Source organism: Neopsephotus bourkii, unplaced genomic scaffold (genome assembly GCF_033783945.1).
Source record: "Neopsephotus bourkii isolate Nb327-2 ecotype Australia unplaced genomic scaffold, CSIRO-AGI_Nbou_v1 NB_894, whole genome shotgun sequence".
NCBI classification, from domain to species: Eukaryota; Metazoa; Chordata; class Aves; order Psittaciformes; family Psittacidae; genus Neopsephotus; species Neopsephotus bourkii.
Genome location: NW_026901388.1, coordinates 1373826 through 1518004, shown reverse-complemented (window position 1 = coordinate 1518004; position 144179 = coordinate 1373826). Strand labels below are relative to the sequence as shown.

Here is a 144179-nt window from a genome sequence, read left to right as displayed (position 1 = left end):
CAACCTGTTCCAGTGTCTCACCACCCTCACAGTAAAGCATTTCTTCCCAGTAACTCATCTAAATTTATGCTTTTTCAGTTTAAAGCCATTCCCCCTATCCATGTCCCTGCTCTTAGTGAAATGGTTCAGTGGTGGGCTTGGCAGTCCTAGATTAAAGGCTGGTATTGGATGAGCTTAAAGGTCTTTTCCATCCTAGTTGATTCTATGATTCTATTATTCTACATGCCCTTGTAAATAGCCCCTCTCCGGTATTCTTGTCAGCCCCCTCTGGATACTGGAAGGCTGCTCTAAGGTCTCCCTTGAACCTTCTCCAGTCTGAACAACGTCAACTCTCTCATCCTGTCTTCGCAAGAGAGGTGATCCAGTCCACTGATCATCTTTGTGGTCCTCCTCTAGACTCTCTCAAGTAGGTTCATGTGCTTCTTATGTTGGTGGCTCCGGAGGTGAACAGAATACTCCAGGTGGGGTCTCACAAGAAGGTAAAGGGGCAAAATAACATCCCTCGACCTGCTGGTGATGCTTGTTTTGATACAGTTGGTTGTCTGGGCTGCAAGCTCACACTGCTGGGTCATGTTGAGCTTCTCATTGACCAGAACCCAAGCCCTTCTCCTTAGGGCTGCTCCCAATCCATTCTCCATCAAGCCTGTAGTTGGGCTTGGGATTGCCGCAACACAGGTGCAGGACCTTGCACTTGTGTCCTTGTTGAACTTCATAAGGTTTGTGTTGGCCCACCACTCAAGTGTGTCAGGGTCCCTCTGGATGGCATCCTTTGCTTCCTGTGTGTTGGCTGCACCACACAGGTTAGTGTCATCAGCAAATTTGCTGAAGATACACTTAATACCTCTATCCATATCACCAATAAAGATGTTAAACAGTGGCTGTCCCAATATCAATGAACGATTGCTTGAATTGTCTTTTTCTCTTTTGGTGATCAGTTTTTTATTTAATATACTTTGTATAGTTTTAGCAGAAAATTAAGTCTTCTGAGGTTTACTGATATGCTATACCCTGAATTATCTGCCAAAGACGCAACAATTTTTCTCTTCTGCTTAATTGTATTGTGGAAACAATCAGTCATGCAGCAAAAGCAATTACATTTTTGTTTTTATTCTATTTTCTTACTATTTTTGTTAATATCAAAGTGCATAGTGTTTGAAAAGACACTCTCTCAAGCACACTTTGTCTTTGTGAGAGTGAGGAAGCAAAACAAATCCAATGGTAATTATATGAGTTTTGAGGTACACTGTAGAAGAAAAAAATGCTTATTCACAAATACCTCATCAAAAATATTTTATCGAAACATATTTGAAAGAGTTTTACAAAAATAACACAAACTTAGAGAGATGTGTCTGCCCTCTACAGAAGATTAACTATTCAACAAAAACACCTGAATGTCAAAAATTCTTAACTGAAATGTTTTTATTTCTATCTGCTGATAATAATGCCCCATGGGCATTCAAAAGTCCCATGCCACTACTCTCAGTAGGTTTGGTTCATTAGCAAAGATGTTTTGCCTTGATGTGCTTTTGGCCAACACGTACACGAGTCTTTTTTAAATGTTCTGAGTTTTCAGCTCCTAGGGGAAAAATATATCTATTTGCTAAAAGTTGAAACTGTTATTGAAAAAATTCAGGGATTTTACAATTGAAATATTTTACATAGAAAGCTGCCTGCTTCTCAAGCAGTTTTATTTGTAAACTTGGCATTACAAAGATCTAGTGCTACAGAGTATGATACCAAAATACAGGCTGGATTCCAACCTCAGCTACTCCATAATATAGGTAGAAAACCCATAGAATTTTTGAACAAATTTTACTTTGCTTTTCAACAAAACTCACAAGAAGGCTGTCCATTCATTTGTAACACACTAAAAGGCCTTAGTCCATTGAATGCTGCATCCAAATATAATGAAATAAATTTGTCTTCACCACTTTATACTGTCTTATTATACACCATTCATTTTCATCACCCAAAGAGTCAGATTTATTCCCAAGTTACAAGTGATGCTCTGAAACCTCTAAGGATCCAAACCTCGAAGGGTCTGATGAGAAGAAACACCACAGATTTCTTTGGCTCACTTTTTTTAAGCACGTCAGAATTCATCCAGTTCAAAGAAAACTAGTCTCCTTAAATATCTTGAACAACAAAGAGTTACTAAAGCTGGCTTAGTAGTATCTAATACCTAAAAAGATAAATTCTACATTAACCATGGAAATCTCATCAGTAACAACCAATTCATGCCCTATAACACTTATTGTTCATGCAAAACAATAGTTTTTATTGGTGTCTCATTATGCTGTACATCAAATTATACATGTAATATATTTTCTCACATTTTGTATATAATATTTAAAAATACCTTGTATACATTATTTTTTGTACGATGGCCTCATTCTATGAATATATTTACCAAACAATTTGTTTAATAGATTTTACGATTTTTCAGAATAAGATCTTGAACATGTTTTTCATTATTCCTCCAGCTCTTATTATGTAAAATATTGTGCATCTTAACATTATCGATTTTTTTTCCCTTAATGGAATACTTTGGCTTTCAAATTATTAATATTAAGTAACTTTGTTTAAAGCTCTTTTGCTCTAGTCTTGAGCTTAATAGGCTGAAATTGAGTTTAGTGGAGCAGAGAGGAGGGTGACTGGACAGGGAGAGCATGTAGTTTTGGAGTGTACAGTGCAGCTATGTGTGGTGGGACTCAATATCTAGTTCCTGAGTTTCCTGCATCATGCTCAGAGTAGACTATTGTAATACACTTCATATTCAGGGTGCAATTCCAGTTGCATCCGGAAATTGCATCTGGAATATGACATGTATCTAAATCGGCGCACTGCAAGACCTGCTGTTTTTTGTACAGTATGATTCACCAGCTGGATGCCAGGTGTCTGCCAAAGCTGCTCTATCACTTCCCTCCTCAGCTGAACAGGGAAGAGAAAATATAACAAAAGGCTCATGGATCAAGATAAGGACAGGGAGAGATCACCCACCCTTGGCTATTATGGTACTGATACCTATACTGTCACAGGCAAAACAGGCTTGACTTGAGAAAATTAGATTTATTACAATGAAATCAGAGTGAGATAATGGGAAGACAAGCAAATCTTAAAACACTTCCCCTCTTCTTCCAGGCTTAACTTTGTTCCTGAATTCTCTACCTCTTTCCCCCCAGGGGCACAGAGGTATGGGGAATGGGGGATTGTGGTCAGTTCATCACATCTCTGCCACTCCTTCCTCCTCAGGGGAGGGAAGACTCCTCACACTCTCTCCCTGCTCCAGCGTGGGTCCTTTCCATGGGGTGCAGCCCTTCAGGAACAGACTGTTGCAGTGTGGTCCCTTCCATGGGTGCAGCCTTTTAGGAACAGACTGTTCCATTGTGGGTTCCCTGCAGTCTCACAAGTCCTGCTAGCAAACCAGCTCCATCCTGGGTTTTCTAGGAGTCACAGCTTTCTTTCAGCATCCCCCTGCTTGGTGTGGGGTCCTCCAAGGGCTGCAGGTGGAGATCTGCTCCACCATGGACCTCCACTGGCTGCAGGGGCACAGCCTGATCTCACATGGTCTGCACCACAGGCTGCAGGGGAATCTCTGCTACAGTACCTGGAGCACCTCCTCCCTTCCTTCTGCCCTTGGTGCCTGCAGGGCTGTTCCTCTTGCATATTCTCACTTCTCTCTCCAACTGAAGTTGCTGTTGTGCAGGGTATATCCTCCCTCCCCTCCCCTTTCTTAACTGTTATCCCAGAGGCACTGGGATAACCTTTGGCCTTGGCCAGTGGCAGGTCCCTCTTGGAGCCATCTGGCATTGGCTTTGTCAGACACAGGGAAGCTTCTGGCAGTGTTTCACAGAAGCCACCCTTGTGGGCCCCCTGCACCAAAACCTTGCCATACAAGCCCAATACATACAGTTTTAACAAAAATTGCTTTAACTTCCTGTTTCCTTAAGAAGCCTGGAAAATGACACGCTTGAAAGGCTACCCTCTCTGCTTCCCATGCTGCTGTGCTGCATGTGTAATCAGCAGCCAGAGCACGCCTGTAGCCTCACTGTAGCGAAGAACTTGTGCTGCTGCAGAGTCCACAGGTCCAGAATATTCCAGGGGCCTCTCATTCCAGGGGTCTGGCCTAGGCTGGAGTCAGGTCATCACCAGGAACTGGCAGACCTCAGAAACCCTAGCAGGATACTCAGGAAGACACATTTCCCAAGCAGCAAATGGAGCCTGAAACAGGCTACACCCAGGATATTAGGGAAGATATTTAGTTTTGGTATTAACCATTTTGTAGGAATACTCTACTGTATGCAAAAAATGAGGAAATGAGAGTTATCATAGCACTTAAATCTACTGTAATGGCAGGAGCAGACCTGAACTCTTGTCTGAATCTAGAAACAAAGACCTTCTGTTTCTATCCAAAGATTACAGAAATCATCTGGAAATCTCTGGTACTTCAGACAGTGCTAAGGAATGATCACTGGCTTCTTCATTGAAATGGTTTTCATTTAGCCCCATCATTTGGTGATGATGAAAAAGGGGAAATTAAAGGTAAAAGATGAATATACCTACACTGAATGGTGCATGTATGCATGAAAGATGATCCTATGCAGCAGACCAAATATAGCTCTAAAGCAAAGATCCATGAGTTAATGAGAATGTCAGTAGTGGTTAATGCATTGCTGTGCATGAGATATGAATCAGGCCATACTTTCCTATGGTACGTGTAATTTCAGATTGTCTCTGATATCAACATGCAATGACTGTGAACAAATATTGAACTCATAATGACAATCACTGCATTTTAATTACTAAATAAATTATGTTGCATATTGTAGACAGTAAACTTACAAATATTTGCAAATTTGCAAATACTAAAACTAAAAATCAACAGGGAAAAAAGAATCTTGTTCTCTCAAAAGCATGGGGAATTCAAAGGAAAACAATATTTTCCTGAAGTTGATAACAATTTTATTTAAAACAAACACGATAATTGGAAAAATTATATCATAATAGAAAGGTTTTCCTTCTACTTACCTTCTACCTTCTCCTCAGCTCCTGGCTTAGATATTAGCAACAGCATCATCTGACCTGTGTAGAGCACTCGAAGTATGAATGGCATTGCTGAGTAATCAGAATTTTTCCCCTAGAATGCCCATTCTATAGTCTGAGCTAATACACTATTCTGAAAATTGAATATCTTTGCAATCATTTTAATATAGAACAGTACAAAACTATGCTGAAAGATGGTTACATTTAAATAAATTAGAGCAAACTAGCAAATTTCAGAGGCTGGCATACAGGGTGAATTGCAGGCACAAGGCAACTTTATCTAAAAAAGGTTCAAAACATGTTTTATCTCTGAATTCTTGAGAGGTGAAAATAAAAAATAAAGAAAGCAATAGAAGAAGCTAGCATTTTTACACAGTAACCAAACCTTTGTAAGGGCAGATCCACTGCATAATCCCTATTTACTGGAGTCTAAGCTCTTGTAGGCAGATGTAAATATTCAGCATAAGAATGTGTGCACAATGCAGACATTCTTTATTCCTCCAAAGCAAGGCCTCTTCAGTATAGCTCATTGTCAATACAGGATAGCTGTCTATGTACAGAAAAGAAAAAAACACATTGTCCACTGTAAGATCAAGCCCTTGCTCCAAAAGGAAGGTTACTCTAATTTGAAACAAGGCATTCTTGAGTCTTGGAATCAAGATATTTTCAGGCAATAAATTTGTATAAAGCTTCTTATTAGAGATTCCACAAAGGGCTTTATTCAGGTCTCTAACTGAAGGTTTTAAGAAAAGCCTTTGTTTTTGTGGGTGTTGGTAGTTTCCACATTTGTTACATTTGATTAATTTTTTAAACAAACCAGTCAGGATTTCATTAAATTACTGTGGCATTCAGAGACACTGTAAATGATCATTGAGCATACTCATTTCTGGAATACATAATGTCTGACGATTTTTTAAGATTAAGGATTCTGTAGTTCACTGTCTTTGTTTTGCATGTTGCCAATGTGTTCTAGTGATAGTGTTTTTGGTATTGTGAAGTTCTAGTTTAGTTAATGGTCATTTTGCACCATGCAGTGTAAACAGCTTGAATGTACCAAAAAGAAAGGGGGGGAGTTTGTGAGGTGTGCAGGGTGTGTGTGTGAGTATTGTTGCTCAATCATTTAAAATGGTCAGTATGTCATATTTTTTTAATTTTATAATTATTTTGCAATTTTGCTTCCCTAGGTAGAGATTGTCCAAAGAATTCATTACAAACAGAAACCTTCAGGGAAGAATGTTGCCTGATGAAATTAATCATTATACAGGTCTACTCTTTAATAAAGTACTTTATAAGATTATTTCTGGATGTAATATATTAGTGCAGATTTGCTGTTTTGACAGTCACTACAGTATATGAAAAAGAGAGAGAGAAGAAAAGAAGGAGGAGGAAGGGAGGGGGAATAACTTTCCAGTGACCATCAGCAGTGTTAGTAGATGTCTGGCACTTCATGAATTATCATCTGAGATTTATACAATTGGAAAATTTTGTTCTCATCTTTCACCAAAAAAAATGTGTTGCCTGCAGAGTTAACTCTACAGGCAAAAAAAAATCAACATATTACGTTGGGCACAAAGTCAGAGTTGTCCCACAAGTCAAAATCAGACAACATGGCAAGTCATCCAAGGATGATGGAGGATGATGGAGGATACCCTGCTTCAGCTTCATGTGTGCCTGGTTAGTTTTCTGCAGGCTGTGTTTGTACAGGGAGACATGGCTTCTGTCTCACTGCTGGAGCAGGAGGAGCTGTTTACAATGTCACACGTACCTAACGAACAAGGTATATGGTGGACTATTTCTCCCTCTTTTGATCCATGTGTATTACCTCTTACAGATATCTATTTGTTCTCAGAATTCACAATAAAAGACCTTCTGAAGCAAAAACTTACTATCCTCCAGCAAAGGGTATACTATGAATTTAACATAAGAAATGTTAAAAATGGATAAATCTTATGAAATAGCATGGCATTTTACTTGGTTTTATTGTTGTGAACCCAGGCTTAATTTGCAGATATTAGCTACAGATCTACAGGTTTAGTGTTTTTCTCAGGTAAAAGGTACAATCTGCAGAAGAGGAAAAAACTATTATTTTTATGAGCATAAATGATAAACTATCAAATTTGCTAATTTGGACACTATCTTCAATGATAAACTATCAAATTTGCTAATTTGGACGCTAGCTTCACTCTGAAATTTAGCCAGCCTTTAATAATTTAACAAGTAGCCCTCATAATCTGCTACATTGTGCACAATTCTATAATCATTGTGCCATTTCTAATTAAAATTGATGAACCCTCTGAAACTTTTCTTAGACAAATGTGGCAAGTTCAGAACAGCTTGAACTGCCTTCACTCTTTGGGACTGTATTTTTAAGTAGGCACTTTTTAGAAGAAAAGCAACAATATGATAAAATATTATAGAAGAAGATGACCATTTCTTTTTTGGGTAAGAAATGACACCAAATGAAGATGTGCAGCTACTCATGTTAGAGACTTCTGGCAGTGATGTTAACAACTTTGAAGGCAGAGTACTGAAGTAGCTTTTGTAGATGCATTTCATTCTGGAAGGAAAGTACATTTTTATTGATAGTGGCTTCTTTTGTCTTATGAATACAGGACACTGAAGTCCCAGTCGTGACTAAGACATCTAGGTAGTGTTCAAACAGGCATAATATAAAGCACATATTAAAACAGCATCTGGTTTATAAGAACAGAACTGTGTCCTTTGTGTGCATGTTTTGCAGGTGGTGAAATCAGGAGGTTTGTTGAAATATGTGATTTTGCATTCCTACCTCTAAAGTTAATGTAAAAAAACCACAACCAAACAAACAAAAAGTATTGGCCAGAATGCTTGTGGTTTCTGAGAATATATATTTTTCTCCATCTTGCAGTTGTGCCTTCACATGTGACAATAAGGTGCAGGAAGAGAGTTTTGTTTCTTTGAGAACTTAATGACAGAGAAATTTGTTCAGGGAAAGGAGTTCTACATAAAAGTTCTGTGATTTAGAGAGAAGAAAATTATTACAAGAGAGGAAAAACAAAAGCACTATCTCTGTCTTTATTTCTCATCTTTGTGCGTGTGCGTTTTGTTTTCTGATACAGATTAGTGAAAGCAAGAATTTTGAGAAAACAACTTCCATTTGTGGCTTTAATTTGAAACAATTTTTGTAAGTTACTTGTGGAAAAGGGGAGATATAAAAGGCCATGAAAAGCTATAGACTCTCAGATTTCCTAGTGCAGTAAAATGAGTCTCTTTTGTACACTTGTTACTCCCGTAGTTTGAGGAATGCACCTGACCTAGCCTATGCTTCCTTGTTGCCATCTTTGTTGGTGAGACACATGAACAGCATTTATTTCCTGGCTGCCCTCTCCTCTCTCTTTTCTCAAGTACTTGGATTTGTGTATCTCATATCTTGGCTTCATGCATCTTCTTGCATGATAAAGCATCTGCCTGTGGTGCCAAAGCTACTGGCAGTGCCTGTGTTTGCCCCAGAGCACATTACAGATGGTAGTGTCATTGCAGATAATGATAGCCTAATATACTTACAGTCACAACGGGGGACAGATGCTGCTTTTGCTCCGTTTTCAGTGGCTGATCCACCCCTACAGAGTGGGCCGGAGAGGTGAAAACACTAAAACGGAAGCAGAGCTGGCAATTTATGTAATGGCCACTGGGTGGGGCAAAAGTGCACATCATTAAAAACCAAATAAACAAACAAGCCTCCCCCAGCCCCCACCAACAAGAACAACAAAAAAAAAAAAAAAAAAAAAAAACCAAAAAGAAAACAAAAGAAAAATCAAAACGTGGATGATTTGTCAGAAACATCAGGAGAATCAAAAGAAACTTTTTAGTCTGGTCAGGAGATTCTCAACTCAAATATGCAAAATAACAATTTCTATATGTGAAACAATAGACATTTTTCATTACTTTTATTACTTCCACAACAATCTACATCAGATTGCACGGGAGACCATTTCAAGGCATTTTATCTCTCAGGATATGAATGTGAGTAAATCATACCCTATAATCTTCCATCATCCCCAGTGCTTTTTCCAGGGGGGATTTATGCTCACACATAAAATAAATACTTAAACCTCCACTGTAGAATGACAGACCTTTCTTTCAGAGACTGCAAGGGTCTAAAGTACATGTTGTTTATCTTTTGCCTTTGTGCAGTATAGTCAGAAGAGGAAAACCTTACCAAATCATTATATTAAGTAAGAATTTATTACTATTTTTTTTGAGTGAAATATTTTAGCAAATTTCCTTTTTCCTATTTCTGAGTTTAACAGCTTGAGACCCTAAAACAAAATTTATATGTTATTGATGATTAACAAGATTTTAGTACAAAACAACATTATTTCCTCTTATAGTTAGCAAGACTAATGAGAGCATGGACCTCAGATTATTCCTCATCCATGTACAGGTAGCGTATCAGAAACACAGGAGAGAAGCTGAGTAAAAAATCCCACCACAATGCATGAACTTAACTTCCTGTATATCCTATTACGCATACTGAGATCTGCAGTCTGTTTTCTGCTCTAATGTGATTGTTCTGCTTGTGGTCATTGAAGAGATTTCTTTCTATAGAACTGCTTTATATTTTGTATTTTTCTGTGGGAGAGAAAACTGTTGGCCTGATTTCAGCAAGTCCTCAAAAAGGAAGACATAAGGAATAAGGGAGGAAATATTACAGATATTTGTAACAATTTTTCCCAGACTTATTCCTGAACAGCAATCAGGAAAAAAAAAGAAAAAAAGAATGTCCTTTTTCTTTATAAGAATAGCCATCTTCTAAATTAGCCAAAGGAAGTGGTCTGCATGTGGTTGTCCAAGCACTAAATACAAGACAGAAAATTGCCCTTTCTCTTTAGAGAGGCCTTAAAAATACACTCTTCCTCTTCACCTTCCTACTTCTTCATGACTGCGTCCATCTATAACTCTAGAAGATCTCTTGCATTTATGAACTCAGTAACTATTATCACTTGTGTCACAGGGTCAGTGGACAGGACAGTTTATAATACAATATAATTTTCTGGAGGGTGAAAAGAACGCCATATCTTATTTTCAGCAAAAAGACTAAAGCAAGGTGATAAAAGCCATTATATTTCCTCAGTCATTTAACTCCACATCTGGCACCATTTTTCACCGACCTCACAACTAGCTCTCTTTCTACAAACATTAGAGATACTTCCTGTGACTATGGCAGACATCTGCCAATGCTGCAAGCGCTTTTATCCCTAGAGAGGATGGTTTCACCTCACTCTTTTTCAGAGGAACTGGACGGCTGGATATATTTCTACTTGCTGTGTCTGGCCTACAAAAGGAACTGCTGATTTCAACCTGTTTCCTGTTCATCAGATATACCGATCAGCAAAAATTATTAGAACAGATGTTACTATCTGTTAGTGGCTTTAAAAGTGAAGACACTGGAGAGCTGAACTACCTTGTAGAAATTTCAGGATGTGGAATGATCTAATGCATGTCACTTTCTTAATGTTCCTAGCCTGTGGGTAAATGAACTTCATTCGCCATTGCTGCCAGTTTTGCATTTTTCAAAATATTAAAAAATAATGTGAAGAAAAGCAAGCACAGTCAAATACAACAGTGCTTGGACTGCATGGAGTGCTTCAGAGGACTTTGTCTTGCACTAAGATAATAATGCTTTTTAATAATGTTATTACTGGTCGTATTTATTACTTAAAAATTACCCAGTGTTGTAGTACAAGTGCCAGTCAAACTGTGTCTATCTGCCTATACCAGAGCTGAATCTTTCATAAGACATTTCATAATAATATTTGAAGCACTTCCAACATGTAAGTAACCATGACTGTATACAAGTGAGGAGATTGGAAAACAAGTTTTGGATTTTCCTCCAGATAATTCTATCTATCCACCACTACAGTAAAAACAGTCTTTCAAATTAATTACATTTTGAAGTCTAGTACTGATTTGAGCATAATCGAGCTAGATCTTCCAAGGTATCTTCTTCCAAGCATTGGAAGTCTGTGACTTGATTTTATTCTAAAAATCAGTCATGACCGTATCTGAAGTAGTCAAAGTTTTCCAACCTGCACAGTGAGTACAGTACAGATTTCCATTTAGATTTATACCTCCTGTCTTACTACACCTGTCTTCAATCACTGAGAAGTTCTGCTCTTTCATAATTGTGTAGGGAATTCAATGTGGCAATACATTAAACGTAGGTTCGATAGTCAATAAACTATTGTCAATAGCAACTTGAAATATTCATTTAGGGCCTAAAGTAAACTTAATAAAAATTGCATAAGAGCTAATTAACATAAAACACCAAATGCAAAATGAATTAAATAAACTAAAATAAAGTTCATGTTTTAATCAGCAAAGCCTTGTTGCTTAACAGCTCCTCCAGGCTTAATGTTCAGCTTAGTTTCTGGATCACACTCTTTCAAATTGCTCCACAGAGACATAAATCTGACTCTAGCTACTATGTACTCTTGTGAGAGTGAGTACATGTGTATATTTCTGAATGGGAATGTAAAATATAATGTGCTGGTGCACTGCATGCAAATTAATCTTTTCTGTATTAGGAAAAATAGATCGTAATATTTTTCACTTACAGAACACTATCAAATATTTTCAACTTTCTTTTGTTCCAGGTGATACCAAGGAAATTCAGGAGTAATATTGGATTCAATTAGACTGTATGAGAGCAGAATAAGATTCGTGAACTCACTGGAATTTTCCTGAATAAATACTATCATATTTGAAATCTGATGCTAACCCAAAGCTCCCTTCTTTGGAGTGTCTTCACTGCAATATTTTTCTTTCTTGATACAAAATAAAAAAACCCAAACATTTCACAATCTGTTAATCCATTGATCTAGGTCATATGTATTTCAAAATAATGTCCAAACTTGCACTTAAAGCCATGCAACTAGGTAAATTATCTGGATTATGCCATATGTGTTGGCTTGCTGTGACTGATACATCATGCAATCATAGAATCTTAGAATCATAGAAATGTAAAATGGTAGAATCATTTGGGTTGGAAGGGTCCTTAAAGATCATCTAGTTCCAACTCCCCTGCCATGGGCAGGGACACCTTCCGCTAGACCAGGATGCTCAAAGCCCCATCCAGCCTGGCCTTCAGCATTTCCATGGATGGAGTATCCAAAGCTTCTCTGGGCAATCTGTTCCAGTGCCTCATCACTCTCAAAAAGAATTTTTTCCTAATGGATAATTAAAATCTCCATCCTGGAAGCTTAAAGCCATTCCACCTTGTTTTGTCTCTACATGCCCTTGTAAAACATACCTCTCCAGCTTTCTTATAGGCCCCCTTTATGTACTAGAAGACTGCTCTAAGGTCTTCCTTGAACTTTCTCTTCTCCAGGATGAACAAGCCCAAATCTCTCAGCATGTCCTCACAGGAGAGTGAAAATGCAGCTTGAGATGTCTTCTCTCTCCAGCTTCTTCCTGAAGTTCAGAAATACTTGACCACAATATGCTGTAAGCAACAAGGTCACTATTGTTTGACACAGTACAGGAACTAAGCAATCAGTACACTAGGTGACCACCAGCTGAATCTAAAGTGAGCAGGCTGAACTCCCACTAGACGTCCACCACCCGTCCTAGATCCTGTTCTTGTTGTTGTGTCTCTGTCTGGGAAGATGGAGAGGCAAATGTTGTGTAACGTTAGCTGCAGCATAAAGTTCAGGGTTTATTAGAGAGGTATTTTTCGTGTGCTCAAATATATGTCTGAATTTTTCCAACAAATGTAAAAAACCCTTCAAGTTGTGTTAATTAACTACATGGAAATCTGTTTTTATGGTCACCTTGACATGTGTATTAATAATCTATTCATCAGTCTACATTTCTGTTAGGGGCTTCCATTATAATTTAAATAATCTGATGTTTTTTTCCTAATTTTTCCTATCTGCATGATTGTAACAGTACTATTCTGTGGCACAAAGATTGTGAAATAAAAGTGCCAGGAAGTTTCTCACAAGTGGAAAGTGTCTTTTTGCTATCTGATGTCTATAAACGAATCCGCAGCTCAGAGCAACCTTGTGAAAAGCAATTCTCTGAGGCAAAATAGTTCACACAGTCCTACTTAAGACAAGCAGGTAATTTTTGTTGTGGAAGTTATGTGCCTCAAGTACAACTAATTGAATTTGAGAAATGTTTATATGGGATTAATTACTGAATGAAATCATGTTAATATTAATTATTTATATTAAGCACAACTTGTTGGGTTTTTTAAAGCAGAAATGATTTCAAGTATCTGATTAAATGACTAGAGATCACTATTAAAGTGTCCCCTCTGACAAGCCTGCACCCATCGGTACTGAAAGGTAAAGCAACACTTGTGACAAAAAGGCCAGTCAGCCTTCTATTTTTGATATGACCTAGGGAGTCACTGCATGAAGTTTTCTGGGGTTAATCACATATTCATTTGAAAAGATTTTTAAGGGAGAAATGTAGCAACGTATTTGACAGCCAGGACAGCCAGGAGAAGACAACCCCTCAGGGTCATGCTTGACTTTAAACAAAGTTGCTAAGATACAAGCTTTTGATGAATGATGTTTATAGTTTGAAATGCTTTCTCTGGGACCAGCAACTCTTCATCAATATCTATCTCACTGCTAGACTCACCTGGTAAAGCTGATTTGATTTTGATGATGTGGAGGAAGGTGCTGAGGCTTCTTTAAATACAATTTCCTACAATTTGTCTTTGGCAAAACATTCCAAAAGAATGAGACCTAGTGGATACCCAAACAGGTTTGAAGGCATCACAAGCCAGAAGAACATCACAAACTGCAGAAGTAACTACTGAAACATGAGTGAGCTTTCCCTGTGTCGTATGCAATGATGTAATGTCTCTTGCTCCCATGAAATCTCTTTAGATGGTGTGGTGAAAAGTGAGGCAAATAACATTCTGCATAAGATAATATTTCTTGGCAAATTTTTTTGTTACCTGAGCATTGATATTGCCCATAAGCAAGAGTGATTCTGTTAAGGCATCCAAGAGCTTGTGACAAGGCCTTTAAATCTAAAACAGAGCAAGGTTAGCAGCTCTGGACCTAACATAATGCAGTATCTCCACTGAGTTCAGATATAGAGCATGCTGCTGCAAAAAAAAATGTTTCACTACAAATTTGTCAGAAGAGTGCCCCCAAATCAACAGAAAAAAAGAGGTTAAAAAAAAAAAAAAAGGAGATGGCAAATCAGTTACTGAGCAGTCTCTAAAGAAAACCAAGGCCAGGTTAAATGCAGCTTATGCAATCCTTTTTAAAGAAGAGATTCAATAAATTTGTGGAGCTGCAATTCTGATTCTCAAGCTCAAGCAAATGAGAGTTAAGTGGAGAATACATTTTCTTCGTATCAATCTTCACTGTTGTGCCACAGATAACTGATCCCATGGATGACTTGAAATACAATTCTATCAATCATTGGATCCTTCAATTGCTGTGCTTCCTTACTTGGGATCTCTGCCCAGCAGAACATTTTATCTTTTGGGAGACTGTTCATCAGTTATAGGGACAAATATTGAGAGAGAAAAAGAGTATCTCTCTAGACAAAAAAGAGAGGCTAATGTACCCAAATATAAAAAAAAAAAAACATTAAAACATTCAGTGACAAAGCTTAGATGATCTGTGATTAAAAATATTATGATTTCAGAGGACTTGAATTATTTACAGTTGTTTCAATATATAAATTGCATACGACTTGCTCATCTCAGTAGTTATATATGCAGACTAGTAAATGCTTTTTTTTTTGCATTTTATGAATTTTAATGTAACTATTTAACACATCTTCATAGGTTTTGTGTTAATTCAGCATCTACAATACTTCTAAATAGTGCAGATTTATTGATTTAACTTGTAATGTCCCAGAATACATTTGATGCATTTTTTTCCTACAAAGTGAATTGACTTGGAAAGTGAATTTATGTTTTGTTTGCTGATCACATCTCAGAGCTACTGGTGAATATTAGATGAACCAAGCAACTAAATTAATTTGTCATATTCTTGCACTCGTAGGTTTCAGTGCATATTTATGTTTTAGGTTTTTATAGCAACATTTGTAATTTACGTCTCAGATGTATGGAATCTCTTTTAAAAACTAGAGGTAGAATGATCAAGGTATTTTATTTAAATAAATGAAGTACCGTCTGCATCTTCACAAACCTGAAAATCTTACAGTTATTTGCATTCTTACTGTCAACAAACTCATCTGTGTATGGTCAGCTTTGCTAGGGGGGCAGTATATGCTCAGGCTTAACAAATCAGCCCAGTTTTCTACATAGTTAAAATTAGTTCTAATAACAATGATCATTGCACACAATTTTAGGTGTCTGCTGTAATGGTTTTTCCAACCTGAGGTGTAGTGTCTTCCCACTGATTATTACTTTAGACCCATGGAATTAAAAATTCATAATAGATATTAAGGGGGTTTATTTCTACATAATAAAGAAGCATTCCCTCAGATTCCTTTTTTTGTTTGTTTGTTTGTTTGCTTGTTGTTTTTTTTTTTAATCAGTGTTTTCTTGCAAACACAGATTTCTTTTGGTTCTTTGTATACTGCATTAAAATATTATTTTATCTTTTAAATATATTTAAAATGCATTACAGCAAAATAGATGCACTGAATTGCTTTTTACAGATTTCAGTGTCTGATAGATGACTAAGAGTTTCAAAAGTATAGGGGCATTTGATATCCAGTTCAATTCCTTCATGTCTCTAGGAAAGTAGGAACCTTATCAGACATAAGTTATGTAGGGTTTTTCTTCTTTTTATTTGAGAAGAAAAGCTCCTTTAAAATGTGTTTCTTTTGAAGGGGCTTGTAGCAAGCAGTTACGGAATGCCCTTCGCCATGATTTTTCTAATTAGAGATCATGCTTGGGACAAAGTGACCCTGTGTGTTCCTATTTCTGAAAAGTAAATTTAGTTTGTGTGCTCTCTGGGACCATTTCTGTTTAAAGACAGCTGTATTTACTAAGCATGAAAAGACTAGAAAAAAATACTGTTTACATTCTTTAAGGATGAATTTTTTTAACAATAGAAAAATATTTTGTCAAACAACTCTAGCAACATTTTACTTCTTCCTCTACTTCATATAAAGAAATTTTCTTAATATCTCTTTAGAAAAGGCTTCAGGATGCCCATAAATGTTTCTTGGGTGACCAAAACCAAATTCTTAATTAGATTTCAAGGAAAATGAACCTGAAACTTATTTTAAATGCATTTGATTTGATATGCAAGTTTTCAGGGCTTGTGTTTTATGTTTCAAGTCTTTAATGTGATTATATTATGCTTAAGCTACTTCTTATTCCTGTTCATTTTTGATAGATGTCTTCTGCTACATTATGGTGTCCTTTCACTTAATTTCTTCCATAGCCTTTTTTTTTTAATTATGAGGACTGCTGTTGGACCATATAATTGGACTGGTAAGGACCAAACGCTTTTGGTTGTGAATCTATTGCAGAGTTCTGCAGTAATTGTGTGAGTGTTGTTACTGTGTCTGAAGATAAGGTGCGGTAATCTGTATATTCCTCAGCTATTCTACAAAGGGAAATACTTTACAAAGTTTATTTTGTGACATCAGAGCACCTGATACATTAATTAACACCATATTTCATATACTTTTTATTGTTGTTTTTTTATGAGACTTGCCTTTGAAAGTGGACTTTACCTATAAATTTTTTAATTAGAACAACGTTAAAATATGTTTGAATGTCCTAAAAGCATAAAATGTGTTGGAGGCTTCTAAGTCAGGGAAGTAGCTGTATCACCTTTGTAACTGTCTCCTAATGGAAAAGCATCACAATTATATTTGAAGTCTAGTCAAACTGAGAACAGTGTTTTACTCTGAACTGAAAATAACAAAAGTAGTCCAAAATTGCTTTTCAAGTATTTTAAGGAGCATGTATTCTCAAGATGTCTTAGTCTCAAGTTTTCCTATAGCTTGGTGGTTTTTCTCCCCCACTTACTTATTTTTAACCTGAAGAACACCAAAAGGAGTACCAGATAGGGTATTTAGGGAAGTCAAAATATACTGAATGTAAATGAATACATTAATGAAAACTTCTCTACTGGCAGGGAACTTGTTCTTGAGTTTTTTGTAATATTCAACCCAGCGGCATATCTTCAAGCTCATGTAGCCTGGAGGATTTGGGGAATATTACTTTATGGAACACTTAATCTTGAAAAGACATCTGTATCCTAAATCTTTGCTTTATGGCTAGTACAATTCTTCTTGCCTTCAGTAAGATTCTTGTCTGAATTAGTAGTAAAGGAACTATTCACATTAAAAAAAAAAAAGGAATATAAGCACACACACAGATATATAAACATAAAAATATGGAATAGGCAAATCTCAAAATATGATAAATTAAAAAGAAATATAAAGAAAATAAAAATAATATGAGTGTCAGATTTTAGAACTGGTGAGAGTACCATTTTGGCTGCCAAGTAAGAACTGCATTTAAATTCAAGAACAGTGAAATCCTTTTATTTCAAGATGTCAGTGATCCTAGTCCATCGAAAAAGGGGTCTGAAGACATTAAATGGTGTTTTGCAAGGAACTTGTAGCATTTAGCATATGTCTCAATGTACAGATAACTACTATTTGATATCTTGTGTGCAAAAAAGCAAAGTTCTACAGGTAGAGGAGGGTGAAGAAAAGTTTTTGGCAATTGTGCACAAAAGGCAATTGAGCAAACTGATGTGGTGCCATACCTCTCATAATGACGTGAGGGCTGGTCAAGGAATAACGGTGTGTGCTAGTAAACTCCATCACTCAGTTACTTTTCATGCCCTAAAATTGTCATCACATCCATTATCCATCATCTCATTTTCAGCCAACTAATTTATATCTATGTTCTGATTTTACTTCCCTGATGTTTTATTGCATTATCTGGGGATTATAGTGCAGTGTAACTTTGTATATATGCTAATCCTCTCACTCATAAATCATTTCTTTATTCTGGGTTTAAAACTAAGCCAAGATCAAAAACGTTCATAATCTTTTGGTCTGTGTTTCATTGGGATAATTTTTTTTTTTATAATTTTTACAGATACTGTCCAAAGACTAAAAAGATACTGCACAAATGGGAATGACTGAAGCCCTTTTTCTGTGAAAATACTATTGAAATTGATACTAAAACGTTGGTTACATTCCTAATTTGCTGGTATTTCAGTTTATATTTACTGTATCTCTTATCAGGTTCTATTCACTTTAAAAAATATGGAGGATAGTAAATTCCTGTTGAATAGAAGGCTTTTTACTTTGTAGAGAAGTTACCTTAGGCTCTTAACTTCATTAGAAGATTAGCTGCTCTTAGTGGCCTCAAGAGCCAAACAGAGCAAGAACTGTGAACTAAACTGAGATAATGAGTTCTCATGGGGGTGTGCTCTGGAGCCAGTGTGGTGTTAGGAGGATCACCCATCCCTTCATCATGGCCATATGCAAATGGGCACCAGAGGTTCTGGTTAACAAATAATCACTACTGAAGGGGCCCCATGAAGGGCTAGAAATGGATGGAATGAGCAGTTTTTCCTGAAGGATTCCAAGGGATCTTTAGTGAGCTAAATCTCTGAGTTGCTTTGAGACAAACACAAAAATGGTCTCTTGACTATCACGCACATAAATACTAAATTAGGCAGGTGATCACCATGCGTGCCAACTATTGCCAATGAAAACTGTGGCCTCTGCAGAGAAAGATGACACTTCAGAGCTGAACACTCCCTTTCAGGTTCAATCAGCTTGCTTCAGGTAGAAAGACTACGGCTAAGTCAAAGTTATCATTTCCTAGTAACTCCTTTCTTCCAGGTAAACAGTCAAGGACAAAACTAACACACTGTATCCTTAAGACCAGAAGAACATCACTGTAAACCCAGTCCCAGTGAGAAAGAAAAGATTTTAAAGTGTTTTGATTTTGTTTTCTTTAATTTGTAAGAATACTGCAGAGCAATAGATGCAGCTTTGTGCAAATGAGGCTTGCTTTGGCATTGCTTTGTAAAGACACTCACTTCTGGGTTGTGAGTCGGAATACATTCCTACTCTGTTTTCTCTCTCCTAATTAGTTTTTAATCCATAACATGACCGTGCATCATCCCCTCTCATTACTTAATGTCCTGAAAAGAGGAATTTTTTCAAAAGACTCCTGAAATTCTATATCAGTTATATTGCTTGCTTCTACTATGTATTTTTCTAACTGTCCCAAGTAGTATTAAACCTTTAATAATATAAAAATTTCTGTAACAATTATGTTGTAATTTTTGTTTCCTTTTCACGGATTCATTAGAGATTCTTATAGACCTCTGGTCAGTGACATCAGTTAGCAGCCATACAGGTACGGAACTTCAGACTTAGCTCTGTATAGTCCTTACCTGCTCTGATCAGTACTCAATATGCCTTCAGTACAATTAATGTGAAATGAATATTCCCTTTATTAAAACATGGCATAGCAATAACATTCTATTAATTCTATCTAACAGTGAGGATCTTACTTGGGTTTTTTTTTTCTTAGTAGCTTATCTGCTTAAATGTTAAGGGCTTGGGTATTTGGGTTTTAGGCTACATTGTGCTGAGGCATATATATATCTGTCCAGCTGGAGACCAGTAACAAGTGGTGTCCCTCAGGGATCGGTGTTGGGACTGGTCTTGTTTAACATCTTCATCGCTTACATGGACAGTGGGATTGAGTGCACCCTCAGCAAATTTGCCGATGACACCAAGCTGTGTGGTTCGGTTGATACGCTGGAGGGAAGGAATGCCATCCAGAGGGACCTTGACACGCTTGTGAGGTGGGCTGATGCCAACCTCATGAAGTTTAACCATGCCAAGTGCAAGGTCCTACACCTGGGTTGGAGCAATCCCAGGCACAGCTACAGGTTGGGCAGAGAAGAGATTCAGAGCAGCCCTGCGGAGAAGGACTTGGGGGTGCTGATCAATGAGAAAATGAACATGAGCCAGCAGTGTGCGCTTGCAGCTCAGAAAGCCAACTGTATCCTGGGCTGCATCAAAAGGAGCGTGACCAGCAGGTCGAAGGAGGTGATCCTGCCCCTTTATTCTGCTCTCATGAGACCTCACTTGGAGTACTGTGTACAGTTCTGGTGTCCTCAACATAAAAAGGACATGGATCTGTTGGAACAAGTCCAGAGGAGGCCCACGAGAATGATCAGGGCACTGGAGCACCTCCCATATAAAGATCGGCTGAGAAAGTTGGGCTGTTCAGCCTGGAGATGAGAAGGCTGTGTGGAGACCTCATAGCAGCCTTCCAGTATCTGAAGGGGGCCTATAGGAATGCTGGGGAGGGACTCTTCATTAGGGACTGTAGTGACAGGACAAGGGGTAATGGGTTAAAACTTAAACAGGGAAAGTTTAGATTAGATATAAGGAGGAAATTCTTTACTGTTAGGGTGGTGAGGCACTGGAATGGGTTGCCCAGGGAGGTTGTGAATGCTCCATCCCTGGTGGTGTTCAAGGCCAGGTTGGACGAGGCCTTGGGTGATATGGTTTAGAGCAAGGTGTCCCTGCCCATGGCATGGGGGTTGGAACTTGATGATCTTAAGGTCCTTTCTAACCCTAACTATTCTATGTTTCTTCGGTTATTATATATAAATATATATATAAAACTTCTTAGATATTGCTAAAAAAAATCTGTACACACCTGAATATTAAGACTTGTACCCCAAAAATGAACGTATGGGAACTGATACTAGTTTTTTTAATAGGATTTGCTATCCAAGAAAGGCAGTCACAAGCTTTTGTACTCTCAAGGTTTTTTGTTTTTTGTTTTTTTTTTGATGCACAAGAAGAAGCAGTGTAGAAGCCCAAATAAGAACTCACTTCCTCCAGTCCATTTCTGTTCCCTGGTGCCTAGCTTATTAAAGTGCATATCAGCTCAGACTGACAACTGGCACATGCCCACACCCTTTCTACTGTTCTCCTCAGCATTGTTTGACACTGTCAGTCATACGTTCCTGCTTACATGCTGTACAAATCTGGCAAGTGCAGGCAGAAGCACACTGAAGTGACTCGGATCTTTCTTGTCAGATTAATCCCAGAAGGCACCTTTTCCATCTCCAGAACTTGCCATTGAAGGACTTAGTAAGGTTAAGGTCCATCCCCTTTCTCATTCAAAATCTATGCTTTAGCAAACTATGACTTGGCAGAGGCTTAGGGAAAGACCATCAAGAACATATTCTCCACTAGCAGAATGAGATAAAAACCAAAGAATATACCATAGCTGATGTGCCCAAGTACCTTTTATATTGAGCTCCTCAAAGTATGTATAAAGTTTCTGAAAGAAACTTCAAGATTGATTTGCTTGCTTCTGCCCTGTTGACCATTCTGCATAGTTACACACAGACTTGTGCTGTAAAGTTGATTAGGGAAGCGACCATTGCTAAATAAAACAAACTGGAAACTTCTTTTTTTTTTTTTTTATTGCTTGATTTATCTTGAATCATTGAACTGATCTATTTCACAACATACCCTTGCATGCATGATGTCACCCCACCGACGGATGGTGAGTGGCAGCTCTGTGGGTAGGAAGGAAGGAGAAGAGGAATGTCTCAGATGGCTTTGTTGCAAGCGACACTGAAAAACACAGTTCCACCCCTTGCCTAGCTGAAAACCACGTGTCTTATAAACAGGAGTGAGTTTTCAGATGCAGCTCCTCAAACTCATATACTTAGTATATCCAGTGCCTTAAAGAAAAGAAAGTTTTAGGAAGCAATATGAAGGGGATTTCATGATGCATATATATTTTATATTCTTTTTAGGAAAAAAAAAAAAGTGAATTTTCTGTTGAAGATACAAACTCATCCTGGTCTTCTGATTTAAAACTTGACATTGAACATACAGCTTTTTTTGTTTGTTTTCCTATTTTGTGTGTGGAAACAGTAGCAAGTAATAGGATGAAATGCTAATAAAGGAAGATTAAGACATACTTCATTTTTGTGTTCATAATTCAAAGAGTTAAAAGATTTTTTTTTTTTCCTTTTTGTGAACTCATGTCATAGACTCTAACATACCATTTGGGCACTTTCTTTTCTACATCTCAGTGTTTCTGAGTCAACGGGCAGACTTTTACTTACCTTTTCCCTTAGCTTCTGTTTCTATACCTGCTGACTGAGTACATAGTAAAATCTTTTTTCTTTCTTCTCCAGCTTACTAAGCTACCTCATGGATAACTGTACTTCAAAGGCCATGTGTTATACCCAGCTATTACATCTAAATGCAGAAGCAGAGTAAATGCTATAATTCCTAATTTCCCTTGATCCTAAACCCACGGCTTTATGAATTAACATAAACATCCATTTTTTGACCAGTCTGGTAAAATTACCTACATATCCGTAGAGATTTTGCTTTCCTTTCAGAGGCATCAAAGAGTGCTTCCTTTTGAAGTGGTAAGTGCTTGGTATTGTGGCTTAATGCAGTACTGTATTGTTTTGTTTAGCCTCAGAGCTGCTGGTCTGATCCTTCCTACAGCAGAAAATACTGTGATCTGATATCTGGGACTGAACCAAGTAATTGCAGGAGCTTGGCTGTGCCAGTGGAAGGGGGAGGGTTATGCCTTCATCTTTCCCTACTAATGCCTGTTATGTGCTCTTATCTCATTTGGTACATTAAAAAGAATTTTAAAGAGGTAAATACCAATTTTTTTTCCTTTAAATTTCCTTTTCCTATTTTTTTTTTTTTTTTGTCTTGGGTAACAGCTATGTAGCAGCTTCTAGTCACAGAACAGGTTGATAATATGGTAGGAAATGGTGATTATTCTTTTATCCCTTTCTGTAAATTGACCTCAGAAATAGCTTACAGAACTTGCAGACAATATTTCAAACTATACTGAGGTGTGGGGAAAGACACAACAGACCTTGAATCATACTTGCATCAAGAATATTCTGCCAGTGGTTAAACAACCTGTACAGTTCCTGAGCCTGAACTGTCAGTGTTACAATTTTAAATGTTCCCCAATTAAATAATTAGGTGTAACTTAATAAATGTTTGAACACCACTTTACCTCTCTCTTCTTTCAGCCCAACTGTCTTGTAGTTTATGTCATTATGGCCCACTTTTCAGCACGAACATGTCTTAGTATTGAGTGTATCAAATCTAATCCTACGGTTTATTGTGGGCAGCCACAGTTGGTCCAGCTCTAAGGCTTTCCCTCCCTTTCTGGTGAAAAGCACTTGTACCGTGGCCCTGCTGGTGGCCTGAATCGCCTCAATTTGTTCTAGCAATCAGAGGCAGCTGCTCTATGTGAAAGGAGTGTGGACCACTGAACAGAGCATTAGGACTGACCTCAGGCTGAATGCAAAAGGCTCAGCCTTTTCTGTGAGGCCAGTCGAGCATGTGCAAACAGATTTGCTGAAGTACAAAATGGTCCAGTGATTTAAAGCAAGTTTTTTTCTCTCTTTTTCTCCTTTTCTCTTTCAGAAATGAAACAGGATAGAGGATAGCCTGGGTACAATCTTAGCAACATCTGTTGCCTTTCACTAGGGTCTTGGCCAAAGCCACTATCTATTCAAAGAGGTACTGACATTTTACTGAAAGAGAAAAAAGCCTTAAATAGAGAAGCATTTGGACATGTTTCCCAACACACACAGTTGGGTCTTTTTATGGGTCAGAATGCTTTTGGAGAAACAGTTTTCCCCCTCTCCTCTTTTCTGCTGAAAGTGTCAGAAAAGAAATCTTCAGCAAATTATAGAGCTCAGTGGGCTTAGAGCATTGAAGAACAGTTAAATTTTCCCTTCTTTGTTTCTATTCTCTGAACCAAAGGGTGTTTGACAATCAAAATCTGAACCACACTTAATAGGAAGTGTGAAGGAATTTATGTTTAATATTGTTTCACATCTGTTACTTTCTAATTTCCACATAACTTTATCTTTTTTAAAAAAATATTTATAGCAGTGGAGCCACTGCAAAATTTTAGAACTATTGTGATGACTGATATTGTAAGAACATGTATTTTGTAAAGTTGTTACGTTTGTTTTCCTGTGTGCTCTCCTGCTGCCATAAACATTAATTTCATCCAGCACTTAGGAAGAAGCAGTTACCTGTTTCACTCTACCTTTTTCTTTCACGTAGCTTTTCACAGGCAATTTTGCTCTGTCCAACCATGACATGCCTTCATAAAAATGACAGATGAAGCAGCTGACTAACTCGTGGGTATATTATCCTCCTGCAGGCATCTGCTGCTCAAAAGGCACCTATTCTTTTGTTGGTCTTGAGGCAGAGGATGTATACTGCATCCCATACCTGAAGCCATTCTTATCCACTATTTTGAAGGTGAATTAATAAAAACTACTCAAAGAAGTCTAGTAGACACTTTCAATTGCATAGATTAGTAATAAAGCAAGATTTATATAAGCACACATTTTTAGATGCAGAAGGTGTGCTAGAATTCTCAAGAAGAAATCTTGCAGTATCTCTAGTTTTCCAGAATTTTGTTTCATCAGGCAATGGTCATTAAGTCCAAAGCAGCATGAATATGCATGGATGAACAAAAGCTCCATGACATGAGGTTACTTAAAATAGTTGGCTTACATGTGCCTTGTGTACATGTTGTGTAGTAAGTTATTATTTATGTCTATCGTGGTCCTTCACACTGACATCAGGGTGCTGGTGCTCTATGTCTGACAGCTGACATAAAAAAGCCTTGTCTTAGAAGGTTCACAACAGAAATACATATAACAAACTTCAGGGGCTCAAAAAGCCCCAAAACAGTACTTCCGTCAAAAAACCAAGGCATGTAGGACTGGTAACACTAAGGTCAATGTTGCTGCATGATTAGACATAGCATCTTAGTGACCAGTGGCTGATGTCTCCAAAGGCCAGAGTGTCAGAGTAAAGGAAATACACTAAAATAGTGAAGGGGATTGAATGGCTCTTACTTCTGGTGCTAGGGCACTAAACCATTAACCTGCTAAGTGTGGGAGGGAGTAGGTTCCAGGGAAGTGCTATTTTCTTTCACCTGACCTCAGCCCTTTGTTTTATTTTTTTTTTTCCTTATACATACAGGCATGGAGAGAAGTAGGAGCAAATGGGAACTGATCAGCCTCTGGTTTTATTCTTGCAGTACAACCATTGGTGAAATGCCTTGGGATCTGAATCTTCATAGATATGGGCAAAGATTTCCACCACCTTCTATAGGAGTGGGACAAAACGTGCTTCAAACTCTGAAGTCTTAGACCTCTCATAAAACTTAGTCTTCTCTCAATGAATCAGAAGATGTTTTCCCACTTATTTTAGTGAATGCAAAATCTACCGCAAGAACAGGTAGAAGCTGGATAGGATTAAGGAATTTATAATGTGTTTAACATTTTAAGTATAAAAGTAATATCTGAGTTGTCATTCCTAAGGGATAAAAAATTTGATGGATACATTCGCTGGGTGAAAAATTGACATACCAAATTATGTCTCCTTTGGCACTCACAGCAAGTAATTGTGAAAGTGGGCAGTTCAAGATGATGAAGACAGTCAGATTTTTCTCTATCTCACTTGGAAGATATTTCTAACTATCTGCTTCCTGTACAACTGCTTGCATGACATTTTAGAATTCTTTTTCCATAAATATTCAGGTATAGAGGTTTAGCATTTAGGTTACCATTCAGACGCGAAAAGTTTGATTGACTGAAGGTGAAAAAAAAAGAAGGGAGAAGGGTCACCAGCACGGTCCTTGCTTGTAGTATTTCTTGTACTTCTAATGCTCAGAATGTATATTTTGTAGATGCTTGGTGTTTTGGGGTTGGTTTGGGGTTTTCTCTTGCTTGTTTTTTCTTTGCAGATTGTTTCAGTTTTTTAGTTCTTGTGTTTTTTTTTTTTTTTTTTTTTTTAAAGAGAGACCGAGCTTGTCCAATTATTTCTGTGGTCAGAGGAAAAACATACAAATAAATAAAATTTTTTTACTTATCTGATGTGTTCACACAAGGAAGGCTATAGGCATCTTGAACACTATCACAATGCAGAGCTATACATGATTTGTGCCATTATTCAGAAAAGTCCTCTAAGATTGTAGCGATAATCTCTGATCTTGTTCATGCCAGTATTGGAGCTTGTGTTGAGAAGCTATATAGGAACACCGAAATCTGATTTGGGCTTAGAGGTCAGTGGAAGAGTTATTCATATTAGTTTTTTTACAGTGGATGCAGAGTATAGACTCTGACCTGAAGTGATACATCCTGCTGTGTATGGGCAGCTACTGGCTTATTTGTGCATACAGTGGCTTTTTTTTCACGAGTAATTTAGTTGCAGATTTTCAGATATCTGCTACACAGTAGCAGTCCCCTGAAGTGTACAAAACTCCCTGAAGTCAATTTGACTTCCTATGTAAAACTTTTCATAGGATCAGACAAATGTTTTCAGTCTAGATTGCAATTCCCCTGAAAAATTGACCTTAGTTGTGCCACAGTATGAATGCCCTGCAGAACTGAGCTTAATATCCAGCAAAAACTTATCTAACCTAATTTTTTTTCTGCATACATCAGAAAAGAGAGGAGTGCTGATTATGTAAAATGGTGATTCTTCTTTTCCACCAGCAGGATCTTGCTGGCATGAAGCATTAATCTGAACCCCAAGTGTTTGTGGATTTATTTATTTACAATTTGAACTGTTGTGTTCATCAAGAGATGCTCATAAGTGTGGCTAGGTGTGATCTGTGGAGGAGCTGCTGTTTAACTTACTGCAGTGTTAGTTCAGGTCTAAGGATACACAAGTAGTTTGCACCTTTCTTTGGCTGCTGCTGGTTTTTTCTTCTTTCTTTTTTTTTTTTTTTTTTCTTCCCCTATTGGTAACCCATACTTCTTGCACAGTGCTCAGTACATGACACTGCCAGCTTTGTCCTGCCATTCTCTATCTCAGTGTTGGCCAGCTTGGTACATCCACTTATAATATGATGAATAACATCTGGAGCCTGGCCACACAGCCTACATTCTGGTCTTAGGGCTTTTTTAAGACATTTATCCTTCCCTGTACAAATAGCCCATTCCTGTGTGGTCATAATGAAAATCTCCATTTCTCTTTTCAGTCTTCTGCCAGCCTACCTGCCATTTGCCACTGTCTTCTTGTGAGGTTTTCAAAATTCTTTCCATGCAGTTCTTTTTCAAATGATTCTCCTTGTTCTGTTCTTACTGCTGTGTGACTAATAAATTACCCCCAGTGGCAGAATCTTTTCCTTTTAATTTTGGATTAAACAAGCCTGTTACTTATCTACAGTGTCTTAAGCTTACAGGTTCCTTTCCTACAACTGTTGCCTTTCTCTGTTCTTCCTGACAACATAAAATCCATTTTTATCTGCATTCACATTTATTACCTTAAGTAACAGCAACTTGTTAGTTTTACAATTGCATTGCCTTAGATTAACTGGATTTACTTCTGAAGAAGAATACTATTATTTCAAACATATCAGTTAGTTACACAGATTTGTCAGTATATGTGGACCAAACAGGCCATCAAAAGATTGTGGAATCTAAAATGAAGGTGGAAAGGAACCAGAAAGGAATAGGTGAAGCCGTGATGTTAATTTTGAATTGATAAGCTAACACTTCCTAAGTGAAATGGGTGGTTGTGGAGACATAAAGAGAAATTCCCCGGTTGAATCACCACTTGTTATTTGCTACAATTTAGTTCATACTATTGTGTCTTTTGGCTGCCCTATCTATTGAGGATATTAAAAAAATTATCTTCTAAAAATTAGGTTGCTGAAATGTTGGGGGTTATTAGCTAGGTCCCCTTAATTACCATGTCTCTACAGGGGGTGGGAAAAAGCTCCTGGAATATAGACAGTGTAATTGCCTCAAAGCTTCAGTTTAAATAGGGAATCAGTTTAAATAGGGAATTAAGCCATAACTGGGAGGACACAGAAAGGCACATTCCTGTGTTAAGTATCTTGATAAAGGCAGTGTCTTCAGTTTCAATAAGGCCTTTTGTTTTTCCTTCTGCCATTTGTAGAAATTAGAATAAAAGAAGACTGAAAGCAGCAATGCTTAGTTCTAGATTTGAATCAGAGCTAGTGTAACCACAGCAATGGACAGTGACTTCCCATGTGATACAGAAGGTGAGAAATTCACATCAGAATTATAGCCACCTGTAAATAATACCTCTGGACAGCGGAATCCTTAACTCACAGTTGTATATAGAGGCATTAGTACTCTATAATTAGTACAGTGAACCATGTACTAATGGTGGTGAGAAGTATTTTAAAAAAGATCTTAAACTGCAAGCTCTCCTACTTGCCTCATGAAAGACTAATATCCATATAAATTTTTAGGAAATGTAAGGAAAAGTTAGCATTTTGCCTCTGAGCATAATATATTCTCGCATTGGAGGAACTCTGCAAGCTGTTGCTGAGTGCATAATGGAAGTTATTTCTGCCCACACAGTTGATAACTTACCAGCATCCAGTAGCAGTTACCAGATACTGCCTTTTTTCAGAATGCATGAGTGTTCAGGTAGCAATGCTAATGTTAAGAGATTTCAGTGGCTCTGAAGACAATTATAAAAAGGTTCTGATTTTTGCCTCAGGTCAAAATCTTCCCTAAGCAGTGGGCACCTAAGATCTCATTGTCTAAGACACATTTCAAAGCATGTTTCAGAGCAGGTTTTGTGGTCCTAAATCTGCTTATGGATCCACTACAGAGAAAAACAACACAGCTCACACTGTGAAGATGCATCCTTGACATTTTCACAAGTCAAAAGATGGGAAAAGTGCCAGTACCAATGCACCCCTTTGTGCCTGAGGTCAGCCTTTATAGGGCCTACCTAAAAGACAGTCTAGCATGGTCCAATGTTTGTTTTTACAAATCGTAGACGTTCTTGTGGAAACGGTATGTCCATACCTCTTGAGATGACTAAATACACTACAAAACATATTATAAAGAAATGCAACAGCACAGTGAGTATGGATTACAGCCAAAATGATTACAGTCAATGCATTGGAATGGACTGACTCTTTGGCAAAACCCCACAATCAAGACAGTCAGGAACAAATTGTATTAAAAAATATACATTTGCTTATGTTACTATAAATGGTAGATTGCCAAAAGTGACTAAGAATAATTGCTTCTTTGTATTTTATTCTGCCTGTGCAATGAAATTAAATTGGTCTGCTTAGTCACACTTTTTGCTTGGAATCACTGGGCTGTTTTGCTCCCATGAAAGTTAAAGAGTTTAATACATTTGATTTTGATATGACAGCATAAGCATTTAGAAAAACAATCGAACAAAAATATCTATCCTATTTTCAACATAGTAAAAATAAGTTCTAATGTTTCCAGAGACATAGAGTTTAATGAAGGGTTTTGCTTGAGAGAATATAGATTTTCTGAAACATAAAGCACAGCCTTGAGAGAAGTCTGTTACATTAGTAAGAACATTATGAAATATTCTGTGGAGGTCTACACATGAAAGCTTTTTAATTGGGTGATAATTGGCTATTCTAATTCTCCATTAGTAATATCTGGATCATAATTAAAAAAAAAATGTAAAAAGTAAGAATCCTTTCTTTATAAAGATTTTAAGTAATTGTAAAACTATTTAGACCCTATTTTTAACCTGAAGAGCAAACAAAAGTTTGTTAGGTAAAGTTTATGAAACTCATGATCCCTTTTAGATTCTTTTTTTTTTTTATATCATCCTACTTCCAAACAATGATATCTCTCTTTTTTCTTTTTTTTTTTTTCTCTCTCTCTCTCTATTTAAACTGTTCTATTTTCACCACTGAAGTCATAGCTACTGAATTAAGTAGAAAAAGATAAGGTTTCCAAGTACTGGTTATATCTCAGACTGAATTTGAAAGAAGATGAAGAAGAGGTGTTTGTGATATTCAGTGATGAAAAAAAGATAATCTGTCCTTGAACCCTGTCCTCTAAGGATCAGTGCAAAGAGTGTTATTTTGATTAACTTGTGAAAGATGAATTAGGGACTGGGGGGAGGTGAACAAAAGGAAGAAGAATCCTTAATTACAATCTTAAGCAACTGTGTGCAATCATGTTTCAGGATTTTCTTGCCTGAATACATCTTATTAAGTTGTAACCATGCACTCAGATGCTCTGTAACTTGAAAGATGAAGATTGCTTCTACTTTCCCTCTTTAAACCACGTCTTCAGTTCACAAATGCCATGATGCTGAATTGCCTTTCCCAATTAGAAGGGTGACATTGGAAATCACATGTCTGAAAAGGAAGCTAGAAGACAAGGAACACATAACAGTTACATATTATATTTATTAAAATACTCATGCCTGTTTGTATCTGTGTATTCAAAGGCTACAAATTCAGAAATTAAAATTATTTTAAAAAATCCTTCATGATTTAAACCAATTATTTTGTTATTTTATCCTCACATTAATTACTGTTGACACCACGCTTTGCAGCATAATGTATAGGAATAAACATTAATTATAAATGCACATTACTAGTTTGTTCATACTATGTTGAGAATGCTTTTCAAAAAGCAGAAGACATTGGTCAAGGTTCATTCCTCACAGTTGCCCTTGGTATGATCCATTGTTCTAAAAACAGTACGTGTTAAAAATATTTTTGTCCATGGAAAATGTCAGTTCAGCAGCTCTGCCAACATTTGGAACCTCTGCCTGCTTTTTCTACTTTTTCATTTATTATTTTTTTTTTTTTTTAGGAGGCGTCCTGACACCTGGGTGATCATGTTCCATTTGTAGATCTGTTTCATTCTTCAGACCCAAAAGGCTTCAGCAGCGCTGAAATGAGGCAGAAAGTTTGTGCTGCAGCTTTCCCAGCCGGACCAAGTCCAAACAAAGCAGGTATTCATTTCCCAAAGCAGCTTCGGGGTTGCGGGGCTGTGCGTGGACGCTGCCAGGCATCAGCCCCAGCGTGACACTGCGCCTTCTCCTCCCACCCGGTCGCTGAGCTTCAGCACGGCCACGGCCGCCTCTGCCCGCGGTTCATTCTGTGAAAACACCTGATTTACTTGTTCCAATGTGGGGTTTATTGTTTATTTTTTTAATTTTATCCTCTTTCCTCACCATTCCGGTTTAAACAGGGGGCGGATAGGAGGTACAGCAGCACTAGAGAGGCAGAAGGCAGCAGGGGTGACGGGTTTTGGGTCCCTTGATCCCCTCGGTGACAAGTCCGAGCCTTGCCCCAGGAGCAAGAGAGGGGACCTCGACCCTTTCCGCTGACCCCGGCCCCCAGCTTCCCCACGCCGGCCAGGCGAATGGGTCGGGGGTGAGGTTTGGATTTTCTAAGTGGAAGCAGGGTAGGCTGGGGAGACTGAAAGGGCAGAACTGTAACCTGAGGACCCCTTAAGTTCAAATTAGTTTTGCGACTTCGTCTTCATGACTCGAGAGCTCAAGGCAGCTTCTAGGACAAGTGTGGAGGGGGGTGGAGGGGGAATAAAAAAATTCTTAAACTCTCTCCTTGAGCTCCGCGTTTCAAACGCAAATCGAGAGATACATTGGCTCCCGCCCCACCCCCTAGCCCCGATCCTGATTTTTATCCAAAGGACTCCATCTGTATATCCTGTCAAGGAGGAGGAGGAGGAGCGGCGTGGGGAGTGGGGTCGGGCAAGCTGCTTGTTTCCTGGATCCCTCCTCAATAGACACTGTTGGGTTTTCGGGAGGTACAAAGAGTCCCGGTACCTCCTTCTCGCGCCCTCGGACGGAGCTGGCAGCCGGATCTGGCCGCCGAGCCGTGATATCCCCTGCCCAGAGCAGCATCCCCACCTCCTCTGCCTCCTTCCCTCCCTCCCTTCTCTTTCCCTCCCTCTTCTTCCTCCTCCTCCCTCAGCCACGATCCGCACCCAGTCGGAACTGGGCTTGGCACCGGCACTCACTTCTCCCACCGTGTGCCCAGCTGCTCGCCGTGCCGTGCCGCTCTGTGCTGCGAAGGAGCGGAGCGGCGGCTGTCCTGCCTCTGCGGGTGTGAGCGAGTGCGCGGGCGGGAGCGCAGCCCCCATGCCAGGCGGGCGCCCGGCCGCCCGCAGCCCGGCTTCCGCTTGGGAGCATCCCGCCATCGTTTCGCTGCGGACGCACCGTGAGTCCTTGGGATTAAAATACTCACTGCGCCGGGCAGGCGAGGGAGAGGGGTAGCAGGTAAGTGCCAGCTGCACCTGTGCCTTTCCGTGCCTTCCTCACCCCTTTTCCCTCTCACGTAGCCAGAGGGAGACCGGGAGCAGGAGAGGGCTTTGCGCGGCTTAGTTCCGCCGCCTTGCCCCGGCGCTGCACCCCCTCCGCAAAGGGGCTACGGCTCCGCGTGGCGGCGCGGCCGCAGCCGCAAGTTTCCCCGTGCCCGCGCCCGGGGGCGGCCCGTGCAGCGCGTCTGTGGAGGAGAGAGGGGAGAAGCCGGAGCACCGGCACCAGATGTGGCGGGGGAACCGTGGGAAGTAAGAGCACCAATGCTATAGGCGTCTGTGCACCTTCTGAAAAATAAGAGAACAATAGCATCTCTCCGACTCTTCGGAGAAGTCTCACAGGCACAAGCGGGGAAATGGGTTGGGGGAAGGGAGGACCACAGACTTCTGCAGAATACAGGGAGTGCGAAGTCCCGACTGTCTCAGTCCTTTCTGGGGAGCCAAAGCACCTGTGTTGCTTTGCCTGAGAGTCCGGCACTGACGCTGCAGAGCAAAAGATTACAGAGGACAGGAAATTTCCTGACTTATGTCACAGAGCTTGTCCCTTTTATGTCAAGTGTGTTCTAGAGTTTGCAAATGTTGAAATGATGCGAGCTTTTTTTTTTGATTAGTATTCAGCTGGTAAGGCTAGATCTGCAGTGCTTGGCTGTTTGACACCGACCCTTCCCCCTCCACCCTGTCCCTCCATCTACCCATGTATCCACACAGAGGCATGTTCTGCTTTCCTACAATACGTTGTTTGCACCAGTAGCAAGTGGTTTGTGATCTGGATCCTCAGACTTCTAGATGCTAAATGAAAAAAAAAATTACCCCTTTTGGGGTGAGATTTAACCTTTATACTCGTGATTTCAAAAGGTGAGGTAGTTCAGGTGAGCCAAGATTCTGCAGATGATATCTTCCCTGACAAATCAGTGGATTTAGGGAGGGATGGGAGATGAAAACTAGTGAGGCATTCTGATTCTGGGAACTGAAATGCTGACACTTTAATCTTTTCCCATTGCAAGGATAAAATTTTTCTGTTCTGATAGCTAAGTTCTCAAGTCAAATCAGGGACTTGAAAGGACAGCATGTACTTCATGGTCTCTCTAACAAGACATACTGCCTGACCATTTTTCAGCTAAAACATAGGTGATTGTACAGCTTTGCAGAAAATAAATCACTTTTCCAGAGCAAATAAGTAAACACATAAAGGAGCTGAACTCTGAAGAATGCCAGTTTCTGAAACAGTCTCTTCTTGGCAGTGATATATGACTTTACTTTTGAACTCATATTACATTTACTACTTGTTCCTCTGTCACATTATTTAAAGTTAGCAGGGATTTTTTTTCTGGATATTTACCCTGTTTCTGAGAAAGATTGGTCTACATATTCTCAGGTGAAGGGCTATTCAAGATGAGCAACAGCATGAAGTTGCATAAGTAAATTTAGTTTGCTTAGAGCATCACTACTGAAGATACAACAGGTCAACAGATAAAGAACAGTTGGGAAATGCTGCTCATTTGCTCGTAGTGGTATCGTAACAGTTTTAAAGATGCAAAAGTGAGGTGAGGACGTTTAGAAGTAATATGACTGTGCCTCATTAGAACTAGTTCAGTGTGACTGGTGAGTTATCATTTTTTTTGGGGAAAAAAAAGGAACAAAAACCCCATTAAACAAATCCAAAAGAGCTATATAGGGACCAAATGTAACATCCTGTTTAAAGTCCTTGTACGTGCTTTCCTAGCTCTTCAGCCTGCAACTACCAGGGGATCTAATCTAGTCACACTTCTTTTACAGGGTCATGAAGAGAGGCTAAGTAAGATTTAAAAAACAATTATGATAAAATCCACAGCAAAGTGAGAAGAGCAAAGGAGCTAAAAGCTGGCTCTGACAACTTTTGATATTAAGCATGTGAAGTATCTTGGGTTTGAGCCTTTAATATAGATTAAGGGATATATCAAAGGTAATAATCTGAGCTACTACCGCATGTTAGACTTGTGTGTCACTTAATGTTAATAAAGATACAAGCATAAGTAATGTTGACTATTTTCTTGCAAAAAGCCATTAAAGATTGCTATTTTAATCAGAGTGTATTTTACCCTTGTAATAGGAGATCTTGCTGTAATTAAAGGCTGATTTAGGTCATTGGAATTGTGTTAAGAGTCAGATGACAGCCTTACAACTCTCTTAAATCTACTTTTATTGATTTAATAACAAAGGACTCTTGATTATTTGCTATTGATCTAACAGCAAGACATTACTATCTTTCATATAAAAGGATAATTGTAAAGCATTTGTGTAACTGCAGATTATCCATGAATTATCTGATCAGAAGAATGTGTAACTGTGTGTGTGTGCATGTTGTGTCCATAATTTTCTATGTTTCTTCAACAGTTGGAGACTTGACTGAAGAAAATCATTATTAATGCAAACCCTTAGACTGCTCTACTCTAAAGTCTCTGCTATAAACCTGGCTAAGCTTTTCCTCAAAAGTATTTAACTCACAAATTAACTCCAATGCACAATGAAAACAGAAAATATTTGAAAGTTCAAATGGTTTGCTGTTAAATGTACTGCTTGGGAGTCAGCTTTAGTATCAGCTTGGCTAGTAAGTTTCTGTATATATTTTTGGGTATTGGCTTCAGTATCTGATGTGTTCTGTGATTCTTCAGTGAAGGCCTTTCTTGAGCCATTCAGTCTAGTTTATCATGCACTTTTCTTTTTTTACATGTACGCTTTCATGCTACTGCTGCGTATTGTTTTCTGATGCCAATAAAAGTCAAATTCTAGCTGAGGAAGGGTGCATAAAATAGATCATGGTTATTTCAGTTCTTGTGTCAAACCAGGCTTAACTCTAAGCAGTAATGCAGGAGTGCCTCCTCTGGGAATTCAGTGGTTCTGCAAAAAAGTCATCCCTAGGTATTATGCGAAGTTCCTCAGCTTAAATGAGGCTGCAGAAATTGACCTTGTGGAAATTTAAATATTTGACTTGATTGGTCACAGACATACAAATACTGCTGGCTTTTCTTTTCAATAACTTATCAAATTAGCATATTCCTTTCCAGCAACTTAGGTCTATAAAATGTTCTACAGCAAGGTCAAAAACCAATAAAGCACTTTGTCATGGAAAAACGGTATTAAGAAAAAAAAATATTTTGTTAATTTTTCTTAGGCAAAGAAAGAAAACTACGAAACCCCCAAACAACTTAGCAGTCTAGCAACTTACGATCTTATGATCAGCTGCAGAGCAGTATGAAAGACCAAAAGCTGTTGCCTGGTTTTCTTTACACTTTTTTTTTTTTTTGAAGCCACATCGTGTGTTCAAGTATGCCTAGTGTTTTTCTGTTGTCTCATCAGGTCCTTTCACCTGAATCAGAGGGTATTGGAGCCAGTTTAATGTAACAGTGCCATATGTTTGGAGCAGTGATAGTTTTTTGCTTGATAACCAGATGCAGACTGCAGGATGTGCACTACATTTACAGATCTCCTATGTGCATATTTAGGCCAGTTAGCAGCAGGAGGATATGGTCTGTAGCTGTAATGTCATCTGACACAGGGAGTTAATGGGTTTCATCATACTGTGGAGCTTCATGTCATGGTAGGGTCCCCACCTCACTTACTCTAAAGGGACCCTCCTTCTCTGCCTTTTTTCTTCCTTCCTGTCCAGTATAACCAGACATTGCAGTCGACACCATTATTAGACATGTTATCTTCTCGAAACCCTTTGTTTCAAGCATCACAGAGTTCTTGTGAATGTGAAGGAGTCTCCTATGGTATTTAGGATGTGTGATATAGATGAGGTGCAGGCTTATAACAAAAGGGCATTTTCTCTGCCACAGAGGGTGACACACTTTCCAGTGGGCACTGTAAAATTGAATGTCAAAACGTAAATATTTCAGTGAGGGTAGTTCAGCTCTCAGGAGGCTCACCTACTTATTATACGGTGTTTAAGGGATCATGGTTCAAGATCCAGTGGCAACAGTTACCCTCAGAGTTACCTCAAAATGCAGGGTCTTATTTTATTGAATGACTAAAGCAGGGGAAAATAAAATCCAACAAACACAGTGTCTGTCCACTACTGACCAAGCTAAAACAGGATTTACTAGCGGGTGTTGTCTGGGCTGCACTTTCAGGGTCAGTGAGGTCCAGGTTTTCACAGTAAATTTTTCAATGGTATAAAAAGTTTAAGAAATTTATGAAAGGAAAACAGTGGTGGGGCAGGGGGGAAGAGGCAATAGAAGTGGAAAACTCTTCAGTTGCACCTTCAGTGAATGCCCTGAGCTGACAGCAAGATTTCAAAAGAGACGAATGTAATCCAGACTGGTGGAGTTTACTAATGGAAAAGGGTTTGGATTTCCACTCCTTCCTGAAGAATTTTACACGTTGGAGAGACTTCAGGACAACATACCGTGAAGTACAAGATTTGGCTTGAAGCGGTGGACAGGGAGATGTTTCATAGGTGCAGCTGGCACTATGATACTGGTAGCAATATGTGAGTGGAAGTCTGCAGGAATTTGGCTGCAAAGGTTAGGTGGTATGAACATAAATCTCAAGAATCTTCAGCAAACTGCCATACAAGGCCGGGGAAATCTCAGGCCTGGGGGAAGGGGGCTTCTGTGAGGATATCTGTGACGCTGAAGATGTTTTGTCCATATCTACTCGTGCTTACTGCTATACACAAACAGCAAGGACTAGTCATGATGTGTTGTTTTAGAAATTACGGAGCAAAGCAAAATATTCAGAGAGATTTTCAGTGGGTGTAAATTACCCTTAATTGCTTGCAGTGAGGGGAGCGGTTCCTTAAAGCTTAGGATCTTATTCATGATCTGAATGTTTTTGACAAATCAAGATTGCCCCTCAGAGACAGTACATAATAGTGTCTTTTTGACACTAGCAGATTGTTTTGGCAGAGTAGAGTAGTAACATTTTTCAGATTAGCAGTGTTCACCAGAACACTTCTGCTACTAGACTGTGGCTTAAATATAGTTCAATTTCTATACAGCAGATGGAAGAAAAAGAAGGTTTTATGGTGTATATCGCATAAGGATGTTATTATTTTCCAAATTATATTCTTCAGCCTGATGTTTTATACATCAACCAGCTGTTTAGGAACACAAATATGACAGATGAGATATTTAGTGGATTTTTTTATGTTTTAGTGGTTTGGTTTGTTTGGTTGGTTTGTTAGTTGTTGGGCCTTTTTTTATTATTCTAATAGTTGTTCACATAGACAGTATGTTACTGTTCTGTTAAGACATACTATGCACACAGTCCAGATCACATAACATACTCTTTGAATTACACACCAGCTTTTATACTTTATATTTTTCACATTTTTCTGATTTTCAGGATTATATGTAAAGTAAATAGAGGATAAAATCTTATACATGAAAAGTATTACCTGGTGACTTAAATATACCAGCAGACAAATGAACTTTATTTTTAAAGCCTAAATTATGTAGGCAAAGTGTGAGCAAGGAGACATGATTGTATTTTGGCCCCGTTTGCAGTGAGGAGCAGCATTTTGCAGATCCAGAAATAAGATGTAAAGGTGCACTAATGTCCTGGGGTAATTAATGGCATCAATTAAGCACAAATATTTCTCAGTTCTGTGTACTCTGAGTCCTGTTTATGCAGAAAGTGATAGGTTTTATAAAGCGCCTTTAAACACAAAATACAAAATGGTTGCAGGTTGATTTTGCCTTCAGCTCACACTCAAGCCTGTAAACGCAGATGACGGAGAAGGCACTGAAATCAGAGCACTGCATTACCTCTGTTGCTTTCAGCGTTAGTCATATCCAGCGCTACAAGTGCAACCCTAAACACTGAAGTTATCCCTTGACAAGGAAAAAATTCTAACAGCACCTTTTAGTTTTTAGTTTTCTGAATGCTGTGAAGTTGCTTATGTTGTCTTGTGGACTTCGTGCTCATCGACTTCATAGAACTGGTGATGTTGAAGTGCTACTTATACTTGGACAGATATATGTATGTGCATATATATATGCAAATATATAAATTCACATATATATATTTAGATATATATTTTCTTGAAAAATCCCTATCGAAATGTATATCTATATCAGTAAGAAAGGTAACAAAATGCAATTTAATAAATATTTATTTCAGAAACAGAAAAAAATTTAAATACCAGACACTTTTGCTTTGGAAAGTATCACACTCAAAAGACAGTGTGCTGAAAGACCTATAAATAAAAACTGAAAAAGAAAAGCTCTAGGAGGAGTAGGAACACTTATCCTGAAAAAGGCAAGGAAGAGAGGAAAAAGTGTTCCAGAGCAGGAAGTGTTGCCCCACAGCTGAATAAAACCAATCAGAATTCTGGCGACTGTGTGGTGAAAGTATTCGAGAGTGAGTAAATGACAACATTTTTTTTTTTTTTCCAGGGGGTGTGAGTATTCTGCTTTTCATCAGATTGTGCTGTCTAGCATATGGACTGTTTTTCAGTTGGTATTTTGGGTGCATTTTTCAGTTCTGTGCCGTGGTGTGTGGCTGGGGACCATGGCACTCCATATGGCAGCTTTCATACTTTCCTGCAGGTGTAAAAGAAAGGATACAAGAGAACACTGCTTGAGATAAAGGTTAGAGCAATTCTAGGTTTGAAATATCTGTTCAGAGCAAGATCAAGTCATTTCAAACTGCTCAGTGAAAAGACACTAACATATTGTAAATGTTTTGCTGACATTTCTTAAAAAAATCCATTTCGTATTTTTATCCCTGTTAAATAGCAATCTGCTGCATCTTTGAAACAAACTGACAGTTTATCAATATCAGATGTCCTTAACCCTATGTAACTTAGACACAGAGAAGGAAAGTAAAGGGTGCACAAACAGCCTCTACTACAAACAATGCTTTTCTTATTTGAACTGTGTGGTAGGAAGTGAACATAACACAAAAGAAGCACAGCTACTCCTCTTAACACTAATGGTAACCCTCCCAGTAATTACTATGTCATATGGTCATGATTTACTCAAAGGGCCAGATCAAAACTGGGCTGTGACTAGTTGGGATTAACCATTTCAAACTATGCTCTGCTAGTGATGATGACACCTGCATGTTAGTCCCACTGTGAAAAGATTCTTGGTCCATGTTGGAGAGACATCCTTTATAACCATAGCATCAGGTTTTGGAAATTAGGGTCTTTAGGTAAGACATTGTCTATTTTCTTTGTTTTGCCTGTAGGGAGACACTGGATTTTCACATACAGAAGCTTTCAAATTGCTGCTGCTTAACAAACATGCTCAGTGGGTTTGTGGTTTATCCCACCAGTCTCTAAGTAAAGCCTTTCTGGTGCAGGGCAGTGCCACAGAAGGGATTACTCTAAAAAGGCTTTAAATACAGTCTGTAATCAGAAGAGCTTTTTATTTGTTTCATGTTTCTGCCCTCTAGGTACCTTTGGCAGCACGATGCATAAGTGTTCTCCAGCTAAAAGAGCCTGACATACTGAAAATATGAATCAGAGTTCACATTTCACTCAGTTTTAATAGCAGTGGGTAGGGTTATAATGATGATATACCTAGAGCATTTAACGTGTATGTGATTGAATGTCTGGCCCTTTTAGATTAAGTAAATGTAAAAAGGATGAAATCTTCTTTATTCCGTTGCTTCCATTGTTATCTGTTTTAATTTCATCCTAATTTTCACCTTGTTTTTTTTCACTTAAACACTTCTCAACTGCCTCATTACCCATTCAGGCAAGGAGGATGTTTATTTTAGGGAGAACATTGCTTACCTGGATAATATCCTGAAAGACAGGGCTATGTTTGGTTGTGATTGACAAAACTTGTAGTTTTAGAAACATTATAGTAAGTATACATTTTTATTTGGCCAGGAAAGGCTCACAATTGTAAAGGGCAGAAAAAAAGAAACACTTGATTGAAGTTTTGGGCTTTTTTTTAATAATTTTTTTTTTTTGTGTATGTGATTTCTACCAGTTATTTAATGATCAAGATTTTGAAGTAAAATTGAAAAAGATGCACAAAAAATAAAATTTTTATGTGTTAGTGCTGACAAATCCTTTGTCATTAAATCAAGGTTTCACTGAAAACACAAAATCATATTATCCTCTAATCTTTCTGAGAATATTTGTGTAAAAGTATATAAATTAGTCTTTCGTGCTTCTTACTGTGCCTGATACTTTCTCTAGGAATGTAGTAAAAATGAGTCGGGAGACTCTAAGGCTTTTTCATGGGTCAGATTCAGATCAGGATAAATCATAACATATGGTATACAGTGACTAAGAATCAATCAGATGGTTCCGATTCATCTTATACTCCTTTATTTTACTTTTCACTTATCTGGAAGAGAGTTTAGCTACCATATGTCCTTGCCATTAATATAACTTTATGCCTGTAACTAGTTTGGAATTATATCATGGTAATGGCCAGTAAAAGCAGACTGTAACAGACAGAGAAAAAATCAAAACAAAATAGCTGTAAGTAACTACACTTGATTTGGTTATTTTAAAGTGAAAAAAAATCATCTGTACTGTGGAAACTGGTGTATTAAGAGAACAGTCATGAGAAAACTTCATAGCTACCAATACAGATATATCAGCAGTAGTAATGCTATCCAATGAACATGCTCCAAATGCTCACACTTATTATGTAAACTCAACTGTGTTGATGATAAGAAAATTCATAAATAAACATATTGATGCATTATGTGAAAGCTGCAAATAATTTTAATTTGGAAAAAAAAAAAAAAGGGTAAATAAAAATGTTCTGACAACAGTTCTTGTCTTTTTCCTGGATAGGTACCTACTGCACCATTTCTTTGGTGAAGGCTATTCAGCAGTGGTGACTTCTTCCAATCAACCACTTCACAAACTATTATCTCTGGACTCCCAGCTGACACCCTGCCAGAGGCTAGAACTACTGAGACAACTGGAATTGTGCCCATTCTCATCAAGGTTTTTTCTTTCACAAGGAGAAAAAAAAGATGAAGTTTGGCAAAGTGGAGTTCTGCCATTTTCTGCAGATTCTAGCTCTTTTCCTGTGTCTTTCTGGGATGAATCAAGCAGAGTTCTCAAGGTCCAGGTCAAAGCCCTACTTGCAATCAGGGAGGACAAGAACCAAACGCAGCTGGGTGTGGAATCAATTCTTTGTGCTGGAAGAATACATGGGTACAGACCCACTCTATGTAGGAAAGGTAGGGGATTTAAACAAACTTTGGAGGGTGCAGATGCTTGCTTTTTTGTGTGTTTATAGAATGCAACCTCAAAATTGTGATTCTGTCAGCAAGATTGACTTAAGCCAGGATGGGACAAGGTTTCATAGTTTGAAAAAGAAAGTTCAGCACTTCAAAACATTCCCGATTCCCCTTGCTTTAAGAGCTTTACGTATCACCTATGCTTATTTAAAGGGGTTCAGTAATGAAAGTATTTTGCCACCACTGATACAAGGAAAATATTTTATTATTAATATTATGTATACTTCTTTACATAGGAATAGAGAAACATAATGATGAATATTCTTTCATGAGAGCTAACAGCTAGACCCAGAAAAACAGAAGTTCTGTATTATGCTTGAGAAACCTGCTCTAGAAGGTTTCCCTGCCTGTGCAGGGGGGTTGGAACTAAGTGATCTTTACCGTCCCTTCCAACCCAAACCATTCTATGATTCTGTGATTCTGTGATTCTATGATTCTGTGATTCTATGATTCTGTGATTCTATGATTCTATGATGATTCTATGATTCTATGTCATTTGCTGCTTAATGATCATCACTACTGAAGGCAAGAGAGAAAGAATTGTATGTCTGGGGGTGTAACAAGTAAAAACGAGGGCATGTCCGCATTACAACTTTGCTTTAATGTTGACTGGCTGGCAGATTGGCACCTTGGGGGCCTTGCTGCCCTCCATGCATATAATAGCCTTGTGGCTTTACCTTCTCTCTGATGGGCACCAGGCCAGTACAGAGGAAGCCCTCACATCAGTTGATCCCAAATGGCTCCTTTCGAGTGCCTGTCACTGCACATGGAGCACACTGAGCACAGCTGTGAATCCAGGCCTTAGCTTGTGCTGGTGGATAATATGCTTCCTTCAGCAATTCTGAAGGAAAAAACCAACCAAACAAAAAATCCAAAAAAACCCTCTTGTGTTTCTATGTAGTATTTATGTGTAACCGTCTTCTTGAAAGGAAGTCCCATTTTTCTATGTAATAACAGAATCAGTAAATACAGTTTCTCATTAAAATATTTTGCAAATGCATAGAAAACAAGGGAGTGAGAGCTTTTGGCAAAATGGCATGCTTACAGAAAAGAAAGTGAAATAATCTGAAATCCACAACTTCAAATATATGAGTACAATGAATTTAAGATTACTTAATTTCTCCTACTGAGACAAAAACTTTGATGTCTGTGTTTGCACAGTTAAGCACTTATAATTTAATCATACTAACTGAATAATCATGTTAAATGGAGGATGGCTCTCATGATCACAGCTATGACTGTGTTTAGGTGCTTTTCTGAACTGGGGCTGGTGATTTTCACAGTTGAGCCGTAAGAAAGATATGCTGAAATGAGAAATATTTCTTATTACAGCGGATCTGAAGGTTTTTGTTAAGTTTTAGGTTATTTGACAGTTTCCACTCTGATGCCATGCTTGGCTTTGTGAGTTTTGTCTTTTCGGCGACTTTGGTCTTACCTTGGAGTTTCTCTTTTCTTTGGAAAATAACATGTTGGGCATTGTGGCCACTGATAAAAAAGGAAGCATGGCTTGCAAAGTAGAATTTCTCTCCTGGAAGTGTCTTTAAATACTTGACTAAAGATTGGTTTTGATCCACAGCAATTCCCGTATTAATTCAATTGCTATGTTATGGCCAAAGATGCTGTGGTAGCAATAGACTACATGATATTTGCATGTGTGCAGTTATTTTTAGCTTCTCAGTCTGCACTTTCCTGTCCCTTATAGGTTTCATGGCATTCATAAGCAGATATCTTCTGAAATGCCAGCCTTTTTTTCTGAAACAATCTGTACCCAGGCTCCTTTTGTATCAGCAGTAAGAATTGTTGGCTCAGGAACTCACATTTGTAGCAGCAATTCATTTTGTAAGAAAAGCAGATAAAGATCTGCACCTGCTAAAGGAAGCCCAGCTTCCTGGAAACAGAGCCCTTGCTGAGCATCTTGTAAGATAAGATGTGCCAAGTTCCTAACCTTCTCACTGAAGAGGATTTTTACTGTGCGGTTTCTGAGGTGCAATCATGACCAGAACTGCATTCCCACGCAGGGTAGCAAAAAGGTGAAGAAGTGACTTTTTTTCTGTATGTTAACATACTATGTGTAGAACCACTCTGAACTGAGCAGCAGTTTCCTTCCTCCCCCTCTTCTTCCCTTACAAATATTGCTGTTCTTGTTTCAAATCCTTTGCAGGCAGGAAGGGACTGAGAGGACTGAGATTCTATAGGAAGGTTTTTCTTTTTTTTCACTCTTCCCTTGGTGATGAAGCTATGGCAAGCAAAGAGCAGGCATAACTCACTTCTCTCATCAAGTGAAGTGCAAGCAGCAACCAGACTATCCCTCGTGTTCTGCAGAGCACTCTGCTCCTGGGGAGGTCAGTCCTGCACTACCTTACATTCAAGATGCTTTGCAGGGTGCCAATCTAACTGCTCATCCAGGAAAGAGGAACCTTCTTCAGGTTTTAAGGGCTGTGAGATAAAAACGTTTCAGAAACACTCAGGCAAATGGAGCAGCAGCAAGGAATATTTTCTCCCTGCCACTATTCAATTTTACAAAGCCCCAGGCAATTCTGGTTGGAAGGCAGCATTTGGAGAATGCTAAGGTTACACAGCAAATCCTTCAACATGCCATGAAATGCCAATGTTAATTCCATGTTGAGCATTAACTCCGTCCTTCTGTGTGTGTGTGCATTCTGGCACTTTCATTACACGATCGTGCAAACTAAAATCCTATTCCTTTTAAATAGTCTAACAGGATTTCTATTCACCTCAGTAAGATAAGTCTCTCACTTAAAATAATTTTTCAGTGTTTTCAAGTGTTTAATGAGGATTCAGATCTATACCTGAGGTATGTTACAGCCTTCCTTCTTGTATCCCTAACATCCATTTATTGGCAGGATGTTTTTGGTTTTTGTTTGTTTGCTTGTTTTTTTTTTGTTGTTGTTTTTTTAAGTTTTCTTTTTTCTTTTTTTAACATGGCAGTGTCTTGTTTCTCATGTCACTCTGGAGAAATGTCTGGAGGAGTTCCATTAGTTTTATACTAATAGGAGTCAGAGGTGACTGAAGTTTTCTGCTGCTTTTTTTCCTTTTTTTTTTTTTTTTTAATGTAGGTCTTTCCTCTCCATGGTATGAATTTTAATCATCTTGAATTCAATCCTGAGTAATTCTGAGTGCCTCTTGGGAGGTGCTTAACATGTAATCAGATTGTGGACTGAACCATATACAATTTCTCTCTGTCCCTCACATCACAGCATATGTTATGTTCACTTAAAGGGCTGAAGCATGTAACTATTTAGCCCATTTACCAGTTTGGATAGGCACTGCTGTCTTTCTGACATGCCATGTCGGAGATTAGCTAGTTAATTATAATGCTAATTTAGCTAGAAACATAGGTGGCTTCTGTTTTCTGGAAAATGTTTACTATTGCTTGGTAATACGTTTTGTGAGATGCTTTACCTCATATTTTCCATATAAATGACTTTGGTGGAATTTATTTGGACATTAATAGTACAGAGTAGTTTTAAATTATTTGATACGTAAGCATAAAAAATTGGGAAAAAGTGTATTCTGTTATATTGAATATTTGAAAAGATGTGTACAGTCTAGTAATTAAAGTCAATGGCAAAAAGGGGTGCAGTTTAAACAGAGCTTTTAAATTTTGTTGATTTTTTTATTTTGTTACATAAGTACCAGACATCCAGGGTTTGTTTTTGGTGTTTTTTTTTTTGGTTTTATGTCAGTTTTTGTTTTGTTTTTAGTTTCATTTTATGTGTTCTGCTGTAAGAGTGTCAGTCTCCTCAAAAGCATTACAATGGCAGTCTTAGCCAGCAATTCTTTCATTTTTCTCATTAAAAAAAATTCTAAAGAAACAACAAATAAACCTGAAGAAATGAAACAAGACTGTGAACTTCATGTGAGAGATTGTTTGATGGCTGGCTTCACTGTTTACTTTTGGATCCAAACCAAAGTTCCTTTTCTAATACCTTCAAATGTAGGTATAGTTAAAAACAAGGACAGTTTCAAGCCCTTTGCTGAGTTCAACTCTTTTTTCCCCTGAAGCCCCACTGAGGTATGAAAGATTGAAAGTAAACTAGAAAAAGACATAGGCTCAACTGAATAAAAACCCAAGAAGCTGATATTTAAGTTCGAGAGACTCATTGGTACTTCTCAGAAATAACTCCTGGAGCTTTTAAGGTGCCCTGAATCTAGTTGTTACTTATAATGTATGGGGAAAGAAAGCATAAGTCCCAAGCTGCATTTTCTAGATGGTAAAATCAAGAGAAAAAAGGTGGAATGCGTGGACTGAGAACATGCAGTCTATTAGAGCTCATTGTCATTGCCTTCCTGTTCCATTGTACCTGCCTCTTTTTTTTTCTTCTATTTTAAGATTTAAAAAAAAAACCCTGTTGGATTCCATTTTCAGACAGGGACCAAAGCACATGAAAGACAATATTTGCATTATTATTTTCTGGAGTAGCACAAAATGAATGATGCATAAAAAAGAAATGCAGTGAACTTAAACATTTCCTAGAAATTTAGTGCATTTAGGAAAATTTATAGATTTTGGCCAAGGCAGGATTGGGAAAAGGCTTTTCAAGCAGCAAAATAACAAGAATTGATGTTATGTTGAAATAAAGAGTGTATTGCTGGCATAGAGAGTGGATTGTCCAAACCTCCTCATTTGGGGGTAAGGAGGCTGGATTTGGGAAGGCTAGTAATTTTTTGTCTTTGTTTTTTTTGTTGTTTTTTTTTTTTGCTTTTATTTTTTCAAAGGTGTTGGTTCATGTGTCAATAAGATGATAGAATTATTTGCATATGATATTTATCTGCCATGTGGTGTTATATCAAGCCATACAGATGTAATCAGAAGTAGGGCTTTTTTTCTGGATCACAACCTAACACTTTCAGTTGCAGCTGATGACTTGTTGAGTGACTTGGATACAAGTGCCTTTGCTAAAATACTTTAAGGTGGTGAGTACTGTGGAAGTGCTGGCCACTCGGTCAAACTCAGTGATATTGCAGGAATATCAGCTGCTGAGAAACTGAGGCAACTTCAGCTGTGAGGAAAGAGCTGAGATTCTCAATGGAAAATAGCCCAAATGGCTTTTCATCTTTAGAAACTGCACTACAGATATTTTACTGACACTCTGGGACATGGAAAGGAGATGGGGTAAAATTACAAAGGCTAAATGTAGGTAAAAGAGGTGAGGCTGCCTCCCTTGCAGTTAACAGAGCAGACGGTGGGTTGGGTGTGATTCGTGGAAGGCTCTGTTTCTCCCACTGCCCCTGAAGGCAACCCACAGCAACCTGTGCTCTCTGCCTAGCCTCAACCTGGGGTCTTACCCCTCCAAGCATTCTGTGAAAAATGAATATTTATGTCTGCTCTGCAAATAAGCTCCCAGATGAGAGTAGTTACAGCTCTGCATAGAAATATTTTTATTTCCCAACCCACATGTACTTTGGGGGAATAAAACAACCCACAAACCCGACACAAACCAACTATTCTTCATCTATCTTTGTGGACACTTAAAGAAAAACTCCCCCTTTGTTATGCCTTTTTCTCCTTCTCTATTTATGTTGTCATTACTTTTTAACTTAATCTCTGAAGCGCTGCTGTTTTATATACTCCCAACAGGCCGTTCATAAAATGCCACAATTCTGATATTTATCCATCTCAGGAACTCTTTAGTGATCTGTGATATGAAAATGCATAAACTTTTAAGAAAAAGTGCCATGCCATTCCTGTCAATGTTTTTCTACCACAACTGTTGCAAATGAAACAAATGAACAGACAAAATAGTCAAGTTCTGCTTACCCACTTTATGATTGAACAGGTATTGGTGAAGGAGTACTTCAGCTGTACAGCAGTGGTAGGAATTTATCACCTCAGCTTGTACTGTTCAGTCGCTATCAGCATGCACTTTTCTTAACTGTGTGGTCACTGTGGGCTTTGCATTATTCCACACTTCATTTGGATTACCCCAAATAGCTGAGAGCTGACTGGCAATCTGAATGTTTCCTACTTAAGATGCAAGGCTAAAGTGTCTCTGGAGAGAATGGTGAGATTAAGGCACACAGGAAGAATTATCCAAAGGGATGACTTAAAATCTACTGCTTTTTCCTGGTTGAATTCATTAGCCTGCACAGCTATAGTGTAATTTCCTCTTTCCCTTTTCATAAGAAGTTGTTCTCTCATATAGTTGAATGGATACAGAAATGGGTTTTATGCTGGGGATTTAAAGTGATGACAATTTCACATGCTCAAGCACTAAAAGACAATTTGTATGTAATTTCATTATTAGAGACGATAATAGAGTTGAGAGACTTATGGTTGGATACTGAACCAGAACATGCAGCTTTTTGATCTTTTAGTATAATATAGAACATTGATCCTTAACATGTGCCATTACAGAAGAGGAAGGTTAGTGAAGGTGATGACAACATCCGTAAATTAAGTACCCCTCATCGCAGCTTTTTATTCAATGGCACAGCCATGCTATTTATATAATCCTGTAATACCAGTTCTATGTTTCAGTAGACTAATAGGCTCTACCTGTAGTGCTCTGCTCTGAATTTCTTTTGAGCATTATTTAAAACTATATTTTATGGGTCCCTGACAAAATAGAAAAGCAAGAGTAAAATCTAATTTTTCAACTATATGCAGATGCAAGTCTCCTCTGTGCTTGGCAGGTTATCAGAAAATGCCTGTTTTTTCCATGAGAGCATGAGGTTTACAGTTTTGATGTCAGTCAAGTTCATGCTGCTTCAGCTGACTTATTTTTAGCCATGTTCTAAGGTTCCTTTTCATCTGCTGAGCTTGTTTTTAGTCCTCTAGTTCATGCTACTAGCTGTCACCTAACATCCAGTTTTACCTCTGTCCTCTGTTCTCACAGCTGTATGTTGTTGATGTCGGAAATACAGTGCTATGAGAGTAGGGCTACCAAGAACTGTATTTGAATTATTCCAGGGCTAAGGAAGTCCAGTCATGAACCAAATTCCCCTTGTGCTAGGCAAAGTGCAAGCAAACACAATCCATGCCCTGAAAGAGTGGTTTTGTAAAACAAGAGGCAATAGCAGATTAAGAAGCAACGACAGAATCCAGAGAAATATGGAGATGTTAGTCAACATCCCCAAAATATCTTGAGAACAATAGCTCACTATGGTTCTTTGCCATGAAGATGGAATATTATTTGTTCTGAAAATGACAATCATGCAGCATTTTTAGACATTATGAACAGATAACAGTGAATTCTTTCCTGCTTTTGTTATCCATCCTTTACGAATGACAATGCATTTGAAATTCAAAAGTGTGGTTCTATTTGATAACTATGTAAGTACAAGGCTACTTCTTCTTTCAGACCAGTGAAAATAAAGCATATTTTTCCGTTGCTTTCAAAAGATCAAACTGCACATGCTGAAAAGTTTTACATCTTGTAGCCTGCTATGACACTACCTTTTCCGTGTAGCCTTTTTTCTTATACCTGTACTGCTAGACATAAGTGTCTGTCTACAGACTCATTGGGCATTCATTCCATGTATTTAGTATTTTTCATGTATTACAGTATAAAAGTGCTGCCAGAACTATTGCTGCCTTGGCAAGATTCTTCTGCTGAATTTCTTCCTTGCTTCTTTGCTGCACGTTATTGTGTTTATTTCTTTTCTTTCTTTTCCTTGACATTTTTTTCAATATTATTTTTATTTTTCACTTAATAAAATAGTACCTGTGTGCATATATTCATTTTTTTAGTGCTAACTTTTACAACTTAAGGGGAGTACCAGGGACAACATATTTAGAGACAGTGAAAACATCAGTGAATAGGCAATGTCCAGTAAATTGGGTCTCATATAAATATACTGGTGATAAATCCTGGAAAATATCTGCAGTATAATCTTTTTCTCTCAACATTATGAATTTCCCTGGAAGAGGTGGCTGAGCTGAGTTGCTAATGGTGGAACTGCTGAGAGAAGAAAGAAATTAATACACTAGGTTTCTCAGCTCTCTCAAAATATCTTAGCTACTTTATGCTACCAGGATCTTCTCTCACTCGTGGAAGAGACACTTACTGTCATATGAATTAGAGACAAGGAGCTCTTAAAAAAAACCACTGGATTTTATGCTGTTAGAAAAAAAAAACTTTAATTCTGTCCCAACTGTTCAAATTCTGATTATGATATGAATACCAGCCTACACCATGATCAGAAGTTTGAAGAGGTCATAATGCTTAATCTCTCATAGCTTCAAGCCTGTAAAAGGAGGATTGGCCAGTTAAAAATGGGGTGGAGGAGAGTGGTGTTTAAATTATATTAAAAATATGTTGTTAACACCTAACTATAAATCACTTCACCTCAATCTATAAATGGGAACCACTTTCATCTTCCCAGGCTAAGTGTAAACTTCGCCAATTAAGAAACTCCATTGACAACAGAAGAACCCATCATGAAAACATGCTTATTACCCAAATCAATCAAATTATACAGTACCTTTAGGATTAATTCTTGCACGTTTTAGGCCTAGCTAAAAAATTTGCTAACATTAATAGTTCCTTCCATATTCAAGTTTTGCTGCTGCTACAGTCATGTTCTGTTGCAAAAGTAATGTTGTTATATATGTGGGTGTAAAGAAAGCAGTACAGTTGTAGTACTCTATAAATCATAAGCAATAGAAAGAAGAATACACATTATTTTGTCTTCCAGATAAATAGGAATACCAAGACAAATATAGATCTTTTGCTTATAGTAGTTCATGTGCAATTATTCATGTACCAGAAAACACAAAATACACCTTACTGGCTCTGTCTCAGGCTGCCTTTTTCAGAATGCTCCCCTGGGAGAAAAGGATAGTTCTAAACATTCAAGAAGAAGACAAAAATTATTTAGTATGTGTTGTTTATTAAGTTGTGCTGTTCATAGAGTAACTGAAGATTTAATTCAGAGACCGTTTGAGAATATAAATTTTGGAATACAGCTATTTGGCTGTTTTAAAATTGAATTTTTGCATGTTATTTTATTTGGTAGGTTAGTAAAAGAGGAATACTGAGGACAGATTGACAACAGGTAGCAACATATTCCACATTTTAACAGTGGAAAAAAGTAGTGCTTTTCTTTCTTATAGGCATATAGTATTCTTAGAGCCCTGAAGGTTTACATTCTGGTGTTTCAAATGGTCGAATAGGATAAATGTTGAGAACAGTTAAGGGCAGTTCGACATAATGTTCTATCTACACCACAGAAGAATTTTCTGCCCTCTCCATGTAGAAAAAAAAAGTTAATTTAATGCTATTTTCCCAGGTGATATAAGGAGATTGTGCTGTGTGAATTCTAAAAAATATTACCATAGTCATACTATTACATTTAGATTTCCTGTTTCTATAAATAATGAGAAATTACCTTGAGGACTATAGAGACATGCAATTTTGTTGCTGTGAAAAGAATTGAGCCCACAAAGTTACTATTCATTTGAAATGCTTCCAAAATATGGAAAATCTGGTTCTTGGATACATGTGTAAGGATGATAAGCTGCTTAAACATTTAATCCTGAGGTACCAAATTATAACCTTGCTGAGTAAGCAATCAATAAATTAATTTTCCTTACAAGGTAGGCAGGTGCTGTATTAGACAAAGTTTAGCTTGTTATTCTGTAACAATGAAAAGTTTTCTAACACAGTCGGGAAAAGCGGCTTGTCATTTCTTAAATTTCCATAATCATGGTATAAATGCATTGCCATAAATTAGCAAAATTATTAACTTGTGTTTCTTATTCAATTTATACACATTTATGGGTAGAGTTACATTTAGGAAAGTATTTGGCATATTTTTATGTTTCTTTTTTAACTTGCAGGGCTATAATTCTGCATAATGGTTATATTAAAAACTGTTATATAATTCCTCTTGCTTCTGGATGTTCAACATCTTCATGCATGTGTAAACTGTTGTTTCCCTGCTCTTTTTCTACCCTTTACCACTTACCTGTAAGCACCAAGCTATCTTCACACGAGCCTTCAGGCAACCAGCCTCTAACTTTAAACCCGGGCAGATGGAGCTCGTCTAGCCTCGTAAGGCCTTTCATCTAAGAGAAGGGCACTCTAATCAAACCTACGACCTGAGGACTTTGCTGTCACTATCCTAGCTAGCTAGGCCCTGGCAGATAAACCTCAGTTCCATGTACTCTGTACCTCACCTAAAAAATCCACTGCGCAGGCCAGAAGGGTTTACTCACACTTGCAAAGCCCTGTAGTGACAGGCAAGGGACGAAACAGCAGGTGATAAGATGCACTGGAAGCTGCAGACCCAACCCTATGTGCAGGCAGTTCAGGACATTGATCACTCGAGACTGACCCAGGAGATGACAGTCTTGTTCGGCAACATCCTGAATGACCAAGCAGCCTTTTTTCCAAATGGTTTTGCCTATCCCACATTGCCCTTTTAGTCATCATTGTGCTTGCGGTAAGTGTGGGTAAAGCCCTTCCCAAATCTTCATTCACGAAGCCAAGACATCAGTCAAGTAATATACTTCACACTTTCAAAATTTTTCCTTAGTCAGCATTGCAGTCCTGTGTTCATCCATATTTCTTTCTTATTCATTCCTTCCATTTTTTCAATACCTTCCTGACAATAAAAAGCTGTAAGCAAGAGCACTCTATTATAACTTCAGCTAAAGAGGAGATAAGCCAAGTGAAACTGTTATTTGCCGTCTTATTGTATGATGCAAATTGCACACGTGTTTGTTTCTCTCTTCACAAGCTCATATTGCTACTAGTCTGAGGATCTTAATGCTTTACTGCTTTTCTGTTTTATTCTTTCTGTTGAATCAAGCGTACTCCTGAGTGGGTATCAATCCCTCTTGAAAAATTTGGACAGCAAAAGAAATATTAATTGCTTAAAAAGTTGTTTCAGTTTATCAATTTTTCTGATAAACTGAATGAAACAATGTCAAAGGAAGTTTTATGGAGGAAACCAGTAGTAATTTCAGTGATAGCAGCGATGGAGTATGTACGTCAATGTGTGTGTATGTATGTGTGTATGTATAGGAAACAATAGAAGTACCTTACATTGAAGAATAATTTCAACTTGTACTGACATGTTTATTCAATTCAGATATAGCTTAAGATTGAAAGAAATACTAAAGGTTGTAGTCTTAACAATTTTAGTGCAGGAAAAAGTGATTGAAAAAGTTTAAGAGAAGGAAAAGCATCCCAAAAAGTGTGAGAACGCAAGGACCATGCTTAAGCAATATGCTATGTTTTTCTCACTCCAGATCCTGATATAAAGCTGAAAAGAACATACCAAAGCAATCAATTAAAAGATTGCTTTAGATTAAGGTAAAACAATCATATGTGTATGTCTTGATTCCCTTTGCTCTCATCTAAGGGTGCCCTGTAGGTATATGGGGCATACATTGGTTTAAGACACATCAATCCACCACACAAGGGTTCTAGAAAGAAGGCCTTCTAGGTACCAATTTATATTAACACAGATGGGAAAGGAGGACAGTTAGCCAGAGATCCAGTAACACTCAGGTTTGAGAAATGTGCAGGAGCCGAGGTCTGTTAACTAGCAGATGCAGTTGAAAGGGAAAAATATGTAACTGAAGCTTATTTGTAACCAAAAGAGGAAGATGCCATGTATAACAAGGTAGTCTGTGATGCGAAACAGCAGCAAAAACAAATATGAAGACAAAACATGGTAGAAAAGTGAATTTATGTTTCTTTTCTGGGAAGTGGGAAGCAAAGAATAAAAAAGGAAAGATGTAAATATTTCTTAGAAAACATTACTAGAGAGAGCTAGAGGATTCAGAATTTGACCAAAAAAACCCTAAAACATAAGAAACATGCGCCAAACAACATAGCACAAGAAAGAAACGCTTTCCATCCGTAGAACTTCCAAGAATTTCTGGGTCAAGACAAAGCGTGGATAAGCAAAAAAGGCAACATGCAGATCCGGAGGTGTCCAAGCAAGTCTGAGCTCTCAGCAGATGGATGGAAAGATGCAAATATGTGCAGCTGTCAGGGCAGCAGCTGGGCCATGCCCAAACTGTTTCCAAATTAAGAGCTGAAAATTAAAAGGACTAATGTCTTAGTCTACCACTAAGGAAGTCAGCCTGCACCCCATGAAGTAAATTTGCTTTCAGAGTTAAGGGGGTGAAATAATGACACCTGTGGGATTTTTTCTTTCTTTCTTTTGTTTTTTTTTACTGTCTTTCAGAACCTCAGTAGCCACTTTTCCTTCTATACTGGTATTTCGAAGCTCATCATTTCATGTAACTGCATTTCCTTCAATCTATTTGCAGGGTACATAAGACATTTTTCCTGAAGACTAATATAGATTTTATTCCATACTAGGTGAGCTGCAGTATCACATTCAGCAATTTCTCTTCTTCTATTATTATAGTAAGTAGAGCTGAGTAGGAGATGATAGGCCATTTTGCTAGTCTGGTGGCAAAATCATCTTTCCAAAATGTGCTTTTTTTTTGCCAATTTTATTTCTACTAGCACAAAATGAAACAATGGCTGCTTTTCATGTGGGATGATACAGATCAAAGGCCCAGGTGTTTTGTCTTGCTTCCAAAGTATTCACCAAACAGGCAATGAGACTATGAGGAAGAGGGAAAGATAAAGATGTCCACTTTGATGACAGATCCTTCTGATATATTTAGAAATAGAAGAGTCTGTATCTGCAGTATGTACTAAAAAGTAATCAAGATATTTACCTTTGCTCTGAAATAATGTCACCTTCTGTGTATTAGAGGCAGTGTCCACTTTCCATTTCTGACCATTTCATGTGTGCTTTGTACTATGCTTAAATTGCAAATACCAATTTGGAACAGAATTTTGGACTGTAGCAGGATGAGCTAACAGGTTGTGGATCAGATTCAATTCTCTGTAAAATTACTTTGCAACATAATTAGCAAGATATGGGGGAAAAATGCTGCAGCTTAACCATCAAGGTCAGAAGAGTTAAGTAAGTTCATTATGGTGAAGAAAGTGATCTGTAGTATTGTGAATTTTCCTGGAGTCAAACACTCTTACACCTGTAAATAATCTTTACTGAGAACAGAACTTTGGCAGAACTGATACAAGTGCCATTGTGGAGACTAACAGGGAGAAAACAGCTCTTTTTTTTTTTTTTTCCCCATGATTACTTGGATCTGTTAAAAATATAAGTACAAAAGGTGATGAACATTGCTTTAAATGCTTTCCTAATATATTCTCAAAATCAGAGTACATGTTTGACTTTGTTGGTGGCAACAGCAGTAATGCAATAAATTAACCTTAAGACATTAAGATACTATTCAATAATGTTTGGCTAGAGAATAACATTATGTTATGAGTGATGTTTTGGAAGACAAAGTAAGAACTGTTCTTTCTTTGTGCTGCTAAAGTTGTATGATTCCTCAATCGATGGATCCTTTCTGACGTCTTGCTATAAGGTTGATCTCAAGGAAAACATTCAGTACTGCTATTTTTTTTTTTTTTTACCTCAACTGGAGATTTAAATGCCTTCAGAGTGGAGTGTGGGACTGTCAGATGAAGCAGCAGGTTGACGAATGGAAAAGGCCACTCACGGCCCTCACCTTCGCTTAGAAACCGTGGGTGTCCTAAATAGATACAATGCAAGGGTCTAATAGGTGTCTGACTGTTTACAGTGTAGCAGAAAATTTGCTTTTAAAAGTGACTGTTATAAAATCATACTTTGTTACTCAGCAGATGAATTCTATGTGTGAGTCACACCTGCCAGTTCTGGTGGGTTTTTTTTCCTACTTATTATTGCTATTAATCCTGCAGAGCTAAAACAGCTGAGAGACTGCAAATTGCATTCTATTATTTCTTGAGTGTCATTCACAGACATGCTTGTTATGTTCCATTGACTTACACCTGCAAACCCCAGTTGTAAGCTTTGGAAACCATACATTTTTACAACCAGAAGAGAATCTTAAGATAGCAGGGATTTTACTTACTTATGTAACTGAAGGCATAATTTATCTCCCGAAAGACCTTGTTTTTAAAAGACTCAGCCAAGGTTGCAACATGAACAACTTACATATGGCTAGTCCACTGAATCTATTTGAAATGTAAGTCACAGAAAGCATTGCTCGTGTCATACTACCACTTTTTAGCATGCAGCACAGTAATAGAAAGCCTGTGTACTGTCTTAATGCCTGTTTTATGAACAAATTTGTTTACTTGGTTTATTCAGTTTATTCTTTACCGGTTAACATTGAATTTGCTAGATTTGGTGCTGAGTAACTACTACCCTTCCACTTGTATTGATATTTTTGTGTATATATGGACACAACACCATAGCTCTATTACTTAACTAGTATACTTTCTCTTTGATAAAAACCTGTGGATTTAATAATAGTACATACTGGTTCCTTCGTTCTCTCATATAGCCATTGTTTTTGCCTTCCAGTCTTCCACTTGTTTTAAAAGTAGCTGCAGAGCAGACTGAAGGCTATTCCTTATCTTACACTGTCGTGAGCACTTGGCTGCCAGTGGTTGATCACTTCTGTTAAAAGTGTGCTTTAGTCTCTTTCATATATTCTTCACTAAAAACAAATTAAACAAAACGCTGAACAATATTTTTGCCTTCTGATAATTTTTATTGAGAAAATATAAATAGCGATTAATGGAGAAAACAAGAGAGGAAGAAGCAATAAAAAAGATGTATGTAGGAAAAAAAGCAAGCCAATACTAACCAACCACAAACTCCCAGAAGAGCAGAATATCTGTGGAACCATTAGGAGGACAAAGGGTTCACCAGTTAAGAATGAAAAGAACAGCTTACAGTTGAAGAAACACAATGAAGATTGAAGATGAGTATGAACTAGAGACAGGTGGGGAATATAAATTCTGTCTCTGAACTATAAGTGAGATTATTAAGTGGAATTTTCTGTTCCCTTCAGAAAGTTTGATTTTTACATCCTTGATCTTCATTAGGTTGGCTGGTCTGCTTGTGACTTTTCTTCGCAGAAGATTTTATTTATTTGTCACATTTTCACAAGTTAGATTCCATCTATTCATAAGCAATGCAACTTTTTTCTAAACTTCCATTGTATTTAAGTGACAATTTGCAAATTTTTGGAGGGAAATAGTATAGAAAATAACATAATAAGATATTTCTGGTTTATTTGCAGAAACAGTTACTATTTGGAGAATATTTACTGAATTTAAATTAACATTTTTCTTTTAAAAAATACATTTTTTTGTCAGCATCTGTAAATGTACAAGGTTCAGAAGTGCATGAATGACAATGTAATTGTTTGTTCTCCCTCAAAAATATAAAAGCACATCCTCAATGAATGGAAATTGCTCTCCCCCTCCAGGGCACAGAGCTGTGCTGATTTACACCAAGCCATATAGAGCTTCCCTAAGGGGCAAAATTTAGCACAGTTTGTTAAATTAAGTGGTCATTTTAATGGACCACACAGAAGGTATGAGACAAAAGTGAAAATGCTATGAGTGTAAAGTTCTGAATGTTACAATTGGTGACAGAAGGCCTATCAATGAGACAGTAATCCTATAAAAATACAGAAAGATCAGATTGCTTGTCGAATTAGAATTGCTTTAGTATGGATGCATGCAAGGGGATAGCAAAGGAGCTGGAAACTTTCCATCTGCTTTGTATACAAAGTGATTAGATTGTGATCACTTAGTCCAAGAGGATAGAAATGAGGCACAATTCTGCCAGGATGAGACATGCAAATTGGATCAATTAAGCTTTGAGAGTGCTCAGACAATCTGGTAGAGACGTTTACATGCTGTGTCAAGTGAAACTTAGCAAAGATCAGACTTGAATGCTGGGGGCAAGTATTATAGTGATTTAAACTCTAATCTCCAAGAGTAATTCATTGCTTTCATATTCGGTTATAAAACTGATCAGATACTATAACAAAACTATCAGATACTAAAATAAAAGATCCCCTTAGGAGAATTTTGATGATATAAACAAGAAGCACGACAGACAAATTAGTAACAGTAATCTGAGTTGAAACATTTGAGGTAGACAAGAGTAAATTCAGATGACACTGTCTGCAGTTGGTAGAATACATAATACTAGTAACTCTTCTACCTTTATGTTGACCACAATGCATCAGAAGCAGGGAGTGCTCTCATAAGGAACTCATTCTGTGCTCTATTGTCATTGAACTAGAGCTCACTCAGCAGAACAATGTGAAAATGATCATTAGATAGAGTGCTCTAGCTTCATCAGGGGCCACCTAAGAATTTGAATTATGTACCCTATGCAACATATTTCATAGTGACAAGTGGACGTGTTGTTTCAGATAAACAGGGGGCTTTATGTAAATGTAAAGTTCTTAAATTATTTGAAATCCTGGAACCTTGAGAAATGAGTTTCTGAAGGAAAACTTTGAACAATTTCAGTAGAATCCAGATGGCTTTCAGAATTAGAAACAGGTATGACCAATTTGAATATTAATGTAGATTCAGCAAGTATGCATGATCAGTGTAAAATAACACCCTCCATTTCAGTATTTTCTTATCATGTGTTTATCAATATCATATAAATTTCTTAGATTTCCAGCAATTAATGGCAGTGAGTAAGAAACACAGAAATAATGTGTTCTGGTGAAAACATGAGGAACAAATGAAAAAATTCTGGGTTGGCATCAGCACTGTACATGGCAAAACACCTATCTCTGGATTTGTTCTTTGACAAATGATGAGTGAATTTCAATTTTAATCTATAAATATATTCTCTCATTATTGTAGTAATAGGACAAATAGTAATGGATTCAAACTTCAGCAGGGGAAGCTCAGATTAGATATAAGGAAGAAGTTCTTTACTGTGAGGGTGGTGAGGCACTGGAATGGGTTGCCCAAAGAAGTGTTAAATGTTTCATCTTTGGTGTTGTTTAAAGCCAGGTTGAAGAGAGCTTTAGGAGACATGGTCTAGCGTGAGGCATCCTTGTATCGTGGCAGAGGGGCTGGAACTAGATGGTGTTAAGGTCCTTCCCATCCCTAACTGTTCTATGATTCTATGAATGAATAGGAATTTGATGAGATTATCTTTATACTCTCATCATACTCACCAAAATAGAAAAAGGCACCAGGAGAGCACTGCCCTTTACATACAGCTGTTAAAATCCTTCTAAGGTGGAAGGCTTTACCATTAACCTAATATTGTTCATGTTAAGGTAGTTTGCTATGAGTTCGAAATACCACTGCATTGTCTCCTCCCCCCAGCTGCTTTCTGGAAAACAGGACAAAACATGGGCATTACAAGAATTTATTTCCCAGCCCTTAATACTATGGAGTAAAAGTGCCTATCAAAGTATGAATTACTATCTTGAGATCAGTCTGGTTATAACTGAAAACCCTGGCAGATATGCAAATGTAAATGGTTTAAAAAAAAAAAAAAAAAGAAAGAAAAAATAAATCAGAACTTTTAAAGTAGTTATTTGCAAAGGATCATTTTAAATGATCTGAATGATTTAAGGCAGAATTTCAAATGTTCATACTTAGTGTACATACCCTGCTTCAGCTTGTTCTGAATACTGAACCATTGCAGTGTAAATTTATGTAATGGAATCACTTAAGCTTTCAGTTCTCCTGCTTACAATTAGTCTGTGATGCACATTGCTGTTCATTAAAGTACCCATCCTTTGCACAGGGATTAAGGCTCTATTTCAGAAAGGCGCTTAGGCATATGCTTAGTACCAACTTCTATGAATGTTAAACAAGTCCTGACATGCTGTGCATGGGTAAGGATGATTTCCTTATTAAGAGAATTCTAAAGCAAGATTTTGTTTGATGTAACAAAGGGTTAAATTTTCCTTCTCTCAACTAAATTTTGAGCAATGGGATGTTAATTAACTTGACAGTATATACAGGTAGCTAGATATGTATTTTAGAAACACTTTGAGTTAAAAATCACTGTGATAAACCCTCATCATTGAAATACGTTAAGAGTAGGGGACAGGGAATTCTAGAGCCTACTGAAAAAAGAACACCTTGTTTGTCATTCGGTCCTTTACCTTTACCCAACTGCTTACACTTAATGTTAGTAGAAAACACTACAGAAATGTTTAATCAAGCCAGTCTGAAAAAGATTTAAAATGAAATGTAAACACATACTGACCACAGTATGTGGTGTTGTAACTTGTGTTGTAATAACCAAGGGATTCTTCTGCTTTTCATAAGGGAACTCATTTTAAGCCCTGTAGACACAAGACAGGTGTCTACAGGAAGATATGTAGTACTTCACTTTATTTGGTCTTGCACTGTTTTATCATGTTGTTTTGTCATTCTAGCTATGAAGCTGTAACGCTTTGCTATAGCTTTTCATTGCTGCCCTTTCCATATGAAATAATTTATTCATATTAAAATGTTGCAGTAAAATTTTACATTCAAAATCCTCTGTTCTTTCTCTATTTCCTTGACTCACTGTTAGCTCTGAGCAGTTACGACTCTTCTCCCAACAGGACTTCCCACTTACCAATTGTGTGTGATACAGGCATTGTGTCAAATTCTTAATTTTGCACTTTAAATCTAGGAGTATCTTGATTTTACTGGGAATACTTTTGGGATTAGATTTGTGGAAATGCTTTAGGAAATGTCTGGGTGGTGTGAAATATTTTGCAATATATAACCAATATTACCATATGAAGAACTGTCAATTTGAAGGTGACTATAAATCTGTCAGAAATGGCATTGCATTTATGCAAACATATAAAATTTTATGAAAAAAAAGAAGTAGGAATTTAATTTTTAAGAAGCAAACCACAATAACAAACACTGATGCCCTATCATAGATTTTATCGTTTATGAACATTAAATGTGGAGATGTAACCCAACATGTTAATTCTGCTTTACTTTAGCAGTTTCGTAAATATTATTTAACAAGTCCTTAACTGTTTCAGGGAACTACAGGTTCATTTGGCTGTGGACCCAATTAATTACATTTTTCCTCTATTGTAAAACTTTCATCATTAAAATTATCAGTTCATGCTGTTGTCTGTAGTCCGGTGCAGTATAAGCTTCTACAGGCACAATTACTCACAGTAATTACTTCAACTGCTTTACAGTTGCATATTTTACCACTGTCTTCTAGTCTATCAGGGTTTCAGCACTTCCCACAAACATGCAAGGTAAGATTATAAGTGGATTTTTAGTAGCATTAAACTTTCAAGAGCAAATGAAATCTCAGGAATTGATACAACATAAAACCTAACCCAAACAACAGAAAAAAGCTCTGCACCCTCTGGGCATCTATTCCTTGGTACTAATGATCTTTGGAAGCAGGTTCCTATGAGAAAAATCATTATCAACCAAGCAACGCTGCAAGCTATTTTGGATAGCTGAAGCAGAAACACTATAATCACTCTAAACTATAGATCAGTAGTTTGACAAAAAGGAGACAATATGGGAGGTATAATTTTCACTTTAAAATAAAGACATTCAGCATAAGTACATCTCTTATCTCAGAAAAGACTTTCATATGAAATGAATTTTTGTTTGTAAATTTGATATCATTGATACGGTACTCAAACAAAAAAGTGTATATTATTATTTTTCCTGCTCGGTGCTATTACAGATAATTCGTTCGATTAACAGGGTTAGCTATCAAAAAATAGAATCTCTAATATGTTCTCATTTTCCATCAAATCCTAGGCCTGAATTACCACAGCTAAGTAGAAAAAGTAACATTGGAGAAAAAAACTTTCCAATCAGCGTTCTTTTTTCTTTTTTCTATTTTCAAGAACAGGGAAAAAGTAAAAGCACTAATTTTGCCTTATTGCAGGTATGCAAATTCTGCTATTGCCTTTCTTCTTTCATCTCCCCTCTTTTACTGTGCCATAGGGCAAAGTGCATTCGTGCTTTCTCTAATCATATACATAAATAAATAAGGCCCCCTTTTAAATAATAAATAATTAATAAATGATGCACAGTGGTAAAAGGACAGAAAATATTTCTATCCTTGTAAAAATATATTTTATGCATATATACATGTATGTCATTCAAAAGAATTGTATACTCAAGGAACAGTGCTCTATGTATATTGTATCTATATATTGTGCAAGAAGAGATTATTTCATGTGTTGTGCAGAAGTAATTTGAGAAGAATGAGTGACATTTTTCAAAGACTCTGTTATAGTAAGCTCCTACACATGCATAAATTTTCAAGCCATATACATCTGCCCAGAAATATTTTTCTATGAATTATACTAGGGTCTTAGGTATTTATTTGACATGCTACATTTTTTAAGCACAATCACTTTCATAGAAGCTATATGTGGACAATGCAGGGAGAAAACATCCTCAGTAAATTTTGTTACACTGCTGAAATAGACAGTAGTGACTCTAAGAGAATTTTGTCTTACAGCTTCAGTGATTCTTGGCAAAAAAATAAATCAAATCACTGGACCAAAATAAATCAAACCACTGGACATTGGTTTAGTCTATAACAGTGAGTAGTATGGTGCATTATGAATAAATGTGGATCATATGAAAATACTGTTGGTATGTATGGAAGAGAACTTGGTCCCTTTCCTGAAGAAAAAGAAAATGCAGAGCTGGTAGGAATAACCATTCAAGAATTTGTAACTAGAAATTCACTCTGGTGGTATTTTCACATGCTTTAATTGCTTTAGGCATTTTTATAAATGAGCATTTAGTAATTATGGGGTTTTTAATCAAAAAATAAATCTATTTGGGTAAAAGCAGAAGCAGTTTTTATATGCTAAGTCAGATAGCAAATCCACTTATTTTGTCAGTGATGCAGCTTTGTTACTGAAATAGTCACAATGAGTACTCCAAGGAATAAGTACTGATAGACTGAGAGCAGTTGTGAAAAAAACAAAAAAACCCAAAGCTGAATGTTGAACAGGTCTGTAAGGATTCCAATATGTATATAGTTTACAAACACTGTAGTCTGTTTCTGCATTCTAAATGTAAGCAAGATAATTTCTGAAAAGCTTGAAGTGTGTATGAGGGGAAAGCAGGTATCTTTTTCCCATTCCTACTCTGAACGTGTTATGTTGCCTGCAGGCTCTTGGTGGTGCTACAATACAGTATTGCTACTCCCCCACCCCCAATATTATGCAATTAGCACATGATGATGCACAGCATACAGATGGTTTTTACCTCCCAAAGCTGCCAAACTGTCTTTTTAAGAGTGTGAATGACAAACAGTCATTTTGGAGAGTGACATGTCACTATGATGGCGCTTTAAAACTCCTCAAGAATACTCAGATGGCTACATATGCCCACTCAGCTCCATCTACAGCAGTAGTTTCTTCTGAGTTCTTCCTGTAGCTGCACAAATCTTAATGGGCTGGCTGCACAATTCCTTGTCGCCACAGGGCATTTCATGTGCTTATTATAACTTGGGGGAAGAAAGCACAGATTTGTGAGTACAGCATCTGCAGAGATTGGAAAAGAAGAGAGAAGATAAGGAAAAGTATGTGTGTGTGCATGCATGTGCACATGTGTATAAACATACATACACTTTAACATACACATACATTGTAAACATATATAATCACAATCACTATGCCATTATATAAAGAGCTAAGTATACAGAGAGTGAGAACACTATAGACACAACTGAGTGTTTTAAAGAGAAAAAATGTCCTAAATATGTGACATGGTTTTTCTAATCATATCCAGTTTTTGGTATTTCCTCTTAATTATTCAACTTGCTAGACTTTAGATGACAATATCTCTTATTCCTAGAGGAACCTTTCATCTGAACTTTGTCTTCCACTTGGAAGTCTTGAGGCCTTACTTGGATAATCACTGGAATGTTATGAAGTGTAAATTTTAGAGATTTGGTACATCTATTTTGAATTTTGTTTGAACAATAACTGTCAAGGAACTAAGGAGGTTTCACTGTTCTCTTGACCATTTAACCCCCTTTTTCAACAGGTTAGCAAAATTAAACATTCACTTCACTTTACCTGGCTAAGGTGATAAGGTTATTACCCTCCTGGAGCACTGATCAGTCACTTAGGAGTACAAGATCTATATATTTTTTCACAACATTTCTGAACACTTTATTGGGGAAACAACACAGAGGAAAGAGAGGCTAGTATAGCCAGGTGGTTATTCAAAGTTTGATCATGGAAAATAAGGTATTTGAATAAATTAATAAAAATTCTTACTATTTTAATTTCTTTGGCACTGAAACATACAGCCTGTAACAGAAAAAAAGTAAAGAAACTACTTTAACATGGGAAATGGGGAGTTTTGTTTTAAAATTATACTTCATTCAGAACAAACTGACCCTTGCGCTATTCTCCCTGCCCATTGGTCATAGTTTATATCTGCTCCCCAGTTCCAGCGCTTTAAAATGAACAGTAATTTGATTTGCACCTTCTTTTTTTCTTCTTGGGTTTTGTTTTTGTTTTGGTTTTGGTTTTTTTTAATCTTTTTTTTTTCTTCTCCAGAGTAGGCTGGAATAGTACTAATATACACTGTCAGTAAAATTACAGCTGACCAGATTCAGGTTCTCAGTGTTTTTAATTACCATTACACTAACCAGAGCATGAAAAGAAGATGCTTGTAAAGTTATATAGCTTTACTCCTAAATGCTGTTCTTGTCCAACACCGATTAGTCACTGACGATCAGCTCCACTTACTACTTCAACATTTTCTTTCATTTGTACTTTTCATTTTTCCTTGCTGTTTCCTCCCATTTTAGCTTGTCATTTCTCCTTTGGCCTGTATTAATTGGTTTTCCTTGTGCCCTATCTCCTGTGTTTCCTTCTCTTCCCTCTTTATCCATCTTATTTCTCTCTTATCCTATGCTTCCTTAATCATGCACATGTATAAATAGCTTGATCATAGATGGAGCTTTGTTCTCATTGGCTTTAGATACATGTTAATATGAAGATCATGGAGGTCAAAATACACCAAAGGACATACAATTTATCTTGCAGAAGGGCTATTAAGGACAAGATGTGGGATGACACAGCTGGTACTCCCAAAGGGATGTGGCCTTGTTTCACCTTGAGTGTGAAATGCGCTCATGTGATAGGTAATCTGTCATTACCTCAGTGCCTTTATGATGATCCAGGATAGATATATTGACTTCCAGTCATTTGTAATACTCTAGCATTACCCATAGAAAGACAATAGAGGAGTCAGAGACAGTCTGAGGTCAGGCAGCCTCTAAGGACAGAGCTGGATGTGAAGAGATCTCAGGAATGTCTTGGACCTCAGTTGTCTCAGCAACTCTTAGATCTTTGGTCAGCGCTGAGAACTGTAGACAGAATTTTGTCAGTTTCAGAACAAGACAGTGCAGAAATCTTGTCTAGGCTGACTGGGTTTTGGACAAGCCTGTCACCAGCTGCTCGTGTTAGATAAATATAATATGGTTATAACTGTGGACCTTGTACTCCCACGTGACTGCCTCTGCACTTGCTTGACGAGGAGAAAGTCTGGAGGCAACAAAACAGTGCATGAAATTGCTAGTATGTCAAAGCAGCAAATTGTAAATAGATACAGCAGCAGCAAATAGATACAGCAAAAAGCAGCAAATTGTGCCACTGTAGCATAGTTGTTATCTGTGCTGGTTCCCTACTATACTGACAACATTGCCGAGACAAGGAAACTCTGGCAGCATTACAAGCATATTCCTTCTTTTCAAACTCTAATTGGAAATGTTAGGGGTTTGTTTATAGTCCTTTATATTGACTTGATCTCTTGTTCTCAGTATTATCTGTTATGCTGAGAGAACAGAACAGAGATAAGTAGATTTCTTTCTGAGACCAGGCTTATACTATGGTTTTACATACATTAATAAAACCAAAAGCAAACAAAAGCCCTCCAGGAGCTCCTTTATCACTTTCTTAATGTTTCTTGAAAAAAAAAAAAAAAAAAGAAAAAAAAGACTTTTATAAGAAATTCATTACCTGCTGAATAACACTTTTACTAGAGCCTGGGTGTGAAGTCAATTTTATGAATCATGAGCCTCTGCTGACATCAATAAAATGTTGGGAAATCTTTCCCACATGACTTCTTTAATGATACTGAAAAATAAACTAAAGATGCCTTAAGCTACTGATTTTAAATATGGTTACAGTTTGTAAGAGTGAGAATTTCATAGCTCCCCCTGAAAACAATTGTATTAGTAACTAACTGTTCATGAGGCCCTTAAATAAAACACAGCAAATATGTGGCATGCGTGCCCACTGGATTTTATTTAAATTTTAACTCCACTGTCCATGATGAATTTTAAAAATTAGATATTATTTGATTTAAATTGTTCTAAATCAGCAGCATTGAACACTTAGTTATCCTGATAGTTAACAGATATGATATTATATTTTCAAAAGAAAAAATATAAAAATATCTAGATCTTTATGAGTAATCACAATTCAAAACAACTACTAGCAGTATAATATGATGGGAAAAGGGAATTCAAAACATTCTAGATGCAACCACAGTAAATGCTGAATCCGAAGTTTTAAGAATCTGATTGTTGTGATGAGCAAGCTTTAATAGAAATAGCCAAAGTAAGTCTTTTTTTTTTCAAATCACCTGTTTTCTTTCATCTTCTGTTATTACATATTTAATCTGTATACACCTGACAAATTCCCTTTTTAAGTCTTCCCAGAAAGCAGGGAGGGGAAGGCATGTTGTATATGAAGACAAGAGTGTCTTCCTCCCACAATATTTTCTAAATTGTTTTGTTATAGTAAATTATGGTTATAAATGGACAAGACAATTGCTCTTGGCTTGGTGTTCTTTCCTTCTTTTGTCCTTTCTTGTTTCCTAGTCCTTCCATGCTTTTAGTGAGAAGGAAGAAATAAAGCTACAGTTGCATTAGTTCTGTGTCACCAAGAACTATGGATGCCTGACCAAGCATGAGGAGGAGGCAGTTTTCATTCCTCTCCTCCCTTTCCAGTTATTGGAATAGGTTGACCAGGGAGATTGTGAATGCTTCATCCCTGGTGGTGTTCAAGGCCAGGTTGGACGAGGCCTTGGGTGATATGGTTTAGAGCAAGGTGTCCCTGAACATGGCAGGGGGGTTGGAACTTGATGATCTTAAGGTCCTTTCCAACCCTAACTATTCTGTGATTTTATGATTCTATTTTCACAGCAGGAAAGGAAAGGGTGCAGGCAAGGTAACTCCTTGAGAAAACTTTTCAGGTGTTCTGCATGTAAGTGCACATTTCTTATGGTCTGAGGGAGCTGTGGAGCTAGCTTGTATTGAAGTATCTCATGTTTGCTCTGTCTTTTTGTCAGCATTACCTCTGTGATCCTGCTGGTGCTGAAAACCCAGCAGCTCCTCATGTTCTCCCCATGCTTTTCTTCTTCACCTGGAATCTGTAAACTCTGCAGTGAAACATTAGCCATGCTGCCACAGGTAGGAAAAACTGCAGAGATAGACCTTTGGGGAAGAAAAAAATTGTGAAGAGAAGCATATGAACATTGCACCTGCTTTAAAGGAGCCTGAATTGAAAAACTTTTCATTCAGACCTCAAACGTATTGGTGGTGACCAGATATACTGGATTATCTCTACTTCCTGTTAAAAAACAAATGTCCTTTGCTTATTGAAGATACTGCATTAACATACTTTAATGGCAAGTGATGCAAAATGGCATCATTTTTGGTTGTATAGGTCTGTACCTACAAATAGAGAAAATCCCAAACTACTGATTACCAGGGATCTTGAAAAAATCCACAATAATAATCATCCTGAGGATCCACATAAATGTAAATACATTAGTGACCTTATACTGGGTTATATTGCTGGGGGGCCAAAAAATATAAGTGAGGGAAATATTCACTAAAGGACTTAGTTTAGTAGTGCCTTTGCTACTGAGATACACTGACTGCTTTCTTCTCTCACACTATCTAAGCAAGCATTTTCTAAAACTGAGAGGCATTTGGGACATTTAGAGGGAGGGATTTTATTTATAATGTTTATTGCATACTTATTCTGAAAGAATTTTTTTCTGGGATGTTCTAGAATGGAATCACATGAGATCTGCCCATCGAATCCTTGAATCTTCCATGTCTTTTGAAACAAGGATTTGAAACTGCCTCTGTGTTGATCCCCTTTGCTTTGAAAGTCACAGTTCCTATGTGCAGCTACAGGCTGAGCTGCAGCTCTCTGCCTCCTACTTGAATGTCCCCGTAGAAAGTGGGAGGGGTGATAGACAAGCTAGTAGATGGCACTGCCAAAGATTCATTCTGGAGCCTTCCTGTAAACTCCTGAGGACCAAATATATAATTCTGTATAATTGTTGCAAAATTAATCACACAAACAAATAAAAATTCCAGGTCTCTTTCTTAAATACACTTCTATAAAAAAGAACTACCCTGCTCAAAAAAAACGAACAAACAAAAAACCAACTAAACAAACAACAAACTAACAAACCATCAATAAAAAACAAACAAACATTCAAAGTGTTTTCTATAACCAACGTTATAAGAAATGTATTACTTCTCTCTGCCTGGGATGTTAAACTAAATAGCTAGAAGTACAGGTAGTTTGAAGCCACATTTGGTAGTAGCAGAGGTGTAAACATGATACAGGACCGCTGCATTCAAAAATTTTGTTCTTAGTTGCAAATCACTGATGCTTCTGTATTAATGACTTTGAAGATTGCTGTTTGGAAGGATTATGTTGGGTGGAACCAGGATAAAAGTGATTTGGAAAATGCACCAAACATGCATCTGGATTCTGCCAGCCTAGTATATTTTTGCATTGTTCTCTTGTATTGTACTTTCAAGATAACTCAGATTGACACTAAAATGCACATAAAAATGCTGGAAAAAAATCTTTAGAGTACTTTACACATAATTGATTGTATTGTAGTGACAAAGATGAACTAAATATTGAGCTATATCACCTTCCTTAAGTGGGTAGAGAATTGTGCTTTACTAACTTGATCATGGGCCAGCATTGCTTTTTAAAGGCTTAGTAGTACAAAGTTTTAAGAAAAGAAACAAAGAAGTTTGCTTTTCCAGACCCTCAACCTTGATGTAACAAAGGTCATTGCTAATCACTTTATTAATCCACACAGTAGCATTTTTCTACCAAGGCATGATTCCAAAAAGAGGCTTCTGTTCAGCATTTCACTTCAGGTCACCAGCCACTGTAGTGTAATTCATGAGGAGATTTATGGACCTCAAAGTGGGACTCCTTAAAAAACAATGTGTTAATCAGCAAGCAACTGAGTTAGCTAGTGGGAAATGCTGACGCTACAGAATTTCTTCTTTCTCTTGGACATGAAAGCCTTACTCAGTGCAACTTTGAGGATTTACACTTCTGTCCTCTCCCCTGAAAGTCTTTTTTGCTTCAAGCACTGCTAGAAAGTTATTCAGGATAGGGCTGGATCTACATATAAGGTGAAAGAGAAGCTGTGCAGCCCTGCAGTGCAAGACCCAGGTGTGAGTGCTACATTCTAGTGTGCTGGTGGGCTTGGCTTCACCTCCATGAGTCAGCACTTTGTTCTCATCAAGTTGAGACATGGAATCCCTTCCTTCCTCACCTGAAGAGATCTACTTATAGATCTCTAACCTTCAGAAAACCGCTGTTCCTGTTAAACTGCTGCGTATGCTGGTCTCATCTGCTTTTCTCTCATCCAGCAGATCCTTAACTATGCCGCAAAAAGTGGAATAACTTTTGCAGGGAGAACGGGAGAGTCTTAGCCACCACAGAAAGACCAGTACTCTGATAGAATATGAGATATGGAGAAAACTAAATCACTTCAAGAAGACAAAGGCATTATATCTTTGTATACCATAGCTACAGTTTCTGGGTAATGTGATGCTTAGCATTTCAGTCTAGATTGCAGGATTCTGGCCATGTAGGGTGACCCATACAATGTCTCTGTAGCTCAGAGGGGACTTATGCACCCTGAAATAGGTCTAAGAAAAAGAAAAGAGGAAAAAAAAGTAAACCAAAACCAAACACACCCAGACAGAATCTTAATTGCATAGGCCACTGCTCCTTTGTAGGGAAGGTGAGAACTGCCAGTCAAGTCTGAAAAAGCAGAAAGAGCTCTTACTGTCAGAGTTGTGAGATGAACAGAGGTATGGTTTGTTGAATAAACCTGAGCCAGCAAGGCTGAGGAGTAAGCAATGCTGCTGATCTTGAAAGAGCCTGGATGTGAGATACATTTTGCCTTCATCTGCTCACAGTGTCAGCATTGTCTATTCTCCACTATACTGAGAAGTAGGACTTTAAATGTTTAGGGAGCTCCATCAAAGAAATCTTAGGCTTATTTAGACATCTCAGGAGTTAGGTATCAGCAAAATGAGGATAAGCCATATTTTCAAATCATGTAGTTAACCTGATTTAGACACCCTAGCTGTGTTTTTTGAAACAGTACAAACCTCAGACTCCATTTTTGTCTTAAAAGACGGAGTGTACTGTAATTGAGTAAATATGAGATATCCCAACAGTATAAGGAAATAATGTGAAAAAAATAAGCATCTTTTTATCCAGCTGAAAAATTCAAAACTGATCATGAATACTTCCCTGCTGAAATAAGAAAAGCTTTCACAGCTGTGCTAAGTTATGCCTGAGATAGCAATTTTCTGCATGCATTCTGGAAGCGATTACTATCTCAGTGCTACCCCCAGCTGAGAGAAAAAAAAAAGTTAGTGGAGGAAACAATGATGATGATGACAGTAGTGTTACCTCCAAACTCAACATGATGTTGGCTTAGCATAGGTACAAAATAAGTAAAAGACATAAAAAATCCAAACATCTTTAACATTGCCCTTAGCTATTTACAAGTAGTAATCCACTTTTTAAGTAGTGAGCATGTACTTTGAAATTTACTGATGTTCTTTTCACTTATACCATATTAAGTATTCACATGTGTATTACTTCTACATGTGATATCACATTATGATATCCACATCAATTGCTTTGTTGATAGGAGCTTGAATAGTACATGAGAACTGTTGGAGTCTGTTTTCTTTAACAGGAAGGTGGGACTCAGTAGACATAAAAGAGCTACAAAACCTCTGAAATCTTGCTTTATAACTTTAAATAACTTATGTGATGAGGAAGAAATTTTATTTTTGTAAAGCTGTCTTGCAGTTCCAATGGAAGATACAGTTTAACCTACTGAGCCCCACACTAAACCATGCCACCCAAGGCCTTTTTCAACCTGGACTTGAACACTGCCAGGGATGGAGCACTCACAACCTCCCTGGACAACCTATTCCAGTGCCTCACCACTGTTACAGTAAAGAAGTTCTTCCTTATATCCAATCTAAACTTCCCTTGTTTAAGTTTTAACTCGTTACCCCTTGTCCTATCACTACAGTCCCTAATGAAGAGTCCCTCCCCAGCATCCTTATATGCCCCCTTCAGATACTGAAAGGCTGCTATGAGGTCTCCATGCAGCCTTCGCTTCTTCAGGCTGAACAGCCCCAACTTTCTCAGCCTGTCTTCATATGGGAGGTGCTCCAGTCCCCGATCATTCTCGTGGCCCTCCTCTGTACTTGTTCCAACAGTTCCATGTTCTTTTTATGTTCAGTATGCCATTTCTCATACATACACAGCAGCATACACACACAGCAGCATACACACATTGACATTAAGTTTATAGTGACATTCGTTTAAAGTCTCACCCCTGAGTAGAATAATAACCTAAAACCAGAAATGTAGTTAAATTCAGGTAGGAATGAAATCACAATTATAATTATGTGCATAGATAAGTGTATATGTGTGCGTGTGTCTATGTAAAACTCTGGTATGAGAATACTGTAAGACAATATTAGGTGCATTTGAAAATGAGATTGCAGAAAAGAATGGTATTATCTTACTCAAAAGAGCAAGCTGACAGATTCTAATGGTCCCTTACATGCTGTGCATGATAAACATTGAGCTTATCTTTCCAAGAACAATAAAATTTAATGTATTGCTGCTTGACGTAAGTATTATTTTTACATATCTCCATGCCACTGACTCTCTTGTAAGTTAATCTCACCTCTCATCAATTTTTCACCAGCTTCACTCCGATGTTGATAAAGGAGATGGTTCCATCAAATACATCTTGTCAGGCGAAGGGGCAAGTTCCATTTTCATTATTGATGAGAACACGGGCGATATTCATGCTACAAAGAGGCTGGATCGAGAAGAGCAGGCCTACTATACTCTCCGAGCACAAGCACTAGATAGGCTGACTAATAAACCTGTGGAACCAGAATCTGAGTTCGTCATTAAGATTCAGGACATAAATGACAATGAGCCAAAATTTCTGGATGGCCCTTACACTGCTGGAGTTCCTGAGATGTCTCCTGTGGGTAAGTGCAAAATACACTGTTGGTACTGTGGGAAATGTTCCTATTGCCTTTTTTAAAATTTCATTTTCATTGTATCACACTAACCTAATTAATTATCTATGAGGCACCTGCAACAGTTAGATATTTCAAGGCTTAACTGGAAATAACATGCTAGATTAAGTATTTACCCATTCAAAAATGTTGTAAAACTCAAATAGCTATGTAGGGATTCAGATAAGCATTTTACGATATTTTTCTCATTCCAGTGCCCAGAGGCTTTCTTTTATAATTCTCATTAACAATAATAAGTTTCATACCTATGCTATGGTATTCAGAGGTGATAATATATAATTTTGTTCAGATAAAGTCCATTTTTCACAAACTTTTCAAATTTCTGCTACTGCATAATTTGTTTGGTAAGTGTTGCATATATCAGTAACAGTTTACTGTATATCTTTTCTAAGACTGAAATCCAGCTCTCTGGGAAATACATTCAAGCAGCAAGGACTGGGGTACCGCATGGGATAGTTTCAAATTGCCAGTGACATCGGAGAAGGATGTCTTTCAGACTCCGTCATATAAGAAGAACTGCTAATTTTTCCTGAGTTTGAATTAAGGAAGAGTTTAAGCACCAAATCCACTATCTCTTCATTTAAAAGAGAACAAATGTTTATCTGCTGTCAGGTGCTGATTCGAAGTAGATAGAGTTTGGTCTGGAGAGATTTTGGTAAATTTTACCTTAAATTATAAATGCAAGCATGAAGATTAAAAAAGCACAACTTAATCTACTTCAGTGGAAACTGGTGCATGGGAAGTCTCACGAGAGTCATACAGTTATTGAAAGTGTAATTTTTCTTGAGTAATTTTAAGCCTTATCAAAATACAAACTCTTATATATGAACTCTGTTCATATATAATTTGCTCATTTCTAGATATTACTTCGTGTGGTTTTGGACATTAAACAATGCCTCTAAATTAGATCTAGAGAGACAAAAATAATAGTCCCTGCGTAAGTGCCTTGCAGCAATCATTAGTTGACATTGCTTTTGTATTAGAAACTTAGTTTAGGAGCCAATAGGAGATAAGTAAAACACTGCTAATGAGTTTTCTCTTTATTTCTTTTCCTAAGTAGTGACCATAGACAGTATTTCTCATTTGAAACTTTTTCACTGTTACTCAAACCGTATGTGGATGGCTAAACTGGTAATAATAGTTTTGGAAAGAAAAATGGACACCACAGCTTTTGAAGAGTGACAGGGAGGAGATGAAGTCATGATACATCAATAAGATCTTTTTTACTGCTGCACTTTGGAAAAACAAATATAACCAGATAGTCTAAGACTGCAAAACCTAGATATTCAGCACTTCAAAAATATGTTCTGCACAAAATGCATATATTTTTTTAATCAATGTTTTATTTTTAGAATTAGGTCATTTAAATGAGCTGAAGCATGCAGCAGTGATTAGATTTTTGCTTCCTTGTCTTGTGTCCTGAAAGCAATATCTCTAGATTTCCCTTTTGCATGAGTTACCTCTGCTTTGTCCTGTACTGGCATATTGACATATAGAAACTACTACAGAGATAAGAGGTTTACCTACACACACATGTAGGTGCGTGTACGTAGTACATGCCTCTACCCCTCACCCATGCTCCATTTGTTCCAAAAATATATTGGAAATCAATCTGTGGAGAGTGCACAGTGTACACTGGAGAACATAAGGACTATTTTTCAAAATGAGCTGCTTTTGCATATTTTGTTGGATCTCTACCACATTAATGACTGAAAGAAATTCTCTCCCATATGGACCATACACCACCAAATATATATTCAACATAGTGCAATACTATGCAAAATTATTAACTGAGACTTGTGTACTCTCTTTGTGTCAAGTTAGGGTGGTTTCAGTTTCATGAATTTCCTGAAACTGTACGTTTTAAACATCATCATGGTTAGTATCACACAACTGCCAAATACTGCATTATTACTGTATTAAGGGTTACCATGAAATGCATGTGTGATACTTGTCTAGATACATCTATTCACTGTTCATACATATAACCCATTTTTTAATTTGTCACCCACAGCATTAATGAAATATTAAGGAGAAACCAAATACCTCTCTCCTATTTTGTTTAAAATTATATCCATGACAAGGATTTTTAATTGGGTATTAAACAAAATGAAGAGATCACAGGATTATAAGTCCAAATTAACTATAAAGCTAGGAGAACTATAACCTTTAACCTAAAGGGTAACTATGAGAGTATAATGATTCTGTTTTTTATTTGACAAATATTTTAGGACATTATCTAAGGCTAATTGAAGTCGATCTTTTCTGTTATTTGAAATTACTTTGGGTCAAGTTCAAATTGTATTTGGGTCAGGCCCAATTATATTGATTATCTTGAACAGGGTAAATACCTTGATGGTTTGTAAATTCATTCATAGCAAAAACCTCAAGATATGGCTTATCTGAAAATCATGCGGGTTTTTTGTTGTTTTGTTGTTTTTTCTTAAAGTATGTCTCTTAAAAAATCTAGGCGTGTTATATTTCAAACAAAAAGATTTAGAATTATAGTTTAAAGAGTATTAAGAGTGTTCCTGCAAAGTTGAGCCAAAAATAGCTGATGTGAGATACTGATCTGTTTAGCTTATAGTCAAGGGAACTGGGGACAAAAATTCCAGTACCCAACATAATTTTGGTTTTGTTTAAACTTCTCTACTCTTCAGACATATCAACTGCCTTGCAAAAAAATATCTTTATTGCTACATTTATTATTTCTGATAGAGATGGATAAAAATATTTTATTTTTATACCAAAATGGGGAGGGGGGGGGAGGGGAAATCTTGTTATCATGATTAAATCTTTGGTACAAGTGGGCAGTGGGTTTAGAGACCCTGGATGAAGGGAGAGTGTCTCCAGATACAAGCCTCCTCTTTCACCTCATCTGACCTTGCCACAGTGCTGGAACCAGTCTTGGGCTTTTTTCCCAAGTGAAGGTTACCTAATGAGGCTGTGAGAGGATAGGGAGATAGTGAAAACGATAGGATCTGCCCCCAGATCTGTCTCTTCTTCACACTCCTGGAGGGGAACGGCTGTAGAGTTATTGCTGCATCAGGTCTGGGTGAGGGCCAGTGGCAGAAGAAATACGAGAGCCAGGCTGGGCTGTTGCATGTAAGAATTCAGCAAGTATTATAGATAATTTGATAGTAAAAATGTTTAATATTTATAGTAGCAACTGATGTGATGCAGAAATGTGATGCCATCATGGAATTGTCTTGTGTATTATGCATATTATGAATCATTAATTGATATTAGCCAATGCTTTTAATAACTGACTGCTTTTAAAGGTCTATTTTTCAGTTGTTAATGTGTCTAAAATTGACTTGATAAGGGTTTGTGCAGTTTCAAAATAAGCATTTGTTAAGTTCTTCTAGTTTTAAAAACTAGTTTTGCCTTAAATGATTTAATCAATGTTAAAAACAGAGTCACATAAGCATTCTTCAGGCAAACTAATCTTAAAAGTTTTGCAAAATATCACACAAGGTACTAGCGAGGTTTTTAGAAAAAGCTCTGTGCAGAGGTTTCTAAAAGAATAAACTCGGAGATTTTGAGGACCTTAACCTCAAAATAAACTTTAGCAACCAGTTTATCTTACCCTAACACAAAAAAGGATGGTCTCTGCAACTTGTTGTAAACACTGTTGAATTGACACTTTGGTAAATTGAAGTACAAATACTGTTCTAAATTCACAGTCCTCTCTGCAAAAACTCCTCCCTCTATTTGCCCTCATATCAGAACTTTAAAATGTCAAGTTCTCAGATTGTTGCTATTTTGTGATATCCACTACTATCTAGTAAAGTTTAGATTAAAAATCTAAAAATGATAGCTTAAGTATTCTGGAGGGAAAACAAAAACAAAACAAAAATGAAAGACCAAAGCCCTCCTCCCCAAAACCAGAAATCTGTGCCAGCCATACAAAATTCAGTATGTTATTAGTTAGTATCGGTAAAGAAATATGCTGAACACCCTTTGGAAAAGCAACACTGATTTTCCTCAGCAATTGCTGAAAAAGTTTATGTAGTTGTTACATGTAGAATTCTTTTTAATGAACTGATATTCAAGTTTGTTATAAAGACATAATTGTAGAGAAAAATAATTGTAAAGGAATTATTATCTGAGAGGGAAAGACATTTTTTCAGCAAATAGCCCCTATTTTTTTTTTTTCAATCCATATCAGGTACACAAACTAAGAAATAATTAAAGTCTTAGTTGTGAAGCTACAGGTTATAACAAGTCATTAATGAAAGTCTGGGATAGGGATAGTGTCCTCTTTACACCTGCAGTCTAGGGCTTTGAACAGCATTGCCATAAACAAGATTTACTGGGACACTCATTTGGTTGGATGAAGTGAAAGTGTGGTGATATTTGTTGGCTGTCTCAACAATCCTAAAAAAACACAGCTCTTTTTTGCCCAAAAGCCCTAATCTTGGACATATGTATGTCAGCTGACCACCTGTGTTATGGGGTAGGGCAAAATATTCAGGAATAGAAGGAAGATGTATTTTCAATGCAGGAACACAAACTCTCCCTTTGTAGTTGAAACTACAATGCAATTACCCATTTTTCCTCAATCTATAGATTTCTTGACTATCCAAGAGTATCTATAGAGTGCATGCATTTATGTGTTTGGGTTTTTTTTTTAAGAAAATAAACAGGTGAATTTGACATCAATCCATTGCAAAAAAAAAAAAAAAAAAATTAAATAAATTAGGACATCTCTGAATTCCAATAAACTTGAAGGAATTCCTGCTCTTCAAGAGAAATATGCTTTCTCTGGGAAATTCTCTTGAAATCTTTGCATGGTGATCTTTCCATGCATGATATTTCCTTGGAACTGATTTCCCATATGTAGGACTTATCACATAGTTAGCATACCTTATGTTAGCTTGCATATTCTTTTTAAAAAATATATTGTGCAAAAAATCTCCCTCTAGATACAGGACTTCTGGAATCTCAAAGTTTTTTGTGCAACCGGAAAAGAAACAATGACAATAGCAGATGCTTTAAAAGATTTTTGTCACATGATGCTTGAGGGAAATTGATTAGCACAGAGGGACAAGAAAATTATCCTCGCTTTCAGTTGCTGCTTATGCTCAAGTGGGATGAGTGCAGAAAGTTTTGGTGTTAAAATTTCTACCTTAAAAAAAAAACCCACCACCTTTTCTAAAGGATCTATGTGCTTTAGGAGAGAGCCTATTAGATTCAATACTGACTTTATTCATCTCACGGAATGTAGAGGGCTTGTTTGCTACATCAATAGATTTTTACAGCAAACAAGCACTTCTAAGCTTGCAGGATTTCCAAAATGTCTCTGTTGAGGTTGCAGAGTCTGTAATTTCTTTGATCTTGTATTGGTCTGGAGTCCTTGACAGTGACAAGAGCAAAAGACGTAACAGTGTGTTAGGTTTATAAGCACTTTTGCCAATATTTGCAGACATTGTAAGCTTCATTGGCAGGGCTTAGGGACTTTGTAAATGTGGTAAGCCTGGCTTACACAAAGAACACAGGATGTCAAATAATCATTATGATACCCTTGTACTCAAAAGCTGGAGAGACTCTGGCAAGTTTAAAATAGGTCCCTGTATGAAATTACATTATAGAGTGATCTGTAAAACCAGTTTGACATACTGAATCAAAGCTCTTAGTTACTGGTGAACAGAAAATTGATGTATTTGAAGTCCCATAACTGATAAATGACTTGGTGGATTAACCACCAATTTTATTTTTAAACTTTCCATCTACTTAATAGTTGCATGTGGAATTTCAGGTTGAGAATAACCTTTTTTCTGTCCAAAAATATTAGACAGTCCACAAGAGAGAAAAATTGCATTAAAATAGATTTGCAATCATAATGGTTTTTCATGGATACTTCAGGAAGAGAGATCAGGAATGTGGGTTAGCTAGGCTATAGCTTAAGTGATTAAGGTTACCTTATGAATGATCACTTCTGGTCAGAATTCCTTCAAGCAGATCCCATCTTTAGTAATCTGTACGATTTTATGGGGGGCTGTACTCAGTCTTCTCCAAACCTTCAGCCTGGTCCCAGGACTCGTTTGTGATCCTCTACTTAACTGGGAATTGTAAAGCTGAAGAAAATAAATTAGACATAAAGAATATCAGAACTTTGTCTCACACATTTCCTGAAAAAGTCCAAATAAAACTGACCAGAATACAATTTCTGTTATGTTTACCCTGGACACCTGCTGTTGAACTATGTTCTTAAAGGGTGATTTCTAGATTCTCTGGTCTTATTCTCGCATGTCAAAATGAGCACATTTAAATGAGCACATTTAAATGAGCACTTAACAAATGTTTTTCTCTAATCTTGTATCTAAATCCAATTTATGAAGGGATCTGATCCTCTGCTGAAGACCTTTTCTGGGTGTTTGCCAAATTGCTACAATATTAATTTGCAACCTAGCCTCCAAATGGATCCCTGGGCTGTTGAATGGAAGGTCTCAACATTCCAGACAATCTGCCTGTGAGAAAAAATAGCACTTTCTGGCTGCCAGAGGCTGACAACCATGGCCAAGGCCAAGGCTCCCAAGTGTTTTATCATGTTCTCAGCATACATCATAGAAGCTGCTGTAAAAACAAAACAAATAGGAACTGGATTGAAAGTATAATGAATAGGATCTATATACAGAATGAGGTCTTCACAATATATCTTTCTTGATAGCCAGTTAGACATTTCACTTTCTTACACCTGTCAACATAGAGACATTTCTTGCTCAAGAAATGTTTATGCAGCAAATTATCGACTGAATTGATACTGAAGTAGTGCAGATTACTGAAGAAAATGGGTACTTTTAAAAGGAATTTGGAGACATCTCTCACCACTTTTTCTCTGAGCTGACACAAAAAATCCTCAGCCATTTTTTCAAAAAAGGATAAATAATTTTATAGGTTACAATTAATTATATATATATGTATGTACAACTCTAAAAATATATAAACATATATGTATGTATATTTGAATCTCTTAACTACTCATTACAATTTTAGCATGCAGACTTCTCTTCAAAAGGAAGCTATTACTGTATTTCATACTTAAGCATACTTCAGGCATCACCATCATTTAAAAAACACTGTTCATATACCCTCTACCGACCAAAGACAGAGATAGAGAGGGGGAGCTACTGTGTGAGATGTTTTCTATTGCTGTGAGCCGGAGGCAGAGAATGACAGAATGCTGTAACAGCTGGTACTACTGGTTTACAAAGAGGACCTTATATTTTAAGCTGAATCAGCATGGAAATTATAAATAATTGTGAAAACACCACCTCATACTGTTTCAGATATATATTGACACAGCATGTTGAAGAAGTATAGTTCATATTTTTTGATCTTTTATGTACAATAGTCCCTTAAACATTTTGCAGGTACCTCTGTGGTTCAAGTGACGGCCACTGATGCAGATGATCCTACATATGGCAACAGTGCTAGGGTGGTTTACAGCATATTGCAAGGACAACCTTACTTTTCTGTGGAGCCAAAAACAGGTAAATTTCCATAAGCTGTCTGCAGTACTGCTGGGGGTGGGGGAATGAGAATCAGGAGGAAGTGCATTAAAACTTGCTAGAAACTTACTAATGTGGTCTTGTGGATAATTGAATAGATTTATATTTTTGTTGCTGTTTTCACCTGTTATTTTCCAGAATAGATTATGAAATTGACACATCTGAGCTATGTGATGAGCAGACATTGCTGAAATGGGAACTTTTCTCATCTTGTCAATCTGCTAGCTCCATGTTCTGCCACTTGTTGCTTGTCTTTCTGATCAATGAAAATTTGAAGATGCTGTAAACAAGTTTTTTTGCAGATATTTGTTTTAGAAATACCTAAATGTCACATAGTGAGATTTCCTTAAGTATAGATTTATCTCTCCATTCTACTTTTTAAACTGAAGTTTTGTTGGGGGGAAATGTTTTTTTCATTATTAGTTTGAAAAACAAAGCATGGAACTTTTTCTTTTTATCTGATAAAATATTTTGATGCCACTTTCAAAGCATATTACTCGAGTGAGATTTTTTCCTATTTTTAGTGAAATTTTAGGACTATTTTAAGCCACAATAAAATACAACCTTTACTCCTCTGCCACTTTAACAGCCATTGCCCATTCTACTGTATCATTCCACAGAATAGAAAAATAGATTCTCACTCTGCTCAGTGGAGTTTGGTTCCTGAGCCTTCACTTACACCATTATGGAGAAATTTATACTTTTTATTTCAGAGAAAGGCAAGCTGAGCAAAAGAGAAACAAATTATTTACCCTATTTATCATAACCTGTGATGTGAATCAGACCTGAATCCCAATGCTATGATGACAAGGCAAAGCTATTTAACATCTGAACTTGCAGATATAAGTAATATAATTATCTTCATATAGCAACAGGTCCACGACAATATCATAGTTTCTTCTAAGTTAAGACCTCTAATGGTTGAGACTGAAATGTTTGCATACATTTTCATTTTTATGTGATACTCAGATTTCCTGTGTGCATGATAATTAGCTTCCAAATCATTGGTTAACATTGCCTGGCAATTTAACTATGATAGAAAAGCCAGCAGACCAGAAAAAGCAGTGTAAAAACAATAACATTATAAAATGGTATATTAATTGCATTTTAGCATTGCTTGTAAAATTGGTGAAATAGTGCCAAACAGCCTGCTTGTGAAAAAAAAATTTAAATCCAGAGATGATTAATGGCAAGTCCTGCATTCATAAGGGAAGAAAGAAATAAAATTCAACTAAACATTCAGCAACTATCAGATGAAGAGATATGTGTCCCAATGCACCTCTCTTTTATTTAGTTTGTTTGTATTTCCTTTGCTGCTGACACTAAGTGCTGGTGGAGTAAACGGTTGCTTCTCTGGAAATCAAAGTTAGCGGCTGTACTATGTACTGAGCATGAAATATTCATGAAGTCATCACATTCGAGAAGGCATATTTATTTTCTGATATATATCAACAGAACTGAAAGGATAGAACACGGAGCTTTTGTCTTGCTTTCATTTCAGATCAGTTAACTACAAATTGTTTGCAGATCATCAAATGGAGAAAACAAAAGCTATTTCAGACATTACAGTATTTTGATTAATAAATAATAAAAGTCTTAATTATATTACTGCTTTAGCAATGCATATTGTTAGAGCAAATATATGCTCCCAGTAAAATGAGATAATCACATATATATGTACAGTGTGGTATGATATCAAAATTATTAAGAGTTAATGTGGTGAATGATTATTCAAGAGATTGTAAAATAAATCTTGACCTTGTAATCTTAAAAATGAATACAGAATATTCTTTTTCCTAGCTCTAAAAAAGTGGGAAATCAAACACAGAAGATGACATCTTCCAGGGAAGGGGGTGTTACCAAAATTATTACGAATTTTGCAGTTCAGGGAGAAGGTATTTAGAAAGCAAAGTCATATATGGCATTACCCAAATAAAGTTGTACTAAATAAAAACTGGTGGGTTTTGGTGACAAAAATAAGTTTAGCTCCTAGTCAAAAACTGAAATATTAATGTTGAAATGAATTCATTTTCTCTTATTGCAACCATTGTTATGCAGCTACCTTTTAAAGGCAAACCCAGCTTTCCCAGTAACGTATTTGCTTGTTCAACCACTGACATGTCTTACTGCAGGTGTTATCAAAACTGCCCTTCCAAATATGGATAGAGAAGCCAAGGACCAATACCTACTAGTTATTCAAGCAAAGGACATGGTTGGGCAAAATGGTGGATTATCAGGGACTACATCTGTAACTGTTACTCTGACTGATGTTAACGACAACCCACCTCGCTTTCCAAGACGTAGGTTGCTTTGTAAAAATATGACTTGTAATATTATTTGTAAACATTGTTATTTTCTTTACATCATGCTAGTTCTAAAAAAAGAGTTCTTAGCTTCCATGTGTAAGTACTTTGTGAATCACTGACAGCAAGTTATATTATTATTGTTGTTGTTGTTATTATTATCATTATCATCATTACTATTACTACACTGGAAGAATCTTTTTTCTGTATCTACTGGATTTCAGATAATTTAAAATGAAATGATGTACAGCAGGTACATTTATTAATGTATTTTACTTCCTCTCTGCAAATAAAGACAAAAGAATATACACAATAGCTATTTAGCTCTTAACATTTAGACTTCAGAATGCATAGTTCTTATCTTGACCTAATTCTTCATGTTCCTTTGGCATTTTTAGCAGGATTTTCCTTGTGCATAGGGTGTTTCCCAAGATGTTAATTGCAGAATAGCCAGAAAGTTATCTTCCTTCCATTTACTCTCTTTGACCAGGGTAATTCTCATCCTAAACAAAGAAACAAGCATGGTTGTATGCTCAAACCTGAAGAGCCCAGTTTATTAAGACCATTCTGTCTGGGGTGCTTTCTTCTTAAAGAAAAAAGTGCTTGCTAAGTAGAATCAAAATAGTGTGAATAATATATTCATGTCCTCTCCAGCCTCACCTCCAGTGATATAAAAATATAGATCTGTATGTAATAGATTATTTCAAGCCACAAACTGATTGAAATAGTAGACTCACTGAAGTTATTTTTTAAGGTGAGGGTGTTATTGGCTACAGATTGCACTCAGATACTCTTCTGATAGCATATATGTAATCTTCTACTTGAATGAAAAGCTGTAATTATCAAGAATGATGTACTTACTGTTAAAGAAATTAATCTATAAGTATTTCTGGTCATATTCAGATTGCAAGCTGCCTAATCACGATGCACAGCTATGAAATAATAAGAGTTTATGCTGTTATTATTTAACTTACTTGCTTTATTTCCCCTTTTATGGAAAAAAAAATAAAACATTTTCTGCATTGGAACTCTGTAGCAGGCATTCACCTCATGATTTGCACTTAAGTTTTGAATTATGTTTCTACATCTTTGCCTTGTACTCTTCTCATCATAGGAAGATATTATGGCCATAGTAATTAGAGTCCATCATAAGGAAAACCTATATAAAAAAAATGAGCAATCCTATTTTAAACTGAAGAATATATTCTGGTAGCCCAAGTAAATATTCAAGTGTTTTAAAAGAAGGGAAATTTTCACAAGGCTGGTTTTTTGGTGTTTTGGGTTTGTTTGTTTGTTTTATTTTTTAGCCTATAGTCACAGAAGGCTCTAAATTTATTAATTTTATTTTGTTTTTATTCCGCAGGATCATACCAATATAATGTCCCAGAGTCTTTGCCAGTAGCTTCTGTGGTGGCCAGAATAAAAGCTGCAGATGCAGATGTGGGACCTAATGCTGAAATGGAGTATAAGATTGTGGATGGTGATGGCTTGGGAGTATTTAAAATTTCTGTTGACAAAGACACTCAGGAGGGTATCATAACAATTCAGAAGGTAAGTCTGATTTTCCTCACTGATTTGGTCTGTATTTGTATAATATGAGGGCAGGCAATAATAGTACAAGCTTTTGTTTATAAAAGACTTATCTGCTGTAAAAGTTTTCATTGGCATATTTCATCTGCATTTTTGTGAGTTTGTGATTTTTGAGCTTTTTAATGTTTTACACTGAAAATTATTGTGTGTCTTTTTGTCTATAGATGTGTTATTTTTTTTATTTTTTTTTTAAAGCTCCTGCACAAACAAGTTAGGATGGGAAACAAAGTTTTCGTCTCATTTGTTCTGGTAACAAAGAGAAAATGTGAAAATATATCTTACAGTAAAAAATGCAAGTTCCAAATGCAAAATAGATCCCAAACATAATTAAAACAAACAAAAAAATATATTTCTTTAGTTGATACTGTTCTATTCAGAAGGCACATATTAGTAATGTTAAAATTATATATAGAATCATAGAATAGTTAGGGTTGGAAAGGGCCTTAAGATCATCAAGTTCCAATCTCCACCCAATTGCACGGACACCTCACACTAAACCATGTCACCCAAGGCTCTGTCCAACCTGGCCTTGAACACTGCCAGGGATGGAGCATTCACAGCTTCCCTGGGCAACCTATTCCAGTGCCTCACCACCCTCACAGGAAAGAATTTCCTCCTTAGATCCAATCTAAACTTCCCCTGTTTAAGTTTTAACCCATTACCCCTTGTCCTACCACTACAGTCCCTAATGAAGAGTCCCTCCCCAGCATCCCTATAGGCCCCCTTCAGATACTGGAAGGCTGCTATGAGGTCTTCATGCAGCCTTCTCTTCTCCAGGCTGAACAGCCCCAACTTCCTCATCCTGTCTTCACACAGGAGGTGCTCCAGTCCCCTGATCATTCTCGTGGTCCTCCTCTGTACTTGTTCCAACAGTTCCATGTCCTTTTTATGTTGAGGACACCAGAACTGCACTCAATACTCCAAGTGAGGTCTCACAAGAGCAGAGCAGAGGGGTAGGATCAGCTCCTTTGACCTGCTGGCCACACTCCTTTTGATGCAGCCCAGGATACGGTTGGCTTTCTGGGCTGCAAGCGCACACTGAAGCTGGCTCATGTTCATTTTCTCATCGACCAGCACCCCCAAATCCTTCTCCGCAGGGCTGCTCTGAATCTCTTCTCTGCCCAGCCTGTAGCTGTGCCTGGGATTGCTTCGACCCACGTGTACGACCTTGCACTTGGCATGGTTAAACTTCATGAGGTTGACATCAGCCCACGTTACAAGCATGCTCAGGTCCCTCTGGATGGCATTCCTTCCCTCCAGTGTATCTAGCAAACCACAGAGCTGAGGACAAACTTGCTGAGGACGCACTCAATCCCTGCAGAGTTGGGCGGGCAATGGTTATCCCTGCATGATGATGTGTGCTTGTTAGTAAAGAATCAGGGAAATATCTAGCTCTGTAGCCTCGAATCTGTCTAAACATTTTACTGTTTGGCACATGATGTTCTGTACACCTCTGACTGCATTTAACACCCTCCTTTTCATGACCCTGAAATCAGCTGAAGCATTGAGAAACAGCTCAGTCTTGAAATGTATGCCCAACTTCTTTAATTCCTGTGTATTTATATGTTCAGGTGATATGTCTGGGTACACATTAAGCAGTAAAATTTCAAAGTAAAAACTTCTGAAAGTGCACACTTTGGTTCTAAAAGCAGATGCATGTTTTAACTTTGCACACTTTTGCTGCAGCTGTACATACAAATGAACATGCTAGGCTTGAACATCGCTGCCAGTATCTCTGAGAAGATGAAGGCACTGCTCCATTCATTTTTGTGCTGGATGTTGTGGAGAAAGTATGTCACTTGGTTATTGGACTTCTACACAGAAACTGAGGATTTTACACTCTGTTTTTAGAAAGATAACCATCTTGAGATAACTTGAAAAGCTGACTTCCTCACTAGAAACTAAGACTTTTTTTTTTTTTTAACATGAGGCGCATCAAGTAAAAAAAGAAAAATTTTGTAAAAAAAATTTAGAGAAGTGATATGTAAGAATTCAATGAACAAAGCAGGACTTTTGTGTGTTCCAAGTGGGTGGAATATGAAAGAAAATTCCAGGGATCAGTAAAAATTGCAAATAAATTATTTATCTATATAAATTCAGGAAAACAAACTTTTGTAAAAATAGAGAAATACGAAGAATCTTGATACTACAAAATTATTGTGATTTGGGTAGTTCCCAGGATTACTTATGTATAATAGACTTGAGTAGTTCATATATTGTTTTGAAAGGTGGGAAATCAGTGAATGAGATATGGGTGTGTTTAATTTTTTGTTAGATTTTTTTTTCTATGCACATTCGAACACATTTTTTTCTCTGCACCCAATGACACAGAGATTTCAAAACATTAAAAGTCAGCAGAAAAAAATAATGGATTTACTCTAACAGTGATTTTCATCAAAATACGGAGTGTATTCTTCCCTCATGTGTATCTCCTCTTCATTGCTAAATCCAGATATCTCTTTGGTTTACATGGTTTATCCAGGATGGATTTTTCACTAAACATTTTGAGAACAGTGCTATTTTTCGAATAGTAGTAGTAGTTCTCATTGTTTTATAGCCCTGGTAGGACTGAGGATTACATGTTCCCAAATATGCTAGTACTGCTGCTGTCTAGCACCCAATGTTAGCATATGCTAGCTATTAGACTAAGCCTCAGTTCAAGGTAACATTTTGACAGTAGGCTGGTACTTATAGTAACTCTCTTGACCATACAGTATCAGATAAGAAATACTTTCTCTGTATTTTCATCCACCTAGTCTTTATCTCTCCAAAGAGAACACAGTAGAATTGTACTGTTATGTCCACAACTAAGGATCATGTATGTACCATTATACAATATTTGCTGCTATGTGTTTTCTCACACACTCGTGACAACTTATTTGCTTTTGTGCTGGTTAAGATATTTGAATAAAAGTTAAATTAATTAGGTGTGAAATTCATGTATTCCAGAAAGTTTCTTAAGTACAACCCTCCCCCCCCAACTTTTTCAAAATTTTCTTTGAGACAAGGACTAACTTTTGTTTATGAATTTATGGCTTAAATAATAACAAGAGGTTAAATCTGGGTAGAACTGATTATTTTTGTGAGATCAGTGAAGCTAAAATTTCATCATATGAAAGGAGATAGTAAAACTCAGTATTTAAGCATTTACTTGGTTGTTTGTACTAAAAGATAAAGTCTACCATCTTCAGCAACACATTAGCTGAATTCAAATGCAAAAATTTTGTCCAACATGTATCTAGGATGGTATATAAAACAGCTTAAGTTGTTTTTTAGGATGCCAAGCTCTGTTTCCAACCTGCAAAAATATAAAGAATGTTAAAAGACAATCTTTTCCAGCAACAGATATAAACAAGTGAATGGGATCCATAAATGCAGTTCAGAGCAGTATTCTTAGCTTAGGGAATGGGTGGGTCAGTGGTGGGAAGAAGAGTGACGGTCTTTTCCTGTAACCTCCTCTGTTCACACAATTTGTTGCCTAGTAGTTTAAGTCACTGTGAAAACCTTAGAATCATAGAATAGAATCATAGAATAGTTAGGGTTGGAAAGGACCTTAAGATCATCTACTTCCAACCCCCCAGCCATGGGCAGGGACACCTCGCTCTAAACCATGTCACCCAAGGCCTTGTCCAACCTGGACTTGAACACTGCCAGGGATGGAGCATTCACAACCTCCCTGGACAACCTATTCCAGTGCCTCACCACCCTAACAGGAAAGAATTTCCTCCTTATATCCAATCTAAACTTCCCTTGTTTAATTTTTAACCGATTACCCCTTGTCCTATCGCTACAGTCCCTAATGAAGAGTCCCTCCCCAGTATCCTTATAGGCCCCCTTCAGATACTGGAAGGCTGCTATGAGGTCTTCATGCAGCCTTCTCTTCTCCAGGCTGAACAGCCCCACCTTCTCAGCCGATCTTCATATGGGAGGTGCTCCAGTCCCCTGACCATTCTTGTGGACCTCCTCTGGACTTGTTCCAACAGATCCATGTCCTTTTTATGTTGAGGACACCAGAAATGTACACAATACTCAAGTAAGGTCTCACAAGAGCAGAGCAGAGGGGCAGGATCACCTCCTTCAACCTGCTGGCCACGCTCCTTTTGATGCAGCCCAGGATACAGTTGGCTTTCTGGGCTGCAAGCGCACACTGCTGGCTCATGTTCATTTTCTCATCGACCAGCACCCCCAAGTCCTTCTCCGCAGGGCTGCTCTGAATCTCTTCTCTGCCCAGCCTGTAGTTGTGTCTGGGACTGTTCCGACCCACGTGTAGGACCTTGCACTTGGCATGGTTAAACTTCATGAGGTTGGCATCAGCCCACCTCACAAGCATGCTCAAGGTCCCTCTGGATGGCATTCCTTCCCTCCAGTGTATCAACCGAACCACACAGCTTGGTCTCCTCGGCAAACTTGCTGAGAGCGCACTCAATCCTACTGTCAATGTCAGCAACGAAGATGTTAAACAAGACCGGTCCCAACACCGATCTCTGAGGAACACCACTCGTTACTGGTCTCCAGCCCGACATTGAGCCATTGACCACAACTCTTTGTGTGCGGCCCTCCAGCCAGTTCGTTATCCACCGAGTGGTCCATTCATTAAATTGATGTCTCTCCAATTTAGAGACAAGAATGTCGTGTGGGACAGTGTCGAAAGCTTTACACAAATCCCAGTAGATGACATCAACTGCTTTACCGCTGTCCGTCAGTTCTGTAGCCCCATCATAGAAGGCCACCAAATTGGTCAGGCAGGATTTCCCCTTGGTGAAATCATGCTGGCTGTCGCCAAGCACTTTGTTGTTTTTCATGTGCCTTAGCATGCCTTCCAGGAGAATATGCTCCAAGATTTTGCCAGGCACAGAGTTGACACTGACTGGTCTGTAATTCCCCAGGTCATCCATTTTCCCCTTCTTGAAAATGGGGGTTATATTTCCCTTTTTTCAGTCATCAGGAACTTCACCTGACTGCCATGATTTTTCAAATATGATGGCCAGCGGCTTAGCAACTTCATTAGCCAGCTCCTTTAGGGCTTGCAGATGGATTTCTTCAGGACCCATGGACTTGTGCACGTTCATATTTTTAAGGTGGTCTCGAACAAATTCCTCTCCTATGGTGGGCCCAAGGTCTTCATTCTCCCAGTCCCTGCGTCTGCCTTCCAAGACTTGCGTGGTGCGGTCAGAGCCTTTGCTAGAGAAGACCGAGGCAAAGAAGTCATTCAGAACCTCAGCCTTCTCCAAATCCTGTGTAGCTAGTTCACCCGAGAGCTTCCTGAGGGGGCCTACGTTCTCCCTAATCTGTTTTTTATTTGCTATGTACCTTTAGAATCCTTTCCCGTTATCCCTAATATCCCTATCCAAGTTTAATTCTAACTGGGCCTTAGCTTTCCTAACCTGGTCCCTAGCTTCCCGGACAACGTCCCTGTACTCTTCCCAGGCCGCCTGTCCTTGCTTCCACTTTCTATAAAACTCTTTTTTCATTTGAATTTTCCTCAGCAGCTCCTTATCCATCCAAGGAGGTCTCCTGGCCCTCCTGCTGCACTTCCTTCTGGTTGGGATGCAACACTCCTGAGCTTGTAGCAGGTGATCCTTGAAGACCAACCAAGAGTCTTGAGCCCCCCTGCCCTCTAGGGCTATATCCCATGGAACCTTACTAAGCAGGTTCCTGAAGAGGCCAAAGTCTGCTCTTTTGAAGTCTAGGGCAGTGAGCTTGCTGCACACTCTTCTCACTGTCCTAAGGATCTCAAATTCAACCATCTCGTGGTCGCTGCATCCAAGGCTGCCCTGCAGTGCCACATTTCCAACGAGCCCTTCCCTATTGGTGAGCACAAGGTCAAGCATGGCACCTCTCCTTGTCAGGCCCTCTATTACTTGCAGAAGGAAGTTGTCTTCCACACAATCAAGGAACCTCCTGGATTGCTTGTACCGGGCCGTACCATCATTCCAACAGATGCCAGGGTGGTTGAAGTCACCCATGAGAATGAGGGCCTGTGTGTGTGAGGTTTTTCCTATCTGCCTATAGAGTGCTTCATCTGCAGATTTCCTTGATCAGGCGGTCTGTAACAGATCCCCACAGTAATGTCTCCCATTACTGTTTTCCCTTTAAGCCTGACCCACAAGCTCTCTGTTAACTGCTCAACTGTCCCCAGACAGAGTTCCATACTCTCCAGCCTATTCCTAACATAAAGGGCAACTCTCCCTCCCCGCCTGCCAGGCCTGTCTTTTCTAAAGAGTCTGTAACCTTCCATTCCAACACTCCAGTCATAGGAGCCATCCCACCATGTTTCTGTGATGCCTATAATATCATACCCCGTAGACGAGCACACATTCCTCTTGCTTGTTCCCCATGCTGTGGGCATTTGTATAGAGGCATCTGAGCCGAGCTCCAAATATAGTCAGTTCATTGGCTGGAGCAGCCGGAATATCTCTGCAATGCTCCGAGCATTTATTATAGGTGCTGGCAACTGACTGGGAGTGTTGGGATGGAATGATGCCCCCCTCCCCCAACACATCTAGTTTAAAGCCCCCTTAACCAGTCTGGCAAGCCTACCAAAACTGCTCTTCCCCTTTAGACCAGCTCCACCAGCCCCCACTAGACCTAGCCTACAAACTTGGGTCCCATTCTTTTTTCTTTTCCAACTTTCTCTCTTAATTAAGAGTAATAATAGTAATAATACTATGTAAGAGAGAAGTTTTCACTTGTCAAGTGAAACAAAATAAAAGCTCTTCCTTTATTTTTATGCTGTACAGAGCAGTCTAAAGACACCACCTACTCAAACTTTGTGCTAGAGTTCTGATGCTGCAAATACTGTTAGAGTTTGGCTATTCTCCACCCTATAGTCTCACTCTGTAGTGAATTCCTAAGTAAAGCTAAATTAGATGTGTAAATTTCTTTTAAGCAGGATTTAGGAAAACAACTATCTTAGGTGATCTTTTCAGAAAAAAGAAAATTTTGTACTTTTGAAAAGGAATTGGGTGTTTATATTTCTTAGAAGTATTTGAAAATTTTATCCTGATTCACAGTGTGACTCAGTTCTCCATCTGTAGAGTAGGATCATCTCCTTCCTGTGGTTTCATTTGTAAAGTACATTCTGCTATCAATGCTCTGTTAGTAAGGGCTCTCACAATTTGCATAGGTACACTTCACAGTGGTAAGAGTTTTTGGAAGAAAAGTGTAATTTTTCAGAATATATTAAAGTTTTTAAAAATATATTTGATTTGCCCCTTTGGTATCAGCCTTCAAATTGTAGAAATGTTTGTGGAAATGAATTCTGATTCAGTCATTTAATACAACAAATTCTGAAGTGTCTATGCAAACCTATGTGTGTGCAATTTCAAAGTGAACTCATGTTGACTGCTCATGGAAACCTGGTTGTAATACACATGAATGAAATCCTGTCTTCACTCTCTAAGCAAAATACACATACAAAACCATATTGTTTGTAGTTTATAGCACAATTCCTAAAAATAATGTACAGAAATATGCCTTGTATAAGTAGAGACCTTACTTTATTCACAAAGTTTCAGGCTATAGTTAGACTTCAGTAATAATAATAGTTTAGTAGCAAAACATCTTAAGGTAAAAACCTGATAGGTGATCTGTATCCACCTACAACTTTCTCAAATACTTGGTGCTTAAATAGTAATGCTGATTTAATAATAAAAAAGGCTGCAAAATCAATTTTTATTTGATGTATCGGATATGACTTTTTGGAAGGTTATGAGATCTGATTCAAACCATTTGGAAGTCTATGGAGAGATTGCAGTAGACTTAAGTGCAAAAAACAAGAAGCCGGAAGACTATAGAGAGAGGGTTGCCATGTCTTACTAGAGCAAGGGGCAAGCATTAAGAAGATTTTTCCCTGGTACAGTTCTTGCTCATTTTGGCTTAATTTCCCCCCCCCCCCCCTCAGTGCACAGACCTACCACCAATATCACCAGCCAACTTGAATGTTAGAGGACAAGATGTGAAAATAGTGTTGCAATGTACTTTGCCATAGAAACTGAGTGCTACGAGATTGTTCTAAAACCTGGGTTCATTCCAAGGGTAATACTAACAGTTAAAAAAAATGGGAGGCTTATGCAAAAGCTTTTAAGTGAAAAAGCTATCCTTCTATTACAGTTAACATTGCACTTTTTCTTTTCAGTTAGAACTTCTTAATTCTTCACTGGATTTTACAATGCAAGAGCTTGAGGCTTCCATGATTCCTTTGAGAGATTATGTGCATTTGTTTGATGTACTGCAGTTTTCAATGTAAAACCTAAGATGGACTTAAAAATGGGATTTTCACCTCTGAAAAATGCATTATCACGAAGTTACCATACAATAAAAGATGTACATTACAAAAAGATAGGCTTCCTGTGAATGCTAACTTCATACCCAGTTCCTGTAGTATAGATGACTTGTTTTCCTTCAGACAGGATAAAATTCTTGCCCCTTAAAAGAAAAAAAAAAAACCCAAACAAACCAAAACAACAACAAAAAAAGACCTGACAAACCTCCATATGAGAGAAAGATCAATGGATCCTGCACAGAATATAATCAGATAACATTAATGCACAGATATTAATGAAGCTGTCAAGCTCTATTCACTGTACTGAAGGACTGAAGTATACATTGTCCATTTAACCTTCAACACTGATACAGTAATTTGTAGTAGTCTGTTGACTTGGTATTCTATTATTGGAATCTTGTCCTTTTGTTATAGCAAGAAATAAAGAAGGTATGATCCAAAGGCCAGTTAAATAATACTCTATAACAGACATTCGTGATAATTAAATAAGAAGAAACAAAAAAAGAGGAAATCTTCTCAGTTCATTTTTTCAGTCTTTCGTTAATATCTGTAGTATGTAGTGTCTTCATTATATTATCATTGAATTGCTGACACATTTCCACGAGGTCAAGAACTCTTGCATGCTAATTATATTTTAGAGGTTTTGTTTAATTTTCAAGATTATATTCTGCTTCAAAGCCTAGTGCCTGTGTATTCACCACTGGATCTGAGGATGTATCTTATAGGACCAGACTGAAGATGACTGCAGAATTTTTGGAGATTGCCACAATCCACAGTAGATAAACTGTTACAAAGAACTAAAATAAAACAATAATACTGCATCTGTATAACACACAACATTTAATGTTTTAAAAACCTTCTGACAATTCATACTTCCCTCTTTTAAAAGCCAGCTCTTTCCCACTGTATATGTTGATGTAATAGATTTTTTTATCTATTTATTTTTAATTTTAAAAGACCCTTATAGCTTTTGGAAACTATCAATAGCACTGGGTACCAGCAGGTATCTAAAGTAATCCTAGGGCAGGATTCATGTCACTGAAAGCAGATGTTTACTTCTAGTTATTGAGACTTCCTTACCAGTGACTGGTGAAAAACAGGCATTCAAAAGTAGACATTTGATTTCTTCTCTAGAAGAATTTTGCTATACTCATAGTAAGCAGTATATGGTGATTTTCTCAGATGTACATGGCTAAGTTAAAGAAGGTAAATCCAACACTTAGTAAGCAAGCCTGCTCAGAATATCCATCTATATCATTACTTTTTCATCCTTCTCAATGAGGAAATACCTTTCTAATGAAAGTGAGCTTTGTGTATCCTCTGCTAGTCTAGCACTCCTGTAATTCAGTCAAATAAAGAATGAATTATTTCTCCATAACAAGAATGAAATTTGATAATTTAAAAGTGTGTATGAGCCCTTGTGATAAACATTCACATAGAAAACATATTTTTATGGTTTCAAAAATTAGAGGTCCAATTTAGTCTTCTTTAATCAATAAACATGGGGATCTTTTAAAAATTAAATAATATCTTGTTATTGTAGTATTTATTCAAGTTAAAATTTATGTAATTTGTCCAATTACATATACCGTGCTCGACACACCTTTTTTATTAAATCAGAATTAATATAATATCCTTTCTTAAGATGACTGTGGTGTTGTAATTAGTGTATCATAAGAGGATATCTCGTCTTCAGTCTCATAATATATGTTATAGAATCATAGATTGGTTTGGGTTGGAAGGGACCTTAAAGATCATCTGCTTCCAACCCCCCTGCCATGAGCAGGGACACCTTCCACTAGACCAAAAATCCCATCAAACCTGGCCCTGAACACAGCCAGTGATGGGGCGTCCACAGCTTTTCTGGGCAACCTGTTCCAGTGTCTCACCACCCTCATATTAAAGAATTTCTTCCTAACTAATGTTCTTCCCAATGTTTAATCTAATCTCTAAATCTCTTTCAATTTACAGCTATTCCCCCTTGTACTTACAAGGGCCCTCCATACCTTTGTAAGAATTGCCTCTCCAGGTTACTTGTAGGCCCCTTTTAGGTATTGGAAGACTGTTATGAGGTCTCACCAGAGCCTTCTCTTCTCTAGGCTGATATTTTAATGTATTTGATTAAGTATTGCTGTAATCTCAGTCATTCAATTTCAACAGATGTCACTGATTAATGCAAATGAATTAACCTTCCCTTTTCCACTACATATGTTTGTACTTTCTGATTGAAAATATAGTTCACTAGAAGCTTGGGTTTTGGTTGTTTGGTTAGATTTGGTTTTTTTAGATCAACAAATATCAGTCTTTTGTCTTTGACATTCTTCAGGTTATAATTTCTTTAGTTAATATGATTCTTTTATTAGAAAATGTGAAGTCTTTAAGATATGTGTGCTTGATTGTCTTCTCCTTAACATTGCTGCTCATCTAGTCATATCAGTTTCTTAATTATTATAATTATAAAATATAGTTTCTGAGACACTTTTCATCATCCTGTCACTACATTACATTTGCATTATGCCTTTGAGGTTAGTTTTCTAGCACAAATATTGTATTTTAGGTATAAAACCAAGATTAAATAAAAAAAAAAATCCCAACTACGCTTTAGTAATAAATACTGACCAGTTGTATCCAGTATAGTGACCAATATCCAGAAAACCTTTCTTTTATGGCATATCTGTGTTTGGAGAATTATATATACTACAGCTCTGATTCAATCCAAGTAAGAGCTTGCATAACATGAGGATCACATGTATTCCCATTTGGAGAAACCTTTTGTTGCTACATAGAGGTTATAAAATTTCAGTGCCTTTCTGAGTGTGATGTGTTGGAATACATTTTTCATTTTTAAATCTAGACTGTTTGCAACAGTATTGTAGCACCAGCATAAGTGCTGACTTTAAGTTACTCATTTGGGATTTATGCTACTGAAACTCAGTGAAGAACTTAGAACCTTGTACTTGTAGGTCAACAGATGTGTGTTTCACCTCTGCTGCTCCTCTGAGTGAATACAGGGACATTTTGCAGATGATGTCAGATTATTTTGCAAACACATTTTAGATCCCTATGATGTATTCAGGATCAGGACTGCGGAAAACCTTTTTTAATCTGTTTTATGCACTTGGAATTCTAGTTTTTAAAAAACAGTGGAGTAACCAGACTGCAGTTTTTAGAAATGTTTGGGTGTTTTGTTGTTGTTCTTAATCATTAAACTTGGAATTTCAAAAGAATAGTTAGCTGGGCATTTGGTGTGAGAAGACAAACTAAGACTATAGATATAAAGAAAATGGTGCTAACATTAATGTGAGGCTTTCATTTGATAACTGCCTGCAAAGTAAGATACTTTTTTTTGCCTCCAAAATAATTTCCTTTATGAGACTCTTCTCCAGACAACAAATATACCATTAGTTGTGGGTGGTAATTTTTAATTTCAATGCAGTATTTATTTAAAGAAACCCTATACTTATCAAAGAAAATTAAAGCAGAGTGAAGGTGAAAAAACATAGTGTGCATTTTAGTTAATAAGCAAAATAAAGCAAAACAATCTCAAGGCTGCATCTCAGTACAAAATGTTCTCATACAAACAATGCAGTTTAACTGACGGCCACATTTTCTTCACAAATTCATACAGAGATTAAAGTAATAAGATTAGTCAATCCCAATGCTGTGCAAAAATACCCCAACAAAACAAACAACCCACTCACAAATTTCTGAATGGTCTGTTTTCACTAGTGAATTTTATAGAGTTGTTATGTTTGGGTAGCATAGTATAAGGTATCTGACATTACCTTAGATAAAATGTGAATAACACAAAAATAAGTATTGATTCACAGTTATGAAATAATGGGGGAAAATGATGGCCTCATAGAAGCCATACAAAATTTTGCCATTAACTCAGAGAATTATTATTTCATTCACATGGTAGAAATACTTTTATCATTAAAGTCATTGGGTAGTACTCACTAGCAAGACACTGCAAATAGTGTTTTGACAAAGCTAAAAAATGAGCCATTAGCTATGCTCTGCCAATCAAAAGAGGAGGTTGGATACAAGTGGCAAAACTCATTTTGTACTTATTGATAGTTTTAAGTGAAAGTTTTGTGTCAACATCACAGGATAATAAAATTTCCAAATAACTTCACCTGTATAGGAGCTGGATTTTGAAGCTAAGACAAGCTATACGCTGAGGATAGAAGCAGCAAATATGCATGTTGACCCTCGCTTCCTGAGTCTGGGACCCTTCAGTGACATGACAACAGTGAAGATAATTGTAGAAGATGTTGATGAGCCACCTGTGTTTACTTCACGTTTGTACTCCATGGTGGTGTCTGAAGCAGCAAAGGTGGGCACTATCATTGGAACTGTAGCGGCCCATGATCCAGATGCTTCAAATAGCCCTGTCAGGTAATTATGTCTTAACTATTTATTTAACCATTCAAGTCGTTAATTTTGATGTGAGAAAGTCTTTGATTACAATGAAAACAATTAATAAGTTTTTACCCTCGCAAAAGAAGATTGAGATGTTATAAGAGTTTGTTTATTTTTACTTTTGTATGCTTGAACTACACAAGCTTTGATAAAAGAATATATTTTAATCTCTATAAAACAAAGAAGTGGAGATAAAGTTTCAGGATTCCAAATGAAAAATCCTCAACACATTACTCATATCTATTTCTCTGTAAATTTGCAAAGAGTCTTTTATTATTTATAACAATTTTGTTCTCTCAAATCAACATAGACAAAAAAAAACCAACAAACAAAGCTGTCATATATGTGTGTGTGTGTGTGTATAATATAATTGCACATAGAGTCCTCCATGGTAAACCAGAGACCAGGTCCCACAGTAAAACATTAGAAAAAAACTCTTATTGTGAGAGAAATGGATAGGACTTGACACATCCTGTCCTAGTCTGAGTGGTTAAATGGAATTATCTTCTGATTTTTGCAAATTTTGCTGCAGCCAAATGCTGAATGCTAGAGATGTGTGAAAATTCCCAAGGGTTTCTTCCTTTGCTTTCAGTCTGTAAAGTACCTACACATCTTCCGCAGTATAATATCCAGGTTCATAAAGAAACCATAAGAAAACACAAATTATCAGTCTCATGTTTGTCTGCATCTAAGGTCAAAGATCAGGAACAAAGACTCACCATTTAAACCAATAATGATTTACTTAGAGCTTTTCTTATGGAGAATAGTGATAATAATTGTCAAAGGAACATGCAGAGGATCTAAAGGGTAATACTTCTGACTCAGGAATTTTGAGAACTTAAATATCTGTATAATAAGAACCACATTCACAATTGAAAGTTAGTACCAAGTTTCATTCATTATTATTGTTCATTTAAGGCATACATAGAAGACAGGTACAAAACTCATTTAGATACCACCCTTTTTTGTGATGTTAGATTTTCACTTTCATGCATTGAAGATGATATAGGAACTGTAGTGTATCTCTGTAAATTCTAAAGCAGCCGTCTCAAGTTGAAAAAATAAAGCACTTGTTTCAGCCTTAGAAGTGACATAAGTATTATCTCTCTCTCTTTCATTATATATTTGCAACATATTCAAAGTAGCTGATTCCTATCATGTATAAACAAGTCCTAGATGGATGGTTGGCATGGATTTACTTGTGAAATTTATCTTTGCCGAGAGTTTTCTTTCCTGTGGCAGTGTTTTCTGGCACTGATGTTAGCATCTGTTGTACAATATCTGATTTAGAGGAATCATGTAGGGTGGTATTAAATGCAGCTCCATAAATGCAGTCCATACTCAGAATGTCTTTGAATTCTATGCAGAAATAAGCATGAGTTTGATTTGATCTGATTACTTTCAGAATTCCAACATAAAAACTAGCTATATCACCAGCTTAACTAACATCCTGAAGAATTCTTCTGCTTCAAAGTCATATGGAATTTGAGAAGGAAGAAAAAAATAATGCAAGTTTATCTATATGCTTGTGAACCTGCAATGTACTTTGTCGGTGGTACTGCCAGCTCATATGATATAAAGCTGTCCTGCATCTGCTATGATATACATCAGAGCCAGATTCACCTAAAATTAGAATGTGTTAAGGAGGATTAATGCATAATACTTTTCATGATCTATTTAAGAAATTTAGATTGTTAATCTACAAATAAGTATTCCAAATTCCAAACACTGGATTATATTGATTAAAATTAGATTTGATACAATTCAGAAAATGTCAAAGTTACAAGATCAGACACAATTAAAACCTTGACAATGCTGGGAGGGAGGAGGGGGAAACAATGAATATTTTGAAAATAAGAGTTTATCATATGAGGACCAAAGAATTATTGACGTTTGAGCTAGCATAAATAAAGGATTTAAAACTCCTGCAGCTCAAAGATTTTCAAGTCTTAATGGCTGCAAGGAATTAAAGGATTAAAAGTATTTAAAAAATATATATATATTTAGAATTTGAATATGGATACGATACTTATAAATAAGTTAAAGAAACTGCTTGCTTCCTGTGTATAAAATTACTTTTTTCTTGCTTCATAAGAATCTATAATCTAATTTGCATAACTTGTTTGCTTCCTTCCCTCCCTTCCACCCTCCCTCCCTCCATCCATCCTTCCTTTCCTCTTGTCCTTTCATCCTTTCTTTCTACCTCCCTCTGTCCCGCCTGTCTCTCTGCCTGCCTCCCTCCCTGCCTTCTTTCTTGCCTCACTCACTCCCTCTCTGTCTTTCCTGCCTTTTTTTATTATTTATTGCTTTCTTTTTTTTTTCTTTTCTTCTCTTTCTCATCTCTCTTTTATTCTTTATTCTCTCATTCTTTCTTACTATATTTTTAAGAAAGGTCTTTTGCTCTTCAAATTGCATAGTTATAGTGTTAATAGTTAGGAAATCTGAGGGCTGTCAGGAGACTGAATCCCAGCTACAGGGCCTGCCATGACTGACTATATAGCAGAGGTCTCATGGGAAACTTGCCATGCACAAAACAGCTGAAGAGCACTGCTGACCAAATAAACAACGGTGCTAACATGAAATAAAGTAAAAACTAAACTATGGTTAACATAAAATAGATCTATGTTGTGGTTTAAACCCATCTGGTAACTCAGAACCGTGCAGCCGCTCACTTGCTTCCCCCCTTCATCTTCCCCTGCTCTTGGAGGGATGGGGAGGAGAATCGAGAGAATGTAACTCCCACAGTTTGAGATAAGAACAGTCCAGTAACTAAGGTATAACACAAGCCAATGCTGCTACCACCAATAATAATAATGATAAGGGAAATAACAAGGGAAGAGAACACAACCGCTCACCACCCGCCGACCGATACCCAGCCCGACCCGAGCAGTAACATAGCCCTTCTGGGTAACTGCCCCCGGTTTATATAGTGGGCATGGTGGGCTGTGGTATGAAATACCTCTTTGGGTAGTTTGGGTCAGCTGTCCTGTCTCTGCTTCCTGCCAGCTTCCCCTCCTCCCTGGCAGAGCATGAGACTCACAAAGTTCTTGGCCAGAGTAAACATTACTTAGCAACAACTAAAAACATTGGTGTTATCAGCATTGTTCCCAGGCTGAAAGTCAAAAACATAGCAGTGCACCGGCTACTAAGAAGGAGAAAAATGACTGCTACTGCTGAACCCAGGGCAAAGCCTGAATACATGAAAACTGATGCTGCTATTGTTGCAGCTTTTCATTTTGTTCTCTCTCCTCATTCTCTTCTTGGGACATAATATGGCAAAACAGTTCTAATTATGTAACAAGCCTCTGCTCTAAGATTTTGCGGCCAAGAGTGATAGATAAAAACACAGTAATAGAACAAAGTAGAAGTTTATATATTACAACAGAGAACAAACAAACAGTGTCAGAAGATCATTATATCTGGGAAGTCTCATTTTTAAACTGCCAGAGAGGGACTGAATGCCGAAGAGGGACTCTTTATCAGGGACTGTAGCTGTAGGACAAGGGATAATGGGTTCAAATTAAGCCAAGGGAAATTCAGATTAGGTATAGGGAAAAAGTTCTTTACTGTGAGGGTGGTGAGTCACTGAAACAGGTTGCCCAAAGAAGTGATAAATCCATCTCCAGTAGTGTTCAGGTCCAGGTTGGACAGCGCTTTAAGCAACCTTATCTAGTGGGAGGTGTTCCTGACAATGGCAGGGAAATTGAAACAAGATGATCATAAGGTCTTTTCCGACCCTAACTATTCTATGTTTCTATGATCCTGTGAAACCATCTTCCATAATTCTTTCTTTCTGCCTTGTTCAGATTATTTGGTTACAGTTATATCAGTAATCTATCATCAGTATGACACTAGTTGCAATGATCACACTTGGTCTGGTTGAGATATTTTAATTCACCTTTTGTGTAGGGAAGAGCTCTGCAGTACATGCTTGATCTAAATGAGAGTGTGAGAATCTGACCCAATCTTAAATCAAATATCAAGAATATTCCAGTTGTAAATCTAAATCTGCCTGGTCAACTGTTGCTTTCTCCCAAAAGGGTTATAAGCAAAACACCCACAGAAATTTTGACCTTTTCCCCTATGCTATTTTCTGTTTGCTAGGGAGCTCATTTCCCCTTCCTAAAGCAAATTTGGAGGTAAAAGATATGTTAAGCCAAAGAGGTAAGGGCATAATCCTGTGTTTGTCTAATGACAGTAAATCACCAGGAGCTGACAGTGATGAGATATAATCTCTTGACCTACTCTGCATCATCTCTCTCCCGTTTTCTCTCTTTCTTCCTCTTTTTTATCATCCTCATCCTCTTTGGCTGACTCAAGGGCTCTTCTGTTCACACAGGGAAGGTCTGTACACAGACTTACAGCCCCCATGGGAGTAGTGCCAGGATGGTACAGCCATGTAGCAAACTTCCATCTCTCCTTCTCCTTTTCTGGGGCTCAGGAGGGGGCTATTCCATGACTAAATGAAAGTTTGCCTTACAGCAGAGAGGAAGAAAGAAAAGAGAGGGGAATACATATAACCTCACTTAAAGAGGGCACTATAACTGCACAGGTCATTGTGTAATTCTCTCACATATGCGTACTCTCAACACTCCAGAGAAGGCACATAGATCAACCTTTCTCACTATTAATTTTTAGATTTTTACAAGTTGTACCTAAACATAAATCAGAAGGTTTTTTTCATTCTCCACATAGGTACTCGATAGACCGAAACACAGACCTGGAGAGGTATTTCAATATTGATGCCAACAGTGGAGTCATTACAACTGCCAAATCTTTGGACAGGGAAACTAATGCTGTTCATAATATCACAGTTTTGGCTATGGAGAGTCGTAAGTAACAATTTAAAGATTTTATTGGATGTTTATGTGTGAAACTTCAGGCTTAGCTGTGGTCAGCAGCACTCTAAGAAAAATTATGACAGGTTCATAGCATGGCCAATAAAAATAATTCTTAGTGTAAAAGACTGATAAAAATTAGAAACACAGATAAAGTATTTGTTCTTTACTTCACACCTTGCATAGCCTTTAGACTTCTGAAAAATAAATACAAAAGAAGGTGAGATATGTTAAGTCAGAAGTCTCAGACCAAGTATCATTAGAGGAAAAGTGATACAGAATACAGAGGAGACCAATTAACACATTTTAATGATGACACTTCGAGTTGATCTCTGTTGGTCAACAACAGCATTCTTAAAAGGCGTGAAATAAAGGGATATGGCTGCCTGTGTGGTTTCACTTTCCTAAGGTAAGACGTAGATATATTGTGCATGGTATCTTTTCTCTTGTAAAATGAAAAGTGTTGAAGAATCAAACCACTGAAAAACATAAAACAAGAATTCTATTAATGCACGTTTAAACCTAAACTTGTTTAGCTGTGAATACATTCTGTAAAAAACTATCTATTTTTACCTTTATATTTGAATAAATTATTTCTTCAGATTTCATCCTTATTATTACTCTGTTGGGCTGTGATAGGAAGAGTTATCAGTTCTCTAGCCTGCTATTTTAAAAATCCTCACTTCTTGCTTGTGCTGAGGTTAATTTAGCTTTCAGTCTGAAAGCTAACATTTACCATTTTGTGTCTGTGTGAATTTATCTTGTATTCTCAGGAGAGAATTTTAGTCTAGGAGGCAAGCATGAGAACAAAAAATTTTCCTGGGTAGTAACAAAACTAACAAGGCAGCCAAGTGACACAAGTGAGAGTCTAGGAGCACAAGTAATACCCTATAATGTTTTAATTTATGTTCATGGCCTGCTTGGCTTTCAATAAGCTTAAATTAGCAGAAGAAAAAGTTGCTGGTGAAATTTCTTACTGCTCTGGTATTTCAGATGTGGGAAAAAAAACCCAACAAAACAAATTCCATTTTGTGATCTATGCTTGGATGCACTGGTTTAAATACTTACTAAAATGTGGTTGTAATACCCTATTAAAAGATAGATACATATATGAAGGTTTGTATAGTTTTTCATTCTGCCTTGCTCTATCACTAATATTACCACTTGTGGTAAAAAAATAATACAATATCTGTTTTTCCTGCTCCAAAACAGAGGTGTTATCTAGATAATTAAGTACAGTACACACTGATATCCTTTATATGTAGTCAAAAAATATTTATTTTTTAAGATTAAATTATGACATTGAACCCTGAACAGAATTGTATATTATCTAAAGGTGTGCATCAGTTTAAGAATGTGGTTAATATTTAAGGTGTTCAATGTGTTAATGACAGTGTTGAAATACTTAGTTCTGTGTGTACTTTAAATACTTTGGGATTTGCTTGGGTGTATATTTTTCTCTTTTTTTTCTGTTACACATACCTGATGGAATTCTGGTTTTAACTTGTTAATATACTGATCAGAGTTGCAACAACAATGTATTTAACCCATAATAACCATGCTATTCCCAATATTCAGAGCAGTGTTCTGGCTAGCTATACACCTTGGCAATGGTTTTACACCATCTTGTTTTTATCTTTCCACATGATATGATTCAGCACTGTAATTAGTGAGTTAGATTTTTCAGTTCATCCCTGAGACTAAAATTTTAGTTTAATTGAAGCAGCTGGAAAACATAAATATTGTTTCCACCAGGTCCAGAAGATCAAACCAAGACTTTCTTTGTCTTTCTACGAGGCACTGTATTTGATTTGACATGTATATGCAAAAGATGAATGCAAATGAAAATGTGCTGACCTAAAGAATAATTTGCAAGAAGATTTTCTTTATTATTTTATTGCCTTCTCTCTCTATAGAGAATCCAGCACAGATTGGGAGAGGCTATGTAGCCATAACTATCCTTGACATCAACGACAATGCCCCTGAGTTTGCCATGGAGTATGAGACAACTGTCTGTGAAAATGCTCAAGCTGGTCAGGTATGGCTTGATAATTTTTTAATGTTTATTTTTAGCAGATAGGCAGCTATACCTTGTGAATGCCTTCAAGGTGAAATAGAATCATTTTATGGCAGTAAAAATGATGCTTTGATGAGCAGCACAAGCAATATTAATCAAACCATGCCGTCTAGAGGGACCTCGACAAGCTTGTGAGGTGGGCTGATGCCAGAGCAATCCCAGGCACAGCTACATGTTGGGCAAAGAAGAGATTCAGAGCATCCCTGCAGAGGAGGACTTAGGGGTCCTGGTCAATGAGAAAATCAACATGAGCCAGCAGTGTGCGCTTGCAGCCCAGAAAGCCAACTGTATCCTGGGCTGTATCAAAAGGAGCGTGACCAGCAGGTCAAAGGAGGTGATCCTGCCCCTTTGCTCTCGTGAGACTTCACCTGGAGTGTTGTGTGCAGTTCTGGTGACCTCAGCATAAAAAGGACATGGAACTGTTGGAACAAGTCCAGAGGAGGGCCAGGAGGATGATCAGGGGACTGGAGCACCTCCCCTGTGAAGATCGGCTGAGAAAGTTGTGGCTGTTCAGCCTGGAGAAGAGAAGGCTGTGTGGAGACCTCATAGCAGCCTTCTAGTATCTGAAGGGGGCCTATAAGGATGCTGGGGGTGGACTCTTCATTAGGGACTGTAGTGATAGGACAAGGGGTAATGGGTTAAAACTTAAACAAGGGAAGTTCAATTGGATATAAGGAGGAAATTCTTTCCTGTTAGGGTGGTGAGGCACTGGAATAGGTTGCCCAGGGAGGTTGTGAATGTTCCATCCCTGGCAGTATTCAAGGCCAGGTTGGACGAAGCCTTGGGTGAGATGATTCAGTGTGAGGTGTCCCTGCCCATGGCAGGGGGGTTGGAACTAGATCTTACAGTCCTTTCCAACCCTAACTATTCTATGATTGTCTTCACCATATGTCTGAAAGAACGACTCAGGCATAAAAATTGCTAGTTTAAGGGGTTGATAAAATATCTGGTTTTCTTACTGATATAACTGACACATTTTGCAAAACTCACCTAATTTTGAAAAATATTAAGAATGCATACTTTCTTCTAATTATACTGGGAAGTGGAAAGTCATGACATGGAGGTTTTTCTCAGACAAAAGGTCTATAATTTCTAAAAACTGTATTTATTTTTATTTCCTTTCAGAAGTATGGTCCATAAGTCCATAATTTCATAAGGGAGATATATTCTTACCATATTCCTCAGTGCCTTTAATTCCCTCAATGTGTTTCAAATAGCCCTAGGCTCAACTAAAACTTCCTGGTATTGTTTATCCTTCATATGTCTTATATTTGGCCTTCTCCTCTCTACTTTGTAAGACCTCAGAAAATAGATATGTTATCTCATTCTCTATTCTTTCTCCCAGAAAACTAGTGAATGATTCACTTACATTGATCTCACATATTCCCTGGGAGACTTTGAGCTTTTGTTTCTCCCTGACTATTGCAGATGTTGTTATTACACATTTCAATTTCACAGCGTAAATTTGATCCTTAAAAGAAAACACTATAATTATTGGTTTGTGTTCATGAGAAACACAGAATATGTGTGCTCTCATTGAACTATTTCGTTTTGTTTCCCCTGGGATCTAGTCAGAGCTATTATCTCTGAATATTCATTTTTTATGGATTGTAAACAATGGTGAAACTCTTTTTTAGAGGCAGATTTTGACAATTTTAGAAAATAAAATTGGAAAAAATCCAGTAATTATTAATATAGTAATGACTTGGCTTTTTATTTTTCATATTAAAATAAAAAAAATGCCTGAATTAAAATACCCAAAGGGATATTCGCTGCCTTGTAAAAGTTTACAGCATGAATTTCAGTCACTGATAACTACATAAAGGTCCATGCACTTCTACTGCCAAGCAGTTTATACTCCAAGGTCTGGTGAATGACAGGACCTAAAACTTTCTCATAGTCGTTGCAAGTCCTTGCTTTTGGACAATATATTTGGTACAGGAAAAGTAAAGAGTCATGTCACTCTTTTTGTTTTTATAGTGTTTACACATGCTTAGGAGATTAGAAAGACAAAATGCAATATGGGTAAGACTCAAGGAAGGGTTTATACTTTAATAAGTAATAAAGGGATTATACAGTGTACTTGCATTTGTTTCTTACCATTCCAAACAATGAACCCTGATGTACCTCAAAACAGGTGATCCAGAAAATCAGTGCAATTGATAAAGATGATCCACCTAATGGCCATCAGTTCTACTTCAGTTTGACAGCAGAGGCAGCAAATAACCACAATTTTACACTTCAAGACAACAAAGGTAAAGTCATTTTTGCAGAGTAAATATTCACCACTAACACCTTTCAGTCTGAATATACTGTGCTGATTATTACCTGCATAAACCTCTATTCTGGTAAGGAAATAAACTGAACTACAATCAGCCTACAAAATAAATTATCTATAGAGTTGTAAAGGAAATTAAGCTGTTATTTGAATTATTTAAAGCCTTGAGCCCAACAAAGTAACTTCAAATATATATATACTTTTCTTTTTCTTCCAGAAGTCACTCTTCTTTCATTTTTTCCTTGTATTTATAGATTGTAATCTATTAGTGTTAACCTTGGGGTCGTGACTAAAAAATGTCCAGGAATTTGTTTTATTAATGTAACTTAGTGCATAAAGAGCAAGTGTTGTTTTTCTGGTTTTGCATTTGTTTGGGGTTTTGTAATTTTTTTGGATTTTTTTAATTTTTTTTTTTTTTGTTAGAAAACCAAATCTTTTCATTAGGTATACCACCTATTGAAGAATCTTTTTGATAATGGAAGCTGCCTACAGTATCTACGCAGACATCTTATGGCTATTTCCCCAAAGACTTATACAAAGACTCCCACTGACATCATGTTTCTATTAGCTAAAATACCTGAGAACACACTTCTAATTGGTGTTCCAGTTAGTTGTATTGCATAGGAGGAAGCTGTGCATGCATCAGTCAGTTTAGCTATTAGCTGAAGCAAACAGAACTAAATAGACACTATGTTACTCTTGCTCTTTTATGGATTAGTACTAAACCAGAGCTACAAAGCCATCCTTATTAATAAAAAAAGAAAAACAGACATATGGTGGACTAAAGGATATTGTCTGTACAGACAGACTTTGAACAACATTCCCCAAGTATAACATGTGACCTAATAAAGTTCTCTCACAAAGTTATTTATTGCTTTACCCTGCATGTAGTTATTGAGATGCTTAATTTTCTTCATATGAGCAACTTGCAGTTCAAAACTAAAGACTGTAATAGTAATATTATCAAAATAATCAAAACATTATTATAAGACTCTATTGAGAAATCTGACGTTGTTACAAGTACTGTGAACGATTTAATGAAAAGACAGGCCCTCTTTCAGAGAATGTATAATTGGGAAAAAAAAGAAGTAATAACAGACTTCTGCAATGCCAGTAAAAATAAAAGGAGTTACAAAACACAGCAGCAATTGCCTCTCTCACTGTTAATTAATTTTACGCATATCTCAGATGATGCTGTATGAAGTGCTTCCATGTTTTGCCAGATACGTCGTAATGGAAGACACAATAAGGTAACTTTATAGGACTATCAATATGTCTGTCTATAAGTAGATAGATCAGTAGATAGGTCAGTAGATAGATAGATAGATAGATAGATAGATAGACAGACTGACAATTTCTATACATTCCAGGAGATGTAACTCCTTACTTCTCAGGAGCTTTCAACCTGTATTGAACACAGTGAGTTTTGTACATATTTTCTGGAACACAAAGACTTTTTAATCACTCAACTCAGAGCAGCACCAAACCATGCATTTTAGGTGGATTATAGTAGTCGTCTTGACACTCAGATGAGATGAAAACAAGTGCATTAGGGTTACATGTTGCAATTACTCGTATTTGTGTACCAACTGGATTTTTTTTTTTATTCAAAAATATTTCCTTGGTCTTCGAACTTCTTCTCCTGTTAATTTGTTCATCCCTTACATTAACATGATATCTATATCTGTAAATAATTGAAATAGAGCCTTGGAAATTAGACCTGAAACATGTACATAGATAACCTGATCACAACAGGGTAAATTTTTGATTTAGGTTTTTTTTTTATAGTGAGCTCATCTTCAGCTATCTATCAAGAGTGTGAAACTGTGACCTGAACTAAATTAAACAGACATCTACAATTTTGAAGCAGACGTTTGTGAAAAATTGAAATCTTTTGTATAGCTAAGTATTGTTTCTCTTCTGATTCTCTCTGCAGCATCAAAAATATATGACCAGGAAAGATTAACTTGTTGAAATAATTTAAGTGAAAGACTGTTTTATTTATAGGCTTGTGGTTTAGAAAAGTTGTGTAATTTATATTTATCTTTTTATTCCTTTACCTAGATAATACTGCAACAGTATTAACCAGACGAAATGGTTTCCGAAGACAAGAACAGTCTGTTTTCTACTTGCCAATATTCATTGTGGACAGCGGATCACCTTCACTTAGTAGCACTAATACTCTCACCATCAGAGTCTGTGACTGTGATGCAGATGGTATTGCTCAGTCATGCAATGCAGAAGCATATATCTTGCCTGCCGGACTTAGCACTGGAGCCCTGATTGCAATATTGGCTTGTGTCTTGACACTGCTAGGTATGTTATTTTCCTGTTACCTCTATTTTCCATTCAATGTATAGTAGTGATAAAGAGATTAGATAGATAGATGATGATAGATAGATAGATGATAGATAGATGATAGATGGATGGATAGATAGATAGATAGATGATGATAGATGATAGATAAATGATAGATAGACACAGACAGATGTGTACAAAAACTCCAATGCCGCTTCCTCCTCCTCCCCCACCTGAATTCTGTAAACAGGGACACCTAGGATTCCATGCAGAACAGCATTTTTTATCACACACAAATTTTTAATTTGGGATTTTCCAGTTCAGATACTTTGTTCACATATCAAGCTGCCTCCAGACATATATATATAAAATAATAGTAAGTGAACAACAAAGATCACTTGCATCAAATGTCATGTTTAAGATAGAGTGTTTGGATTAGCATACTTACTGTCTCACCGGTACCAGTATGTGTCCTTTTTTTTTCAGAGATACAGCTATTTATTTTTAACTTGATTTATATAGAACAAATGACATTCAGAAAATACAACAGAGTTAATTCACTGAAGAAAATAATATCTGGTTGATTATCTTCTACAGAATGACCTTTTCTTAGTTCTGCAACTGGCAGCACAGTGGGGTTTTATGCTGTTCAATTAGATAAAAGACACTGGAAAACAGTGGAATAGTGTCAACAGCCTAGTTTGGTTAGCATTTCTCATCCCATGCTCAGCCTTTAAACAAAATGACTACATGGTAGTAGCAAAGGCCAAAATTAGAAAATGAAGGAATGTCCTGCATCTATGGGATGTTGAGTAAAAGTGCAGCTTTCCTTATTGCTGGAAAGTTCACATGTTAACAAGAGTACCAGTTCAGCACACAACAGTTGTTGTTAATAGAGAGATTTTTCTATTCCATGGCTGTACATACCAGTCTAAGGGAAAAGGGTATACCAGAGTCTACTCAGGTTGGTATGACCCCAGGGGTGATTTATCTGTCACTGTTACTGAAGTAACTTGAATAGGTCAAATCGAGAGACTTTTGTCCACACTTCTATTCATGGCATTATCTCATCAATGTATAAATATCCCTTACTGACTTTAATTCACCTTTCTGTAAGCCATTGGAAGGAAACTTCTCTTCTGCTGCAAACATTTCTAAAAGAGCCAGAAAAAGAAATCCTCTTGCACTGTTGTTACAGAGTCAGAAAAATCATTACTTCTGCAATGAACCCAGCCAACTTACTCAGGAGCTATGTATAAGCAATGGCATTTACAGAGTTTTCCATCTTTGTAACAAGACCCCCTACAGCAAAAGATTGTTTAAACTCACTCAAGACATGGTTAGGCTTAAGTTTAAGGAGAAATGGAGGGGAATGATTGCCAAAAGTTTTCATGAATATTTTTTAATGCCATATTTCTAGTAGCATTTCTAGGCCATTTATACAGACAAACTTTACTTGGACATGAAGCTAAATGGTAAATTGTGGAAAATATATACAAGAGATCCTCTTATATCAACTGGCATGTGCATCAGTAGTAAAACTTTGGACTAATGTACTTAAGAAAAATTCTGTAACAACAGCAATTCACTGCATCCCAAATTGAAACATCATCATTTCTGTCATATACATAGAAAGACAGTTTGCAAAGATTATAAACTGCTGTAGATGCAATGCATGGCCATAAGCTTTTCTTAAATAGAAGCCATAAAGTCTTAAAGAAGAGAACTGAGTGGAGACACAGCATGTTACCAGGCAATAATTTGCTTATTCTACTCCTTGAACTAGGATTCAAACACAACAAATAAATAAGAAACTTGAGGTTTTGTTCTGGTCACTTTTTGTGTGCTGAGGAAGCTTTTCGTAGCGAATTGAGGAAAAGCTATTTGAATAATGGGCTGTGCACCGTCAAGGAATCGTGCATATGACCAATTCACCATTGATTTTATTTACCAAAGAATTGGACTTCGAAACTCAGCTCTCTGAATGCGTCACCATTATTTATTCAAATAGACATTTGTATGTGCTGTCATCACTTCCAACCTAAACTGCTCCTTTTTGGGTACAATTCAAAGCTGCAGGCACAGTTTAATCTGTGTTTGTATGTTTACCCTGGTTTTGAGTCCTGCATTTTGGTACTTGCATCCTGCTGCTATTTTTTCCTATCCAGGTGCCAAGGAAGAAGTGCCTAATCATTGCTGTTGCCCAGTAAAATCAGTCAAGTGTTGTTGCTTGTCTGGTCCCAAAGCCTTTCTTCTTCTCTCATTTGCTCCTAGAAGACATTTTCCGGGATCAGCTGAATGCTGGATGCTTTCTCCTTTTATTAATTCTTTTTCTTTTTTTTTTACGTTCACATATATTCTTGAAAAAATAATCCTGAAAATCCAATAACACATCATAAAAAACAGGTTTCAGCTGTTGGCAGGTCATTCCAGAGCTGGGACCAGGGGTTCAAGAGTTTATCATTGACAAAGGGAGACAGGTTACCAAATCAAACTCTTTTTTCTGGCCCAAGATTCACACACAGTGCAAATCCAGTCATGTTTGTCAATATGAGTGCCAGTTGTAATGCAGAGGAGGCATGAGATTTGCATAAATGTCATGGATACGTGCATCCTGGCACTAGTATCTTGAATTCTTAGCAAGCTCTTATATTCCTAAAGTTAGTATGATGTGGTTTGGTATTTGTTCTTGCCCCAGACATCCTTTTGCCTAAAAAAATAACCATTTGTCTTGACCAAGAGTCAGATTGTCTCAGGGGGATTTCCTAGTGTTATTTTTACTTAAGCAACTTATCAGTTTTAGTTAAACACAATGTTTTCATTAATGCTAAGAAAGAAGAACGTTACTAAATCATACTGATTCATTATAATTGCATATAACATGGTGTAGACTATTTTTTCAGACTAAAATAAATTTTTAAAGTTAAAAACATTTTACCAAATTTTTTTCTCTCCTCATATTGACTATGGAGATTAAATTCTAAATTTTATTTCACAAGAAAGTTGCAGTGCTTTGTTCATTACTCAAGACTGCTTTATAATTACTCAGTCTGCAAGTGAAGCTATGTTTTAGAAACAAAAGCTAAAAAAAAATTCTTGCAATTTATTCTACAAAAAGCATATTAAAAGCTAGGTTTTATTCACTTTAGAGTGTATATAATTTTAGAGAAGTAGAAATTTTCTTAACTCCTCTGAAAATTACATAATAATTTAATTCAAGGTAATTTGTTTTTTTTTCAGTTAACATCTTCCAGACATGATAATTGCTTTTATAGCAAGTGTTTAGCATAAAAAGTGTACATAAAATCACACAGAAACGAACGTTCACCTGTAGACAGCCCAATCCTATTTGAGAGGTTAAAGATTTTCTTTGCATTGAAACAATGGTAAACTAGATTGGCATAATGCTTTTTCACAATTTTTATTTTGCATACTTCTAGATATAATCTGCTATTACTTATTTTCTTAAAAGCACCAAAGAAAGACTCATATCAGTTCAATACTAGAATTTACAATATAATATTATAGTTAATAAAAATATAAATAATAATATATTGATTAAAATTCAAAATATATCTTTTTTTTCAGTTGAAGGATGGGGAATTTAGTATCACAATACCTACAAGAACACAATTAAATTAGCACACATAATTGTGTGATTCATAAACAAGAAGAAATTGTCTTAATTATAAGGATCTTATTCTCTAAATAAGTAAAATGTGTACAGAATGTGACTATATAGGATGTGTGGGTTTTGGTCTTGCATTTTAAAGAATGATAAATATATAACTCTTTTACTTTGGGGGTATCCAAATTAAGTCATTTAAAAGGTGGTTGAGTATGCAGTGCTGATGCTGTTTTCTGAAAGTTATGGAGCTGATTAGGGTCACTCAGTGTGGGCATTTAAAGGTCACAGTCTCTTTGCAAATATCAATCCAAACTGATTACACAACAATTAGATATGAAGCTTATTAACTGGGAATTAAATGCAGGTTTCCTGGGACTTGGCCTCTGTAATCCCCAAATCTCATCTGACTACAGGCAACTGCAAGGTATAACTAAATAGGTTATTAGAGTGCTGGTTTGATGACTGAGGATCTGCAGTTTTCAGATTTATGAATCATAACACACCTAAGGCACAAACCAATGTGCAGATTTGCTCATAGCTGATGTGGCTTATTGCTATAGTAAATACCAGGCTTAGGGGTATAGCGTATATACAGCATGATAATGCTTGTGATTTAGCTTTGTCCCTTACTGTATAGCTGTATGTAGTGTTCTCCTTCAGGTTATCTCAGGGCTTTTATGGCTTCCTTATAATTATGTTGCAGTTGCCTTGGGTACAAAAGGAAAGATTAATACCAAAACAGAGAAATATGCTCAGGTGGCTTAAACCTGACTTTTCAAGAGATCATGCAAAATAGAAAATTCATAATTCCATAAAGCCCACTGTAAAATAGCAAACTAAAAAGGTGCTCTTGTATTCAGAAGTGTTTGTTTAAAGACTGATTTAGGTGAATGGAACTACTGATACTACCACTATATCTATACTGACACAAGAATTAAAAATATGTATTAACACAGCTAATACAAACAAATGGCATTTTCACTTGTCTATTTTACCTGTTAAAAAAAATAATCAACATTTCTAACAATTCAGATGTAAATCAGAACAGGGTAGTTTTGATCTCTCTCTATTATTTCTGTATATTTAGTGTTTATTTCTAATGCTGATTGGTTTATTCATTTGTTAAAATCACATATGAAATCAATATTGCCATTTCATCTATTTAGCATGAGTTCTGTGCATCAGTATGGAGCCAAACTTGTAGCCTTAATGTGCAGTGTGTGTGTCCCTTAAGCTTTTCCATTTTTCCATTTATACCTCAGTGACATGGTTTAGAGGTGGACTTGGCAGTCCTGGGGTAATGGTTGGACTTGAACTTGAAGGTCTTTTCCAGCATATTTGATTCTACAATTGCATTATTTTATCTGTAAAAAGCATAAGATCTGGTTTTCTAGATGTTCAGCTAGTGACTAATGACAGATTTAATCTCTGCTTTTGTGATAAATGTAGGGGATCTCCCTCCGCTTTCTCCCCCCCCCCCCCCTTATTTAATAAGAAATGGATAAGCTTTAAAAACATTTGCACTTGATTTAGATATCAGTGAAATTTGTTTGGGGCTTGTATTCACATCCGTAGTTCCTGCAATGCAGCTAAATCTTTGTTTAGAGGTTAAACTTTCCTGTTCATAACTGCTGGAAAGACTAAAAATTAATATTCCCATAAAGCCGTCTAAATGCTGAAATATTTAACCTTTAGAAAGATTCCGTATTTTTCTTGGCTTTAAGCAATTGTGAGATGTAAAAGGAATACTATATACATCTTTCATAGTGTCTTGATTTTTATTGTACCTTTAGGTGAACCTGCCTACTAAATTTCATATTTTTCACTTATAAGCAGGTATTTAACTTTCAAAATGAAGCATGTTAAGAGTATGTTAGGAGAGACAGTGGTGTGAAAATGCATTTACACTTGAGTAAAGGAAATTATTAACAGTAATTAAAAAGTTATGTCAATGGCAATCTTGGCTGAAATGTATATTTACTGTCAGCAAGCTAATTTGTCTTTCACTTTAAAATATATCATATACTAAAGAAAAACAACAAGAGTGGAGTGCAATTGTTGCCTCTAAGATGACAATTTTATGTTCACTGCTGTATAATTTACGGCTCAATTTGTATTATAGAAATATCAGAATGTTATGAAATTTCATGAAAATCACTTTAAAGGTCAAAAACTTATATTGTCAAACTGCTTATGTAAATATTGTTCAAATATACAAAAACCAAAATGCTCCAAACTACCGGCTTTTGAATTTAATACATAAAGCATGAATCAGGGAGATGCCAGGGGCAAAAAAAGAGAAAGAGTGATGCTGATGCTGCAGTAATAAAGTCACAAGGCATCTGTTAGTAGATGGATCATTAGATGTGCCCCTAGTAGCTACTGAAAAAAAGGGGGGAAAATATTGCCTAATATATTTGTCAAAAAGTTTAGAAAATAAAGGTTAGATTTTTCCAGTTTTATTTTCAGACATGCATAGCTCCAAAGAAAAATAAGAAGGATAGCAGAAAGTCTACCCTTAAAATCACCTTATGCTTTAGTCAGTTCTAAGTAGTACTGCAATGTCTAGTTTTCTGCATGTGCAATTTCAGATTGACTGTTTTATTCTAACCAAGTGATCCTAATATTTGATGCCTTCAAATGACTTAGATTGATATTGATTTTAAAAATTCTTCTATGAAAAGAAGGGTTTTCAACAATGGCAGTCCTATATCATACAATTTATGGAGGCCATTTTTGAGACTACCTGGGGAAGCACATGCTTAATTTTATCTGTATCACCTTTTGCTTTTCCAGATGTTTCTACAGCATTTATTTGTCATTTCAAAATTCTATAAGAGTTGTAAAACTTACTCATATGAATGCATATAATCACATATACTTAAGATTAAAAATAAACATAAAATCAGATAAGAAAAATTGAATGTGGAATAACACAAAGTTATGTTTACAGCCATAGTGATGCCTGTTGTTATCTAGGAGTATCATTAAGTCAGCGGATGCCCAGATGCTACAGTATAGTATTAATCATTTTCTAGGAGGATGATTAACACTCCATCATGTTCCACAGATGGGTGCAATTATCATGTTACTGGTTCCATATTTTTTGTGTCAGCAATGATGTTTCTCTACCAAAACTCTATTTGAACTAGAGGAGCCTTGAGTTAGTTTCTCCCAGTTCTTTTGGCTGTCACTGCAGTTTAGTACTAGATTGCAGAGCTGAAAGAAACTTTAGGGATTAAAATAATAAAAAAAAAATTACATTTCTAACACTGGCTGATCCAATAAACTCCAGCCCTAGCAGTTCTTATTAGATGTAATTCATAAACCTGAAGTACAGTACTTTGCACTATATAGGAAAGTGAGGTCTTATGTAGAGATACATTCAATCCGTGAACTAAGACAGTTTTATTTTACCTATTACTTAACAATTCAATGTTCTCCAATCTATGATTTAGCAGAGATTGACCATATACTTTAATTCAGGCACTTCACAAACGCTGGTTTTTAAATTCTATTCAGGTACTTTATGAATGTGCTTTTATCACTTGGGCAATCAAGAGTTCAGGAAAAGGTCTTTTTTTTTTTTTTTTTTTTGTTTCATGACTGTGAGATTGTAATAGTCAGACTGAACCAGTCCTAAAATTTATGCTTAGTGGACAGCATAGGATATAGAATTAGAGATGAAGATGTTAATTCAGAATGGTTTCAGAAAGAGATTCTTTAATGTCTAAAAAGCTTATGGTTTAAAAGCTGTTTCATGATCTCCTAGGTTTCAAATCTAACTGCATAAACTGCCTGTTACTTCCTTGGGTCTTTGCCGTATAGATTAATGAGTACTTGCACCACTGGGACAAATATGAGGAAACTTTAGCACTGCTGAAACTCTAGTTTTTCTGTGTTCCAGTTCTTGTCTTGCTGATTGTCACCATGAGGCGACGGAAAAAGGAGCCCCTCATTTTTGATGAAGAAAGAGATATCAGAGAGAACATCGTCAGGTATGATGATGAGGGTGGTGGAGAAGAAGACACCGAGGCTTTTGACATGGCTGCCTTGAGAAACCTCAACATCATCCGAGACACCAAGACCAGAAGGGATGTGACACCTGAGATTCAGTTCTTGAGCAGACCAACTTTTAAAAGCATTCCAGATAATGTCATTTTTAGGGAATTTATCTGGGAAAGACTAAAAGAAGCTGACATGGACCCCTGCGCGCCACCTTACGACTCTCTGCAGACATACGCGTTTGAGGGGAATGGCTCGGTGGCAGAGTCTCTCAGCTCTTTAGATTCGATCAGCTCAAACTCTGACCAGAACTATGATTACCTCAGTGACTGGGGCCCTCGCTTCAAAAGGCTTGCGGATATGTATGGGACTGGACCAGAATGCTTATACTCATAGCCTTGGAACCTATCTCTGAAAATGCACTGAAGAATAATAAAACAGAAAACCTTACAGACTGAAGAAAATTTGTAAATATTTCTCCATTTTTAACCTTTTAGGTTTTTTTGCCTTGGTGGAACATATCTTCATTAGAGTTGTCCTAGGGACTGCACTGACCACACAAAATATGAGCATTCAGTGGCATTTTTGATAAAATGAAATGCTCAGCCACATTCAAATAGATAGCAACCCTCAGATACCTGCAGAGGCAGCTCACTTTCAAGAGTATATTATGCACTGTGACCTCAATGAGCCAATGATACTCTGTAGATGCCTTTGCAGTATTGCTGTATCTAGCACGCAGTGTCTCTGTTAGGAGATAAGTGTAAGAAGAAACAAATTTACAAATACAATATATAATTCAATGCAACATCACAGTATATATCATTTATGGATGCAACGGGTTTTTTTTAAGAAATTTTCTTTACAGTGTTGCATGCAGCTTGCTATGATGAAAACAGAAGGGCAAACATTAAAACAAACAGAAACCCAGTAGATCATCTTTTTGCTTCTCCCTATTTATTCTCAGAGATATTCAATCAGAAGTTTATGTCATTTTCTGAGCAGTTTTATGCAAAATTGTTCTTTGAACTGAGAATTTCCACAATGTTTGTCATCAACGTACCAAAGTAGTTTGCAAACCATATAAAATGAGAAATATGGAGGGGTGTTCTTATGGTTGAGAAGTTTAGTGATGCCTATGTAGGTATAGAAAAGATGTTGCTATCTATTTGCTATTTTTTATTATCTCTTCTGATTTGTACAGGAGAATTTATCTTTTTTTATTATTATTTAACATAAAGCATTATATTTATTTTGGAGCTCCAATTTTCACTAAATTCAGGTCCATTTTACTGGCCCATGGTGTTAGACTCATCAGAACATGCTGATTTTTTTCCAGTCTCAGATGAATGTAGGAAATGAAGCATGGAAATGGAGAAATTACAGTAAAGCAATCTTGCCCACCATTCATCTCTCAGAAAGCAGAGCATCTCCAAGGACATGCAGTTTATCTTCTGAGCCATTAAAAAGTCTGAGATGTTTAAATAAAATATTTGTACATGAATTTTTTTGAAAGAAGACTACAGAGGTAGCTGGGAGTTTTGTTAATGCAAGATTTAATTTTCAAAGTTAAACATGCTACATGCTTCAAAGACTGTAAACACCTTGCTTTTTGATTCCCCGTCTCTTTTGCTGCTGAGGAATCACAGTAAAAGAATCTTCAATTTCCTTCTTATGTTAAGCAATGCAATGCTATTAACTCCAGAATGCATCTTTAGATCCTGCTACACATAAGTACTCTTCCCTGAAGGTAACTCACTACACATAATTTCTACGCTGGTTCAGGAGTGCCAAAACAGGACAGATGCTGTTGGTTAAAATGCTGTACGATTTTGAAGTAGGATTTCTTAGAAAAATACAACTTTTTTATGATTCTGACAATATTTATACTTCACCCTTCATGATTTATTACTAGATAAGGCATATATTCAAGTAAAATAGTGGTTTTAAGTACTATTTCAGATGGATTCGGTTTAGATAATCTGTAGATGAGTTCTTAAATTAGACTCTGCTCCTGCAAACGTTTTTGCTTGTACCTAACTTGAAATGACTTGACTTGCCTGCAATTACTGAGAGGCATACAGAATTGCTTGCAGGACTGTGTTTGTGAATGGAAGGTACTCCATAGAGGATGGTGCTCACTCTAAAAGTACTTCTTTCTGAAATGAAGGATCCTTGTACTGAAATCCTAATGTATGGTTGACACCAGGCTGGAAGATGGGAAATTATCATTGAGGCTTTGTAATTTTTGCAGCACAGCATTATCAGTTAACTATGTGAAAGTGGCCTTCAACTCCACCACAGAAAACAAAATAATTTTTAACATCTGCAGCAGATTTAATTTGAGTTAAATTTTAGTAGACAATCATTGTTTCATAATTCAGTAGATTTGCTTCTAGTTGTATTAAATATATATATATAAGTATATATATATATGAGACAGATTTTGTAATGGAACTGAAAGATATTGCCCATGACTTTTAGTCATATATGTAAGATTTTCAATAAAAAAAATAAATAAAAAAAAAAGGAGCATGTGTATGCAGTTTAATGAGAGCAAGATATGCTGCAGGAGTTAAGCAGGTATTAAATCAGCAAGGTGCTGAGAGAACAGTTTTTTATTAATCTCCTTGTTGTTTATCGGAAGATAATTCATGCATCTGGATTAAGATGTCAAAAATGCTGATTTAAGCTTATAGCATTCAAAGGAGATCTAAATGCGGTTTAGAATAAACAGCACAATTCCCTTGCTCTTCTACCTTCTATATATGTCAAAAACCTAAAAAGCTCCCATGTTAAGAAACTGTGTTAGGGGTTTTTTGGGGATGTATTTTCATGGAAAGGAATATGCTTTACTCTAATGCCACAAAAGCTCTTGCATATACATGGTGTTTGTTACACAGTTCTAAAATAATCAAGTAAATTTGTTGTTTCTTTATAATGCTTACATACTGATTATATTATTACAGCAAGAAAGAAGGGAAACAATTCCTTACACTCAGTGACAGCTGTACTGTAATATATACTTATGGTACGCATAATACACATACAATACAATATTCTTCGTAAATTACCATGAGTATACATTTTCACAGTTGATAAGCTGATTCAAATTCTTTCTTTGAGTGATTTTTATATTACATATTCTGATGTTATAAAGTATATTTTGCTGATTAAATAGAGTAAAATATGAGACATATTTTCTCTGTCCTAGAAATGTTATGAAATTATTTAAGCAAATTAATTAGAAAGGCCTTTTAAAAAGACTTCTTATTTATTTAACTTTCTGAAGAGCTCCAGTATCTAACTAGAGGCCTCAAGTACTCCTTAAAAAGTATGTCAAACCTTGCAACCACTCCCATCCTATAAAGCAATGTCAATACCTCTTTCCTTCCACTATATGACAGTTGAAGAGGTTTATTTTAAATTCAGATTTCCGAGAACCTTGAAAACTATATAGTTTTATGAGTACTACTAAAAATATCCATATAAATTTTACCCATCTGAAGAAGATTTAAGGCAAGAATCCTTATTCTGCTTTGAGCAGTATAAAATCTACTGAATTCAACAGGGTTGAACAGTGGACATTCTGACTTGCGTATTTTATTTGAAAGAATAATCTTACTGTAGTTTATTAAGACGTAATGCAGGTCTTTCTAACCCTATTAATTCTGATGCCTGGGTTAACTCAATCACTGCAGAACTCATGAAAATAATGGCACTATCTGAAACCTCTCCTCTAGAATGAAAAAGGGAAGGGGGGTGGGGGTGGAGGGAGAGGTCATGCTTCCTTTTTTTTTCTTTATATCATACAAGAGTACTTGCCCATAAAAATAAGATACTGCCATTTTGTATATCCTAATATGCTCTCATCCAAAATCTGTAAACACAAAAAAGGGACAGGTAATATTTCACTATTGAGTGACAGTATCTGAAGGGTAAATAGAATAAAATAACTGTGAAAAGACCAGCTCCCTCCACAAAAAGAAAATAACAATAGGAAAGATGAATGCAATTACCTGTATAAAATCTACTATCAAATTATTGGTTGTAGCCTACCGTGTGGCTAATTTTATTTTTATACATGTAGAGTTTCTGTCTACTTCAAAATATATGTAGAGTAATTATGATTTGAGATGATACTGGTATTTCATTAGTGATAGATGGGGTCAAGTGTGTTTTTTCTGATCTGAGACTTGCACAAGTGAATTGCAAAAGACAGAAATGTCATTTTATTTATCTGACAGAAACAGGAAAGTCTACAAGATAACCAGAGATCTGCAAGTTGTAGTCTTAACTATGGGTTCACCAAGTTGTCCATACATATATATATATCTAATTTTTCTGAATACATCTTAAGATATATTTATATCCCAGTATCATTTTTTCCGCACTAAGTATTCTTCTTTTCAACACAGCTGCAGAAGTATTATATTCTCCGTAATCACCTTATCTAGGTGTTCCTGCTCCGGCAGGGGGATTGGACTAGATGATCTTTTGAGGTCCCTTCCAATCTCTAACCTACTGTGATACTGTGATATTGTTCACAGAAAAGTTTTTTATAGATATCTACCCATAATTTTGTTCCTCTAAGAGAACCCAGCACATAACAGGAATAATTTATTTCCTAGATAAAGGAAATGGAAAAATACATCCACATTTTGATGCTGCAATTTGCTTTGTGTTTATAGTTTATCATTTCTCACAAAAGACAAAAAAAATCTTTCAAGATGTTACATAAATCTGTGAAACCTTAGACCATAGAATTTCAGACAGAAATATACTGATTGAAAAAATTTGCTTTACCCAGGTATTACATGACACAAGTTTGACATGGAATCTTTCTGGTTTTAATAAATAAATTTAAAAAAAAGGGCAGAAAATAACATAGGAATTTCTTGGACTTGAAGCTATAGTGTTATATCATATACATGCTTCTGCTCTTATCTCATATGTGAACATGTATTTCCTAAAATTATATGTATAGCTCAACATTCCACCCAACTATTTATTTTAAAATACTATATATAACTAGAGAGTATTAGAAAAAAAAAATTAACCCTACTATCAAAAAACTTTGTTTATCCTTATTAATGTCTGATGTAGAAAAATATGGTTTATATTCAAGCAAAACTTCTAAGAAAGATTGCTGTTTAATATTTTATTGGTTAACTAAAGTCATAAACCCATTGTGCACCATAACAGCCACCTGAATGCTAAACCAGGAGTAGAAAAAAGTCACTTATTATAAATTCTCCTTCTACTCCCCATCACCTCTGCCAAAGACAGAATTTCTTTTCATTGTACCTCAAAGCAAACTCTTGTGTCTAAGTTAGACATAGTAAGGAATTAGATCTTAGAGTCCTCCTCAGAAAGGCTTTAAATCTATTTACTAGGTTATTCCTGTATGAGGATGTCTTGACTCCTTCTAAGTTACGTTACCAGAGAAGTGTGATGTTCTTTGGGTGTTGTTTTTTTTTTTTTTTGTCTGTGTTTTGTGGGGATTTTTTTATTATTTTATCGTCAAAACTGCTGTTCTTGGTCAAAAGTATTCATTTGTATGACTTGACTTTTTCATTGGATTTTTTTGTTATTTCCTTTTGTGAAAAACGCACTAACCAAAAATAGCCTGACTTCAATTTTGACTTCTACCTTCATTTGTTATAATAGAACAAAAGAAAGTTCTGAGATCTTCCTTCTCTTTGATGTCAAGAAGATATGGATAGAAAAACTAAACATCATCAGACTGCGGTGAAACTCATCTGTCACTTTCTCTAAACACAAGCTCACAGATAGTTAACACTACAGTTAAGCTGCCCTTAACACCATTTAAAATGTGTTATGGGTCTAATCTTACAACTTTGGAATATACTGTCATTTTGTGTCACCACTATCAGCAACTTTCGTATGTTTAGCAAAATTAAATTTTAGAATTATCAAGGTCTGTTGCCTGTAGTTCAATTTCATCATTAGTACTGATATCATGTTCTTGGTGCACAGAAAAAGAGGAAAAAGTTACAAAAGTAAAACAGCACAAATACAAAATCTCCCTATGTGCACTGATTGTTATTGAAGTGTTTTAATTATTGCTCTGCCTTACTTCTCCGTAATACATTGATAGCTTTTCCTCTCATCAATTAGGATAAGTGTGATATCCAGCTAGACATTAAACCATTCAAGTCTGACAAGAATGGTCAAGCTGAATTTTAATGTCCTTATATTTCCTTAATGATCAAAACATTCTTTATCAATATCCACAGTTGAAATTATATAGAGAAAGAAGTGTTTGCTGATGAACCTAAAATATATTGGTCATATTGAAGTGCTTGGAAAATCTCCCTATGGCTTTCAAGAGGTGTCAATATTTATACCTTTTTGGGGGAGACTGATAAATGACCACTTGCAGCATCAAGATAAGAGATTGTTGCTTTGAGCTGGGTACCTGTTCTTTTTACTTGTCTTTTACTGACTTTCCCTTTCTAGAAGCTACAATTTGCATCTTGTAAGGGTAATGCAAGGAGCTTGGTAGAACATTTTTAATGGCAAAAACTAGTTCCTATCAACATAGTACAAATAACATCACTGTAACAAGCCATATCCTTGTTCTCCAAGATAATTTCTGTGCACATGATAAATACAGTGTTACAGAAGTTTTATACCTGATGAAGTATGAATGATGAAATACTGACTGGGGACAAAGAAATCCCCAAAACCAGCAACAACAACAAAAAAACCCACAACCCCCCCAAAAAACCCTATACACTTTCTCCCTAAAATTAAAAACATATCGAATTTCTGAGCTATGAAAATCAAATATTATAATTTTCTTCAGCCAGTGTGACAATCTGTAGCTTTACTTCTGTGACTGAAAGTACAATCCAAATGAGTCATAATATTCTTGTTTTGGCATCTCTTCTCTTGCAGTTGCTTGAGATTTTATTATCATAAGAAGGGCTGGAGCAACAGCATGACAGAGATTAAGAATATCAAGCTTTTCCTGTTTTTTTTTTTTTGTTACTGTTTTGTATACATGACCTAATGATGTGAAAAATAACATTTTACCAGATGCTGCTGGAATACAGTTTACTTTGAGCTATACAGTACCTTCCAACAGTCTACAGTACATGGCCTGGTTTCATCATCTTCTTAAAAATAATTAAAAAAAAAACAAACAACCCCCCCCCGAATCTCTACAAAATAAAACAAAAAACTCCAACCAATCAAGCAAACTAAGCAAACAAAAAAAAACAAACACTCCAACTATTAGCGTGAGATATTAAATATCTAAGTGATAAGCTTAATAGCAAATTTGCTTTTCCAAGTTTATGTGTGATCAACACATGAATGGATTTCTCATAGGACATGCAACCTGTTGAGCAGCTACAGTTTCTGGCTGGATGCTTATTCATATTTTTTTCCCCCTTCAGTTTCTAGTAGAGTTTGAATGCGACATACGGAAAACAACTACAACAATGAAAAAGTGAGGTATATTTACCTTCAAGGGAACTGAAGATTTAAGAAGTGTAAAAACCAATTTCTTTAAAAGAGCTTAAGGAAAGTTGAACATTTTGTTTTCCTCTTTCTTTTCTTCTCTCCACATCCCTTACCTTCCATCCTCTGCCCCCTCAAAGATAATATATGACATTAAAGCTTTTGCTGCTTTTGGTGCACATTTGTTAACTTTTGTAGTAGTCACATGTCGAAGATGAATGGAGAGCAAGCCAGTGTCAAAGTCAAGGCTTGGGAATTAGGAAAAAGATTTAATAGTTTTCTTCTCTTTATATAACCTTGACAAACTAGCTTTGAGGTAGAACTATAATTTATCTTTCAGTGTAAATTATAACAAAGAAGATAACATGAAAAATTGATACTTACTAATCATGAACAATACATTAATGTAATATGTATGAATTCTCTTACTGTGACTTAACACAGGTCAATATACACTGTTGGGACTCAAAGATTAGTGCAGACCACGTTTATTCATACAAAAAAACACTTTCATAAAGAGATTTTAATTCAAATAGCTAGTGTGAAATATGGGGTTATTTCAATGTTCAAAAGCCGCAGTTCCTTTGAAATAAACAGAGGTAACCAATAATCCAGAGTTCTGGATCAAGTAGGTGTATATGGAGAAGACAGGAAGGGTAGCATTTTATAATTAAACACCTGTAGTGAATATGCCTATAAATCAAATTGACTAAAACTGAAAGCAAGGCAGAAGCAGAGGAGGCATTGTTCAATGGTATGCATTTTAATCAGTCCCTTTTAGCCAATTATTGCCATCTGTATTAAGAGTGGTTTTGCTTTCATTTGGCCTTTGTGTACTACAAAAAAAGCACAAATTTGAAAACTGAAAAGATGAGTGTTGTCTTCTGGGGAATTTGCACTCATGAAAAGGTACAGCAAATAAATGCTAATGCTGTGGCTGAAAGGCAGTCTGTTCTCATCTAAAATACAAAAGTCATAGTATGCAGAGACCACACTGAATGACGATGTCTTGCTGTCTCATTCTTCACCTTTTCCTGTAAACATTCACTGCTCGTTTCTTTCTCTAGTTGCTACTTCATAGACAAAAGTTGGGGTTTTTTTATTATCTCTGAATGATGCGTCATACAGTTGGTCACAGATGATGATTAGGCCTACTAAACGGAACAGCAATACTCCTGTTTCTCATCCTACTAATAATGATTCAGCCAAAAAGACATTGTTGGTCATGTAATTGGAGTAACAAGTTATCTGCCCAACTTTGTCACTGATCTGCTCTGTGACATTTCTTCATTCATCTGTCTTTGTCATCTGTTGATATAAAGACCTGAAAAGGAACAGAATGTTTTCAATATTTTGGAGAACGAAAATAGTATGGTAAAAGCTGTGTAATACGCTTTGCTTGTTTCTTTGTTTTCACTTTTGAATTGAAAATATGATGTATACGCATGGATAGGATTCAGTTCTGGCATAAGTCTGAAGTAAACCATTCCTCAGCCAATGTCAGCAACAATGTAATTTCAGTGTTGTATATGGGATGGTAAGCGAGCATCAAGAGACAATGAGCATTTGTGAAAATGGTTTGGCATTAGGAAGGCATACAAATGCATTATTAGTCATATAAGTAGGATGGAATTCTGTAGAAGAAAAGCACAAATAAAGGCTGCCAACTCTTTAATTTCATATATCTCATGTTCCACAGATTTTCAGAAAAAGAGAGATTGAATTAATTTTCTGTTATTCTCCCTTTGAAGTAAATGTTCTCTCAAAGGTGTAACAAAATGCTGCATAAATATATTGGAGGGCTAGTCTACTTTGTTCTTAGGTAAAATAAAGCATCATGTACTTCTCTTGAGTATGTAAGTAGATAGAAAAATACTTAATTGATGTTTTAATATGGAAGTAACCATATTTTCAAGTAATCAGGAACGGTTTTGAAAAAGTATATTCTCCTCAGCTGATATATTTCGATATGTTAAGCTTGTTAAAATCTGTTCCTAAAGTAAAACATATTTTTGTAAACCTCATAAAACTAATCTAGGATTAATAAATATAAACTTAATTGACATGGAAACTTTATTTGAAAAAGGAAAATTAATTCATCCTTTTTGCTATTCAATCATTAAATAACCCAACAAAACAATAGTTTTGTAAATTTAAAATCTATCTTATCTTTGGAAATAAGAAATTAAAAGCTCCTTCACTAGCAAGTAGTATTGGCAAAACAATGTATAAGAAAAGGTCTTGGCCAGATCATCTCATTGAATAATATTCTCCAAAGTTTGTCTGCCATATGTATCAGGAAACACTGCTCTTTCAGAAAAATTAAGTGGAGGGAGCTTAGGTAAGCTATCATCAACTTCAGTAACAAAATATCACTTTATCTCTATAATTCGATGGTGGATGGAAATGATAAAAAACAATTGATACAGACAAAATTGATACACTATTAATTTTAAAAGTGATCATGCTGTCAAAAAATTGTCTATGTGAAATAATTTAGCAAGATTCAAGCCAATAAACCTGAATTGCTCAAACTTTTTGCTGGTTGAATTAAAAGGAATGCCAATACTATGATACCAAAATAATTTTCTTAAGCAAATGTGATCTTATATAACACATGTTCCACTGTTTGCTTTCAACATGTTTAAATGAAAAAAAATCTAGGAAACAGAAGACAAGAGTTCAAAGAACTCAAAAAGAACTTTTTGTAACTGCAGTAGTTGTTCTAGTTGCGATCCAGTACCTCAGAATTTGTGCAATATAGTGGCAACAATTTTGTACTAGAGCAACAGTGAACTGACCCAGAGAACAGCATACCTTTTAGCGAATGAGGACAGGTTCAGAACTTCAAATGTATTAAGGTACATGATCAATGGCAGCATGGTAACTAAGGGCCAGGATCAGAACTCTTCCCTCATCTTTTAAATTCTCTGGAGAAAAGACATCTAAACACAACACTTTTAGAGAATGAAATGTGACAAGATTCTCTATTTTTAGGAGCTCTAGTTATAATAGAAGAAAAGGTCACATATAACTTTTGTCTTTTATATTTTGTTATTATAGTGATATATACCAGTCTTTTACCTATAAATACACAAAGAATTGCATGAAACTTCCATTAAAACTGCATAAGATAAATTCTTTAGAAAACCTCTGATTTTTCTTGGGAATCTTTGGTAGCTCACAATGAAGTCTTTCATAATTTCTAATTATTTTTCAGTTGCTATGCTTTCTACATACGTTGCACGAAGAACTGTACAGTATGTCAATAAAAAAAGTTCTGTTTGCTATTTATTTTTCTAATATAACCTATTTTTTTTTATACTCTGTGTAAGCTGAAATGTAAAATCAGAATAATCTTGTGTTAGATAAACAAGCTAGCTGGGCTTAAGACAAACCTGTAATAGCTCCTGAAACATCCTATTGTTTTTTATGATTTTTTTCTGTAAATAAGATCCTACTGACCTCAATATTGCAAGACAGAGAACACATTTAATGGGCTTTACACATATTGTCCAAGAAGCTAGAGACACTTGTTATTTAGAGCCAACAGGCAGAAGAGTGAAAAAAGTATGTGCAAGATGACATAATATTAGACTAAAAGGATGTAACTTTATCTTAGAAATGGGACATTTTGTTTACAATGAAATGTATTAATCAGAGAGCTGTTAAGCATGAATTATTAAACTTAGTTCACTTTAGAATATCTAATTGAACACGGGAGACCAAAAATATAAATTATAGTCTGCAGCAAATAAATTTAACCTTCTTTTTGCTCTAAAATAGATATAATGTATAATATTAGCATACAATTTAAAGGCCAATTAGGAGTTGTAGTCCATCTGTATTATGTAGGTTAGCTATCTTGGCAGCTTGAAAAATAAATGACTAATCACATGATATTATAGGCTTCCCTTACATCTGTACTTTTCCAGCTTTCTCTGTCATTTTTGTTCTCCTCAGTCCCTTTCATAATTTTTTTTCTCCTTTAATACACCTCTCTTATTACACAGCCTTTCAATCTCTAAAAGTTTGAAATGTACCAGGCAATCTCACTACTTGGGTTTGCAACCCAAATAGATTGCAGCAATGGTTTTCATAATCAGTGCTTCTGAGAGTGCTGCCTTCTATATCCACCTAGAACAAAATTCCCTACCAGTATTTACATGTGGTCAGGATTTTGCCTATTTCTCATAAAATATAGATAAAAGACATAAACCCAATACACTGTCTGATGTCTTCTCCTTATATATCTGTATTCTATGAATTCTGGTACCATGTAGAGGAAAAGACAGAGTAAGAAAAGGGACTTCACGTCTCAGGAAGTTAATAATGAATTAGGAAGACAACTATCTATTTAAGCTGAATTATTAGATGGAAGGAAGTGCTAGTCAATAATATCTGAAAGACATTATGAAACTCTATTTCCATCTGATTTCAAAATGTTCCCATCAGGTTATTTATTTATTTATTTATTTATTTTAGTCCTATTGGAAAAAACCTGTTTAGCAGACTGTTAGCTCAGCACTTTTTAAAATAGTGTTAGGAACAAAAGAAAATAGTTGTCTAAGCAAAGATAATTCAACTTAAAGTCAGTCATCTAACCTTTCTCATATTTAATCAGCTGCTGTGTTCAACTTTCTAGCACTTCTCATCAGGTCAAAAACAATCATTAAAACAAGTATGTATTTAGATAGAAATTAAATTCAATTTTTGACAGGGTTTCTATGTCTCCCTTTTTTTTTTATACCTTTAAACTATATGAAATTGTTCACTATGTAATAATCTCACTAAAATTCTGGACGTAACAAGTAACATAATTATGAAATGCTGCAATTTTCTACACACATATTGTGAAATAGATACCATAATAACTGTGGGGACAAGGTATTCTTGTACATGCGGCTGGCATATATCTCTACCACATACTGAAATACAACAGTGAAATAAATTCTTTTAGATCAGAAAGTGTATTTATAACATAACTAGTCACAGAAAGTGATCTGTGGTTGAGGTGTTTAGATGCAAGGAAAAATAAGATTCTGACCTGTTAGTTTCTTACTTGTTATTGGTGATGTTGATTAGCTTAAATGAAGAAAACAAAGATTTGAATGTGGAACAAGCAAAGATTTATTTACTTTAAAAAGGGGCAAACTTGAACAAGATCTTTTATTCAAAGCAAGATGACAAAAATAACTGCTTTGGAAGAAGTACGAGATGATTTACTGAATAAAAGGAAAAAAAAACCAAACAAACACAAAAAGCCCCACTAGAACAGCTTCAACAATGTCCAAAATAATGTTAAGAGTACAAGCACAAAATATGAAAAAATACTTTCCAAGAAGGATGCCTATGACACTATTGTAAGGAAGCACAGAAAAAAAAAAGAAGTAAAAATATAGTTTATCTGGACTTTAAAAAAAAATTGCAACTGTCAGTGCCAAAGATAAAAATAGGAAAGGGTCAGCAGAGATAGGAAGCAGAAGAAAATTGGTACTAATACATGCTTATAAAAGAGTAAAAATCAAGGTTAATCTATTCCAAAGCTTAAGGGATATTTTTGTCTCACATTTCTTTTTTCTATCTTTCAATATGCCTGCAATGCATTAAAAAAAATTAGCTACCCATCAAAAAATCCAAATCAAGCAAAACAACAACAAAAAGAAGTATGTAGCAGAATATCTGAAATGGAAACAAAGCTTAGAATATTCTAATAAAATCAGGATTGTACAATAGTCTCTATCCCTGAAGAATGTATTCCTTAAAAAAATCACCACTTGAAATTGAAAGTCCATTACAATGAAAGAATAATGGTAATGTCGTCTGAATGGAGAACAAGGAATACAGCACAGTATGCACATCAGATGTATGCGCCTAATAGGTCTCAGTTCTGCATAATGACTTAGAGTATATTTTAAGAAAAAATTGTCAAATCCATGTAACTCCAAAAACCCTTGAGAAAGTTAAAAAACTGTATTAGAGATAGCATGTTTAATTCACTCTCTATATATGTGTTTGCAAGTACACATATATGAGTATTTTCTGACAGCTGATCTATTACATCATGACTGTCAAGTCAGTCCAATCTATCTAGACTTACAAAAGTGCTTCACTGTGTTCCCTACAGAAAGGGATATTTCAAATGAACCCATATTCATCAGAGATTAGGAATAGTTACGTAACAGGAAAGCAGCATGACTTGCATCAAAAAGATCAGACTGGAAAGAGATTAGACAGTGATATTCCTCAGTCATTATTCTTAAGATTTGTTTAATATTTTCATTAGAGACCTTCATGCAGGAAGTAATTGGGTGCTTTAAGATGTGCAGGTGATGCAAAGTGGAAAGTATTATCTGTACTCTGGAAATGCAGATTGCTAAGTGGAAGAATTGGATGAACTTGTGGACTAAAGCAATGGAAATTAAATTAAGTTTAATAATAAAAAGTCAAAAGATATATACTTCAGGATTAATGAGAATTTTAGCCTATCAATGTAAACTATATCAATTGTATGTGGCAAAGAAAAAGAAAAATCTGAAGACATTGGGAAGTAATAAATGGGATGACAGTGTGACATAGCTGTGAAAATGCTAATATCTTAGGATGCATCAAGCAAGTCATTTTCAGCACAGATAGGAAAACACTGCTCCCATCTGGTAACATCTTGGCAGGATCTTACTCAAAATATTCTATATAATATTGCTTATTGTTATGAAGAAATTAACATGAATTAGGTACAAAAAAAAGTCTATGACTATGAGAATGAAAAAATCCTTATGAAATGTTAGAAGAGATAGTAAAATGAGCAAATATGTGTAAATGTGCAAATATAAGGACAAGAATGTTCTGCTTTAGAAGACAATGCCATGCATAACCGTATGAATATGAAATAACCATGAGTAATTCTGTCATTGCAATTAGAAAGATGTTTCTAAGCGGGATCCTCAGATAGCTTTTCAAGTGATTTTGGCTTTAACACAAAAGTTCCAAAGATCATAGAAGAAGGAATCACATAAGACTAAAATGCATCAATCCAAATTTTCATGAAAATAAACTAAGTCTATTCAACTTATTTACATTTTCAAAGGCTTTTGAAATAAACTTAAATATTTCATTGATCAAAAATATGGACCCCATTTATTTGTATTCAACAGAAGTTGCATGTTGTTGAAATTGTCTCCTAGATGAATAAATTGGCTTTTTCATGGTGTTCTGTCTTTTAATCTTTATCCTGAAAACCACTTGGAGGCTGATCACAGGCCACTGTACAAGTTCACAAGTAGATCTAGCTATACTGTTTTTCTTTCCAAGTGTGTGCGTGGTATTTATTGCTTCGATACTCAAGTGAACATCACACATCATTAAATTAGTAGTCAGGATGTCAACCCAGATTAATTGGCAGAAAACATTGGAAAGTTGTTTTAATTTGCTATACAGTGTCCTTACCTAAGTGATTTCATCTAACAAATGCTCACATTCTTCCAGGAATCTAGGACAATGTCAATGCCCTTGGTGTTCTCAGCTATATTTCTGTACATTTTTGTAGCTTTTGATCTGATGTTGAAATACAGAAGTCTTTGGATTGTTGAAAGAACATAGTATTGTTATTTGTGAGAGTTTTTTGAGTGCCTATCAAAGATGTTCTTTAATCTGTAAGTGGTTAACACTGGGCTCTATTGCTATAACCTTTTTTTTTTAACTTTCACTTGTTTGCTTTTTTTGTTTTCCTACAAATTCTATTTAGTTATTTATGAGTTTAAACTGTATTACTGACTGTTTTTCCAGCTTGATAACAGAATATTACATTTTGTTTCTTCAGGGCCTTAAAGCAACATTCCATGTCTGTATTATAGAATGGGTATAAATTGATTTAGGATTAGACGAAATTCATTTAATATTTTAAAATTTAGGAACAATATTGTAAAGAACAAAATTCTAGCTGTTAGAGTGTTTTAAACACTGCATATGTATATACCTACAGAATCACTGGTTTCAGTTAAACACCTCTGACTTTTTTTTTCCCCTTACTGAGACTTATCTTTCCCAATTTCTGTCATTTCTGGCTGAATACCTGAAACTACCTGTTATCATTTCCCTACTCTATGTCACTCAAGCCCACTTTCCCAGTTGTTAATTGGGAAAAGGCAAATCACCCTAGCAGGCTCTAGCCTCATTATATGTGCACACAGGAGTTTTTATCACGCAATTATCATACCTGACATTGCTCTATATTTCACTGTATATAAAAGATCAAGAAATTAAGAAGGCAACCCCAGTATGTTCCTGTACAGTGTTCCAGAAAAGAAATGTAGGGAAAAAGTAAAGATGTTTTGTTAGAGAGAGAAAAAAGATGATAAGTTGAAATTAAGTGAAGTGAAATTCATATTTTTAATACTGAGAAGACATAAGATTTTCATAATTTCAATAGAGGCTTTACTATTTTCATATGCAAAAAAAAAGAAAAATCTAAACCGGTCTGAAGCAAACTTATGAAACTACATTTTTTTTGCTTCTTAAGTTTGTGTTCTCCACTGTTTTCTCTACTCATGACAAGAAATTGTAAGTTTTATTTTCTCAATTCTTTTTTTGGTTGTTTTAAAACAGTGTTTAGTAATTTATACATAATAGCTTTAAAAAGTACAAATTTTTGAAATAAATGATTCATCTACAGAAAGCAGAATGTTTTATAATATTAAATTCACTGACAGCTGAATAATGCAGTTGTTACCTCTACTTAGGCAAAGGTCAGTGTAGAATGAGAATAATAATCATAATAAAAAAATAATTACATTTGTGCTATGCATTGTGTGTGAAGAATTTAAAGTATTTTTCAAGCTTAATAGCATATAGCTAAGTATTAGCAGTCTGTTTACACAGAAGAACCTAAGAATCAGGACAAAGACAGTTTAAGTGACTTCCCTAAAGCCACACGATTCAATTCCAGTAACAAAAATAAGGTATCATAAATTAAGTTTCCTTTTTTTCTAGCTAGACCTTATTCCTGCCAAGAACCTGTCTTGCAGACAAATATTCGTGTTCTCAATGGTGAAGTGATACAAAAGGAAATTGTCACCTTGTGTGATATTATTAGCTGACCTGCCCTGATGAAATATTTACTCCTCTAAAGATGGTGCATATAATTTATCATTCTGATTCTAAATATGGTAATAATACTTTTTTACTCCTTCCCCTGTAGAAATTTTTGATCTAACAGACATGTGGCAGTATCAGCAGAAGTGCATCCTTATTTCACCATCTTTTGGTGACTTTTAGGTAGACTTAAGAGTAAAAAAAGAGCAGATGTTATAGCAAAGGACTTACTGCATTAGCAGCTTTTAATAAAAAGTAAATGCCATATCAGACAGAAATGTGAAGGAAGTGAAATACCTTCTATCTAAATATACACATGCAGTCGCAGCTGTTTCCGAGGTAACACGATGTGCCTTTCTGAACAGCAATTCCCAAAAGCAGGTGTAGCTTTCAAGGGATGAGTCAGTGTAGAAAGACATTATATAACATTTCTAACACCAGCAGTTAGTTATTTTAGGTGACGTTTTCCTTATCACAAGTTTTTATAGAATCACTAGTAAAAGTCTGCCAGGAAAGTTAAATGCAGTCTTCTGGCAATCTCTGTCTCTGCTTCTTGTAGAGATCTGTGCTTCTCTATGTCGGTAAAAACAAGAACAAAAATAAGTTGATAAGAAAGTCAAGGAGGAACAAGAAATAGTATTCACTTCACTACCTGACAGAACAGCTGTCTATATATAATTTCTGCACCTCTTACCTTAGCAAAACTGGGCACTAGCCAGTACTGTGCAATGCTCTGCAGACAGGGTATTTAATTCTCTACTGCCTTTGTAATTTCTTTTAGCTTTTCAGAGTGCATGTAAAATACCACTATTCTGATCATACTCACATTTCTTTATACAAGAGATAGTGATTACTTAAGGCAGTGGGAAATCAGACCAGAGAAGATAGGAAAGAGGTCTCCTTCCTAATGATTAATATTTTAAGTGACAAAATACATAATAATAATAAACCTATGCATTTTCATGAGATTTCAGCTTTTTTCTAGTGTTTGCAATATCATTAATCAATTTTAATTATGAATTCTGGCAGGTGTTAAAAATTCAAGTTGCATAAAATTTTCCAATAGATTACCAATGCATTCAAACTCATTTATAATTAATTTTTTTCAGCATTCCTATAAAACCTGTTCATCTCTGCAGATCTGTTTAAAATCTATTTGCAGATTTAGAAAACTAAGCTCTTTTTGTGTTACTTTTGGATGCTATAATGTACCTATGAGTACTTTGTTCAGAGTACTAGTGGACTAAAATATCTAACAATGCATGGAATATGGAATATCTATTTGCTAATCTTTCATAGTCTCTGAGTATATCATGGTGCACCTTAATTAGTCATATACTGTTAGGGTGGTTTACAGTGAAGGACTGCAGATTTGCAATTTTAATGTTCTTTGTGAGTTTCTTATTGCATGTGGTCCCATATAACCTTTTAAAGGATTTGATTAACTATTTGTTTCTCAATTATACTTGTATTTTCTATTTCCAGATTGAAAACAAAGGGCTATAGTCAAGGGAGATGTGACTGGTTGCCTTTCAACACTGTAATCGAAAGTAATAATCCATCATTTATATTCTTCTCCCATCTCATGCACTCTTGCTCTTATATGACAATAATTGTAGCCTAGCTGAAACTGCAGAAAATATAAAATATCCATGTTCTGCTATATTTTTGAGGAATTACAATATATTTATGTGAATAATTTTTGATTTTACATCAGCAATTTAGGTAAAAATAAGATGATGTTGTTCAAAGAAGCCTTGAAAGTTTAGATGCATATCAGGACACAGATGAGATTAAAAGTTAATATCCACAAGAACATAAGAATGGCCATAGTTCAGACTAAAGGCACTGGAATCTAAAGTGAAAGATTAATACTGAAGAAACCTTACAAGAAAAGGATGTGCTGAAATGTTCTCAAAAGACTTTCCTAGCCTTGAGAGGAGAGCTGCAGTTCAGATGAAAGTTGGGAAGGAAAGTGTTTCCACATCTCTAGGCAGATATGTTCTTCTTGCCTTTTATCCCAGTCAGACTTTGTTTTCCTCAAAACAATCTGCCCGTCATTGTATAAATATTGCACTTCAGACATATTCTTTGGTAATCATCAGTTTACTAGTCAGAGAAACATGGACCATTGTGAGTTCACTCATATTCCTCAGTTGTCACATCTGATCAGACAGTAATGCTTACTGATTTGCACAATTTGCTTACAAACTATCTAAACCCCATGCTACTGCATTCTGAGAAATGGGTTTTATCTATTAGCTGGCACAAGAGAAATAAACAGAAACAAAGGAAATTGGTTCTGCAATTTTCATTTATAGGGAACAGGAATAAGATCATTAAGACTGGTGTGAAGAGAATGAACAGGATTTTTCTGCTATGCAAGCAATGGAAGGAAAAGCAGAAGAAAGTGAGGCTTATAAGAATAACGTGTTGATACCATGTAAATTATCATGTGGTCATCAAGATCCACACGTGCCTACATGTTGATCCTCAAAGCATTTGTATCAATAGATAAGTAACAGAGTAAATTCAGAGCAGTCATAGAGATTGCACAAGATAGAGAGATTAATCTCTGGAGAGTCCAACAGACACATTTTAAACTAGCATATAGTCACCAGCCTAAGAAAAAATTTGGAACAGATGAGTAGCTGTTGTTCCTTGGAATCAGAATCATCCTGGGACCGTCATTGTACAAGCACCTTGATCCCTGCATCCTGGAGAGGCTGAAGACAGACAAAGATCTTGGTTCCTGTGAGTATGAGTGTGAGTGACTAGGGAATTAAATTAGTTGGCTTTTTTTGTTTGTTTTTTTTTTAATAAAATCTTTTCCTCCTAGAAGGCCTGTGCTAAGTCTTACTAAATTTTTAATACTGCTTTATGCAATTGCATGCTACCTTCTTTATTTCTTTTCTTCTTATTTTCTTTCTTAGCATATATACTCCTTTAGATGGGCTGAAAACAAACACCACCCCCCCAAAAAAAAAAACAAGCAAAAAAAACCAACAAACAAATGCCCCAGATTATCAATCAAGATGTGGTCCATAATCATTTGTTTCATTGATAGCGCTTTCCAGCCATAGAAGTATTGAAAAAAGAATGACAAAAACTGAAGTACAACCAGGCTATGGACAAATTCCCAAAATGTCTTAACAACCATTGAACAAGATGCCTTCCATCAAGAGGACTCAATTCAGTCTGGCTTTTGGTACTGCATAGAACGCATATCACTGTGTGGAATCATTGTGTGGAATCCACTAGAGGTTAAGTGGTTAATCTGACTTGGTGGTTGCATGATTTCTCTGTCTACGTAGCTTGCAGAAAACTGAAAATATATTGAAAACACAGATTTAAATAAGATAATATACTTCTTGGTAATAAAAATGGAAAAAAGAAGCAGAATGAAATACATTTAAAATGGCTTTAGCATTGTGAAGTGCAGCTGTCTTCTGCACAGTCCAATAGCTTGGCAGGCCAGCGCAAAGGGGCAATAAAAGCTACTCTTCCAATCAGCTTTTGGAGATATCTTGTTTTTAAAGGGAGTGCACAGGTAAAGTAAATTCTGATATTAAGGATAATTGTATCAGATCATGAAGGATGTACCCTAAAAATGGCTATCTGACCAGGCACGAGCCCCATGTTTGTTCAGGAAATTCAAAGTGAAAGGAAATAAAAGGAAATACCTCAACTAAATGCTGATGTTTCTTTGTGTTGGTTTTATTTTGTTTTGTTTTATTGTCTGTTTGGTTGGTGGTTTTTTTAGCCATTTCTATCAAATGAGGCAGTCCCAATCTCTACAAGCTATAAATGAAGTCTGTACATGAATGTCACAATTAATTTGCAGGTGACAATTTGGAATGTTAACCACCAGATGCTTATCTGTCCAGATAATTTCAAAGTAATTAGCACCTCCTGAATATCAGTTCAGGTAAGCTGTTTATCACTGTATAGTTAGTGTTCTTCCATATTATGCTGCCATTAGTTTTAACACCAATGGTGTTTGATTGCTTAGTAAAAGAAGGGAAGGAGGAAAGTGGCAAGGCGACCAAAAAAGGAAGAAGCAAGCATGTAGGACTTAAGAGCTATGAGGTCATTTCAGATTTTTAGCTAGGAAACATGCATATGAGGGAGTGAAGGGAAGAAGCATTGTTGTTTTCAGTTTCAGGTATTTGCTTAAACATTTTAGTGATTCAGTTCTGAATGATGTTGATGGCTTCATTCAAAGGCACAGAAGCAGCCATACTGATTCTGCTTGTCTAGGAACATGCCATTGACAACCAGATGTATGGCCCAGGCACAGATTTAATTTTGGTGTCCTGAAGTTGTTTTTTAGCATGTAGGAAAAAAACAACAACTGTGGTTGAGAACAGGAGAGAACCTGCAAGTCTGAAATTCAGATTTGTAGCCAAAGAAACAACAGCAGTAGCATTCCCCAGCTGTGCTTATTACTATTGCACAACAGTGATAATTAGCGAATTTCTATATTTATAGAAAACTGGTGCCTCATAAATATCCAGCTGTGCTTTTATCTAAGTACAATATGTGACCCTTTCTGTAAATATGGACATTTGGTAGAAGCATTTTGTAACTGTTAAAATGCAGGATTAAGTTAAAGTTCAGTACTTTATTGATATATTTTAATGCAGAAAAATGTTGTTTTTCAGGAAAATTGGTATGACTTCTTGCCATTGTCAGTGAATCCATAAGTGATCATTTAGTGATTTTTGACCATGAGGACTATACATGAGTTTTATTTAGCAGTATGCCTTGACAGGAAGCAGGCAGTTTTATAAGGTTCTCAATCATGATGGCTAATGTGTGTAGTCAATGACAATGCTGGCTGAAATGCTGGAAACACGGATACCGAAAAATCTATCAGCTGTGTAGAGCTGTGCAGAGCTGTGCAGATAGAATAAAACAGAGACATTGATTCAGACAAGATAGTTGGAACATTTCAATTATTTATCAGCAAGCAACTGTAGCAGCAGCAGCAAAACTCTGACATGACACAGGATGGTAAACTTTGAACTTGGAATAGATCTTATAGTCACCAAGGCACCTCAGAGGCAGAAGGGAAGTTGTCAGTAATTAATGGCTTGTGGATTTAAGAAAAAAGCAGGGTGTCAGCATTTGTGCAGGGAAGGACAGGAGAGTACATGGGACCAATCTAGCTGACAACTGCAGAGAGTTTTGCTAATGTTTGCAAGTGGCTTCTTAAGAAATACTCATCTGAAAATGACTATGCTTATAAATGGATTATGGTATCTACAACTCCATATGCCTTTTATTGTCAATTCTAGCTGCTGGTCTTCTTCCATCCTGTCTAATAATATTTACCTTAAAATGTTTGTCCTATTTAACAGCAACAGCAGCAGCAGCCTAAGACAAGAAAAACAACCAACCCCCTTTTTATGTCAGACAAACATCTTTATTTTCATTAGTCCAAACAGTTCTGAAGGTTGTTTTTGTATAGTGCATTGTGTATGTGTAGCTGCAGTGGCTATATATAACAGAATCACACAAAACTGGCAAGATGGATTTCAGTTGACTGCTGATGAGCTGGCTCCCTTTATCCCTCTTTGCTCCCCAAAATAAACTGCTAAGCTTTCAAATGCTACTCTGCCTCCATGTAGTCACTTGACTAAACCAGATTTTTAACTTCTCACCTGTTAAAGCTCTTCTTTTTCAAACAGAACTGAAGGAACCCAAAGCAATAAAAACCCTGGCAAAAGTCCCAGTGTCATCTGGATAGGGGGAAGGAAAGAGCTTAGGAAACTAAATTGCTGCTCAAAATGTCAGCAATTAAAATTAATTGAAAACAATTAGTAACTCCCATCTTCTTGTTCCTCTTCAGTGTTTATTTAATTTTGCTATTATTACCATAGTAAGTTCATGCACAGGCTGAAAGCAAGTTGAAAGGGACCTGTAGTTTCATTCCTGATTCTTTGCAGGAGTGTGTCAGGGCACAGTGGGTGCCAGCGGCTATGTCATGGCAGGGCCTGGCAGACGCCAGTGCTTGTCCCACCATCCCAGTCAGAAGCATAACAGCCAGGGGTGCACTCTGACAGCCCCAGTCCTGGGCACCGAGTGCCACCCTGGGGACGTGGACGAACCAAGACTGGGTCGGGACACAACTGCGGACAGGTCCAGTTTCATGGAGCCCAGGGCAAGCTGCGGGGACAGCGACAGGCTAAGGCTAGTCCATGGTGTCCCGACAGGTTGTTGATGCCTATGCCTAGGGCTCTGGAGGGACAGGACCCCCTCATCCATATGCCCTGAGTTGGCCACAGCCCTTGCCAGCATCCCATGCTCCAGGCCCTGAGGAATAACACTACTGCAACAATTTCAAGGAGAGTTCATCTGTGCAAAGGTGTTTTATTCATGTTCCAGGCAGGCTGACCTCCATTCGTGCTTTGGGCAGGTCAGCCCTCTTTTCCTGGTTCTTCTCCTTGACCCATGGATGTTACGGAAGTGCAAGGCAAGGCCAGTCTCTGCAGCATGTGGCAGCTGTTCCATGTGAAGGTCCCTGGTGCTTCAAGGGGTTCAGCAGAACAAGGACAGTGCAGTCTGTGGTCATTGTCTCAGTGCAGGGACAGCCACCTCCATAAAACCCCACATTAAGAAAAGTGGAAGCTTTCTGGGGAATTCCATTTCAGGAAGTTTTGATAGCAAATGTATTTTTATCTTATTAATCACGAAGATCTAAGCACAACCACACAACCAAGAAATAGTCATAACCATAAATCTGTTGTCTTTTAAGAGCCGAACAGTGTTCAATTCTTCTGTTTTCCAGCTAGAATTTTAGTAATTAAAAATCGAAATATTAATTGTAAAATTAAAGTGGAGGAGGAAAAGATACATTCTAAGGAAAAGCACTTAGTGGAAGAAAGTGAGCCAAGGTTATAATGACAGCTAACCTTCTTGATTAGAAAAAATAATGTAGTTGTGAAAAACTATCCTTTTGAACATATCACCTCTTCTTTGTATCTAAAAGAGACAGAACAAACCTCAGACTAAGAATAGGTTGGTAGTGACTGTTAAGTTTCATGCACCTTTCTCTGGTTTCTTGCACCCCTGTGTTTTCCTTCTCATGCTTCCTTGTACTTTGTGGGTGACTCAGCTGTGACAGTAAATGTCTGTAGGCCACAGGTATAAGCCAGATGAGTCAAATGAATCAGAGTAACTACAAGCCTTGGGAGCTAACAAATGTAGAAAGAACCGTATCAGATCACACCTGGAGTTTAACTTATGCTTAAGTAAGGGACAGGAAAAAGGGGAATGGTGTTAAGCTGAAAAAGGGTAGATTTAGGTTAGCTACTAGAAAGAAATTCTTTACTGTGAGTGTGGTGATACATTGGAACAGATTGCCTAAAGAAGCTGTGGATGTCCCATCCCTGGTAGTGTTCAAAGCCAGGCTGGCTTTGAGCAAGCTTGTCTAGTGGAAGGTGTTCCTGTCCATGGCAGGGGGGTTGCAATTGGGTGATCTTGAAGGTTCTTTCCAATTTAAACCCTTTTACGATTCTATGCCCACACCCTTGTCTGACAGGGAGTTCACCTTATCTCCCCATTTAATATACTTTTAGATTTGATTTGTGTCTAGCATAAAAAATGTTAGACACGGAGAAGTAAGAAAGGTGGTTTAGACTGCAGAATAGGGAAGGCTAATTATCATCTGTAAAACGTTTACAAGCGCACTGGGGAAAGGATAAGAGAAAATACATACAGGATCAAAAGAATAGTCCTGTTGGACCTTTGTTTTTTAATATTAATTTTCAGGAAGAATAAAAATAAAACAAAACAAAACCAAAAATCCCAAAACCACAAAAAAAAACATTTTTGATGGGAAAAAAGTTTCATTGAAATAAAGAAAAAAGTTTACCAAATGGTCTCTGGATTAACACTTTTTTTTTTTTTTTTTTTTTTTTAGTTTCTGTTTTCTTCTACAGCCAATATCTTTCCCCTATTGCTAATGTTATGCCTGTGCTGGCAGCAGAACATGGAGTGTTCCTTAGCAATAGCTTATGATATTTGAGCAGCCAATTTTCTCTGCTGGATATTTGCTGTCTCATCAGGTCTTCCTTGCTTTTTAAATGTAAACTGCTTTCTCCTGTCCTTTGATTCCTTTAATTTATTTCCCAAATTTCATTCTGAATCAGAGCCTTTCCTCCAAGTTGCCAGGCTTCTATTTCTTTTGTATGTAGTGTCAGGTATAGGCACATTTAAAGTTTCCCTCATCAGCACAACTCTCAGCATTACAAGACCTACTTGTAAACTATAAGACTATTTATTACACAGTACAGACTGGAGTGAACTTAATCCCTTTAAAGATGACTTACAAGTAAAAAGGACTGGTGAATATGGGGTAAGCATCCAACCTTCCTCAATTCACAAAAAAAAATATCAATATATATAGAAGTACTTAAGTACTTGTTAAAAGGTATGTGTTCATTCTGAAAACCTCATGGCCTTTGTTATTTTCAATTTATTTTTATCTCAATTTTCAAATGACTCACAGAAAGTCTACAGTATTATACAGTGACTGTTTCATTGCACTCCTAAATACACATAAGAAAAATGACATTTCTTTTGGTAGAGATAAATACAGATTCTATAGATGATCTGGGTATGAAGAAGCCCTTGTTAAATATAGAATTAGTAGGAATTAGTAGAAATTAGTGTTATGCCTGATTTTCAGTAAAAGGTATAGAAGAACGTTAATCTTCAGTGGGTATCAAGATGAATAGGTTTCTTGCACTTCACAGTAAAATCATAGCGTTCCAAAGATTTTTGAAGGCAGGCTAATTGTTTAGGACAGTAAGTACAGGCAGGAGCTCAAGGCTGCAAATCCTCTAATTTGTGCACTGCCCTATTCCTCATCAGTTTTGCAGATCTTTATCCTTCTAACAAGTAACCATACTCCTATATGATCACATGCAGTAGTTGCGGTGGCAACAACAGTTTTTAGATGAAAAAAAAAAAAAAAATTTAAACAATTTAAGGCTGTCAAGAAAAGCTGTTTTTTTTCCTAGGTGCAAGCAATAAAAAAAGATGATAATGTGTAATTGTAAAAAGTCATGGGTTTTAATAATATTCATTTTTCTGCTCCAATATACAGTATGTTCATGTCGGGAGCAGAGAGTACCACTTTTAAACTTTTTAACAGTTATAATCCCACCTTATTTAATGTTACTTCTGACCTCCTGCTAGCAGCATTAGAAAATCACTATTCATTACATCTAAAAGTCCTGAAATACATTTTTATAAAATAAAAGTGCCTGTATCTGCCTATAGGTATCTTTTAGAGAAGGTTTTGTTGTTTTGCTTAGGTTTCTAATCTTGCAAAACAATTCCCTTCCAAGTATGCAGAAGTTGTGAATGGTATGTATTTCCTTAACAGCACCTTGCAGTTCTCATAGTTGGTGAACCATAACTGAAGGGTTTCTAGATAAGGCTTATATAACTATGCAATAAAAGGAACACTACGCAAATATTTCCATATTTGTCTTGTAAAATATTGTCTTAAATGATGTCTTGTAAAAACGATGTGAGGTAGATAAATAATTTTATTAGGCAGCATCAATTTTAATATAGTAATAAAGTTTCCTGTGTCTAGGTCCTGTAGTAATTTCCAGCAAGGGATATTTGTGTAAGTGTCTACCGATTAAAAACACCTAGTTTTAACTGTGGTAGGTCTGGAAAGATGAATTTTACAGATTTTCTATCAAATCTCCTCTATTTAGCAGCTGCTCAGATTAATCTTTCAAAATAATTTTTAAGAGATATTTTAAACAAAATGGGTATTAATTATAAGCCAAAGCAAATCTAAATTTGTGATTGAATCCCTCCTTTATTTGACCTCTGGACTCATAACCTACCCTCATTTAGCATGTTACCCTCCTATGTCACTTACCCTGTTGTTTTGGTTTTTTTTTGTCAGAAATGGGAAACATTCTGATTCAATGTTCCTAGAAAGGTAAAAAAGCTTTTAAAATCCTTTCATTGTTAAATATTTAATTGGTTGCATATAGACATTTAAAACTAATCCTTATATGCGCTAATATAAAGCTGGCAACTTCTCATATCCAGGTGCACTATAGAATCTATAACTATTTAAAAGGAATCACAGAGGAGAAGACACCTCAGGAAATAGACACTTTGATCACTCCTTTCTATTTCTAAATGCATCTTATAGTCATTTGTCTTTCAACCAACACACAGAGCTCCAACAAAGACTCCCTTCCTAGTTATTCCTATTTCTGCTCATTGGTATTGAGTAAGAAATTATATCCATGTTATATCCATTATATCCATTTTTTGTAAAAAAAAAAAAGAACAAAAGGGAAAAAGGAAATAAACACTAAAGAACCAAGAGGAAAAACAAAGAATAAGGGAATGATAATAGAGGAAATTAAAAAAATGGTGTAAGCATTACAAGTTTTTCCCAAATACCCCAGATAAAAAGGTCTAGTTGCTGCTGCAATAAGAAATGAATAAATATAAAATGTCAATCTGTGAAGGACTGGAGATAACCCAACATGATGATAGGGTAGTTTTTGAAGTCAGTGACTAAGAAGTGAAAATAAGCTGACTCTGGGGCTGCTGATTGCAGCTATGTATATATGTTAACACTTTTAAGGAACAGAAGCAGCTATCCTGTAATGAGTACACTTTTGAAGGATAGAGTTTAGTCTTAGGTAAGACTTTTAATACTAGTCTGTCATCAATTTTTCATGCCTTTCACATAAAGAAAAATATTCCCAAAAGCTCCCTAAGTCGCAGGCTCAAAAACCTTCCCAGTAGAAATCAGAGGACTATGAAATAGCTTTTGGGGAGCAGTTGAAATCGTAGGTGGTTTTTGTTCAGAAAAACTTCAGGCAGTGAAAACTCTTTATGTCAGTTGTTGAAATATCCATTTACAACTTTCTTCAGCATTGTCACTATTATATTCATAAAAACTTATAAAAATTTTAAATAAGAAATTTCACCAAAACTATAATTGCACTTACAAACTTTCATTGAAATCCTTATAGTTTTGCTTTAAAAACTTAGCCAAGTTGAACTCATTCAGTAGGAGAGCATACCACCAGTATTATATTTTCCTTTCTTCTGCCTGCTACCTTTAACTCTTAACTATATTGCTTACTCTCTCTAAACATGCAAGTATTTCTTACTAATTGCTTAACTATACACAGAAAAGCAAGAATTTCAATTCAGATCCCAGATCCTGTAACACAGCATGAGATCAGTGTCCAGTCTTAAGCCTTCAAGTGTCTTAGAGTGTGTTGTTTCTCCCTCATCAGGCCTAGTTGTATTTGCGCATGAAGAGCATTAAGAACTGAGGTTCCTCAGAGCCTCTTCAGATAAGACATATAGACCTTTTTATTATTTCTCAAGTTAATTTTTTCTTTTTCAGATTGACTTTTTTTTTTAAGAGAGTGTTATCTATATCTACACATCTCCTCCTTCCCCTTTCTGCATTTAGTGATTACCTCTAAGCCTGCAATATCCCTTCATATTTAGTCCCCACTGATTTTAACTACCCTGCCATGTTCTAGTTAAGCATGTTCACTGAAATGGAACAGTCACCTGTCCTTGTCATCAAGAGGCACACGTATTAAAGAAGTTAAAGTCCAAAGAGCAGAGTATCAAAAAGGTTAACAGCAAAAGAAATGGTGCATTTCATTGTTATTTTGGAACTTCATTAAAATTTAGCACCCATTATTGGTCTTTTTAAGATCCCAACTTCCATTGAATCATCTGATTTTTGTCCTTGCAGTTTCATTAATAATTCAAAAAAAATTGTTTCAAACACCTCATGTCAGCATATCTGTCAGCATCATGCTAATTTTAACTTCACGTGAATATAAAAGGAGGGAGATCAGCACAGAGAGAACAAAACCTTAATTCCAGCCTTGCAGTAGTGATCAGTCAAAGAAAATGTATTTTCCATGGAGGGGTACCAGTAGACTAAAGGGAACTTTTTTTTTTTTTATTTAATATTTTATTGCATGCTAGATAGAATCTTATGTTTGCACTGCAGAGAATATTTATTTGTACAGAGTTTAGCTACAAAATGTGAACAACAGACCATATCATGAAGGCATCTCATAGTGACTTATTGCTTACTAGTTAGCATTATATTGCCAAAGATTGTCATTCAAATGATAAGAAATAGAGTGAGGAGAGGGAGATAGATGAAGGGAGGGAGGAAGAGACAAAGAGACCATGTGTGAATCTTCATGTTCTGATTCTGATATTAATTAGGCTCAAGTTCAGAAAGGAGCAATTGGAATTGGAAAGAGGAATATAAGTTTGTGATATAATCTTACATTTATAAAATGCATTTATACATGTCATCTCATTATACAGAGATGCAACAAATGAGTCATATTCTCTCTGTGAGCATTGTTTTTCAAAAGATAAGTAAAAACATTGTAATAAAGAGACAAATTGTCTGCCATAGAATTAGCAGACTCCAGAAACCTTTTTCTTCCTTTATGCCCTTATAATGGAAGAAACCCTTTTCTTCCTTTATGCCCTTATAATGGAAGAAACCCTTTTCTTCCTTTATGCCCTTATAATGGAAACCATTTTATATCTAAGCAACATCTAAAACATTCTTATGAATGCATAAGCCACATCTTCTAAGATAAAAAAAGATTTGTTTCAGCTGGTACTGTAAGTTACTCTTATTCGACAAATATGAACCTTGCTCATTGGAGGCTGATTTTATTGTTCTTCAAAAATATAATTTCAACAGT

At 36.5% G+C, this 144179-nt stretch overlaps 1 protein-coding gene across 1 annotated transcript; it reads left to right on the top strand.

Annotated features, from left to right (window-relative positions):
- The first annotated feature begins 31895 nt into the window (after positions 1 to 31895).
- CDH7 (cadherin 7) lies at positions 31896 to 117366 on the top strand. The gene is made up of 12 exons (XM_061357397.1): positions 31896 to 32097; positions 40885 to 41279; positions 71252 to 71546; positions 78974 to 79093; positions 81244 to 81411; positions 82778 to 82965; positions 95436 to 95689; positions 100409 to 100545; positions 102468 to 102589; positions 104766 to 104883; positions 106971 to 107222; positions 114740 to 117366. The coding sequence occupies exons 2-12, from the start codon at positions 41070 to 41072 to the stop codon at positions 115231 to 115233; spliced, it is 2358 nt and encodes a 785-aa protein (XP_061213381.1). The 5' UTR covers positions 31896 to 32097; positions 40885 to 41069; the 3' UTR covers positions 115234 to 117366.
- Positions 117367 to 144179: the final 26813 nt, after the last annotated feature.

Coding starts and splice junctions, on each gene's coding strand:
- CDH7 (XM_061357397.1), top strand. CDS start 41,070: ATGAAGTTTGGCAAAGTGGAGTTCTGCCATTTTCTGCAGATTCTAGCT. Junction 100,546..102,467: donor AGTTTTGGCTATGGAGAGTC/GTAAGTAACAAT, acceptor CTCTCTCTATAG/AGAATCCAGCACAGATTGGG. Junction 102,590..104,765: donor AAAATGCTCAAGCTGGTCAG/GTATGGCTTGAT, acceptor ACCTCAAAACAG/GTGATCCAGAAAATCAGTGC.